The sequence below is a fragment of the Dipteris shenzhenensis genome, chromosome 2 (genome assembly GCF_047967505.1).
Source record: "Dipteris shenzhenensis isolate YYH24624 ecotype China chromosome 2, Dip_SZ_1.0, whole genome shotgun sequence".
Lineage (NCBI taxonomy): Eukaryota > Viridiplantae > Streptophyta > Polypodiopsida > Gleicheniales > Dipteridaceae > Dipteris > Dipteris shenzhenensis.
The window spans coordinates 2,533,774-2,677,952 of NC_141597.1; the positions used below are offsets into that span (position 1 = coordinate 2,533,774).

At 43.1% G+C, this 144,179-nt stretch overlaps 3 protein-coding genes across 4 annotated transcripts; all 3 read left to right on the top strand.

Annotated features, from left to right (window-relative positions):
• The first annotated feature begins 14,254 nt into the window (after positions 1-14,254).
• LOC147904228 (protein NUCLEAR FUSION DEFECTIVE 4-like) lies at positions 14,255-17,119 on the top strand. Its single transcript, XM_087385391.1, has 3 exons — positions 14,255-14,671; positions 14,792-15,816; positions 15,896-17,119. Exons 1-3 carry the CDS (start codon positions 14,291-14,293, stop codon positions 16,455-16,457), a joined length of 1,968 nt encoding a protein of 655 aa, XP_087241517.1. The 5' UTR covers positions 14,255-14,290; the 3' UTR covers positions 16,458-17,119.
• A 17,832-nt stretch (positions 17,120-34,951) lies between these two features.
• Positions 34,952-96,997, top strand: LOC147904229 (uncharacterized). Its single transcript, XM_087393657.1, has 8 exons — positions 34,952-35,704; positions 85,680-85,888; positions 86,135-86,266; positions 95,535-95,604; positions 95,714-95,897; positions 96,012-96,103; positions 96,181-96,312; positions 96,480-96,997. Exons 1-8 carry the CDS (start codon positions 34,997-34,999, stop codon positions 96,624-96,626), a joined length of 1,674 nt encoding a protein of 557 aa, XP_087249783.1. The 5' UTR covers positions 34,952-34,996; the 3' UTR covers positions 96,627-96,997.
• A 38,732-nt stretch (positions 96,998-135,729) lies between these two features.
• Positions 135,730-140,310, top strand: LOC147904230 (bZIP transcription factor 16-like). Of its 2 annotated transcripts, none has more exons than XM_087385405.1 (13): positions 135,730-136,172; positions 136,613-136,716; positions 136,804-136,860; positions 136,939-137,040; positions 137,143-137,229; positions 137,341-137,400; positions 137,517-137,686; positions 137,815-137,869; positions 137,967-138,015; positions 138,204-138,502; positions 139,192-139,269; positions 139,355-139,480; positions 139,586-140,310. In XM_087385405.1, exons 2-13 carry the CDS (start codon positions 136,651-136,653, stop codon positions 139,796-139,798), a joined length of 1,362 nt encoding a protein of 453 aa, XP_087241531.1. In that variant the 5' UTR covers positions 135,730-136,172; positions 136,613-136,650; the 3' UTR covers positions 139,799-140,310. The 2 variants fall into 2 exon arrangements, with proteins under 2 accessions (XP_087241531.1, XP_087241538.1); XM_087385412.1 differs by having other exon boundaries at positions 136,810-136,860.
• The last annotated feature ends 3,869 nt before the right edge of the window (positions 140,311-144,179 follow it).

The window sequence follows — 144,179 nt, forward strand, 5'->3', positions numbered from 1 at the left end:
TCGGTCTTCCTTCTTAAAAAACTAAGTCTTATTATAAGTTTCTCCCCCCTTCTATAAACGTACTACCCTCCCCAAACACTATTTATTTAAGACCCCTTTCTCCTCCTCCCCTCTCGTCTCTATTGCCCTTTTGTTTCCCCGTCTTGGTGATCCTTTTTCATGTTTCTTTTAACGTTAATAAAACCTTGATTCTTTAATAAAATATTTCACACCATTTTTTGCCCCCGCCCCCTCTTCTTTTTTCTTTTTTTGCCAAAAATTTTTCACTATTGGTTCTTATTTTCCTAATTTATCCCTACTACACCTAATTTTCCCTCATTTGCTGCCCCCCTTCTTTTTTTCTATATATATATATTTTCCACTTCTTTCCCCCTTTATCTTTCTTCAAATGTCTTTCTCCCTTTTTATATATATAGAATAAATAGGTATATATATATAAATTCCCCCGCCCCCCCTTTTTTCTCTATACTTATATTTTTTCTCCCCCCTCTCTATACTTTTTTATGTTCTTCCCCCCCTTCTTTATTTAGTCATCTTCCCTCCCCCATCCCTATATACATATTTTCATCTAAACTCTCTCCTATCTTCCCTCCCCCCTACTCACTTATATATTCCCTTTAACAAACCTACCTTAAATATTTTTTATATTCTCTCCATTATTTTTTAATATTTCCCTCAAATTTGCCATTGAGAAAGGCTCCCCTCTATAATCACTTACTATACCTCCTTAATCTATCTTTTATTTCCACACTTTTTTTCATTCTATCCATAAGGATCTTTTCACCCTACTCCCATAAACACCCACTTTTTCCTCACAACTCTACACTATGCTAGTCAAGTTTGTGGTTAAGCTTCTATTTTATTGTGACCCGGATAACAAGGGTGTCTTCCCAATCAAAGTTAAGCTGGTTCTTACCATGTTTTCTTATTGGATGGTGATAGATATGCAGATTCTCCTCTTTAATAAAAGAGATGCTTGTCAGGACTTCACCGGCTTTATTTTTTTTGCTAAAGCATTATTGGCACTCCTTGTCAAATAAAATTTATACAATTTTGTAGGTGTTTTACACTCACGCAAGCACTTCCTTTATTCAATAATGTTCTCTTTCTACCCTTTCCTTGACTCCTTTGTCTTTTAACTATGCAAAAGGGGTTATTGTCTTGTCTACCACACACGTCTGTTTGCCCTGCAACTCTGGACGATTGCCCATAGGACACTTTAGTCATCAAGGCTTTTTAGCCTTTTGACTCCTTTCATTAAATTGGTTTTTTTTTAAATGTTGTACACTAAATTCTTGTTTTTAATTCATTTTTTGTCTTTGCAGAAATACTCTTGGGATACTACACTTTATCCCAAGTCACTCAACACTCCTCTCCCCACTCCCTCTCCCGTAGCTCAAGTGGTACTCTCATGTTTCCAAAACCTTGAGTTCTTTTTATTCATTAGCACACATGATCTTGAGGCTCTTGCAAAGAACACTCCTTTGCTCATTAGAACTCTTTCCCTTAATGATTGGATCAAGCTTCTCAAATTCTCACAAAGTGAAAGCGATGGCACCCTCACCAGACTTGAAAAAGTTGCCTAAAAACTAGCCACCACTATCAATCTCAGTGACACAAAGGCTTTAAATGATTACCATACCATCCTCTCTGGCCTTGCCAATGACATTCTTGTCCTCAACAATACAGTCCCCCTCCCCATCCCTGCCAGGTTAGCTCCTACTAATTCTAGTTTTCACAACTTTATAAACATTGACCTCCTATCCCCTAAAGACAAGGCTTCCTTTGAAACACTCTCTCAGTCCCTCTCTCAACCACCAAAGCCCCTCGACACTAGAGAGCTTAAAAATTTTGCTTCATGTGTTCCCCTTCTTCCTCTTAGACACATAGAAATGAAGGTTCCAGTTGTTGATCACAAAATATGGAGTCTGGATAACCTTAGCTCTCTCGCACCCTTTTCCATTCCCTCACTTGCCTTCATTTGTAACCTTTCTTCAAAGAGGTGGAGCAATGCAAGCAGATGCCTACCAGGGACGTCAACATCTAAATTCAAATGACTTTTTTAACTCCCACTTCCTCCTAAACTCTATTGACCATTCTAAATGTGGTTTCACCAAGGAGGTCTTCTTTCGTTCAAAAGGTGCCACTCGCAATGATGCTGACTGTTCAACCAAAGATGATAACTATTATGTCAAGAACTGTTGGAACATCTTCAAGCATTACATAAAGTGCACCTGTCTTATAAAGAAAACAAACTTGTCCTGCAAATCCTCTATCCTCTTGATTGACCATGTGGTCTGGTATATACTCAACCATCTGGATCTCTTTTTCCCTATTGGTTCCTTACAAGCAAAATTATTTTCCACCTTAAACTGGATGGCGCAATTTCCCAAAGAGGTAATATTCTCCCTTGTCACATTTTACCACTTCAAGATCCTACTCCTTGAAATGGAAAAATCCTTGTCTCCCTCTGTCGACTTCTCACTCCCCTCTTCTTTTCTCAACCTCATAGGTCCCTCCCTCGCTCTCAGCATTCTTTCCCTTTTCTCTACTGCCAAACTCACTCCTCCTTTACCCAAAAGAAGGCATAGTTCCCCCCCAAAATATACCCCCGAATTTCAAAAATTTACCCCTTCTACCCCTCTCAGCAACCCTTCTTTCACCTCTCATGTCAAAGATTCCCAACCGGAGTCCTCTGTCACTTCTACTCCTAAAAGAAAAGCACCTGATAATGATGATACTTCGAACTACTCCATCAATTGGGATAAACACTGATAATCTCCAACGTGTTTTTACAAAGTGCTCCATCTAATGATTCTAAGGTATGTTCCATAAAATTACTCAATAATGGTTTATTTCGCTTTCAATCTATTCCAAAGAAGAAAAGTTCAAATTACTTTCATGTTCTTTATGCTAATAAAATTTTAACTAAAATCCCCCCCTAAATCTCTTTTTAGAGATACATTGTTGCTACAGTTTAACACTAATTCTGACACTCTCCACACTTTCGACTCTTTCGCTTTCAGCTGGAATTATACTCCACCCCTTAGATCTTTACTTTACCAACCAAAACTCACCTTCCTAGCAAAATCCTTTAGCTCCACTTGTCAATGCAATTCACTTAAGAGGTTTAAACCCTTTCTTAAAATTTTTGATCATCAATTACATGTTCGCACTTTGGAACCCAACTTTTTTCATCATCCCTTTCTTTGATCTCATATCCTTTTTGGCCTCAATCACATTCCCATTACCCCCTTAGATCCTCATGTAACGCTTCAAGCACTTACTATTGTATTTCAATAAATTTGCCTCTATCTCTTAATCTGGATCATATAACCTACAAAGCTTGTCTCTCGCATATATATATACACACACACACACACACACATAAATAATACATATATGTATATGTATATGTGTGTGTGTGTGTGTGTGTCTCTCTCTCTCTCTCTATATATATATATATATATATATATATATATATATAGAGAGAGAGAGAGAGAGAGAGAGAGAGAAAGAGAGATGTATATGCAGATATATAATGTGTATATGTATTACATATACAGATTCTTCTTCTCACACACACAAGCACAGAGTCATGACAAGAGAAATCACTAATCCGTGATTAGTGGATATTATAACATTATTATATATTATACACCAATGGTGTAACATTTATTTATATTTATGATGGACATTGATCGAATTGTTATGGCGATGGATCATCTTAGTAGATAGGACTAGTCGAGCTAGAGCCATTGCTTTAGACGGCATCAAATTTTTTTTGGAAAAGATTCCTCTTTCACTTCCCCAATCTAAAAACCCAACAATCCATTTTGGAAAACAAAATTCTTCTTGATGAAATAAACTGGCTTTCTAACCATGTGTTTATCACTGGCTTGGACAAAGCATCCCAAACTCCCATTGTAAATATTTAGTTCAAAAACTTACCCTTGATAGAATTAATGCACCCAAATTTGTACCCCAAACTACTTCACCTTCTAATATACTAGTATCCATTGCAAACGTGCTTGACTCCCTTAAGATTCCCTACAATTCCAACAACCTTCTTTATCTCATGTGCACTTATAAAGCACACAAACACAGCTTTCATTGGCTCACTAATGCTCAAGACCATCTTCTCTCATCTCACTGACCTTATTTCTTTAGGACTAAAGGAGGTTAAAAATGTCATCTCCATCCATGGAGATAAACTCCATGCTACCTACAAAACATTCCTCAATGTAAACACCAATTTACTATGGGGTATAGATTCAAACTTATAATTCCTTATTAATCTACCCCATGAAATCCACTCTCTACACTGTTGACATTACAAACTATTATGAAGCCATTCCTCACCATCGCTCTTTTAGTCTTATGGCGTCCCTATCATATTTCTGTAAACTTGCTACCAAACTAGGTTTTAAAGGATTCTTCCAAAAAAATGGTTGTTTATGTCTCACAAAATCAACCAAAGTCAAAACCTTTTACACCTTTAGTACATTTCTTAGCTACAACCACTTCTTGCTTGACTTTTGTGTCATTAAGGTTGGCCCACATTGTTGGATCCAATCTAAAGGCATTCCCATGAGTTTCTCATGCTCACTGCTTTGGTGCCACCTCTATCTTACTTCTTTCGAATTCAAATTTGTCAAAAAACTTGTAGGTCTTGGTCATCCCCATTTCCTCTCTCACTTTCTCCATACCTTCCAATATGTCGATGACATCCTCTTCATAAATAATCCCTACATCACCAAGTTTCTTGACCCCTCCACACCACTCCATGACGATGACCCCTTTACAATCTATCCACTACACATTATCTCCCTAAAATGTAGTATTTCCTCCTCTTTTGTTGACTCTAATCAAAATCTCATCAGCCTCGCTACTACCACCTTTCTTTACACACACATTACCCTTTCACCTCCTTTCCTAGGAGAATTCTTTACCACTTTTGTTTGGAAGAAAAAACTTCTCAAATTTCCCACTGTCTCCCTCATCAGTTGTCATAGCAATCGACCTTCTCCTCCTCGTATAAAGTATGCTTAACCTTCATCCTTCCCATTCTCTATTCTTGCTCTGACAGTTTTGAAGCTTTCCTCCACATATCCACTCTCATAGACATTTGCAAAGACAATGGCTTCCAACCAAATAGAATCAAAAATATTATCCATAATTACATTTCTTCCAATACCTCCCCTCAACTAAAACTTGATTTATTTACACTTCTATCTCTTAGGTAGATAGTAGGTCATCACCTAGTGTGATGACCTACTTTCTCACCTAGTGTGATGTACCCTATTGGGGCAAAGGCGGGTACACACACACACACACACACTTCCTACCCCTTACTCCCTTTGTTTGAACCCTGGCTCCTTTTGTCTTCCCACCTTAAAACACCCCCCCCCTCCCTCCCCTTCACACCTACTTCCTGTAAATTATCCCAATTTCTATTTATTTCCCTTTTTCCTAACTTTTTTTCTCACTAATTAAATATTTTTTATTAATATCTCCTTCCTTGTGTTTTTAAATTTTTAAATTTTCTAAAATTTCTATTAATCATCCCCTCTCATTTACTTTTCTTGTTCCCATCCTTTTTACTTTTATGCCCCCCCCCCACATATATATAGAGTTAGCTGTTGTGCACTTCAGTCTCTCTCCCCTTGATCCCCTACATGGTATCACAGACAATGGTGCTGTATCCTTTGAAGAGAGAGTGAAAAGCCCTCGATACCATGAAGGCACAAGCCCTTCCATTGAGGCATCTTTGAAAACCTTCTAGCTATTCATGTATTTTGGTTTGTCATCTTTGTTTTTCTTCAAAAATCTTGGCATTCTATTGCTTGGCACTTGAGCTATCTTATTTCAAAGTTTCATGTATTTTGTGAGAAAAATAGAGAAAGGGAAGTTTCTGAGAGAGTTTGAGGGTTTGAAGAAAGTTTCATTATTATTTGCTCATTATCATCTAGTTCAACAATGGACTTGTGTGCTGTTCTTGTGAAAAAGACATAGAAATAGAGAAAGGGAAGTTTCTAAGAGAGTTTCAGGGTCATGAAGAGAGTTTCATAATTGTTTATTTAGTATCATCTAGTTTTAACGAGCTTGTGTCTTTGGAAGCTCCATTGAAGCTTATATATTTGTGTTCTTCTATGCAACTCTCAAAGTCTTCTTTACATCCCATGCGACCTCCAATAAAACCTCTCTTAGTGCTCTATAGTTGTAGAGAGGATATAGATGTTGACTATGTGAAGGAGAAAAAAACCAAGATGTCACTATCAATTCCTATGAAGGGAATGGATCATGAGGCCTCAAGGCCATTAACAAGGATCATAGAATTACAAGGTGTGCTTTTGACAATGGTTGAGTGGAAGGGGCAAGCTCAAATTGGGTGTGATATTTTTGAAGTTGCAATCCAATTCAGATACTCTCAGGAGCACTCTTGATAGCGGGGCACATGGAGATATAGGCCTCAACATTGCCAACAAGTTTGGGGAGCTTGCTTTAGGGCTTGAAGGCAATCTGGCTAAGGAAGGTGGAGCTACTAAGGGTAGAGGCAAAAGTGATGGTAGCCATGGCTGGAGCTTGAGCAAACAAGGTAATAAGGTATAGGTTCAAAATTGGAAGTATCTGTTGGTTGGTGTGGGATAGGTATAAAAATATGGGTTCTCATTGGGGTGTTAAAAATGTGATGGTGTTTGATTTCATTATAGGATGTCGGTGACCTAGTGAAAGTAGGGCTCAAAGTAGGCCGTGTGTCATAAGGCTTGGTAGCTGTGGTGTAGGGATCTAGGAGATATTGGTGAATCCCTTAGAGAGGTTAGCTTTTATATATAACGGAGAGGGGTTAGATACTACTTTGCAATATAGGCCACGAGTAGTTTGCCTCATTTCTAGTTGGCTATTTTTTTCGTATTAGGTCTTCCTTTTTGTAGTGACAAACCATCCCCTAATAAATATCACCTGTTGTTTTTATTTATTTTAAAAAAATATATATAAACTGGCTTTAGTGATAGTAATATGTAATCTTGGCTTGGGCATTATTTTTTAGCAAGGGCACTCTAAACTCTTGCTTAACCATTAAAAATGCAATTCATGCTATACTTATGTTGTTCTCATATTATTTTTGTTTTCCCTATTAGTAAACCTTGGTTATGAAGGGAGTTGTTTCAAGTTTTGGTTTCTAAAGAAGTGGGCTATATGACCAAGTTTGTAATTATTGTTTGAGGCCAATGGAGGACTAATTTTTTGCCTCATGCAAACTTGGAGAGGAGGATAACACAAATTGTCCCGTACCAATGTTAATTTGGCACCCTAACTTTATCACTTCATTTTCAAATGCCTTTTCTTAGCATTCACATTGGAACATGAAGAACTTGTTTAAGATAAGCATCCCTAGTTTAACATAAGGGCAATAGATCCCACCCAAGAGCAATGGGAGACAGTTGCCCTCCTTGCATTGTGGTATTTCCAAACTTGAGATAAGATTTTGGGTGTGAGATGCATGTGCATATGTGTGCACACAAGCACATCCTCCTCACCCTAGATTTTTACTCATGTCTAACCATTTTTATGGTACTGCTAACTGCTCAATTGTTGACATATATTTTGGAAATATTTTAATAATTAAGTATTAATATGTAGATTAAGACTTAGCCTTGTATATAGCCTTTCCGCTAAACTTGTGGGTTATTATAGAGATTAAGGCTTACCCTTGGTGGCTACTTAGTATTCCATTATATGCTAGCATGAACTTTTTGAAAATTCAAAATTCTTGAGCCAATTTTATCTCTTAAATTTGGTTTAAGATTAAATTAATGCATTTTGATATCCTTGTTATGTCAGCATCACTTATTATCTAGAACCGTTTTAATGCTATAGTCACATTGTCACTCAATCTAAATATTTATTTTAACAATCCTATTGGTGACATGGATAATCATTATAGGTCTCCTTAAATTCTATCTTCTCCTCCATTCATCACATGTTAAATTAACTATCATGTTTCAAGGGGTGGTGGAAGTTGACATTCTGAATATAAGATATATGTAAGGAGCATATGGAGTTTGTGTTGGATTGTAATATTACTTATGTGACTCTATTGTACTATTTTCCCCCATCCTTAATCTATTTGTTGTTGTGTTGTATCTATTGGCTTATGTATTATTCTTAAATTAAATTGTTACAATATAACAATTTCCAGCTATATTTCATGTGATTATGGCTAGTGTATGTAAATTTTCGTTTTCATTTTAGGTCTCTATAACATGATTCTCTGGAATTATTGAAATTTAAATTATTCTTGGTAGTAACCTTTAATTCTTTATAATTCTCAATAGCAATCATGACTTCAACCTGTGATACTTTTCGTTGCCTTACTCACTTAAAATGGAGGTCAACCAGTTGATACTTTTAGTCACCTTACTCAATTATAATGGATCCTCTTAGGGCTTGCTCAAATTCAACATTTGAAATTATGAGGTAAGAAACATACCCCCCATGGTTGGTAATGATTGCATTGAGTTGACATATTTAGATTGTTATTTTTTTCTTAGCTAAGAAAAACCATTAGCTAGGAGTTTTCTTACCAGGAATAACCTTGCCAAATCTGGTGATGGTATTGAAAATCTTAGGAAATATCATCCCTGTGATAATGAGGTAGTGTGGGTTGGAACTATTGGTTATGAATGTAGGAAAAAAAGAGGAAATGTTGTACATAGCTAAGCAATGGTGGGCCTTTGACAGGAATTGCCTACAAAAGAAGGTGGATGTTATAACCAATTAAGAAAGGCTGTGGATTAGGTTAAGCCCAATAGGTTCCCCCAACTGAAAAGAATTCAAAAATGTATTAATTAGTGAAAGATAGAAGGGGAGGGGTTGGAAAGGCAAGGGGAGGGTAATGACGACTAGCTCTATTTATGAGAAGAGGGGCCCCCTCCCCTCTTAGCCCTCCACCACCTTTTAAGCAACAATTAGAGGTTTTGAGTTCAATTCCCCCCTTTGCGTGATATTTTGAAGCTCTCTCTTTGGCCTTAGCTTAATTGGGATACTCCACCTTTTCACCTAAGAAATTGATGGAATTTTCCCATCGAGAAATAATGGCCTTTTCAATTATCTTTGTCCTTAGCTTAAGGCACATGAGTAGCATGACCCATCTATGATAGGTTAGAGGCCCACTCCGCTGGGCCTCAAGGTGGGATCTTAGAATAGATTTAATTTAAAGAAATAAAATTTCAAGTTGCATCACTTGGCTTGGCATTTACACAATGATTCAGCTAGATGATCAGCCATTTGACGTTGATCGAGGGCAAAAATTCACATACCCCCCCTCCCCCCTCTCTCTCTCCCCCTCTCTCCTTCTCCATCTCTCTTTCTTTTCCTTTGACTATCTCTCTCATGCATGTGCACACACACATGCACTAAAACCTCTCTTTCTCTCTCTCTCTCTCTCTATGGTAGACATTCATATGAATGAATATTTTATCTTGAGAACCTCTCACACTTATCACATATATAATCTCTCTCTCTCTCTCTCTCTCTCTCTCTCTCTCTCTCTCTCTCTCTTAGGCTCTCAATCTTAGTGGACATATAATATTTGTCCCTCCATCATGACGTCATGCACCCACATGCGCTCTCTCTTCCTTGAGTGTCTTTCTTACATGCATATGCACATGGACACTCAAATATAGGAGAACCCCCCGCCCCCCTTCCCCCTTTCTCTTTCTCATGTACACATGCATAGACACACATTCACACATCCTTGCTTGCATACTCTCTCTCTCTCTCTCTCTCTCTCATATATACAAGTAGCATGACCCGTCTACAATGGGTGAGAGACCTGCTCCGCTGGGTCTCAAATCATAGGTTGCCTTCAATTTTATGGAATAAAAAATTAAGGTTTTATGAATCTCAACCTTTGAAAAATTTTAAGAAATTTTTAAATTGAATCTCAACTCCGTTCCTCCCTGAATTTCAAAAACCCATGATTTGCTCTTAGGAAGGATGTCTCCTTGCTTGCCATGTGACAACCCCCTTTTCTCACCATGCTCTCTCGCCAAGTAGCACATGGCACATCTCCCCCTCCACTCTAGCTCCTCTTGCCACATGGCAGCTCTTCCTTAAGAAATAGTACAGAAAACTTTGGCCTCATGCATAATCTTTCCTAGTATGATAAAGCAAATTTTCATCTTCATGAAAGATGATGCAAGTAAACTCTTGATACCTATACTCTTCATGAAAGATGATGCAAGTATACTCTTGATATGCATAATGTTCATGAATGATGATGAAGGTATACTCTTAATATGTATCCCAAATGACCTTAAATCTCATTACCACCTCTAAACACTCTTGTTTTTCTCTTGGCACAATGGTACTTAAGCTCCTCTCTTCCCCTCTCTACTTCCTCTCGTCTCTTTCTAGCTATCTCACCACCTTCTCGTCTCTATCTCTCTCCTCATGGTGGCGTGAGTACTCCCTTAACCCCTCATCTTTGCTCACCACTCCCTCCTCATGGGCTATAATTTATGCACTCCTCAACTTCACTCCACCTTTCCCTCCCCCTTATGGAGGCTCCCTCATTCCCGTCACCTATGCTCACCACACTTTCCTTACTCATTCTCTCTCAATCCTATCATGCTCCACTCCACTCTTATTATGGTTTCTCCCTTAGCCCTTCACCTCCACACACCACCTCCCCCCCCTAGAGCTACTCTTTCAACCCACACATCACCTTCACATAGTGTTGAATGACGCATTTTAGAAAAGAAGGTGGCCTCTACCATGCTTACCAAATCAATTCCTACATGGCCTTGATATGTCTTTTGTTAACTTAACAAATGCATATGCTCCACACACCACCTCCTCCCCCTAGAGCTACTATGTCAACCCACACATCACCTTCACATAGTGTTGAATGAGTTCTTTTAGAAAAGGTTGTGGCCTCTACTGTGCTTACCAAATCAATTCTTACATGGCCTTGATATGACTTCTGTCAACTTAACAAATGCATATGCATGATTTGTCGATTATACTCATTTCAAATATCTTTCTCGGCATACAATGTTGCTTCATCCTCTTTTTGAAGATCTTGTGGACTACATGATGAACAACCAGATGTCGCAATCCAACACACTTGCATTGCTTACATCTACTATCGATAATCCCTGAATATTTTTTAAACAGCCAATATTTTTTCATGAAACGCATGCATTGTAATCTCTCAAACATTTGATTATGCAAATAACTTTGACCAAGTATCAATGGCGATTATTATTATGTAGCCAAATTTATTGACTATCAAGGTTTAAAAATCATCCTTTTGATGTTTCATTATTAGAGATCGAGCGTTACAATGTTGAGTGCTTCGACAGAGGATTTTGATCCAAATTTGGTATAGCATTCAGATCCATACTTTAGTGGTTTAAAATTAACGGTAATTGTAATGCATTCCTTCCTTTAAGAATGTATATTTTTCTAGGTAAAGAAGGCAGTATGGATCTACTCAAACTACCCAAAAAGGAAGAGATAAATTTACCCTTTTGTGAGGCAAGGGAGGTTGTTGATTTTCCTATGAAGGACCATTTTTTGAGCCAACATTAAATTATGTGATAAACTGTGGCAAAGCCACAGTGGAAAAGAGGAAAGAAACCTAATAATAGTTCCTTAAGAGTTATATGATCTTTTCTTAAGCTTCCTTAGTAGGTTGATGTAGGAAACCTCATCAGCTTAAAAACTCTTTGCATCCCAATTGCTAGTTTCGTGCATGTTTGTTTGGAATCTATTAAGTCGTATCTCTGCACACAGCTTCCACGTCTCTCTCTCTCTCTATATATATATATCATCGCACCCTCCTCACAAAAAATCCTGCAAGAAACAAATCTTGCAAGGAATTATATTCTCACCATGTCGCTGAAGTGCTTCATGCAATTTTCCACGTGGAGAGTGATATTTTGAAAAATCCATGGGGGCCCTCCTTTACTATTTCTCCACCTCGCTTGTTGTGTTGCCCCTTGAGTGCCACGTGGTGGAACCTCGCTTGTTGTGTTGCCCCTTGAGTGCCATGTGGTGGAACTCAAAAGAAGTAAGACAAGTGTCATGTCCTCCTAGAGTAGCATGACCCATCTCCAACGGGCCATGGACACCTTGAAGAAATCATGTATCTGCTACCACATCCATTGGAGCAACCTCTCCCAAGCCTCTCTCAGTTCACCTAGGATTGAATCACATTGAAATGTCTTATCAAGTTTGGGGATGTCTCCCTATATTGAACCATATAAAACTATGGCTCTTATCTCATGGTCATTCTCTTGATTGTTCCATGCTTTAATTCTCTTATGGTTGATTGAAAGTGATCTGAGGCTAAGCATTGCTACATTGCAAGAATAAAATCACCATTCACCTTGCAAAAATCTTGGTATCAAATCATTGTCTTTGCCTTTGAAAATTTGCTCTTCCTTGCCACAATTGATAGCCTACATAGCTTTCTCCTTCCCTTCCCATATGTTTCCCTCCCATCTTGCCTCCCTTCTTTGCTCCTCACCACTCTGATTCCAAAGGTATCTACATCCCTATCACAACCACCGTATCTAGAGCATTTTAGAGTGCCTCGTTCTTTTTGGTGCGGATAGAAAGCCAAAACAGAAAGTTTCATAGCCACATAGAGACGTGAAGTTTGGGAAGGGGAAGGGAAGGTACATTGGCAGAGGTCTCTCTGCTGAAAGTCCTCCCATTTGTGATCAGATCCAGTGGCTGATTTTTGTACCATCTGATTTTTGAGTCCTAGTCTCAATTGAACACTTTGAAGTTTGTACATTCCATAGGTCGCAATTGTCCCTCTCTTCCTTCATCTTTCAGACATAAACTTTGGATTCCTCTTAGCGTGCAGAAGTTTCAAGTGAATGAAAGGGAGGGTGTGCACAAAGGTGTTGGTAGTAGTGTAGGAAGTCGAGGAAGAGGGGGAGGAGGAAGGGGAGGGCAGGGATTGAGGGGAGTCACTGAAAAGCTAGCAGTTTGGGCCCTGTCTCTCCCCTTCATTGCCTACCTTACACCCCGCTACTCACTGGCCATAACATGTCAATCCTCTTATCCCTCTCGCTAATGAATGATGCCAACATCCACGATGAAGACGTAGAGGATGAGAGGGGGCTTAGGCATGGCAAGGGTGGCATACCTAGCTTGACCTGTCTGACGGAGGATATCTCATTTTAAGCTTTTTGGTAGGCAGTCTTCATTCCTCTTATGTTGCTCATCTAATGTCAACGTGCAATAGGGCTTGCTACTTTCTATCTCGCTTGCCTCTTCAACAATACAATCACAGTGTGGGAGCTTGGTTGTCATACACATCAAATAAGGCACAGGCAACGACCTCTAGAACTTGCCCTTGTGCCACTCGGAGTCTATTTGTGCATCAAAAGCTCGAGGGAAAGGCCTATCCAAATGATTTGAACATGTTCTTTCAAAGGATAGGAGCTCAATAGCAAGAGAAGGATAGCCCAATGCCAAAGACAAGGTGGAAACTAAGAGGGGAAAGGGCTGTTGTTGAAGAAATCTGAGGGAGAGGGTGAAGAAGAAGAATATGACGATGGAGGAGGAGAAAAGGGAGAGGAGGATGATTGGATATGACAGCCTTCTTCTTTCAAGAGTAGGAGCTATAGCGTGCCTGTCTAAATGGAAAGATGGAATTTTGTTTGAGGCCTAGCCTCAGCTCCAACATGTACGTCGCCTACGGTGAAGTAGACTTTCCATTGGTTGTAGTGGACGTAGGACATCACTATTAGATCTAAGGTCAGTATTGAAGTTTGAAGAGGCCAATATGCATAGATTTTTTAATGAGTTACAATAAGTAAAGCAATCCTTATTTTCTTGCATTGGACCAAATTCAAAAGAAAGTAGAGTGGAGTTACATTGGTTGGAAAGAGATGTGAAGGGCGAGATGGATCGAATGATGGGTTATAGTATCTTTTTCAGGTCTGAGGCTTGGGTGGTGGGGCCCCACAAGCCACCATTGGAGGTGCCCCCTGGCAAGGAGGGAGGAGAAGTTTGGATTGTTTTCTAAGAAGGAAGGGTAAGGATGATGTGGCAAGGGAACTGAAACAAGATTGAGAAATTTAAAGATAGATGCGTTGGGATTCCAAAGACGGAGAAGGGGGAGAGAAGTGGAAGTGCAGATCCTGAGAGGGGGTTTTGACTTAAGATTGATGCGGAGGAAACTAATGAAATGTGTTTCCTTTTAAAAGGAAGGGAAGGGAAGGGAAGGGAAGGAGTCTATTGAAGTGGGTGTGTCTGCACGATGGTGCCTGCTGCGTCTTCTTCATCATCTTCTTCTTCCTTTGATTCTCGGTCGCCATTGGCAGCCCTTTCTGCTCTGTGGCGTAGCCGCTGGCTCGTCCTCGTAGCTTCCTTCTGGATCCAGGCTTGTGCTGGCATCGGCTACGCCTTCGGTAGCTACTCCCCCCTCCTCAAATCCTCCCTTAGCTATAACCAGCAGCAGATCAACATCCTCGGCAACGCCAAGGACATCGGTGACTCCATTGGCCTCATCTCTGGCCACCTCTGTGAACTCCTCCCCACCTCGGCTATCCTCCTCATCGGTGCCCTCCAGAACCTCCTCGGCTATGGCTGGCTCTGGCTCATCGTCACTGGCCGCGTCTCCGCAATGCCTTTCTGGGTTGTAAGTTTGCCCTTTTCTCTGTGCTCCCTCGTCTACAGTCTTCCCCCCTTCTCGCTCTACGAACTATCCTGCTCTCGATCCTCACTGCCTTCCCCTCGATCTTTGAATTGTCTTGCGCAGATCTGCGCCCTCATTTTCATCGGCACCAACGGTGAGACCTACTTCAACACCGCTGCCCTCGTTACCAATGTCCGCAATTTTCCCAAAAGCCGTGGACATGTCGTTGGCCTCCTCAAAGGTTTCACTGGGCTCTGCGGAGCCATCTTCACCCAGATCTACACGACTTTCTTTGCCCCCAATCAGGCCGCTTATCTCTTCATCGTCGCTGTAGGTCCGACCATGGTGGCGTGCTTTGTCATGTTTATCATACGCCCTCTCAAGGCCAGGGTGGGGGATAGCACTCGCTCGGAATCTATAGGTTTCAGCTTCATCTATGCTGATTGCATAGTCCTCGCTGCATACTTGATGGGTGTGATGATCGTTCAGGATTTCATCACTTTAAGTTTCAAGGTAAGTCTCATCATAACCGTAGTTCTGGGATTCCTCCTCGTCTTGCCTCTCGCCACTCCCCTGGTTTCTTGGTATGTGCGCTGGAAGATCCCTTCCGATTCTAGACCCCCCTCCTTGAACACAGACAAGAAAGAGCTCGTAGCCCCGCTCCTGGAGGGATCGCAAGAGTCCGCTCCTGCAGATGGGGGTATCGCCAATTCGGATTTGGAGCACCAATTCGGCTCTGCTAGTAGAGCAGGCAGTTTTACAGGATCGGTCGATTTTAGCGAATTGGAGGATGAGAAGCCGAACGAGATGGAGACGCTTCCGGAGCCTATCAGAAAAAAGAGACTGAACGAACTTCGAAACAGATTGCTGCATGCGGCGGCAGAGGGAGCAGTGCGGGTGAAGAGGAGAAAAGGTCCTCGGCGGGGTGAAGATTTCACGTTGCGACAGGCACTTGTGAAAGCCGATTTTTGGCTACTGTTCATTGCTCTAGTATGTGGAGCAGGAACAGGGCTGACTGCGATCGACAACATGGGCCAAATAGGCCAATCGCAGGGTTACGAAAACACCAACGTCTTCGTGTCCATGATCAGCATATGGAACTTTCTTGGCCGCCTCATCGGAGGATATGCCTCCGAAGTCATCGCCAGGTATTTGTATCTGCTCCCCGTGTTCTTCATATAGAATATGTTCTTCTATTCTCATCTTAACGATGATCACGCATTGCAGGCGTTATGCGCTTCCGCGATCCTGGGCGATGGCCTTCGCGCAAGCTATCATGGTTATGGGTCATGTCCTGTTCGCAATGGCTTGGCCTGGCTCTTTGTATGTGGCTACCTTGCTGGTAGGCGTGGGCTATGGTTGTCACTGGGGTATCGTCCCTCCAATCGTGTCAGAGCTCTTCGGAATGAAAAACTTCGGCATTTTGTACAACTTCTACATCATGGCGAGCCCGGCAGGTTCGCTCTTCTTTTCAGGCTTTTTGGCGGGCTACATATATGATCTTGAAGCTGCAAGGCAGCAGACACTTCAATTGTCTACCAAGGCCGCATTGACTGGCGGACGGTTCCACAATTCTTTGCTTCTAAGAAGCCAATCTGCGACTTGTTACGGAGCAGTCTGCTTTCGCTTGACGTTCCTCATAATGGCGGGCGTGTGCCTTCTTGGCATCAGCCTAGCAATAGTGGTATCTATTCGCACGAGGGTAGTGTACAAGATGCTATATGGGCAGCAGTCTCAGAAGGACAGATTAGACCGGGAACAAAATACAGAGTCTACGGGATTCCATTAGTCTAGAGGACTCAATTAGCGACAGATTTTATTCTATGGGGAAGGGCACTGCATCGGAATGCAGGTGTGCTGGGCATGCTCTGCGACATGAAAATGAAAAATCTTGGAGATCAGACATTGGATTGGAGGGTGGGAAGTGCAAGGTGAGGTGGAGAGCAGCTCAGGAGCAGCAGGAGGAGGATGTTATGCAATGCCAGAGGAAGCTGGAGGAAGATGGAAGGGATGAAGAGCCTGAAGAATATAAAAAAGAGTGCTTGTTTCCTCTCTCGTGCTTTGTGTGTGAAGACAAAGATTTGTAGTGTTGTCCCCCATGACATTGAAAGATACAGATTTTCTTTAGTATAAACCTAGTAGTTGCAAAATAGAGATGCGTGTTCTCCAACAGGCTTTGAAGATGGGAGAGATTCAAATCTCAAACCTCATCTTATTTGATATTTTTTTTGCTGAGACATTGAAATTGTCTTCAGCAATTCAATTACACATGTTGGTACAACGAATTTTTCCAAATTGTAGTGTTGGTATTGGATTTAGCAGCAGCTTTTCAATAGTCAGCTTGCAATAAAGGCTGGTGAGTCGTGACAAATAAACCAACTGAGTTAGCATTCCAAATTGTAGTGTTGGTATTGGATTTAAAATAGTCAGTTTGCAATAAAGACTGGTGAGCCGTGACGAATGTACCAACTGAGTTAGCATTGTGGTGTGAATATAATAGTGATGGGATTGAATTTAGCATCTTTTTCCTTCATGTACTCAGCTTACAATAATGCCTCGTGAGCCGTGAAAAATAAATCCACCAGACTCAAAAGGGATTTAGCATTTCCAGAGAATCGTGGAGTTGATATAATAGTGATGCATTGGCTCTTTTTTTTTTTTGAGCGAAAGAGGAAGAATTCATATTAACAAGTACAAATAATAACAAGGTGGGGATCCCACTAAGGTCGTACCTTTTGGAGATGCCACAAGTCTAAGTGTAAAGGTAGCTCCATAAATATTTCCAATAACTTGTAAAAGGGAAATGATGGGTGTAAATTGGAAGGAAAGGAAAAGAGAAAAAGCAAGTGAAGGTGAAGGAATATGGGGAACGGTGGATGAGTAAAAGAGAGGAGAGAAAAGAGGTGTGTGGTTGATGGACCATAGAATAAAAGTGGCGACGTGCCTATTTTGGCAAGAGTAATATAAAAGTGGTGTCGTGCCTATTTTGGCAAGAGTAATATAAAAGTGGTGTCATACAAGAGACCAAGAGAGCCTCTATCTTTAGAGAGAAATACTAACAAAAGAAAAAACCATTTAGGATCTCAGTACATTTAGGATCTTCACAAGTAAACAAAAACCTTAAACGCTAAACACATTAGAAGCTCTTACTACTATTAGCGCACACTTAAAGCTCATACTTTAAAACTATGGACCTAAAAACCAAGACATCCCTTCAGGGCCCAAAAAAGGCAACTAAAAGCTAAAGCATAGGAGTATCTTGAAGGATCCTAATAGCAGATATTAAGTCTATGGACATAGACCAAAGAAAAATAGAACGTCCCCAACTTCATGCATAAATGTGGCTCGAAAAGTAGCCAAAGAGTGCTGATGATGAAAAGTGATGTAATTTCTTTTCTTCCATATGCTCTAATTAAGAATCCAAGAGCAAATTTTATGTCAGTGAGGTGTCCTTGATCACCTGCTAGTGCTATCTTCCACCTGATACCCAAGTAAATGTGAGCCCTCTGCATCAAACTCATAATAAGGTGCCACAGTCCGTGTATGTAGATGCAGCTCCAAAAAAGATGGTAACGTGTTGCTACTTGGCTCCCATAAAAGCAGTTGCATTTAGATATGCAGTCCTTCGTGATATTCCTTAGCTCTTTTGACGATGTAGATGACTATACTCCCCTCTTCCCTCTTTCAAAACATTATCTTATGTGCCCCTACTCAATAAAGCTTACTCAAGAAACCAAACACAACACAATGCATATAACTCATAAGCTGCACATCACGAATAGTGAGCTGAGTCATCGCTCAAAGGTAGCAAACTTTCTTGTAAACCACCTCAAACTCAAGACGAGGGAAGCATGTATGGAGGGAAGAAGGGGCGGCAACCAATCTTGAAGGGTAGCATAGGCATCTTGTGAAAAAATTCCTTGTAAGTTTCATCCTATTAGACAACATTAAATAAAGTGCTTGAGAACCCAGAAGATGGATAGGACATCATTGGGCCCAGATCAAGGTCCTGAGAGATGCCGGAGGTTATCTATCTCACAGAAGCTTACCTAGTTCCAATGAGCTGTGAGGCAAGCTATAAATTATAGCACAGGCTTGAAGACCTAAAACATCTTCCAGAAAGGGCGCACAACAAAACCCTCAAAGCCTTTTGCTGTCTATAATGCAGCACTAGGATACATATGCTTCTTTGGGTTCACCTCAATGGCACTACGGAAACAAGCTAAGGAAATCTGACACTATTATATACTAGGGGGGCTTGTGTAGAGGGGTGTCCGTGGGCATAGCTATTAGGTAGGGAGGGATGGCTAGCGAGGTTGAGGGGCAAGAGAGATGAGATGGCTAGGGAGGTTGAGGGGTTGGAGAGATAGAGGGCAACAAGAAGGGGAGGATTGACACGAGGAAAGGGGAGGGAGAGGGGTGGAGGGTTGAGGCGATGCAATTTTTTATGGGGCATTAAGACTTAGGTTAAACACGTGCAGCTACATCGAGCTTAGGTTAATCGACCGATGGCACGGGGAGTAATTAATGGAATTTTTTGTTTTTCAATGTCAAGGGGGACATACTTGGGGTACTGAATCTTTTCACCTTAGAAATCAATTGAATTTCTCAATTGAAAAATAAACGGCCTTTCCAATCATCTTTCTTCTTTGCTTAAGTTTTTTATTAAAAAAAAATAATTACGATGAAAATAGCTGCCTTTTAGTAAGCTTGAATCAAAAGGAGGACTAGAATACAAAGATAAGGCCATGGCCTATGCTGCCATGCAGCAAAATTGCCCCCTAAGAGATTAAAACTCTATACAAATCAGCTAGACTAGAACCTATCAAAAGATTCAAGTTGTTACAAGAAAATCTCACATCTCTTTAGTATGTTCTTCAACTCTGCCATTGCTCCATGTATAGAAATTGAATCTCTTTGGAAAGGCAAAGAATGTTTGTTACTGCACAGATCACCAAGAGAACAATAGCCTTGAGACACGGCCATAACACTGCCACCATTGAAGAAAAACCATCAGGATTCCCCATTCCCACCACCTTCTAGAGTACTACAAATCCAACCATCAAGCCCAGGCCTTGAAAAACACCATGAATCTTCTTCCAGACCCTAGTACCTATGTGCTATCACACACTCCTAAAAAATATGTCTGATCCGCTCCATTGACCCCAAGTAAAAGGGGCAAGTCGGTTGACCTCTGCACATTTTCTAAGTCTTCCATGCACTAGCTGTGTAGAATTTTCCAAAGCAAAAGTCTCCCCTTACCACATGGGCATCCCTTCTAGATCTCCATAGACATGTTCATCTACCACTCTGCATCCCTATGGACTCACCCGTAAAAATTCAAAGAAGGCTTCAATGACTCTTTTTGAAGTAGTAGTATGTGGACTACTTTAGCTGGTAGCTTCCTTAGCTCCACCTTGCTTCCCAAAGTTCACTGCTTAGCTCTTTATGCTACAATAGTTATAACATTCATCGGCCAAGTGCAAGCACCCTAACTTCCATGGGGCTCAAGTGAAAGGCCACCTTCACAACCTCAACCTGCCTCAATTGGGTCCAATTTGCCAATTTCTCATTCCATAACTATTTCCAGCAACATAGACCCTTTCTTTGCATACTTTTGGCATACCAAATACCCCCTATGGCAAGAGTCTTGCCATCCTTCATCAACAGTTCAACTCCATTAGATGTTTTCTAGCAAGCTAGAGTCACTCTCTATCCATCTCTTCCTCTCCAAATCAAATGAGAACCTATACTCTTCCAAGAAGGGTATCAGAATAGCAATCATATTTGAACCAACAACTTTTAGTAGAAAACAAGAGAAAACCTTGTCACATCAATCTAGGAAGTGTCAAGTACCGACGTACACCTAATAATCCCTATCAACAAACCACTTTGTGATCTCAATCCAAAGAGACGAGCAATCTAGAATCTTGGCAACCACTTACTCAAGAGATCTACACTCCTTGTTCCAACATCTACCAGGCCTAACCCTTCTCGAAGTTTTGGAGCCTTTAAAGCATTCCAAGGCACATATATCTTCCTCCTATTACCTTTATCCCATAAGAAACTTGTAGACAATTTCTCCACTTTTGCCTAGTGACATTTTAAAAATTCCATATCAAAGCCAAATAGATCGTAGAGTCTGACAAAATAACAAAGCAAGCATTCCAACTTAGAGAACCCTGCTAACCTTGCAAATTTTCTTTGAGTTTAGCCCACCACCATTCAAATATTTGCCTTATAGAGATCTAAGCCCAAAGGTGCACCATGGTGCTGAATAATAGAGCCTCTTCCCACCCATTAGACTTGTAGCTCCTTTTGCCGATCCGGACATTTACCATGATCAACCTTTAATGCAAACATTTAGTTCTAATACAAATCGATCCGAAAACTTCACAAAACTCCTTGAGTGCATCGATTTAGGCTCTCCACTCTTTCTTGGCTCTTCTGTGTCATTATTACAAAGTCATCAATGAAATATTATGAGGAGAATTGCTTACCAGACAAAGCCTTACACCTTGAATTGATCCCAACTCGGTTCCCTTTTTTAGCCAACTTATCAGTGAGATTGTACTAATAGCAAAAGGAAGTGGGGCAAGGGGACAACCCTACCAAATGGATCTTCTCAACTCAAAGCTCCCTACTACACCACCATGGAGGCATAAAATAGGCACCACATTACTGAAGAAGGATTGTGCCATTTTCACAAATTTATCCCCAAACACTAAACGAAAAAACACCACCAAGATATAATCCCATATAAATTTATATAAGCTTTGACAAAATCAAATCCAAAAAAGACACACTTCTAACCCAATGAACAAGCATGATGAAGAACTATCAAGACATTGAGTACATTTTCAAAAATATCCCATTCTTTTACAACTCCATTTTGTTCATAGTCAACAACAAAGGTGAGTAAATCCTTGATCCTTGATGCAAGAGCCTTGGTAATAACTTTATATGAAGTGTTCAATATCAGCTACGTCTTTTTAAAGACAACCTCATTAACCCTAAATTAACATCCTCAAAAAGAAATGTTCATGACTGCAGCATTGACCATATCCCACCACATCAAACTTACAAAGTCCCAAAACACAACAAAACCCTCAGCTAGAAGCCCTTCTGGCCATGGATATTTCTCCTTATCCATCCTTTAAGAGCATCCCATAGCTCATCACAAGAGATAGGCATGGTCAGCCTTATTCTTTGTCCTTCCAACACCCCACATCCAGCATTCCCTGACATATTTTTGCACAAAACATCATTGCTAGTTCACTCACAACTATAGCAAATCTCTTGTGAAGATGTTTACCACCTGTCAGAATTCTATCACTAAATTGCGAGCCTCCTTGTCCATAACTTAGTCAATTAGTTCTCTAGCTCGATCATGCTTGATTGAATGAAAGAACAAATGAGAAAGATTGTCCCCCAAGAATAACTAAACTTGCTGGCTCTATAGTTGGGCAACTTTAGCACGTTCCCATTCCCAACTCCTAAGTGAATCTTCCACCTCCACTAAGAGAGCAGCTGAAGATGGTCCCCTAGATTTACATTCAATGCCTCAGAATCCCCCATCTAATAGAGGTTAGGTGCCTCTTCATTATGACAAGTGACCCTAGGTCTAAACATGAAGAAGAAATGAGGTGATAATGGGTTGTGATGTACGTGTTATATGAGGTTTATGAAGCATGATACCAGGTCTAAACCTGAAGAAGAAATGAGATGATAGTGGGTTGTGACGTACATTTATATTATCAAATTAGACTTTTGGTACTTGAGAAATCAAGTAGTTTTTATGTGGGATGAAATATTTAATGGTAATGTGCGTTGATGGAAAAGATAAGGAAAGGCAGGAACACTATATGGACTGTTTTAGGACGTTTTTCCACTAGAGGTACTAGTTATTCTAATAGTGGTGTAGGAGGGTTACTACCTAGGAAGGGCTTATGAGCCTTATCTATTTGTACTTAGAAGATTTTTGAAAATTTGGAGGACGAGAATAGACTATTGATACCCACGAAGTACTTGAAAAGCTTGAGGTTTTGCTCAGGTTTTGTCTACATGATTGATGAGAAATAGTCATGGCTTGTTAATACCATTCATTACCCAAGAAGGGCTCTGTCTATACACAGAAGTTTTTGGAAAATTAGAAGGATGAGAATAGACTATTAATATCCTAGAATGGCTTTGAAAAAACTTGAGGCTTTATATGTGTGATTGATAAGCGAAAGTCATGGCTTGTCAATACCATCATCTACGTATCTTCTGATTCTCATTAAAATGGAAGAGATATATATTGTTTTATATCTACACCCACAATCTAGAGCGATTCCAACTAAATCCTCTGTGTGTTAGGACAAATCCATAAGCAATGTGGGATCGACTCAAGTGCTCTATAATGTAGTGGCCATGTTTGTCCACAGGCATCTACTCCAACTATGGGCAAATAGGAAGTCCTCCACAGGCAACCAACTAGAAGATATAAGAAATCTTCCATGACCACCGATTAGACCATAACTATGGTCTAGAATCTATCTTTGAGATCTTGAGGCACCTATTGCTCAGCCTAGTGTCCCTCCCTTAAAGGAGTCCAAGCCGATGCCTCAACCTGAAGACGATGTCCAATGTGGGTCTTGTAAGAGAAAGATGCCATCTCCTTAGCACACTTTGAGTGACCTACCCTGGATGGCCAAAAATACTCTCCCAAATCCCACTCAACACCTCACATAGGGGTTGACCTTCCTAGAGCCTTAGATGCAAATGAGGTTCATCTTGGTCAGAAATGCATGGTGGATCAATGTAATGCTCCTTGCTCAGCCCTCCCACTACTCTAATCATCTACCACTGCAAGTCCAAGCTCCCATCCATTTCTAGGCCTCCTACATACATCGGTTGAAGAAGCCCTCCTAGCCCCACTCTAAAGAAGTAGGGTTTGCTTGTGTGCCTAGACATCATCCTCAACGATACCCCTTTCTTGGAAAATCGACCCACTGAGCCATCAACTGAGTACTAGCATTTGGAATCCTGCTCACCATGACTCATGAATAGTTGCATCAATCTCCCTCATCCACGACCTGTCCCATGGCATGAGAAATGGCACTGATCCATCCCTCTATCTCCTTGAGTATGCTACTTCAAGTCCCAAAAAGGTTGGCAGGGCCATATCCCATTGCATCCATCCTATGTGAGTCCACTATCCAAGCATGAGGTCACCCCGATTGCAATTCTCCGAATGCCAATAAGAGGTTATCACTCAAAATCCTCCCTATAGTGGCAATGGACTGAAATGAGGGCCTTAAGGGCCTCTTTGAGCTCCTCATCGGTGAGCAACTCCTTCACCTACCTGCTCATAATAGGAGAGACAATTGATGGGAGGTGAGCCCAAACCACCTCCCAGGTTGCATGAACTTGGGGGGACTCCTCAAATTGGAAAAAATGTTGATAGAAATCCGTGGTCATCTCTAGGATCTGTTGGGGGTTAGAGTGTAACTAACTACCCCATCTCTCAATCTCTAGAATTATAGCCTTAGTGATTGGGGCCTAGTGGACCGGAAAAACTATCGGGTCATCATATCACCTTGTTGTACCCATTGTACCTGAGAAGTGTGATAAGAAAACTCTCTTGAGAGATCTTCATATTTTGAAGGTCAAGTCACATACATTCATATCAGTATGCAAGCCATGGAGAATCTAGGTCATTCTCCCTAAGCTACTCTACAAAAGCTATGTTCGGTTTCATTGGTCGCTCACAATCTTGACATCAGAATGAATGCTCAATGTCAAAGATAGGAAAACACACTCAGAGGGCACCCCAGAAGGACTCCTCAAAAAGTTCTCCAGGTTCTTATCTCCATGTATGCGTCGAGTTACCATTGCATCGTGTTACCATCATAGCGTGCACCGAGTTACCATCGCATCATGTGTTGAGTTACCATCACAGCATGCACTGAGTTACCATTGCAATGTGCATTGAGTTACCATCACAACATGCGCTGAGTTATTAGCGCAGCATGCGATAGGATAGAAAAGTATAAAATTAAGACCCTGGGGAAAAAATCTGCACAGTTGTAGCCAAACTCTTGCAATTTTTTTTTCAAAAATTTCAAGCTGACAACCCTGCCTCCATAGCCATCATGCTTGCTTTCTAGCACCCCGATCTCCTTCCATCTGCATGGGTTCTTCCCTCTGAGAATTTTGACGACTATCTGAGCGGCTTTTTTGCAATTTACCACACCTACGGAGTCCATCCAAACCCACGTCTCCATTGCCAGCTTGTCCAGCCCATCCACTGCTCCGTCCACCACCACAGCTCAACCATCTTCTCCCCTTTCTACTCCATCTCTCGCTCTTCCTCTTTGCCATCCCCTTTTTGGTCTCATAGGGCAACAAGAGTTGGTGGAAGAAACCCATGGCCAGCCACATCCTAAAGAGGGCAGTCAAGCTTCCACATCGCACCCCGTCAAGCACTGAAAAGTTGTCTCCTCCACTCTCCACATAGCCAACACTTCCCCCCTCAGTCACTAGTGGCTTATTTTACTCAATGGCTTGGCTGTCCACTCATCTTTCTCCTACAAGCCTAACCTAGACTTCTGTATCACTTACCACACTTACACTCTACAAATCCTCCATGAAATTGGCTTCAACATGGATGAAGGGCCCACCTTCAAATAGGTCATTAAGATGTTTCTCTGAGTGTGCAAATCTCCATGCACACCACATCCACACATTCGAGGACATGCATGACACACACTTTTGGGAGGCCCGATTTCCTTTTTTCCGAATCTCGCATTGGCATTTCGACCGCCACTCCCTCATCCAGTCAATGCTCATGATTGGCCTTCTTTGCACGTGTCTTGATCCAAGGATGGATCAACTATAGGAAGGGGGTCATGTGACGTGCAGATCCAAGGATGGTGGATCAACTACAGGAAGGGGGTCATGTTACACCCCAAGAGCAAGAGTAGAAGAAAGGATAGAATAGGAATGGAGTCTTGCCTTGGCATGGCCGAGTGGTCGTAACATAAGAAATAGGGAGAGTGGTGAGGAGGCATAGGGTTGGCCCTCCCTTCAAAAGGTGTTATGTATAAAAGCTAGAAAAGTCGACTTTTGGTCTCCAGTTGTTGTAAATGTGCAAAATTGTGGAATAGAAGTCTTACTTTGTTTTCAAGTGGTGTTGTCTATGTTTCTCATGCTCTTGCCTTTGTGAACACCTCTCACCCCCTTCCTTCTTCCTACTCTATGCATTCTCTTCCCCTCCCCATCTCCCTCCCCCTCTCTTCATCTCTCTCACTCGCTCCCTTCCCTCTTGAGGATTCACATTGTTGCAACTCCGGAAGCTATTGAAGTGACACTATGAACCACATGGGCTTACATTGCTCCCACAAGGAGTAGTAGTAGGTGGAGAGTTCCCTTGGCATTCCTCCAAGATCCTCTTTTCTTGTGAGTCACTACCAGAGACTCCACACCTTTTAGCGCCACTTAGACATCTGGTGTTAAATGGTCACAAGAATGTCAAGTTGCTTTTGATCAAATTCATAATATTTTGTAAGAGGATATTTTGTTGCAGCCATTTAGACTTGCAACAACCATTTGTGATTCACACCGATGCATCCAAATCTGGTCTAGGAGTTGTTTTACTCCAAGAAGATGAAAGAGGAGGTCTTCGTCACCAGCTCACTAAGAAGTCTTGAAATGAGATATGTAGCTACATAATTGGAATTCTTGGCAGTTGTTTGGGTGATCTTGAAATTACATGCATACGTCCATGGCACAAATAGACCATGCGGCTTTGACGAGCCTTTTGAAAGACGAAAATTACAAGGCGACTTCACAATATCTTATTGCCTTGGTAAACACAATGAAGAGGCTGATGCATTGTCAAGGCTCATCTTATTGTTACTCAATATTCAGAGGTTAGTCCATTTTCCATAGGAACTCCTCTTCCTTTTGCTCAACAGTCGCAATCTCTACCGTCCATACAAAAGATCCAAGCGACTGAAGCAACATATCTCAAATGTCTTAAGGCAATCAAACATATAAATGCCTCTAGACCACCTCTCTTCATGCACATCATTGATGATATTTTGTATTACCATAAGCCCCGATTTTAGCCGTGATTGTTCATTCCAAGACAATTCAGAGATTAGAATTGCTATGCATTCCATGATGGAATGTTTGGGAGTCATCTGGTTTTTTTCAAAGTACTCACAAAGCTGCAACAGACGATCCTATTGGCAAAAGATGAGACATACGCATCACATATATCTTCAATCTTGTTTGGTATACCAAGCTTGTAAAAGTCCAAATGCCAAGCCAATGGGAGACATGCAATCAATCTCAGTGTCTAAACCTTTCCGACTCGTGGCATATGATATCATGGGCCCTTTATCGGAGTCAACAAGATGAAAATAAGTACGTCATTGTTCTCACTGAGATTATCTCATGTGATGGGAGATTGCAGCTCCATTGAAAATGGCTACAGCCTCAGAAGTTGGCGATTTACTACTACAAAAACTTACTCTTCCACATGGGTGCCCAGAACAACTTCTTTCATATCAAGATAGTAATTTTAAATTAGAAGTACTGCAGATAGTAGTTGATCATCTCAACATAAAGTAGCAATTTTTGAGCCCACATCACCCAGATTGTAATGGGTTAATAGAAAGGCTGAACCGGACAATTAAATCGATTCTTGTAATGTATCTAGATCCCCGGCATTCCAGTTGGGGTGTGTCGTTACCCTATGTCCTTGCGGCATATAACACATCAATTCATGAATCGACACGCCTCAGCCCATTCGAAGCATTATATGGGAGATCTGTAGTTTTTCCTCCAAAACTGAGAGCAATCAAAAGGGACAGCATTAAGCATAAGGAGGCACGTCAATGGGCAGATTTCTTGGCAGGTGCTTTGACCTTCATTCGATAGAATGTTGCAATGCATCTTTAAAAAGCCCAAGGGCGTCAATGGATCCTCTACAACAATAAGAGATATAAGCTAGCACAGTATGAATCTAGAGATTTGGCTATGGTGCATTACCCTACAAGGACAAAAGGTCTAGTGAAAAAGTTTCTAGCAAAATGGATTGGGCCATATAAATTTCTCAAGCTAGTTGGGAAAACTACCTATGCGTTGGAGCGCTGCACAGTAGCACGAAGCAAAACCAAGACCACTACTCATATAGCATGCATAAAGCCTTTCCATTCACGAGAGGTAGACGTGATGACCTAGCTTCTATGTCTTCATAGGCACCAGCTCAGCCGACGACCACCTTAGTCATTGGCCATGTCACTTCCTAGATCTAGGCTTGATGACCAACACAGGCTTTCCATTGAGCTCTTCTTGATCTTCATGACCGAGAAGAATCCATTCTACTTTGTCTATTGTAATCTGCACCTAGAAGAGGCTTAAAAGGAGTAGAACTCTAGGAATGCCGGTAGCTTGGTTTATGCATCACTTGTGCATTCTCTATGGTCATTTCTTGTCTGGGTTTCCTTTCATTTCATTGCCCTTCTCGTCTAATTTGTGCATTCACGTAGTCTCTCTTCCGTCAATCTTTCCCAGTTGTTATGCTATTAACCACCCCACAACAATATACACAAGCGTCCTTGATCACATATGGACAAACATGGAGGAAGAAAACAAAATCTTTGGGACGTCCTATGCGTGCTGGATAGCGGACCACTCAATCACTTACATTTGCACATAATAGACACTCCACACAAATTTTCCTCCAACATTTGCAAGGCCTATGTGGCTATCCCACCTTGCTGGGCAAGTGGTGTGAACTTGTCCATAAACTAAGGCCCGTTTAGATCGACACCTGCTTGGCGACCATCATCACGAGTGACCTCCGCACACGCCCTGCTCAAGTATGAAACCAAGTATGGAACCCTCATCGACCAGTCAGTAGGCTAAGAGCTTAGCTTAGACCACGAAAACCTAACAATTGTAATAAGAGTGCATGTATGCACAAAAGAAGTGGCTTCAGCTTATGAGGATGTGGACATCAACAATCCGTTTGAAAGAAACACCTAAAAAATTCCTTGAGCTCTGCAATGAAACAATATTATTTTTAAGATCATGCACTCCAGACATTAATACTCCATTTGAAAGAAATGCCAAAAAATTTTGTTGAGCTCTGTAATTGTGTCGACATAATGTTACTTGTAAGTTCATGCACTTCAAAAAATGAACGTTTTAATGCACAAGAAACTAAGAAACTCAAATTTTCCTTTCAATGAGGCCCTCATGAGGCCTGAAAAAAAGGTTTGAACTAAGTATTCTTTGAACTAGCAAAGTCGACGCTATAGCTAGTCTTATTCCAAAACTATTTGAGGATTATGTGCAAGGAAGATGTTAAGCTAGAGTATAAAATTAATGGATTTCTACCATGATTGTCTTGGAATACCTTTTCCAAAACTATTTGAGGATTATGTGCAAGGAAGATGTTAAGCTAGAGTATAAAATTAATGGATTTCTACCGTGGTTGTCTTGGAATACCTTTTCCACTAGGAAGCCATCAACCCCACGAGGAAAAGGGCATGGACTTGCATGATTGGAAGTTACTAAAATCCACAAGAGGTGGAAGAGATGGAGAGGAATCTCCAAAGAAAAGAAAAGACTCAAGGCAGGATTACTGCAGGTACCTTGTCCAGTCCAAATACTATTTGGGACTTGATGCCAAGCGAGTAGATACTAAATTCTTCTCAGAATATCCTCAAGTTTTATAGTTGTACCAAGAATCTGATTGTAGCGAGCATGTGTTTAATGATTATATGCTACTATGTAATCTACATTTAGCTCTATAGAATGTGAATGTAGCAAGCATGTGTTTAGAGGGCATGTTTTTTTCATGGAGCATCCATGTAGTTGAAAAAACTCAAGGCTTGCTTCACTAGCCCAAATTAGGGGTTGGCATGCTCAAAATTCCTCAAGAGATAGCATGTTAGGGATCATGGCTGATGGGAAAGAATGGTGCCATAGAGAGAGCAAGTGGGCAATTTAAAGACTACATCTTGGATTGGCTACTTCAAACTTTGAGGATTTCAGCGCAATGTTTCTGGAGGAGGAGATGCATCAAAAGATGAGGACTAGAGAAGATTTGACCTTCTGGGCTGGATCAAAGAAATGTAAGGGTAAGGACTCTGGTAACCCATCTTCTTTTGATGATAAAAAGAGAAAGAAGAAGATCAAGTGCTTCCAAGGCAGGGCACAAGCAGAATGAGTGCCGAAAGAAGATTGCAGATGAGAAGAACGGAGTAAAGAAAGAGTCCAGCAATAGCGTGCAGGCAATACCGGTAGAGCTGTTTGTAGCAATTGAGGAGATTTGCACGGAGGCAGTTCATGTACCTGTGGATGAACCTTGGATTATTGACAGTGGTGCATCGCGCCACATGACCAGTCAGAAGGATTGCTATACCTCTCTACATCCAGTAGGGAATGACATCTTGGTATGTTTTTTATGTGCCAGATATCAAGAGGAACTTGTTGTTGTCTGTTTCTACGATCACGGATCGGGACCTCAAAGTTCACTTCGATAAGAATGGCACACAGATTTTGGATCTTCAAGGGAAGGTCATTGGTAAAGGTACACAGCGCAACAACATCTATGAACTCTCAGCTTTCAGTGCTTGAGCCGATGTGAGCAACATTAAGCTGTGGCATGAGAGGTTTGGTCATCTAAACCGTAGTTCTTTAAAGGAGATGCATAAAAGAGGAATGATTGAAGACCTACTAGAAATTAGAGATCTGCCCGATGTATGTGAAGCTTGCATGATGGGCAAGCAGCATCGGCAGCCCTTTTCTAAAGAGGCCAGCAGGGCAAAGGCTCCTCTAGAGCTCGTTCACACGGACCTCTGCAGAAAGATGGAGACGGAAGCTTTGGGTGGTTCCTACTACTTCATGACGCTGATCGATGACTACAGTAGAAGGATATGGATATACTTCCTGAAGACTAAAGATGAGGCTTTTAGTAAGTTCAAAGAATGGCATGTAATGGTCGAGAAAGAAACGGGGAGGAAGGCGAAGAAGTTGAGATCAGACAGAGTTGGTGAGTTCACATCAAGTGAATTCAAAAGTTACTGCAAAAGTCACGGGATCAAGAGGCAGAAACCCCCGCCACATACACCATAGCAAAATGGAGTAGCAGAGCGCAAGATGCGCGTCATCTGCGAAATGGGCAGGAGTATGATGAAAGGGAAAGATTTGCCAAAGACTTTCTAGGCTGAAGCATGTAACACGGTAGTTTACATTCTCAATCGTAGCTACATGAAGGCTATGAACGGGATGACTCTACTGCAAGCCTTTTCTGGTAAGAAACCTTCAGCTGTACATTTCAGAGTTTTTGGATGTGACTGTTTTGTGCATGTCCCTGATGCTAACAGGACCAAATTGGAACCGAAGTGCTAGAAGTGTATTTTCTTGGGCTACAGTGAAGAGGCGAAGGGTTACCGTCTCTATAATCCTATTACCAAGAAGGTAATAGTAAGTTGCGATGTGGTCTTCTCAGAACATCCGCATCAATTGGAGGAGGATGCTTCCTTCCCAGACAACTAGAACTAGGATATCCATCCAGTACAACCACCAACAGCAGACCGAACTCCCCCAACGGTGCTTGGGAGGATTTAAGATAAAGAAGAGGAAGAAGAGCCTGCAGAACCACAACGGCAACGGCCATTCCCGAAGTGGGTAAAGTAGCTTTTGGACGGCATAGAACCCCCAACCATTGAGGAGGGACCATTCGAACACCATCGGTCCAAGAGATTAGAGGAGCAAAGAAGGGCACAGGAACACTTAGTCAACTATGCTTTGATGACAGAGGTGATACGTGCTGAAGAACCCAAGTGTCTTGAAGAGGCACAGGGTGATGATAGGTGGATGGAGGCTATGCAGTCGGAGTATGGCTCCATAATGAAGAACAACACTTGGGACCTTGTGGATCGACCACCAAAATGCAAGGTAATCGGCACCAAGTGGGTGTACAAGACCAAGTACAAGTCTGACGGCACGTTGGATAAGTACAAGGCTCGGCGGCTCATGGCAAAAGGATTCGCACAAGTACATGGTTTTGATCATGGTTTTGGCTTTAGCAGCACAGGAAAGTTGGCCCGTGTTTCAGATGGATGTAAAATCCACCTTTCTGAATGGAGATCTCAAGGAGGAGGTATACGTGGAACAACCACCAGGTTTTGTAATCCCCGGTTCAAAAGGTAAAGTTTGTAAACTAAAGAAGGCACTTTACCGGTTGAAACAGGCCCGACGAGCGTGGTACCAGCGGATTGATGCCTACTTTCTGCAAAACGGGTTCAGGAGAAGCCCATCTGATGCAAATTTGTATATCTACAGAGAAGGAGGCAGGTGTATGATCGTGGTCCTTTATGTGGACGACCTTGTCATAACAGGAAACCATGAAGAAAAGATCTCACAAACAAAGCAGTTGCTAGGAAGAGAGTTTGAAATGACAGCTGATGCATTTCTGTTTGGGGATTGAAGTTTGGCAAGAGCCAAAACAGATCTTCATCTCACAGCTGAAGTATGCTGGAGAGATACTGAAGGCATTTGGCATGGCTGAGTGCAAGACAGTTGGCACCCCTATGGAGGTTGACGTGAAGCTCTCAAACGAGGATTCATCATCACTGGTGGATGAAGCGAAGTACAGAAGGCTTGTGGGCAGTTTGATTTACTTGTGCAACACGCAGCCGGACATCAATTTTGCAACTGGTGTACTAAGCAGGTTTTCCAATAAGCCTCGGGAGAACCATTGGAGGGTAGGGATGCGGGTGCTGAAATACATCAACAAAAGGCACACTTGATTATGGCATCACCTATAGCAAGGGCAACATCTTGACCGGATTCTGTGACTCAGATTGGGTAGGAGACGTGGATAGCAGGAGATCAGTGATAGGTTACTGTTTCTCACTTGGATCTGGAGTTGTGTCATGGGTCAGCAAGAAGCAACCTACAGTTGCTCTTTCTTCTACCGAGGCTAAGTAAATCAGCATGTTTTGCTTCTTGTGAGGCATTGTGGTTGAGGAGGATTTTAGGGGACATGGGTGCAGTGCAAAACAAGCCTACGCAGTTATCATGTGACAATCAGAGTTGCATGGCAATTGCAAAGAACCCTGTGTTCCACGCTCGCACAGAACACATTGAGATTCTATATCACTTTGTACGCGAGCTCATCATGGATGGAGAGGTTGACTTGGTGTACTGTCCGACTACAGAGAATGCTGCGGACATCTTCATGAAGGCTCTTGGAAGAGACTTGCTGGAGAGGCATCTTCATCGACTTGGCATTGGGCTAAAAAAGTAAGTTCACTTGCGGGTGGACATTGAGGGGGGGTGTTAGATATCAATGCTCCACTCTTGTGTAACTATGCGGGAACCAGCTAACTCTACTTGTAAGCCCCCCATATGAGGAGGAGGCATTTGAGTAGCTCGGTTATCCGGCAAGTCCTGGTTTGGACACCAGATGGGGGCCATGTGTGGCCTGATGGATGGACGGCTTCAGATAGAGTTGGCACACTGCCAACTAGGCTACATGCAAGTGCGGAAGGCATCCCATGACTGACCGCACTGAGGGTAGACAGAGCATTTCCTGGGGTAGCCCACTCTCGGGTTGCGGGGCCCGTTTGGAGCCCCAGATGATCCCGGATAGCTCTGGGCCGCGATACAACCATAGGTTAGTTGCTCTATTCTGCGCCACGGTTCTAACGTGTGGTCGGTGGCCTATTTCGGGACTGACCTCCAGTTGGCCGTTTTGAGCGGACTGGGTCGATCTCCCAATTGGGTCTAACCGACTATGATTGGTGGCTATATAAGAGCAAGCCCATGAAGCCCATCATCATCATTGGCTACAACAACCCTGATTCCTTAGCATCCAGCCTCTGTCCTCCTCTACTGTTTCCAGCATGCCATTGAAGCTTTTCACACAGGAGCGCACGATTGGGAGGCAACGCTATCTATTGTATCAGTTTTATAGTAATCAAATTTTTGATTCTCCATACTATCTGCTTTTCTCTCTTGCATATAAGATCCTGTTATCTATTGAGCACGGACGTTGTATTGTTTTCTTACATATCTTATATGCACTAATCACATAGGTTTCTTTGACTTTTTACATGCATGGAAAATATATTCAAAATAGAAGGTAAAAACCCACTATTTGTAAGTTTGCAAGATAACTTTTCTAGTTTTGAGCCAACATACCCTCTTGGCGCAATAGGTTTTTTGGTAGTATATAGTTTTCCAAAATAGCTTTTCTGGCATAACACCTTGTTTGGTAGAACAGCCTTTTTTTTGGGAAAGAACAACTTTTTTTGGTTTTATCTATTCAGTAGATAACGATCTTTTTACTGGTAGGCAAAAAGCCCCTTCAATAGGCAAAAGACCTTTTTGACAGAATATCTCTTTTGGTAGTATATATTTTTGCAAAATGGCTTTTTTGGTAGAACAACTTTTTTGGCAATTGGCAGAACAACTTTTTGGCAGTTGGCAGGACGGCTTTTTTGGCAATTGGCAGAACATTGGCAATTGGCAAAACAACTTTTCCAATTGCAAGGTATGGCAGCACACAAACACACATCGGTGACACTTGATTTCAAGGCACAACTCGTAAACGATCGTTAAATCATCCACGGAACATTGAAGAACACTGAAGAAACAAGATGGTGTACAATAATTTGCTGGCTTATCATGTATGCTCAGCTGACACTAGGTTATAACTTCCATGAGCTCTTCCAAAGTGCCATATCCACCTGCAAACATGGACTTGAATTCACTGAATGGTTTTTACCAGACAACATGATAAAGAAAAGCATTTGTAGATGATTCAGAGCTTACACAAAGAATTCCGAGAGAGAGGAGGAGTGAATGACTCAGCAAAACTAAAAAGGAATGATGCTAACTAAAAGTAGACCGTAAATTATCCAAAATTACACAAATCCCCTTTTTCATTGGTAGTGCAAAGCCTTCACTAATACGGCAGACCAAAAATGATACATGCCAAATGCATAATACTATATCTCCATCATTGATTTTTTTCCCATGCATTCATAATCATCCAATGCTACTTGCCGGTACTAGTTATGTTTATATTGAAGTCCTTTTGGTGTGTAACCCAGCCTCCGCCCATGCATTTTCGCCCCTCGGCAAGCGCCAGTAACTATTGCAAATAATAGAGATAGTGTCATAAGGCAGTGTGCGATATGGCTTTGAACTGATGACGTGGTGGATTTGTCATATGGCTTTGAGCTGAAGTGTGATTCATCTGTGATGTCCCATGGAGCTCACTTTTTCGTTGACAGCCTCTCTTTCGATCGTTGCATGCCCTGCCCACCTTCAACGCTTCATCGCTCCGTTCTTCGCAGCAACCACACCGCTCTGTCTATTGCTGCGTCTCGCACAACCCAATCCTCCTTCTTTCGTTCTCTTCAGACCATCCCGGCCGCTTCCCCATTTCATTCATTCTTTCCGCTTAAATTCAGTCCTGCTGGACAAAAGGGTGACTCCATTTTAGCTCTCTGGCTCGGCGGATCTGTGCTCATCTTGCTCCTAATTCTGTCTTCTAAGAATTGTCTAGTAAGAGTAAGCCTCCCTCGCTTGTGCTTGCCAGCGCATGCTGTCCAAAATATACGTCTCAGTTTCACCGAAATTTTCACCAGAAATCCTCGCGCCTTTTCGCCTTCAAATGCTCGGGAAACAGTGATCTACGGAGCAGCAGGGCATGATGGTTCGGCATGTTTCTCGGACAATGTCTTATCCGACATCGAACACATAACGGATGGGCTGGGTTCACACAAACATATATCGTCGCAAGTACAATCTGCTGTTCCTTCAGCTTTGTTTGTGTATGGCAGAGAGACCGCAAACGAAGCTCAAACAACCTCGTATTCAATGATCATTGCTGGTGGTGGAGCAATCTTCGACGGTCACAAGTACAGGCATATTGTGTTAGTCTCGGGCAAAAGTGATACGCATTCGACCAACTCTCCACAAGATACATCAGATGATAGCAATTCCGTAGACAGTGAGGTAGGGAATTCTCTTCTTTCCAGGGGGCCCAATTCAACGAGATGAACGTTACATCTTTGGGCACTTTTATTCAGGTTGCTCACCATATGCTTCAGAAATACGATGTTTACATTACCTACAAAGGAGTTAGGGAAACTAGAAATGATATCCAGGCGGATAGGACATCGATATACAGTGTGCATTCTCGGTATTGCTTATCCATTGTACCATACACCCCCCTAGTCGCACGTCTGCACCATCTAGCTCATACAACACTAAAAAAAACTGAGAGAGAGAGGACAGAAAATCAGATACATTCCTCCACAAAAGTGGGTCAACAAAAGCTCAAGGATGAGCGTGCGCTGTGTACAAACAGCCTGAGATGCTGTCAATGATGCTGAGCCTATTCCACTCCCCGTGAGCTTGCCTCTGTGCAAGGCAGTCTCTGCAGGTGATGAGGAATGAAGGGGGCAATGGGGCTTTTTATAGGACGGGCTAGGCTCCCTCAAACTGGCCGACCATGGAGTTGGCTCCCTGCCCAATGCACCGACCTGCCAGCCCACCAACCGACCAGACTGGTCGGCCTTTGCTGGTTGGCTTGGGCCAGGCCTATATAAGGGCCCATTTATGGGCTGCTGTTGCAGCTCCCAATGCCGCCCATGTACAGGTCCAAGAGGTGCCTAGGATGCTGTGCCATCTTCTTGCTGCAGGGCGGGTTCCCTGCCAGGTAGGTCTGCTGCCTTTTACCTTCCCCTACACCCTATGGTCTTCTGCCCCCTTGTCCCCTCAAATCGGGGGCTCACAGTGGGGCAGTGACCTTCTAACATCCATATCCAAACTGGTACCCAAATGTGAATTTCACTTGGTTGAGGGGCTAAGATGGGGCCCCCTCCTTATCCAAGCTCTTTTTATTGCTTGAAATGGAGATACAAGACCAAGGTGCAATGCACCTTACAAACTTGGGCTAAAACTCTTGACATGGACATAGACAAAGGACTTATTTAGAATTGCAGGACGAGTTTTCAAGTTGAGCTATATAGAAGGAATGATTCAAAAGCTGAACTAGTGAGAACTGGACTCCATGGGCACCTCAATCCGCAAGGAAGATGCCTGCATAGTCACAACTTCATCTCACATCAGTTGCATGCACTAGATCTCTAGAAAAAGAGGAAATTCCAATGCAAAAATGTACTGCAAATAAGCAATCCCTCAGATTCGAACTCCCCTTCCATTTGTACTCCCATGGTTATGGAGCCCTTGGTGCAATTGCAGCCCCTCTTGCTTGGATGGATGAGATCTTGGGGCTGGAGAGAGAAAAATAATGAAGGGAGGAGAGAGAAAGCCTTAGAGTGGAGTAATTGTGAGATCGGGAGAGAGAGCAAAGGTGAGAACTGAAAAATAGGAGAGAGAGAGAGCTGAAAGCTTAGTTGCAAATAGATGAGTGTAAGAGAGGTACAACTGAAGGAGTGAGATAAGGTTTTGTCCTAGTGACAGAACCTTAGTAGTCACTAACCATAGTTAGTGGACTAACTGCGTTTAGGGGGAAAAACCTCTTAAAGAGGGAAAAGTGCCCCTAACTAGCTTATTAAATTACATTGGTCACTGCTGAATTATATCTATAATTCTAACACCCCCCTGGAGTGCCAATGTCATGTACAAGGAGGATTAATCACCAAACGGATATAAGTTCAGGGCACTGCGAAATGCCTCAAACTTTTCACGTGGCAGTGCTTTGGTGAAAATATCTGCAACATTGTCATGTGTGGACACAAAGATCATACTGATCTCTCCTGCATGCAACTTCTCTCTGACGTAGTGATAGTGAACCTCAATGTGCTTCGTGCGAGCATGAAACACCGGATTCTTTGCCACTGCAATGGCACTCTGACTATCAGTGAGAATTGGAGAAGGGCCCTCCAATGACATATGAAGATCAGCAAATAGACGATGCAGCCAGACACATTCAACTGTTGTTGTGAAAGCTGCCTTGTACTCAACTTCACATGATGAGGTAGCCACTGTAAATTGTTTCTTGCTCAGCCAGGAAATGCAAGCTTTACCCAAAAAGAAACAATTGCCACTAGTGGACTGCCTAGTGTCATAATCACCAGCCCAATCTGAATCACTGTAGGCATGCATCTGCAAGTCACCCCCCCTGGGAAATAACAAGCCAAAAGACTTCGTGCCTTGTAAATAACGGAAGATGCGCTTAACTGCCTGCCAATGCATAGTTTTTGGGCTGTGCATATACCTGCTCACCTGAGATACTGCAAATTGAATATCAGGTCTAGTGTTGCAGAGATAAATGAGGCATCCAACAGCCTGACTGTAAAATGTGGCATCAACTGATTCTCTTGCATCATGCATTGTGAGTTTCAGCCCCGGCTCCATGGGAGTGGCTATGGGCTTACAATCATGCATGTTAGTTAAATCTATCCAAGAGTTTCTGCACATACTTGGACTGAGACATAATAGTGCCACATCTCTCTTGAGAGAACTGGATCCCCAAATAAAAGTGAAGCAGCCCCAAATCTCACATGTCAAAGTTGGTCTGCAAATCAGCTTTGAAATCTGCAATATTATCTTCATTGGACCCTGTGAGCAGTAAGTCATCGACAGAAAGAATGATGACTAAAATTTCCCCCCCATCCTTCTTGATGTAGAGGGTGCTCTCAGTAGGACTATTGTGCAGCCCCTTGTTGGTTAAAAAGGCATGAATCTTGGCATACCATGCACGAGGGGCCTGTTTCAGCCCATACAAAGCTTTATTCAGCTTGCATGCCTGAAGTGCATTTCCTGAAATTTCAAAGCGTGGAGGTTGTTTGACATAAACCTCTTCCAACAAGTCTCCATTTAGGAAGGCTGTTTTAATGTCCAACTGATGAACATTCCACTCAAAATGTGCAGCCATTGCAAAAACAGATCGGATGGTGGTCATCCGGGATGTAGGAGCAAAAGTCTCCTCATAATCTATGCCCTTTTTCTGAGCATAGCCTTTGGCAACCAGCCTTGCCTTGTATCTGTCAATGGAGCCATCTGGCTTCCGTTTCACCTTGAAAACCCATCATGTACCAATGGCATGTTTACCTGGTGGCAAGTCTATGACATCCCAAGTCTGATTTTTCTGAATGGACTGCAATTCATCGTGTATGGCATTCATCCAATGCACATTGTCCTTTGCTTCTTCAAATGTTGCAGGCTCCTCCTCATCGAGAAGAGTACCTGCATATGCTGATTCCACTGAATTAGCACCTTCCATGTGCCTTACTGCACTGCGAGTCCTGCCAGGTAATGGAGCATCAATCTTACTCTCCCTGAGAGTCTGTAACAACCAGTTTGGGACTGTTTTTGCTGCATGTATGTCTGCAATTTCTTGCTAAACCACTTGTTCCACTGCGTGTGGAGGTGGCAAGACATCCTGTGGCTGAACTGGAGCATCGGGAGGTGGCTGTAAATTCTGATTTGCATCAGAAATATCAGCATGGGAACCCAAGGCAATGGGTAGCAACCCCTCAAAAACATCCTCTGAAGAAGAAGGCATATGAAATTCAGCCTGAGTGTGAGCTGAATTTTCTGCAAATATCACATCTCTACTGACAATGATCTTGCGTGTAGCAAGATTGTAGAGACGGTACCCCTTGCTTTCTGCACTATACCCAACAAATATGCACTTAATTGCCTTATCTGACAACTTATGCCGAAATTCAATTGGCACATGAGCATATGCAAGGCATCCAAAGACACGGAAATGATCCACTGAAGGCTTTCTCCCATTCCAGACTTCAGAGGGAGTTTTTGTTTTCAAAGCCTTCGTGGGAGACCGATTTAAGATGTAGTTGGCACACATTAGACCTTCAAGCCAGAATTTGTGAGGCATGTGTTTGCTTTTCAGCATACATCTGTCCATCTCCATAAGAGTTCTATTTTGCTGAGGGGTCAGCCTCACTGTGAGCTGATGCACAATACCCTTGCCTTTCAGAAAAGCATCAAAATCTGCAGACAAGTATTCCTCACCTCTATCTGTGCGCAATGTCTGTATCTTGAGTCCAGATTCGTTTTCAACCATGGCTGAAAAGTGTTTAAACACCATGAACACTTCTGATTTGCGCTTCAGCCTAAGACCCAAGTGAAATTGGAGTAATCATCAATAAAAGTAACAAAGTAGAGATGACCACCCAATGATGGAGTCCTCATAGGACCACAGACATCACTGTGTATAAGCTGTAATTTTCAGACAGCTTTAACTGAACCATCCTTTTTGAAGGGGAATCTGTGCATCTTGCCTAAAATGCACCCTTCACAGGCATGTGGAGGAGGTATCTCAAGAGGTGGCAATGCATCAGCCATAGAGTGCTTCTGAAGTGTCATCAAGCTGTTGTAATGCATGTGGCCATATCTCGCATGCCATAACTCTGCATTCTGCATGGCAGCAGTAGGAGTCGAAACTGCAAGAGCATGGGCTGCTCTTTTCTCAAAAAGATCAAGCTGAAAAAGCCCACGCAGCAGAGTACTAGATAATCTCAAGGCATAATCATTTTCTCTGTCTTGGACAGCACATTTGTCATCCTCAAAGATGACGTGAAATCCAGCCCTGTTAAGAGTGGACACTGAAAGGAGATTCTTGGTGATACCAGGCACATACAAGACATGTGAAAGTTTGAAAACTAAGCCATCAATGGCGGTAAGCTCAACTTCTCCTGTACCACGTACTGAATATGACGAGTTGTTGGCACAAGTGACTTTCTTACCAACGGGAGGTGGATGCAAGGAAGTGAAGAGACACTTCCTAGAAGTGATATGCTTGGAGGCACCGCTGTCAAAATACCAAGTATTCAGTGTTTCATTGACAGTGAAAGCTGATGCATCCATGGAAGGATCATAACTGCAAGTCAAAAAGGCATCTGTATCATCATTACAAGTGGCTGTACTATCCCGAGCATCTGGAGCAGCCAGCCTAGAATGTGAAATGCAAGATAAAAAGGCATAATCCTGTCCAACAAAGTTGGCTGCAGCATCCCCACTGTCAGATGCATGACGAGCTGAATCTGAAACAGCCATACCGGAGCTGTTTTTCTTCTCTTTTGCAAGCCTTTTCCTGCATTCTGCAATGTGATGACCTGGCTTTTTGCAGTAATGACAAAAACCCTTCTTCTTGGGCTTACTTGCATCATTCTTAGCCTTTTGTGAAGGCTGTCCTGACCCACTGGAAGGCTGATTTACTGATGTCTTTGCCTGTCCCTTTCCTTTTGACTTGAACTTTGAGAGCATAGCTTGTTCACCTGCACGTGAAGCCAAGTTTTTCCTGGTCTGCTCTTCCTAAAGCAGAAGTCCTATCAACTCATGAAAAGTGAGAGGATTTGCACCCCCCCTCAATGATAAGTTCAGCGAGGTATGAAAGCTGAGATAAGTCTCAGGAAGAGAATTCAGAGTGGTGGTAGTCATCTCTGAATCAGGCATCTGTATCATCATTACAAGTGGCTGTACTATCCCGAGCATCTGGAGCAGCCAGCCTAGAATCTGAAATGCAAGATAAAAAGGCATAATCCTGTCCAACAAAGTTGGCTGCAGCATCCCCACTGTCAGATGCATGAGGAGCTGAATCTGAAACAGCCATACCGGAGCTGTTTTTCTTCTCTTTTGCAAGCCTTTTCCTGCATTCTGCAATGTGATGACCTGGCTTTTTGCAGTAATGACAAAAACCCTTCTTCTTGGGCTTATTTGCATCATTCTTAGCGTTTTGTGAAGGCTGTCCTGACCCACTAGAAGGCTGATTTACTGATGTCTTTGCCTGTCCCTTTCCTTTTGACTTGAACTTTGAGAGCATAGCTTGTTCACTTGCACGTGAAGCCAAGTTTTTCCTGGTTTGCTCTTCCTGAAGTAGAAGTCCTATCAACTCATGAAAAGGGAGAGGATTTGCACCCCCCCTCAATGATAAGTTCAGCGAGGTATGAAAGCTGAGATAAGTCTCAGGAAGAGAATTCAGAGTGGTGGTAGTCATCTCTGAATCAGGAATAATCTCATCAATGTTCAATAACAGCTCTCTGAGATCCTGTAGCTTTGTGAGGTGGACTGACATGGAGTCACCCTCTTCCATATGTGTATTACTTAACTCTCTTTTCAAGAAAGATACCCTTGCATAATTCCGGGCTGCATACATGCTTTCTAAGATATCCCACGCTGCCTTCAAGGTCTTACACGACCGGATATGCGGAATGATAAATCTTTTCACTGAAAGAGAGATGCATGACAAAGCTAAGCCAATGGAGTGGTGGCTACAGCTGCACCAACAACCTGTCCTGCAACTGCACCCTGTGCACGACCTCTTCCACCTCCTTGCTGGGGAGGGGTATTAGGTGCCATACCTGCTGGTCGGATCTCATCCCATTCACATAATCCCACAAATTACGAGAAATCAAAATATTGCGTACCATAAAACTCCAGAGGGAGTAGTTGGTACCATCCAACTTGTCTTCCTGTGAAAGACCACCGAACTGGAAATCATTCTGATTTTGCTGGGCCATGTCTGAGAAAGAGATTACAGCAAATACAAAACTGAATTCCCTTGCTGGGAATGAAATGCACAACTCCCAAAAAGCACAGCCAAGCACTGGCTGAAAATGCAACTCAGATTTCTGCAATTTCTCTGTCAAAAATCTGTCAAAGCATCAAAACTCTCCCAAAATCTGCCAAAAGTGCTGCAAAACACTTACAGAAAGGCAGTGTGAACTGAAATCTCCAAAATTGCTTCTCCAACACAAAAGCCCCAAAATAGACCTGAAATTGTAACCAGAAAGGGGCAAATTGAACAAAAGCCCCAAATGTTGCACAAATTTTGCTCTGACTGCAAAAGCCTCAAATTTTACTGCAAAATTGCAGTGTGAATGCAAAAGCCTCAAATTTCTTCAACACTTGCAGATTTACTGCAATGTTTGCCCCAAAAAATCCAACTGTGCTCCCACAAAGCTGAGCCAAACAATGGCTATATGCAAAGAATGTGCCTGCAAATGAACCTTGCTAGTAGAACCCTGCTCAAAAGTCCTGCATTGAAAACGACATATGCACGAAGCAAGAAGGCCCTGCTGGTACGGTGACTGTACGACAGAGTACGGATGATGTACGACTGGCGACGATGTACGGTACGGAAGGACCTGTAGGAGGTGTACGGACTATACTGGGAACCAGTATGGAGCTAGTGCATGGAGTTGCACTACAGTGTACGAAATCCGTACAAGGTACGGATGACGAGCAGATCTGGTACGGCGATACAGCGTACGGAGCGCTGGTAGAGACGACGAGCAAATCTGGTACAGCGAAGGACGTATGGAGCGTTGGTACGGACGACGAGCAGATTTGGTGCAGCGAAGGTACGTACGGTGCCTGTGTACGGAGCGGTACGACTGTAGGCTGTACGGCGACGAAGCAGATGTAGTACGTGCTGTACGAAAGTCAGCGCATGTACATCGTCGATGGAGCTGTATGGAAGTTGAACAGTTGGAGCTGGAGCTTGCGGGCTGGGCTGGAGCTGGGAGGCGAGAGCTCAACGAGGCTCTGATACCAAATGTGAGATCGGGAGAGAGAGCAAAGGTGAGAACTGAAAAATAGGAGAGAGAGAGAGCTGAAAGCTTAGTTGCAAATAGATGAGTGTAAGAGAGATACAACTAAAGGAGTGAGATAAGGTTTTGTCCTAGTGACAAAACCTTAGTAGTCACTAACCATAGTTAGTGGATTAACTGCGGTTAGGGGAAAAAACCTCTTAAAGAGGGAAAAGTGCCCCTAACTAGCTTATTAAATTACATTGGTCATTGCTGAATTATATCTATAATTCTAACACTAATGGCATGGAGAGAGAGTGGTGTTGCTTCTCCATGATAGTGGGAAGAGAAAGAGGTACTGTAACATCAGCTCATTCTTAGAGGACTTCTCTGCTCATTCCTCCCAGCTACAGTTTCCAGTGATCCCTTACTCGTGAGTCTGGTTTCCTTTTTCATCACCATGGAGATCTCTCTCTGAAAACCTCCCCCTAGCCCAATGCTTGCAAAGTGGCCTCCTCCCTTGGTGCCATGTGTCCCACAAGGGACCTTACCCTTCTAGCCCTCTAGGCCTCATTGTATGCAAGCACCGTCATGCCCTTTGGTTTCCTGCCTAATCACAATCACACCTCTGGTTTCGGAATTATGGCTGACATTACATTCCCTTCCCCTTAAGAATGGTTTGCGTCCTTGAAAATAAAATTGGGAAACCTCCTCTGGAGATTGCTTACCCTTTCCGATGTTGAACTCTCTTCAGGTCTATCTTTTCACTTAACCAGGCATTCTTGTCATATTGTGTGTCGCGTTCTTTTTTCTTGTCTATCTAAAATTCTTTCTGGTTGATGTGGTAAAGATGCAGGTTCAATAAGTTCAACTAGGACTTCATTTCCAATGAGATTATCATGATCTCCTAACTTTCTTTTTAGCCTACTAACATGAAAAACTGGATGTACTCTACATCCCTCAGGTAAGGCTAATTTGTAAGCAAGTTCTTCAATCCTCTTAAGTATTGTGAATGGTCCACAATACCTAGGAGACAACTTCGGACATTTACCTGTCTTTAGAGATTATGAAGATTCAGATACCTTAAGGTAGACTTTCTCGTTTACTTCAAACTCCAACTTTCTACGATGGGGATTTGCATAACTTCGTGCTCTATCCTGAGCTTTTCTTATGCTATCTTTAGCTAACTTAAGTGTTTGATTCATATCTTCAAGAAAGTATTTGGCCGCTTGAACCTTCTCTTTTTTGAGTCCCACTGTCATTGGGGCTCTTGGTTGAAATCCATACATCATCATGAATGGACCAAAACGTGTAGCTGAATGTTTGGCACTATTATATGCAAATTCTAATATGGGCAAATACTGTTTCCAATTAGTTTGCTGTTTACTTACATATGCTCGAATTATATCCTCAATGATCTGATTGACTCTTTCAGTTTGACCATTGCTTTGTGGATGATCCGCGATGCTCATATTCAATGAAGTTTCTAACCTCTTAAACACAGCTCTTAAAAATGCAAACTCTTGTATTAACTCAGTCCATCTAGCTTTTCTACCTTTAAGCTCTGGCTGATTACAAATCCACTTAATGCTCTTTTGATCAAAGATGATCTCAAATTTTGCACGATATAAGTAGTGCCTCTACTTTTTTAAAGCATAGACTATAGCATATAGTTCCTTCTCATATGCTGAGTAATTCCGTTGAGCACGATCTAACTTTTTGCTTTCAAAAGCCACTGGTCGACCTTTTTGTAAAAGTACCGTTGATTACAAATCCACTTAATGCTCTTTTGATCAAAGATGATCTCAAATTTTGCACGATATAAGTAGTGCCTCTACTTTTTTAAAGCATAGACTATAGCATATAGTTCCTTCTCATATGCTGAGTAATTCCGTTGAGCACGATCTAACTTTTTGCTTTCAAAAGCCACATGTCGACCTTTTTGTAAAAGTATCGCCCTAATAGCGAAATCGCTGGCATCTGTCTCAACCACAAATGGTTCGTTGGGATCTACTACTTTTAAGACAGGAGCTACTGCTATAGCTACTTTTAATTTTTCAAAACTTCTCTTTTGAGGTTCATCCCATATGAAGGTGCTTCCCTTGTTGGAAAGGTCACCTCCCCATCTGTAAGCCCCCATATGAGGAGAGCATGGGGGAGGGAGACCTAGGGTAGAACCCAACAGGAAATGAGAGAAAGGGGCTGCCACATAGACAGCATCATGGCTGGCATGTGGGCAGCACATCTAGGACTGTTAAGGGCAGGACACAGGGCCAGGAAAGTACGGAGCAGAAGCAAGTCAGTCTGGGACAGATTGCGCAGGATCTAGGACATGGAGACGCACTGTTTGCAGAGGCGCAGATATGGCAGGGTGTGCAGGCCCAGATCTGCAGCAGGAACTGTGGGTGTCAGTGGGCAGGAGACAGGCATTTTATAGGCTGGAGATATGCCTTGAAAGGAGGGCCAAAGGGCCCTGGAAGTTTGGGCCAGACAGCCCTGGTTTGTGTGCCTTATAGGGCTGGACCAGCTACAGACTGGTCGGCCAGTCTGTAACAGGCTGGTCGGTTTTTATCAGCCCCCCCTTGGGGCCTATATAAGGAGGCCATTCAGGCCTCATTTCATCATCATCTGGAGCAGCAATTCCATCAGCAGAAAGAGCAGCAGCAGGGCTATCTTTGGGCCTACAGTCAGGAGGAGAAAGAAGTGCCTTGTGCTGCAGACTTAGCTTGCAGGAAGCTGCCCACCTAGACTGGTTTCCAGACAGCAAGGTGGAGAAGATCATTCTAGACGGAAAGTCTACTCACGCTCGAGGTGAAGCACGCGGACTCTAGTCTAGAGATAGCCAGCAGATAGGAGGAGGACTTTTGTGGTAAGATCAGAGGACCACACCATTGGTGGGACTCTGGATCTGTCTCTTTTGTATTGTGTCCATAGTTGTAGACGGAAATATATTATTTGGTGGTTTCTCTATCTGATTGGTTCATTGTCTATTGATGAGTCTGCACACCTATTGAATGCACATAAGTAAAGAAGTTTGTGATTCCACACCCACACCGCACACTGTGTGAGCTCCTGGGCATTATTTCCGCTGCGTGTACCCTCTGTTGGGTATTTTCTAACATGGTATCAGAGCCCAAGTAGGAGGCTCACAGGTGTGGGAGCGTGAAGGCAGGGACCTTGCTGAAGGACGACCCTGATTCAGAAGCTCTAGGGAATCGACTTCCACGACTGGAGGATTGTGCCCTTGCGAGAAGGAGGGTGACTCAGGTTTAGTCAGGTGCGTTCAGAGTTCTGGTTTACTGTATTTGAGTTTGGTTGACTTTGCTGTGCGGTATATACAGCAGAGATGTCGACAGCCTCTTCAGTCCCTGCTATCCCTTCCTCCTCCTCCAGTTTTCTCTCTTTCACTATCCCTAACTTTGGAGAGACTGGGAACCTGGACGGGACTAATTACCCGATCTGGAAAGTGAAGATCCGGAGTCATTTAGTGGCTCGGAAGTTGTGGAAGCTGACCACGGGAGAGGAGTCGAAGCCGGCAGACATGGTGGACAGTAAAGGGAAGGTACTCATGGCAGTAGACAGAGAAGAGCTTGAAGCTTGGGAAGAAAGAGATGCCCATGCCCTGGCAATAATCATAGGGACTACGGCGGACTCTGTTCTTCCGCATATCCAGCTGGCCGAGATGTCAGTAGAGGCGTGGGCCACACTGAAGGATCTGTACGAGACAGATAATACCTCCCGGATCGTGCTTCTTCAGCATCAACTCTACAATCTTGATATGGAAGAAGGCGATACGGTACATAGCCATTTGACGAAGGTCAAGGTGGTGCGGGATCAGTTAGCAGCGATTGGTCAGAAGACAGACTCATGCCATCTGGCCTTGATGGTACTGAGGAGATTGCCGCGGAGTTTCAAGAGCTTTGTTACGGCTGTGACAGCAGGACAGCGGACCAAACCTCTGACATTTGAGGAGTTGTGTCCATTACTGCTACAGGAGGAAGCTCGGGAGAAGTTCTACAACGGGGACAAAGATGACAAGGCGATGCTGGTGAAGGATTCCGCAGGTCAAGGAAAGGGCAAGCCTAACAGTGGCAAGTCCAATAAAGATGACTCTGATGACGAGGGGACTTCGAAGAGGAAGCACAAGAAGAAGTGTTTCTATTGTGATACGCTCGGACATTTTGCAAAGGACTGCAGAAAGAAAAAGGCGGATCTGAAAAACAAACAGGAGTCTGACCCAGATTCAGAGGGAAAGGCCAAAGCTAATGTGGTAATCGAAGAGTTGTTCTTGGTGACATCACCGAGTGTTACCGAGGTCAGGTATGTTGATCCCGAAATCACAGTAAGGATGTCTGACATAGAAAGTTGGGTCGACGAGGAGTGAGATGCCTTTGTGAAGGTGAAGGACAGTATGGAGCGCTTGGTACCTTCCAGGTGTGTAGCTGTTGACACTGACACGAGGGTGGATTCCATGGAAGGCCCTGGGGTCTCATGGTCAGATGGATGCTGGACTTCAGAAGGGGACAGTACAGGATTACACAGGATCTTGGCGGGTGCCTCATTGCGGTACAGGGTTTGCTTTCAGAGCGAACATTCAGGCAGTACAATAGTCTGGTATGTATTTGATATTCTGCATTTTAGCCTTTATAGCATGCTGTGTGGAGATTCTGCTCTTCATTTGTCTCAGGTTATAAGAGATTGGAAGGAATTGGCCTTCTTCGAAGGCAGAAGGGGAAGTATTGGTGCTTCTTCAAATCTCGGACGCAGATTGCTAGAAGGTGGTGGACAAAGAGTACTGGAGCCAGAAGAGTACCTGCTTGAGAACTCAGCGAGAGTTCATGGTCCAGATTATCTGGAAATATTCATTGGTCGCAGAACCCAACAGGAAATGAGAGAAAGGGGCTGCCACATAGACAGCATCATGGCTGGCATGTGGGCAGCACATCTAGGACTGTTAAGGGCAGGACACAGGGCCAGGAAAGTACGGAGCAGAAGCAAGTCAGTCTGGGACAGATTGCGCAGGATCTAGGACATGGAGACGCACTGTTTGCAGAGGCGCAGATATGGCAGGGTGTGCAGGCCCAGATCTGCAGCAGGAACTGTGGGTGTCAGTGGGCAGGAGACAGGCATTTTATAGGCTGGAGATATGCCTTGAAAGGAGGGCCAAAGGGCCTTGGAAGTTTGGGCCAGACAGCCCTGGTTTGTGTGCCTTATAGGGCTGGACCAGCTACAGACTGGTCGGCCAGTCTGTAACAGGCTGGTCGCTTTTTATCAGCCCCCCCTTGGGGCCTATATAAGGAGGCCATTCAGGCCTCATTTCATCATCATCTGGAGCAGCAATTCCATCAGCAGAAAGAGCAGCAGCAGGGCTATCTTTGGGCCTACAGTCAGGAGGAGAAAGAAGTGCCTTGTGCTGCAGACTTAGCTTGCAGGAAGCTGCCCACCTAGACTGGTTTCCAGACAGCAAGGTGGAGAAGATCATTCTAGACGGAAAGTCTACTCACGCTCGAGGTGAAGCACGCGGACTCTAGTCTAGAGATAGTCAGCAGATAGGAGAAGGACTTTTGTGGTAAGATCAGAGGACCACACCATTGGTGGGACTCTGGATCTGTCTCTTTTGTATTGTGTCCATAGTTGTGGACGGAAATATATTATTTGGTGGTTTCTCTATCTGATTGGTTCATTGTCTATTGATGAGTCTGCACACCTATTGAATGCACATAAGTAAAGAAGTTTGTGATTCCACACCCACACCGCACACTGTGTGAGCTCCTGGGCATTATTTCCGCTGCGTGTACCCTCTGTTGGGTATTTTCTGACATCCCTTCCCCTTAAGTTGGTGCGTCATCAGAACAGCAATCCTACCGTAATCTTGGATGAATCTCCTATAGAATCTTGACAAACCTAAGAATATCTGTAATTCTTCTACATTTGTAGGATGTGGCCATTCCAATATGGCCCTTACTTTGTTAGGGACCGTATGAACCCCTTCTTGGGATATTATATATCCCAAGTATTTCACTTGTTTTGCAAAGAATTCACATTTGGATTCTTTAGCAAAGAGTGAATTATCTCTAAGTAGGTGGAACACCTTTCGCAAATGTTCCAAATGCTTTTTCCTGGTTTTACTATATCATCTAAAAATACTACAGCAAATTTTCCTAGATATGGCCGTAAGACACTATTCATGAGTGTCATGAAAGTTGTTGGAGCATTTGTTAATCCAAATGGCATTACTTTAAATTGATAATGCCCATACCTAGTACGAAATGATGTCTTAGGGACATCTTGTTCCCTAATTCATACTTGGTGATATCCTGATCTTAAATCAATTTTAGTAAAGTATTTTGCCCCTTGCAATTGATCAAAGAGGTCATCAATGCGAGGCATAGGATACCTATTTTTACGGTGATTTTATTTAGTGCTCAGTAATCTATGCATAAACACATAGTACCATCCTTTTTCTTTACCAGTAAAACTGGTGCAGACCAAGGTGAGCTACTTGATTGGATTTGGCCCTTTCTAAGGTATTCCATTAACTATCTTTCGACCTCACGTTCTTCCGTTTGACTAAGCCTATATGGGGGTTTACAAACAGGGATAGATCCATGAATTAAATCTATTTTATGATGTACTTCTCGCTCGGGAGGTAAACCATTAGGCAAATCAGATGGAAAAACATCTTTAAATTCAAACATTAAATCATTGAAAGAAGATTTATACTTTTTAACATTATAAAAAACAATATTACTTCTTTCCGATGCAGAAGACATAAAATCACCAATAAAAGTAAGTTCACAGAGATATACCTCGCATTCTTCTTGGTATAGTAGTCGTTCCAATTCCATCGAACAAATAAAAGGAGAGTTGGACACATCATGTTCTCCTTGAATCTGGAAGACTCTACCCTCTTTTTATAATGGAGTTATTAAGATAACTCCACTGTAAGCGATGCCCAAGACTATACAACCATTCTCGACTAAGCACTACATTTGTTTGGTTGAGATGCATGATTTGGAAATTCAAGGCATCCTGATAACCCTGAATATCCACCTCTACACCATGTATCACGGTGTCCCAAACTTTTTTATCACTGCCCTTTGCCAAAGAGACCACATATTTATGGGCACTGGGACTCTCAGGCAATTTTAATTTCTTAACTAACGAGTAGTTCAAGAAATTATGTGTTGTACTATCATCGACCATCATTCTTACTCTTTTCCATGCATCCTCATTAAATCATGAGGACCAAAGGTGGTTTGTCACATTGCCGATGATAGACAGCACAAGTGGGTGCTATCCTCATGATAGACCTCTACCTCAGTGTACCTTTCAGTATCATTAAGCGGCAACACTTGCACCGCATGCACTTGTTTTTGTGGAGGTCTATTTGGGGCTTTAGCTCCCGCTTGTTTATTTTTAGGACAGTTCCAAGCGGCATGGTCTTTGCCCAAGCATTTGAAGCAAAGATTTTCTTGCGTGGCTCTTTTATAATCCTCTTTCTTCAAGAAAGGATAATTTTGTGTTTGAGGTTTCTTAGGTGGTACCTGAGGAACGTCCTCCTTAAAGTGCCCCTTCCTTTTCAAATTGGGAAATTTGTTGAATTTTGGACCAAAACCTGTTTGCTTTGAAGTTCCCTCTTTGAATTTCCCCGTTGTATCATCGTATATTTGGGCATACTTAATGGCTTCCTCAAAGATTTTAGGAGAATTTCTTTTCACCTCAACCTTATAAGTGTCTTTGAGACCTCTCACGAAACTCCTTATCTTTTGGAATTCATTAATTCCCTTCAGCTTAAGGACTGCCTCCCTATAGTTTGCTATGTACTGGACTAGAGTGTTTTTACCCATAGTACAATTGTCCCTAGCCTCCCACGCTCTTTCTAATTCATTTTCCGGTAAAAGCTCTTTTAGGAAGGCTTGTTCAAACTGAGTCCAATACCTAGGAATTCTATCATTTTCCCTGAGGCTCATCCATCATTTATAGGCTTTATTTCCAAGGGAAAGACTTGTTTCCACGACTTGGTTTTCAGGGGGAGTATTCTTGAGTCGATGGAAGTCTTGCCACTTTTGCAAGAACGTATTAATTGCATCTTTATTACGCTCCTTTTCTTCCCATTGAAAATTGGCAGTTTCAAGTCCTTAAGGATGTTAGAGGTTTCTGTAAGTCGAGAGGTGGACCTCTTAACTTGATTAGGAGGAATCGATGATTCTTCTGTAATAGTTACCGATTGAGAATCGGCTAACTTAGTTTTTGCGTTCGAGTTTCAAGTTTAGTGAATTCCGTATACGGAATTCCATAATCACCGTAGTCTATGTCCTCCATTTCCACGTTATCCTCTTGAGTTTCAATTTGTACCTCATGTGTTTCCTCTCCAACTATCGCTTTTCCTTTTTTAGCCCTTTCCTAGGCCTGTCTAACCATATCGTCCCTTTCTGGAGTTGTCATTTTAAAGATGTGTATTTTATAAAGCAAAGCGCTTTATGTCAAAGAGAAAAATATGATGCCCACTTTCCTGATATTTGTTCGAGGTTTTGGATATGTCTTTGAAATCGACGCGTCCTTTACTTCGCAAGCGATCTTCACTTTCGATTCCGCTTTTGCGCTTTCTTCTATCTCGAACTCCTCGCTTTGAAATCTCGAACTCCTTGCTACGATCTTCTTTTTTGAATTTGGCGAGGTTTAGAGAAAAAGAGAATGATATCCCTTAGGACTTTCAAAAAGAAGCAAAGGTTTTAGAGGGCCCTTGGTACTTTGGAGATAAAAGGGCCTTAAAACCTTTGGAAAGAAAAGGGACCTTGAGACTTTGGAGAGAGGTGTAAACACATATAATGAGGTGGCTTTTTCCAAAGCCTTGGACCTTTAGGAAATGACGTGGCTTTTCTTCTTGGTACTTTTGCTGCTCTATAGGTCGATAAAGGCGCCGATTCGCTGAATCCTTCTTCTGAGAAGTTGCCTCAACCTGCATAATAAGTTGCTTATTCACCTCGTGGTTTCCTGCGCTCTTGAAGATCCTACTATCCTAGAACCCAAGGTGCAACTGAATTTCAGCGCGCTGCGAGGCTGAGTGCGATCTCCAAACAGTCACGCAGCTCACGCTTCACTGCGCACGTACCAAGCTACTCCAATCTCCCTTGAGTCTTGATTGTGGCTTTATTAAAGAGCCTAAGATACGCTTCACAAAGCGTGCAACCACCAGATTTGAGTAGTATTTCAGCGGCGGCGGCGCAGCCCTCAAATTTGAAGCATAGTCCTCAGACTCAGAGGCTCAGATAGTCAAACGTAGTACTTTAACTCAGCGCCATGTGGATTTTGAAGACGGGTTGCTACAGTTTGACGACGATTCACACGCTTGCTGTCACGCTGATTCGTGGGCTGCTGAGACTCCATGTGTGTTCGTCCCTTTCTCGTCAGCGGCTCTGATACCAATGTAACATTAGCTCATTCATAGAGGGCTTCTCTGCTCATTCCTCCCAACCACGGTTTCTAGTGATCCCCTTACTCGTGAGTTTGGTTTCCTTTTTCATCACCATGGAGATCTCTCTTTGGAAACCTCCCCCTAGCCCAATGCTTGCAAAGTGGCCTCCTCCCTTGGTGCCATAAGTCCCACAAGGGACCTTACCCTTCTAGCCCTCTCATGGGCTCCCCTTTGCACCTCTTAACTAATGTCTAGGCCTAGGCGTGACCCTAGACCCAAACTGTCAAGCCCTCTGGTTTCCCGCCTAACCACAATGACACCTCACGGTTCTGGAATTATGGCTGACATATAAGGTAATGCTGTTGCTCTAGAGTCCAGAGATGAAGAAAGGGGCACATTTTTACAGAGAGAGAAGCTTGAAACTGTAGATATCTTAGATAGAAAGAAATATATATTGACGTCCTTGGGAGGCCTCATGAAGTGAAAAAAATAACTCATACAAGCCTCGAAGGTCTGAAGCAAAGGGCAGGCTAGGGAAAGTGGTTGCTGTAGAGAGATAAGCCTGATAGAGATGAGAGAAGATAGTTGCACGACCAAGAGGGCTTGAGGGGAAGGCTGGCTTCACCAAGATGGGGAAGGGAGGAGGGCTGCTGCACCGAGGAGGAGGAAGGACAGAAATGCGACGTGAAATGAGGCCCTTCTTTTCTAGGCCCAGCTCACAATTTGCCCAAGATGGCAAGTTTTTGGGACCCTTCTCAGCCCACCAAATGGTGGCTGGCCCCTACACTTTGTCCCATGTCTCCTTGCCACTTGCCCCCTCCCTTGGGCTAGCTGGCCCTGCTGTCAGCTCAGCATGCAGCTTGCCACACGTCACCAAAAACCCTAAAGATTCAAATTTGTCAGAATTGAATTTTGACTTAACTGACGGGTTCCTAGCAGGTAGTCCGGCATTGACGTACTCTAGAGCCACTTTTGAGTTTGATTAACCTCTGTTAAGAGGTTTATTAGTTTGTCGTCTATCTTGTATCTCCATGCCTCTTGGCATGTTTTTTGGCTCAGAGTGAGAAATTTTCTTGGATGGTTGCTAGGTCGGTCAGCAATCTGTGCATTTGATTGGTCCTAGAAATGGGTACTCAGATGGGGTGTGATTTCTAATGTCCCTCTTGAGAATAGAAGGAAAATATCATTCTTTTGCAAAACGTAATATTTTAAAATAAACAGAAATTTAAACGAAAAATTACCAAGCAAGTAAACAGAAATTTAAATGAAAAATTACCAAGCAAGTGGATATAGCAATGTTTTTTTTAAAAATAAACAGAAATTTAAACGAAAAATTACCCAGCAAGTGGATATAGCTTGAAGATGAGTGACAACACCATTAGCCTCTCCCTCCCTCCCTTCATTGCACATCGGGCAGGCTCCCATCTTCAACTGTATGCGTTCACACCTTGCAGCAAGGTTAGAGGGATTTTTTTTTTCTTGTCGCAGTCATTGTTGCAGTAGTTGATGGGTCTATCGGTCTTCCATCATGGACCCATCCAGCATAGTACCTCTCCTCCGAGCATTCAAGGAGCAAGATCGTCTCTTTGAGCAGAATCAGCTCCTTTTTGAGCAACTCCAGCTCTTGCGCAACGAAAACGAAGACAAAGGAGGATGCAACTACATTGGACCGTTTCGAGCTTCTGCTGGAACAAGAACGCCTTGAAGTGGCTGTACATCGGGCCAGATGCCATACCGACTTGGCAGCATTGGAGATCCAGCACAGGCAAGACTGAGAGCAGATGCTTTTACATCATCGGCAGTCCCTCACGGCCTGCTTACAGTTCCTCTCCCAATCAACAACTACCAATGAGAGTCCATCATTCGTTTAGGGGTATTCCACCCTAGAGCACAATGTAGTGGACTATCCTTCCACAATACCCACAGACAATTCTGCATTCGCAGGCGGTCCTTTATCTACTCAGGAGTCTTCCATCTCCGAGCACAGTTTAGTGGACTATTCTGCAACAGTTCAGACATTAGCTTCTCTTGGGTCTACTCGTTCAGGGGACCATTCAATTTCCACAATAGCTGCATGCAGCTCCTCAGGGTCTTCCACCCACGAGGTTCTTACAACCATTTCCAGAGCCAGCTCTCAAGGGTCTTTCATCTCCGGGGCTAGCTCAGCTCCAGTTTTATCAATTTATTCTCTTGGGGTTCCCACCCAAGGGGATCGCCAATCAGTACAATTAGTTCGGATGGGTTTTTCACTCAACTAGTAGCTTTATCATGTCCAATAGTTCCTCTGGGTCTTCCACACAGGAAGCTCAGCCAGTATTCAGAGTCCTTTGTGATGGGTCTTCCATCCTTGGAGGCATCTTAGACCCATTAGCAGTTGTAGTAGATGAGCCTCTAGGGTCCACCACACGAGAGGGTTGTCTAGTTCGTACACTTAGCTCTCTTGGGGCTTCCACCCAAGGGGACACCCTAGATGCAACAGACAAGTGCGATGGGTCTTCGATCCATCAGGGCTCTTCATCATCTACAGTTAGTTCCCATGGGTCCTCACCCTTGGAGCTTCATTGGCCACTTTAGCTTTAGTCGGGCTGACTTACATTTCACCTTCTCATTAGGAGTACTTCAGGACTAGTGGGCTCAGTTTCCAGCCCCACTGGCCTTGACGCTTAGTAGGCCTAGTAGGAGGGAGTACCCTCACAATTGGAGAAGCAACTATAACTATCAGCATTTGATGATTCTTTGGCAGTCAGTGAGGATAGTCATGCAGTTTTCTCCACAATTCCCCTTCCTCAGTTCTTTAGGGAAGCAGCAATTGCAGTTTTAGTCCATCAAGAGGCTGATGACGTTTTACCATCATTGTGTCCATTCAGTGAGGCCAGTCTCTCTTCTTTAGCAGGTCTCGAGCCACTAGCACTAGCAGTGGCCAGTCCACACCTGCAGTTCCCTTGGTGATGACAACAGTTGGCTCGATTTATCAGAGTTGTGCTCATTAGTCTTAGTCCTTTCTTAGTACCTTAGGGGGGCAAGCTTAGTACCAATATCCCTTCGAGAGGAAGCTATGCCATCCATCACAGTCCTTTCGAGAGGCATACCAGCCAGTCATTGCAAACACGATTTACCCTCTCTCTCTATATATATATAATATATATATGAGGCATTTACATCCATAGTTCCAAATTTGAGGAGGGTGATAGGGCGTTTACCCTAAGCAACTATCACTCCAGCGAAGGAGAGGTGTATACCAGCTTTCTCTCACATGCAGACAACAATATGTTAGTTTCCAAGAGAGCATGTGAGTAAGCTGGAGTTTTGAGGCTTGCAGTTTTGGTTACCTAGCCTTAATGACTTTGTCATTACCCCAACAGTTCATATAGTATCATCGGCAATGTGATGGACCTTCCATAGTGGCGAGTGTGCATGCCAGTAGTTAGTAGCTAGTTTCATGCCAATAGCCTTCCACAGTGCAGTGCCTCTCTGCATTAGTAGCCTAGTTCAGTTAGTCCTCAACAATTAAAACCAAACTGGAGGGTGTAAAACAGCTATGGCTTCGCTTTAACGACGGAATTTAGCTCTCCAAAGCTCTCCCTCACTCCCTCTCTCTGAACATACACTAGGGCCCAGGACAAATTGTCGGGCTGGACCCCCCCGAAGGTCTTTATTCATTTCAGAAATTCTGTTACAGAAGTTCAGCTTCAGCTTAGAGCTGTCTCGTAAGTCTCTCTCCCCTCTACAAAACGTGAAAAATCCTTCTTTTACAAGAGCTTCAAGCTCTATTCAAATTGGCAACATGCCACTTGTCTAAAATCTAGACTAAATTCTATTACAAGCCTCTAAGGGCCATTCTGGAGTCTTCAAAGCTCTCGGTCACACGAACCGCTTCCTAGATGCTTGTCAGGCTCCCATTTCGCTTAGGAAAAATAATCCTTGCTAGTACCTGCAACAATTAATTAAAGCGCACCACCATGGTACCCATTAATTGTTAGCGCTTTGCATGCAAATAACACACTGTGGACTAATCCTAGTCACGGTGGGCGTCCCCACTGAACACATGTGCACATCTAAACAAATATATATATACAAATAAATAAATATATTTTTCTCTGGTTGACCGGAGTCAACACTCTTGATTATATTTAAAGAGCTTTGACCAAGGGTCAAGGCGCCTTGATTATAGCCAAGTCTCTCCAACCGGAGTTGGCACATCTTGGTTAACCGGGGTTAACCCTCTTGGCGCATGCCAAGTCTTGTTGACCGAAGTCAACACTCTCTGACCGCAGTCAGATTTACTTGACTGGAGTCAAGTATCTTTGACCATAGTCAATACTTCGACCATTAAAATAACTCTTTGACCGTAATTAACACATATAAAACTCTTTAACTATGATCAAATAAATGGTCAACTGTACTTTGACTTAGGATATTTACATTGTGGTGACATCCCCTCCGCTTCTATTCAGTTGACCTCAACTGAAAAGCTTCCTTGTAAACACCCAAAAGCTGTGGATGATCGGATAACATGTCTTCGTCCATCCACTTGGCATCTAATGCCGTATAATTCTTGAATTTTACAAGATACCTGTAAAATTCCTTACCCTGAGGGCCTTTACGTACAGTATGGTACACAATTTGCTCTGGCTGAAGGACTTCCTCCAGCTCATCCACTTCTGGTGGATCCTTTGTTACTGGTTCTATAGGCTCTGGTCCTTGAAATTTCTTTAGAAGACTCACATGGAATGCATTGTGAATCCTCCAATGCTCTGGCAATGCTAATCTGTATGCAACCTCATTTATTCTTTCTGTAACCCTAAAAGGGCCATAATATCTGGGAGATAACTTTGCATACACTTTCTGTTTGCCTTTAAACTTGCGGAGCCTAGCTTTTTCAAACCTCAAAAGTACCCAGTCCCCTTCCTTGAGATCTAGTTGTCTCCTATGTTTATTTGCAGCTCTTTTATGTTTCTCTTGAGACCTTTCAATTGCTGTCCGGACTTGGCTGTAAGCTGTCTGGAGGTCTCTTACAAACTGATCAGCTGCAAATATTTCATCTTTAGTCCTCAAAATAGGTGGCAAAATCACCTTCCCATATATGACTTCAAAAGGGGCTTTCCCTGTAGAGCTATGTACTGTATTATTGTAAGCAAACTCTACTAACGGTAGGTACTTTTCCCAGTCTGAACTCGGGTCACCCACGTAGCATTTCAGCATATCCAAAATTGTAGAATTTGCTACTTCACTTTGACCATCTGTTTGGGGATGGAAAGAAGAAGAAAAATTCAGATTCGTCCCCATGTTATCAAATAAAGCTCTCCAGAATAGACTGGTCATTCTGGGATCTCGATCACTAACAATGGACTTAGGCATACCATGATGTTTAAAGATTTGTGCCATGAACAGCTTAGCCATATGATCTGCCTTTATGGTTTTACGAACCGGAAGGAAATGAGCTTGCTTGCTGAATCTATCTATGATAGTCCAGATTCCATCATTCCCTGACTTTGATCTCGGCAAATCAAAAATAAAGTCCATTGTAATACTTTCCCATGGTGCCTGAGGCACGGGAAGAGGCATAAGTAGGCCAGGTGCCTTCCGTCTATCATACTTTATTTTCTGACACGTAAGGCATTCAGTAACAAACTGATGTATATCTTTCCGCATTCCTGGCCAAAAGAAATACCTCTCTAGGGCTAGAGTTGTTGCTGTAATTCCTCTATGTCCAGCACAGGGAGGTGCATGGCATTCCCCCAAAATCTTTTTCCTCATCTCCTGGGTGATGCAAAGGCAATCATCTTTCATTAAATACCCATCTTTCAGGGAATAATGACTGGTGGATTGCCCTTCTTGCATCTGCTGTAAAATTTCACCAAAATCAGAATCATGAGCATAATGTTCCCTCATGCCTTCCAGGTCCTGATGATAAGCAATAGTTACATTATTGACCTGGGGTCTTCGGGACAAGGCATCTGCCACTCTGTTCCGAATTCCTGGGGTATGGACAATCTGAAAATGATACATTGACAGCATGTTTGCCCATTTCATATGCTTCTCTGAAAGCTTGGTCTGAGTCAAAAAGTATTTCAGACTTTGGTGATCTGTTTTGACAGTAAAATCTGCACCCAAAAGATAATGTTTCCATGTATGGATGGCATGAATTACAGCCAATAACTCTTTCTCATAGATTCCTAAATATCTTTCCGCATCCCGAAGTCGTCTGCTTTCATAGGCTACTACATGACCATTCTGATGCAATGCAGCCCCAACACATTCTCCACAAGCATCACAATCCACATCAAAAGACTGATACAGATCCGGAACTACCAGGATAGGTTCTGTAGTCAACTTTTCCTTGAGTGTATTGAATGCTTTCTTCTGTGATAATCCCCATGTGAAGGCTGCATTTTTCTTAGTGAGGTCATGTAATGGAGCTGCGATATCAGCAAAATGTCTGATAAACCTTCTGTAGTAAGAACACAAGCCTAAAAAGCTTCGAACTTCATGCACAGTTTTCAGCTCTGGCCATTCCTGAATGGCACGGATCTTCGCTGGATCCATTTGTATCCCATTCTTGGATATTATATGCCCCAGATAGTGGATTTCTTCCAGGAAGAATTCACTTTTCTTGCTGTTTGCATAGAGCTGATGATTTCTCAGCTCTTGAAACACTATAGCAAGATGTTCTCTGTGCTCTTTCTCTGTCTTAGAAAAAACTAAGATATCATCAAAGAAGGTACCCGTAAAATGCCTGTACTTCCGGAAGATGCGATCCATCATTCTATTGAATGTGGCTGGAGCATTTGTCAACCCAAAAGGCATCACTAAGTATTCATACAACCCGAATGTTGTGCGGAATGCTGTCTTATGCACATCCTGAGGCTGTATCCTCACTTGGTGGTAGCCACTCTTCAAGTCTATCCTGCTGAAAACTGAAGCTCCATTTAACTGATCCAGGACATCATCAATACGCGGAATAGGGAATCTATTCTTGATGGTCATTTTGTTCAGTGCGCGATAATCGATGCACATACGGAATGAACCATCTTTCTTCTGTACTAGCAGTACAGGGGAACAAAAAGGAGACGAGCTGGGCTGAATCAACCCTTTGGACAGCAATGTTGGAGATAAGTGCACACTAAGTGTACTATTTCCTAGTCTAAGTCTAAGTCTAGTCTTTATGTCTTGAGTGTGTGCCATGTGGCACTTCTACAATTATCCCATAAACACTCTTGCATTATGTCTTGTACTTTGGCCCATATATTCAATGGGTCACATCATTCTAATCTATCTGTCTAGCTTGTGTCTTGTCTACACTCTTCTCAAGGTATTTCTTATCTTTCAGTCTTGTCATCTCATTTCCATTTCCAGTTTCTAGTTCTAGTTCTTTTTCATATTCCAACTTGGTATCAGAGCCAGCTTGATCCCTCTTCTCCACCCTCAGTCTGCTGTAGCCATAGCTGCCCCTTCTCAGATTTCTCCCCCGCTCAGCTGGTCGCCATCTTCCTCTTCTTCCCGTCTTCTCCACGCCGTACTTCGCTGCCGCTGTAAAACTGCCCGCCATCTCTCTTCCCGATCTGCCATTGCGCTGCCAGATCTGTTGCGCAGTTCCAGATCTGCACGTCAGATCTGCGCAGATCTGGCGCTGCTTCCGCTCCTGCTGTCGCTCAGCCAGATCTGAGCGCCACGCAGCATCTATCTCTCCTCTCCGTACGACCGCCGCTGTACGCCGCCGTACTTCGTTCGTCTTCGTCCGTACGCCGTCTTCGTCAGCATCCGTACAGTCCGTACAGTCCGTACGACTGTACGGAATCTGTACCTGCACCCGTTGTCTGCAGATCTGGCCTCTACTGCTGCAGATCTGTCTGCCATTTCTTCCCTGATTTCTGAGCTGAAGGAGCTGCCCACGACTTTTTGAAGCTGCTGCCCGTACCTTTTCCGTTCGAAATAAAGGAGGAGCTGAAGTTTTTTTTTATCTCTGCCCAACCTGCATTCAGTTCTGCATTCAGTTCTTACTAAGGTACTGTACATTGTCTCTTTCAGTTTGCTGAGCAGTCTTTGTTAATCCTCATATCTGCAAACTGCTGGTTCCTCCTGCTTCGATGGGCTGTCATATGCTATGGCCCTGACAAAGTGGTGAGAGAACTGGCTTCTAGGATCTCTTCTTCTCATTTATTTCTACAATATTGTAAGGGAATAGACACTGCCCTTGCATCCTAGCAAGAGGTAAGACCTTCCCACATGGCATCCTCCTCTCATTCTCTCATGTCTATCGACAAATTCAATGGGTCCAATTTTCATACTTGGCAGATCAAACTCAAGTGCCATCTTATGAAAGAAGGCCTTTGGGACATTGTTCACCGTGATGCCCCCGAAGGTCCATCTGAGCAAATTGTTACTGCCAAGAACGACAAAGCCTATGCTATCATATTGCTTGGCCTTGGAGATGATTACATTCATCACATCTCCGACATACAGTCAGCTCCTCAAGCATGGATCACTCTGGATACTCTTTTTGGAGCCCGATCTAAAAACTCTAAAATTGCACTTATGATCTCACTCTTTGATCTACATATGCAGGAAGGAGCTACTATAGCCTCTCATGTTAATTATCTTCGCAGTCTTATGGTTCAGCTTGCGTCAGTCAAGTCTCCCATCTCCGAAGATATTGCTATTGCCGTGCTTCTCAAAAGCTTACCTGACTCCTATGCTACTCTTGTCACTACCTTCAAGTATCATAATAATCCTTCTCTTGAGGGTATCATCAATGCTCTCCAAGAGGAAGAAAGAACTCAACAACGCAAGGTAACTGACACTGCCTTTTTAGCAAAGAAAGGCAGTTCTAAGGTAAGAAAGCCTTGCACCCATTGTGGGAAGACTAATCATCTGGAGAAGGACTGTTTCAAGGCTCATCCATGCACCATTTGTGGCCGTGATAATCACCGGGAGAGGGATTGCTATTCCAAAACCTCTACATCAGCTCCTGGATCTACCTCAGCCCATGTTGCTGCAACATCTCCATCAGCTGATCCTGCTGTTCCTTCCTTACATGATGAAAAATGGGCTTTCTGATTACTTCTATGTCTTGTCTACCACCTTGACCACCGATGATGTAGGTCAAGGGGTTCTAGTGTCTTGGTCTTTCTATTGGTCTACAGTCAGTCTTCTGTCTATCTAGTCTTGTCTGTCTGTCTATTTGTCTATCAATCTGACTATGTTTTAAGATCCATCTTGTCCCTACCCTTGTGGACCCATATGAGGATATCACTTGAGGAGGGGTGTCTCAGGATCTTTTGTCTGTCATGTCTTCTATCTTGTCTCTCAGTCTATCATTCTTTATGTCTGTCCTCTAGTCTTGTCTTTCTTACTCCTAGTGTCCACTTAAGGAGGGTGTTGGAGATAAGTGCACACTAAGTGTACTATTTCCTAGTCTAAGTCTAAGTCTAGTCTTTATGTCTTGAGTGTGTGCCATGTGGCACTTCTACAATTATCCCATAAACACTCTTGCATTATGTCTTGTACTTTGGCCCATATATTCAATGGGTCACATCATTCTAATCTATCTGTCTAGCTTGTGTCTTGTCTACACTCTTCTCAAGGTATTTCTTATCTTTCAGTCTTGTCATCTCATTTCCATTTCCAGTTTCTAGTTCTAGTTCTTTTTCATATTCCAACTAGCAAGTCCTGTACCTGAGCCATAATCTCCTCTCTCTGAGTCGCACTGACTCTATAAGGGGGTCTGTTTGGGGGCTCACTACCAGGCATTAACTCTATCTGATGATCTTCTGGTGTCTCTGGGGGTAACTCCCCTGGCAAAACATCAGAAAAGCAATCTTTAAAGTTTACAAGAAACTGGAACTTATTTTTGTCTGCATCATTCATTTCAGCATGCATATCATTCTCTTTTTCTTTTACAAAAACCATGTACGTAGAAATTGCAGACTTTATTGCTTTCCTGCATGAAACATCAGATACAATGGGGATAGTGTCCCCTTTATTCCTGGCAATTAAACGCTGATTTTTCCCCCTATGCACAAACTCCAGCACTCTTTCAGGAAGAGTCAACTTCACTGCCTTGCGGTGAAACCAAGGCATCCCCAAAACTACATCATAATGTTTCAGTGGAGAAATGAAGAAGTCTTCCTGATCCACATAACTTTGAACATGAAGACGGAGCTTCCCTATCAAGGGAGTAACTGGCACAGGATTCCCACAAAACATTTGATCGGCATCCAAAGCCCTGCCTAACTCTTCCGTCTTTATTCCCAGCCTCAGGGCTAGATCCTCTGATATGAAATTATCAGTAGCCCCTGGATCAAATAGAATTAGCGCTTGCTGGTCTCTAACTTTGCCCCATGATAGCAGTAATTCTCGTTCTTCTGGGTTCAAAGCATGACCCAGTATATCAGGAATTCCCCCTGCCATTGGCTTTTGCGGTCCTCGTGGCTTCTCTGCCTCTTTTCCCTTCGATGTTGAAGGCTTTTCTGGGCACTGGGCAGCCACATGCCCCTCTTTACCGCACCTGAAGCATTTCCCATCTCTACGGAATTCCGCTATCTGTTCAGGGGTGAATAGAGATTTGCCCTTATAAGTCTTTGAGAACTGAGTACCCCTCGGCTTCTGAGGCTGAAACCCTTTCTTTTCAGCCTTGGGGGACTCTTTCTTTTCTGATTTTAGAAAATCAGTTTTCTTTTTATCAGCACGTCCTGCATGCAAGGATGGCACTGTAGATGGATCTTGTAGCGGCACAAGACTCGCTATTGAGGCTGAATGCATAAGATCTTGAATATTCTTTGCCCCCAAAGCATTCACTACTGCCTGAATTCTTGGAGTGAGACCTGCTCTGTACTTCCTCATCTGGGTGCCTTTGAAGATCTTTTTGAACGGTGCAACCTGCAAATAAGCATCCCAGAACTTTTGGTTGTACCCATCCACTGTATCTCCTGCATCCATGTGCAAGCTGTCCCAATCTTGAAGAACATGGTCTCTAAACTGTTTAGGCATGAACTGCTGGTAGAAGGCTTTCTTGAAACCCTTCCACTTCCTTGGGGCTGACCCATCTGTGGTCAGTGCACTCCACCATGCACTAGCCGTTGCTGTTAGGTGTAGACTGACCATTCTTAACTTGGAGGATTCTGAAAATTTCTCAGTACCGAATGCAGCATCAAACTGTCTGATAAACTGCAATGCTTTGTCTGTATGACCATACTGTCCATTGTAGATCATAAACTTGACAGATTTTCCTCCCTCTTTAAATTCCCTGGTCGCTTTGGAAGACTTTCTCTTCCCAGACTTCTCGTGTTTCCTTCTTTTCCTGGATGGTTTATCTGATAAGGAAGAAGAAGACACAGAAGTCGAACTCGAGGTAGACGGTGATGGACTAGGAGATCGGTGATGATGCCTCGATCTCTTTTTACTATGGAACCGTCTCCTATGAGATCTATGAGATCTCTCTCTCTCAGGCTGTACACGAGAATGTGCCTCCGGCATTGGCACGTCATATACTGGATTAGGCATAGCTTCTGCTGGAAACAAATGCTGAGCCCTGGGATCCCTTTTTAGATTTTCCAGCTCTTGTATACGAGTGCATACCATCTGTTCAAATTCTTGTTGAGTTTGCGGCACATTTCTCTGTCCTGGATGTACATCCCTATCTTGTGAATCCCACTGGATAGGTGATTGATCCATATTCTGAGATCTGCAGATTTCTCACACAGTGCGGGTAACTGATGCACACTACCTTTGCTTTTCCAACAGAAAAGGTACCTCAACAAGAGGTGTTTTGCATTTACAATCTATGCCAGTACTGACTGTCAGTTCAAGGCATATACCCACACAATTGCCAAAGCATCAACAATATATATATTCCCCTTTTCTGGCTGCTGCATATAGCTTCAAAAGGCATCTGTTTCCCCTTCTCTGTGCACAAAGGCACGCATCTCTTTTATTTCTGCAAAACTCTGATTTTCTCTGTTTTCTGCTGATTTTCTGACAGTAAAATGATTACCAGATAGGTGGGCATTGATGGCAAAAACTGTCTCTGCAACTCTCTTTTTTTTTTTTTTTTTGGAACAGTGACCAGATGGGTAACTACTGGTTACATTAACCAGATCAGTCCTGTTCTGGTCTGGTTAGATGTCTGTAACTTGGCCACTAACTGAACCAAACTGGTTAACTGCACCAGTCCAGTCTGGTTAGGCTGTCCTCTGACCAGATCCCTAACCAGGGTCAGTTAACTGCAGTTAGCTTGAACAAGGTCACACTAACCACAGGTCTGCCAGCCTAGCTGCCACGTGTCAGTGTGCCACGTCAGCTCTGAGCTGGATGCCACGTGTACTGCCACGTCATCACCCTGTACATGCTGCCACATCAGCATCCACACGTGTCTGCCACGTCAGCTCTGTGCATGCCACATGTACACCTGTGCCACATCATCTGCCCTGCTGGTTGCCACGTAAGCCTAAGGTTAAACCTTGGCTGGCAAAAAAAAACGAAATTCGTCGCGCACGTCCGTCAGCGTCGCACGAATACGAAGTCCGGCCAAAAATCTCCGTCTTCAGGGTCTGCTCCTTCCTCGCGAGACTTGCATACAAGACCACGCCAGCAACACAGGCCCAAATTTATTGTCACGTACTCACTTTCTCTGATTCACATCGACGCTTCTTCTGCGCCAATATTTCATTCAGCTGGACAACGCAACTGTGTTCACAGGCGTCCTTGCTTGTAAAAACTGGGTGTGTCTGGTCGCTGGTGGAAAAGATATGACAGCCAATCATCCGCTACCAACAATCCACACCTACGTGAGAATTCACGGACTCTTTCAGGCTGCCGTCACAGGAGAAAGCTTCCGTCAATACGGTGGAGAGCGTCACCCATCCGTGGTCACAGGGCTTCATTCTCGCCAATCTCAGACGGGGACTTTCACCCGTACCAGCACTTACCAGCAAGTCCTCTCCCGACTGACCGGTATAATATCTTCCGATCACTCAGAGACTTCACATCCTGCAGCTTTGTTGGATCGTCACAGTTTGAGGAAGCTGTGAAACCATGCTCTGATACCAATAAAACCAAACTGGAGGGTGTAAAACAGCTATGGCTTCGCTTTAACGACGGAATTTAGCTCTCCAAAGCTCTCCCTCACTCCCTCTCTCTGAACATACACTAGGGCCCAAGACAAATTGTCGGGCTGGACCCCCCCAAAGGTCTTTATTCATTTCAGAAATTCTGTTACAGAAGTTCAGCTTCAGCTTAGAGCTGTCTCGTAAGTCTCTCTCCCCTCTACAAAACGTGAAAAATCCTTCTTTTACAAGAGCTTCAAGCTCTATTCAAATTGGCAACATGCCACTTGTCTAAAATCTAGACTAAATCCTATTACAAGCCTCTAAGGGCCATTCTGGAGTCTTCAAAGCTCTCGGTCACACGAACCGCTTCCTAGATGCTTGTGAGGCTCCCATTTCGCTTAGGAAAAATAATCCTTGCTAGTACCTGCAACAATTAATTAAAGCGCACCACCATGGTACCCATTAATTGTTAGCGCTTTGCATGCAAATAACACACTGTGGACTAATCCTAGTCACGGTGGGCGTCCCCACTGAACACATGTGCACATCTAAACAAATATATATATACAAATAAATAAATATATTTTTCTCTGGTTGACCGGAGTCAACACTCTTGATTATATTTAAAGAGCTTTGACCAAGGGTCAAGGTGCCTTAATTATAGCCAAGTCTCTCCAACCGGAGTTGGCACATCTTGGTTAACCGGGGTTAACCCTCTTGGCGCATGCCAAGTCTTGTTGACCGAAGTCAACACTCTCTGACCGTAGTCAGATTTACTTGACTGGAGTCAAGTATCTTTGACCATAGTCAATACTTCGACCATTAAAATAACTCTTTGACCGTAATTAACACATATAAAACTCTTTAACTATGATCAAATAAATGGTCAAGTGTACTTTGACTTAGGATATTTACATTGTGGTGACAACAATTAACGAGGACAACATGTAGTTCATATTTTCAGGAGTGAGTGCCATACCACCCATTGATCAAGAGTTCGCAATAGTGGGATGATTGGCCACAGGAGTTTGGCTTCCAATCTTCATGGCAGTACTAGTTGTCAGGACTTTTTATTGAGCCACTGTGTTATCATAGCAGAGTATTCGTGTCTCAGCCTTTTGGAGCAGTAGCATATCAGTCCTAGTGCCAGATTGCTATTCCCTATTTCTTTGGGAGGGCAGTCAAGTTTCAAGCAGCAGTTGGTGGTCGTCATGATCACATTTATTTGGCAGATTCACTTAGTTCCTTAGTAGCTACCATCATCCAAAATTTAAGCAGGATGGAATGTCGCGTACAGGTTGGTGCATTGTGACACACAGTTAGATCCAATATTTTTTTTCCGTATGCCGTGACATCTTTGTGAGCCCTAGTTTTGGGATGAGTTAGGCACGAGTTATAAGGGTCCATTCTTATTTACCAATGTTGCAGGCCACGGTAGAGTAGTTTGGATCGCCAGGGCAAAGTGTTGCGAGGTATCCACCTAGCAACAAGTCCAGAAGAGGGGAATGTCACATGCACCAGTGCCAAGCACATGTGGCAGTGACAACTGGCTGCACATCTCACAGCACCCCAATGCAGCATATTTGCAAGGTTCTAAGGCCCCAAAGGGCAGCACCAAGTGTCGGAAGTGGGATGGGGGAGGTGCCTTTTATAGGCAGCCTCAACCCCCTTCAAGTTGGCCCAATGGGCTGCATTGGCAGGCCCTACCAGCCAGCCAACCAGCCGACTAGCTGGTCGGCCAAGTTGGCTGATTTTGGCTCCTAGATAAGGGCCCCCTTGGCCCCTTGTTTGGGATTCAGTCTAGAGCCTCCAAGCAGCTGTCCAGCCCCTTTTGAAGCCCTCACCCCACTCCAGTTTCTCAGCTCAGTTTTGTATTGCGATTTGGCACTCATGTACAACATAGTTAGGGCATTTATGCTAGCATTATAAATAAAGCAGTGTACTGTAGCTAGGAAGATCTTTGGTGTCTCTCACGCTTGAGTCCTCCTTCTACATCTTGTCTATTTCCGCACAACAAGTCCCCGCATGTTACATCTGGAATCTGCATGTGGGTGATGACACTTCCACTTGGGGCTCATGCACATGCATGCAAGTCCGTGTGGCTGCCATGCAAGCTCGTGCATGTAAAAAGTTGCCAAAAGTGAAGAAAGCCTCTTAAAGTTTCTACTTTTGGGCTAAGCTAGCTAGCGTGGCATCTTGGAGAAGAAGATTCTTTGTGGTTACCCGGTCTAGCCAGAGGGGCTCTCATAGTAGCACCCTTGAATCCCATTGGAAGCAGAGTCTTTCTCCTCCAACTACACTCAGGGGGACTACCCTGACGAGCCCAATCTTCCTCGGCCCGCACTTGGTGTATCTCTTCCCTTGGTACCATGGATTCACTGTAGAGGAAATGGAGACAATGCACCACGTCCCTCACTTTTCGGTGACGCTTTGCTTTCCAAGGCTCCCAAGGGAGTATAGGGCCATCCTCCCGTCCATTGGTCATGCTTTTGGTAGGGTGTTGGAGCCCCACCGCACGCAGCAGCTTCGGTCGTAGCGGATGACGGGGTCTCTAGACTCCAACTAGTGGTGGAGAGTTTGGAGTTCCTTCTAGAGGAGATTTACCTCGAGACTTTAGATGGGGGGAGGGGTGGGGAGAGCTCCGCCAGAGGGTTGAGATCTCAGGGCTCCCTAGACAATGCCTTAGGTGTTGGCAGATGGGATATGTCCTACGGAACTGCCCTAGAGGCCAGAGATGGGCCCCTCCCCCTCCCTTCGCAGCCTGACAATAGAGGGAGCCACAGGTGGAGAGGCCTCAAAGCACTCCTAGACAGTTGCAACAAGAGTCCCAGACCCCTTGGGTGGAGCCATCCAAAGGGAAGTGGACCAAAGTCGGCAAGAGAAAGAAAGAAAATGCAGAAAATAGGGTGAGAGGAATTGCAAAAGGCATGCGAAAGCCAAGGACAAGTCACAGTCAGAGCGTGAGGCTGCTTCCTAGGCTCAAGGAGAGTAGGCAGGGAGCGCCCCCTTTGAGCTCCCTTAGACGTCGGAGGACGAGACTTTCTTTGACCTTCTGGAGGATCCTCAGGTGACACGGACCCAGGGTTCACATTCGTCAGCCCAGCACTAGGATGTAAGATCCCCTGAGGCTCCAGTGTTTGCTACCTCCCCTTATCAGACCTCCCCCGTTTGCCCCCCTCCCCCGAATCCTGCTGTAGCTACCCCTCCCTCCTCTCCCCCACCCTCTCTTGCTCCCTCCTCTCCCCCACCCTCTCCTGCTCCCCCTCCTGCTGCAGCAGCCCTGTCCACCTCGTCATCTTCCTCCTTTCCCAGTCCTTCATCCAGCCCTGAGTTGACTCCCCTGCCCGCAGGCAAGGGGGAAGTAGGGGCTTCTCTCCTTGGCCCCCTCTCTCATGCTGAGGATGCCTCTCCTCAGAAGCAGATGAGCTCTCCCTAGCACACAGCCTCTTCGACTACGTCAGGGACAGGTGGCCCCTTCTTTCAGCCCTTAGGCCCGAGACCTCGCCCTGGGCAGCTCTTTCCAAGGGAGTTCTGGACTTGGGACCTTGGAAGTGTTTGGAGGTTCTTGACGCATATCCTTTGACTTTGGAGATGACCGTGTTGATTTACAGCCCCGCAAAGGGGTTTCATATGGGTGGTTGGCTCCCGTACTCGGTCTTTTTAGGATCTACACTTTACCTCGACCGGCGAGGAGCAGTGGATGTAACACATGATGGAGCAATGGATGGGCCCGTAGGGGATTGACTTGTGGCTCAACCACGGTGACTACTAGCTTGGCTTCTCAGCAGCGAGACCGGGAGAGGACTTGGTAGTTGCAATGATCCACCTGCCACTAGAGGTGGAGATTACACATCTGACTTATTTAATGTTTCAGCAGTCCGCTGATAGGATTGGAGTGGATGTTTCTTTCATGAAAGGTAGGCATTGAGCTGGTCATGCCCTTGTGTTGGAAAGGTCACCTCCCCATCTGTAAGCCCCCATATGAGGAGAGCATGGGGGGGGTGAACCTAGGGTTTGAGTGTCTGTCACATGGGCATCTGATTGGATGTCATGTGGACAAGAGCCAGAAGGGATTGAGTGATAAGATGGGGCTGCCACATGGACAGCATCTTGGCTGTCATGTGGGCAGCACATCTAGAGCTGTTGTGGGCAAGAATCAAAGAGATGGAGGGTACCTGGAGCTAGGATGGATCTGCAGCAGCAAAAGGCGAAGCAGTAGCCAGCACAAGGAACCCGGAATAAAAAGCGAGCACATGGTGCTGACATCTACACGGTGTACGGCTCTGTACGGAACTGGGAGAGGGCCTGGCAGAGGCGCAGGATGTGCAGGCGCAGATGTGGAGCAGCAAATGTGGCTGTCAGTGGGCAGAAGGCATGCCTTACATAGGCTGGACCCCTGCCTTGAATGGAGGGCCAAAGGCCCTGGAAGTTTGGGCCAAAAGCCCTGGGTTGTGAGCCCTTATAGGGCTGGACCAGCCACAGACTGGTCGGCCAGTCTGCTGCAGGCTGGTCGGTATTTTTACCAGCCCTTGGGGCCCTATAAAAGGAGGTCCTTGAGGCCTCACTTCTTATCACTTGGAGCAGCAGTTCAGGGAGCAGCAGGAGCAGCAGATCAGCCACTTGTGGGTCTCTATCCAGAAGGAGACAAGAGAGCTGTAGAGCTGCAGACCTAGCTCAGAGTGCTGCCCACCTAGGCTGGTGCAAAGACAGCAAGGTGGAAGGGATTTGGACAGAAAGTCTACAGAAGCTCGAGGTGGAGCACGCGGGCTCGAGTCTAGAGATAGCCAGCTGATAGGAGAAGGACCTTGTGGTAAGATCAGAGGACCACACCATTGGTGGGACTCTGGATCTATCTCTCTTGTATTGTGTCCATAGTTTTGGACGGAAATATATATTTTGGTGGTTTCTCTATCTGGCCGATTCATTGTCTATTGATGAGTCTGCACATCTATTGAATGCACATAAGTAAAGAAGTTTGTGATTCCACACACCCACACCACACTGTGTGAGCTCCTGGGCATTACTATAAGTCTTCCGCTGCATGTACCCTCTGTTGGGTATTTTCTAACACCTTGGTGCATCGATGTACAGATACAGACTACTCCCCTTCCAAGCCCCCTCACCCCCAAAATCACAGAAGTTCGAGATCGTGGTGTAGGCTTCCTCTCATAGATGAGCTTATCATAGGTCGAGTAGTTTGGATGGGTCTCCACATGGGTGAGTCCACGATTGGCATCCTGAACGTGTACACACCAGCTTGTAAACAACATTTCCCTGCTTTTAGGAGGCGGCTGACTAAGTGCCTCCCACATCTGGATTGTTGGAGGAGACTTCAACAATCTAGAATTTGCAGAGGATAAGCATGGAGGAGCTTCCTTTGCAGAGATGCTGGCAGCAAAGAGGAGCACTTGGGAGCAGTCCATCTTCGTGGTCAGCGCCAAAGATCCGTGTAGAGAGGCAGAGTGGACCAAGATCCTAGGCAGCCTCTTTTCTTTCGCACAGAGGAGACACGATTGTCTGTTGGAGCGCCTGGACAGGTTCTATGTTGGGATCCGGGTGTTGCACAAGGGGGTTTCCACTAGAATTTCAGCAAGTACCACATTGTCGGACCACTCCCCAGTTGTGCTTCACCTAGAGCAGCCTCGTAGAGGACTTCCCCAAAGGGGGGTTCGCATCCCAATTGATCTTCTCCAGGGCGAGGAGTTGTAGGAGGTTGTAGTAGAGATTTAGCAGTAGCCAGAGGGTGGGCCCGGTTGAGGCGATCTAGAGAAGCAGCGTAGAGTTACAGCCTCAGGCCCTCAGACAGAGATACACTCTTTAGGAGTACGAGAGAGCCCTGTGAGCGACGGGATTTAGCATCCATAGAGCAACTCAGAGAGCAAGACACAGGCTCTTGAGTGGTTCAGTGACCGTTTACGAGAGCGCGAGGCTTGATCTCCAAGCCAAAGAGATCCGGTGTGTTGAGTTTTTGTATCACTCCTCTCGTGCTAGATGGGTCCAGTAGGGAGACATGATGACCATGCAATTCTTTTAGATGACGAGGCCCAAATCAGCCGGGACTTAGCTCCAACGACTATGGATGAGTCTGGACGAATATAGTCACTCATTCACTTTCACATAACATAAATTTTCTTGTTCATAGACATCCTTTGTACCCATTTTATTACGTCAAAAGAGCCTCACAATCACTGTCAATGTAATAATATTATACATATGTAATTACTTATTAAATACATTTATGTCAACATGACAAGAGCTTTCTAGTGTTTTTATAGCATAAATAACAAGACATTTATGTATATGTTCTAAAGAAGTTAAAATTACTATAAATAAGTATTAACCGTTGGGCTTACATATCTACTCTCATAAGATATATGCAAGATTTTGTAAAATATAAATCCCTAGATGTCCTCAAATAGCATTTTTCGGTCAATTTGAGTGGCAGAATGACTATATTTGGACATTGGATGTGAAAGTTATGTCACTTTTAAAGTGCTGTCTAAGGTAGTTTCGCCAACGAAACTACCTTGGGAGACCTTCAACGAGGTTTCGCTCGCAAAACTACCTTGGATGGCTTGCTTCAATGAGGTTTCTTTGGAGAAACCTTTTCATGAAGATAGGTTGAGAGAGGAGTTTACAATGTCACCCCCCTGTCAAGTAAAAGTTGTAAGACGGATCATAAGGGAGGTTCCATCTACATGTGGGTTTCTTCAAAAGCCATCCCATTATGTTATTCACTATCACCAAAGATTCATGTAGAGATTTGTGTATGAAATAGGCATTCCCTGTTGGAAAGGTCACCTCCCCATCTGTAAGCCCCCAAAGGAGGAGTGCGTGGGGGAGGGAGACCTAGGGCAGGATGTGCCCAAGAGAGAAAAAAGAGAGGGGGCTGCCACATGGGCAGCACCTCACAGGATTGCGACCTGCAGATGGCGTCAGCATGGCAAGCCATATGGTGAGGGTAGTGGGTAGGTGAAGGGCCTGCAATAGACCCTGATGATGGCGCGGTACAGGCAGGTCAGGACAGCAGGATGTACGGGGTAGTACGGCACAGTACACGTGGCTGGGAAGAGCCTGGCAGAGGGCAGAACCAGCAGGCCTGGTGGAGCAGCAAACTGGGGCTGTCAGTGGGCAGTAGGCATGCCTTATATAGGCTGGGCCCCTGCCTTGATTGGAGGGCCAAAGGCCCTAGAAGTGTGGGGCAAAAGGCCCCAGTTTTGGAGCCCTTAAAGGGCTGGTTGGGCTGAGCCAACCAGGTCGGTTGGGCCAGCCAACCTGGTCTGTCCAGTCAGCCAGATTGGGACAGACTGGTCGGTATTTTTGACATGCCTTGGGGCCTATAAATGCAGAGGCTCTTGCCTCATTTCAGCATCCAGCAGTGCAGCTTCTGGCAGAGCAGAAAGGAGCAGCAGAGCACAAACCTTGGGGCCTACATCCAAAAGCTGAAGGAGTACCAGTGTTGCTGCAGACTTAGCTCAAGTGTGAGGCTGAGACCTTGGCTGTCTTCTAGGGCAGCAAGGAGCTGAGGTCAAAGGACGGAAAGTCTACACAAGGTCCAGGTGGAGCACGCGGGCTCGAGTCTAGAGATAGCCAGCTGATAGGAGAAGGACCTTGTGGTAAGATCAGAGGACCACACCATTGGTGGGACTCTGGATCTATCTCTCTTGTATTGTGTCCATAGTTTTGGACGGAAATATATATTTTGGTGGTTTCTCTATCTGGCCGGTTCATTGTCTATTGATGAGTCTACACATCTATTGAATGCACATAAGTAAAGAAGTTTGCGATTCCAAACCCACACCACACTCTGTGAGCTCTTGGGCATTACTATAAGTCTTCCGCTGTGCGTACCCTCTGTTGGGTCATTTCTAACATGGTATTAGAGCCCAAGTAGGAGGCTCACAGGGTGGGAGCCTGAAGGCAGGGACCTTGTTGAAGGACGACCTTGATTTAGAAGCTCTTGGGAATCGACTTCCACGACTGGAGGATTGTGCCCTTGCGAGAAGGAGGGTGACTCAGGTTCAGTTAGGTGCGTTCAGAATTCTGGTCTACTGAAATTAAGTTTGGTTGACTTTGCTGTGTGGTATAAATAGGAGAGATGTCGACCTCTACAGCCTCTTCAGCCCCTGCTTTCCCTTCCTTCTCCCCCAGTTTTCCCTCTTTCACTATCCCTAACTTTGGAGAGTTTGGGAAACTAGACGGGACTAATTACCTGATTTGGAAAGTGAAGATCCGGAGATTTAGTGGCTCGGAAGTTGTGGAAGTTGACCACGGGAGTGGAGTCGAAGCCGGAGGACATGGTGGATAGGAAAGGGGAGGTAGTCATGGCAGTAGACAGAGAAAAGCTCGAAGCTTGGGAAGACAGAGATGCCCATGCCCTGGCAATAATCATAGGGACTACGGCGGACTCCGTTCTTCCACATATCCAGTTGGCCGAGACGTCAGTAGAGGCGTGGGCCACCCTGAAGGATCTGTACGAGACGAACAACACCTCCTAGATTGTGCTTCTTGAGCATCAACTCTACAATCTTGATATGGAAGAAGGAGATACGGTACATAGCCATTTGACGAAGGTCAAGGTGGTGAGGGATCAGCTGGTAGCAGTTGGTCAGAAGACAGACTCATGCCATTTGGCCTTGATGGTACTGAGGAGACTGCCTCGGAGTTTCAAGAGCTTTGTTACAGCTGTGACAGTAGGACAGAGGAACAAACCTCTGACGCTTGAGGAGTTGGGTCCGTTACTGCTACAGGAGGAAGCTCGGGAGAAGCTCTACAACGAGGACAAAGACGACAAGGCGATGCTGGCGAAGGATTCTGCTGGCAAAGGAAAGGGCAAGCCTAACGGTGGCAAGTCCAAGAAAGACGACTCTGACGAAGAGGGGACTTCGAAGAGGAAGCATAAGAAGAAGTGCTTCTACTGTGATACGCCAGGACATTTTGCAAAGGATTGCAGAAAGAAAAAGACGGATCAGAAAAACAAAAAGGAGTCTGACTCAGATTCCGAGGAGAGGCCAAAGCAAATGTGGTAATCAAAGAGTTGTTTCTGGTGACATCACCGAGTGTTACTGAGGTCAGATATGTTGATCCAGAAGTCACAGTGAGGATGTCCGACATAGAGATGTGGGTCGACGAGGAGTCAGATGTCTTTGTGAAGGTGAAGGATAGCATGGAGCGCTTGGTACCTTCCAGGTGTGTGGTTGTCGACACTGACACGAGGGTGGATTCCCCTGGGGTCTCATGGTCAGATGGATGCTGGAGTTCAGAAGGGGACAATATAGGATTACACAGGCGCTTGGGAGTTTGCTTTCAAGGCAAACATTCAGGCAGTACAACAGTCTAGTATGTATTTGATATTTTGCATTTGAGCCTTTATAGCATGCTATGGAGAGACTCTGCTCTTCATTTGTCTCAGGAGATACGAGATTGGAAGGAATTGGCCTTCTTCGAAGGCAGAAGGGGAAGTATTGGTGCTTCTTCAAATCTCGGATGCAGATTGCTAGAAGGTGATGGACAAAGAGTACTGAAGCCCGAAGAGTACCTGCTTGAGAACTCAGCGAGAGTTCATGGTCCAGGTTGTCTGGAAATATTTATTGGTTGCAGACCTTGCCAAAGGAAAGACGGGTTGAAACAGACCCTTAGAGCATGGTGCCTGGAAGACTCCAGGTTGTTCACTTATTATGAGGGGGACGACTGGAAGATTGTGACGGCTGGATTGCTCGAGTTCAGAGGCGGGAACGTGACTGAAGGGGGTGGTACTAGGAGGTGCTACCAAAGCTGGACCTGTGTACCAGGATGGTGTGTGGAAGCGGAATCAGACTTGGTGGAGCAGGAGCCACTGGATGAAAAGCCAGGAAAAGATTTTGATACCGAAAGGTTCCAGAGAACTACGACCAGGGAGTTACTGGAGCATCGTCATCGACGTGTTGGCATTGGGCCGAGATGTGTCGGTGAGAGGGGGTGTTGGAAAGGTCACCTCCCCATCTGTAAGCCCCGAAATGAGGAGTCCGTGGGGGAGGCAGACCTAGGGCAGGATGTGCCCAAGAGAGAAAAAAGAGAGGGGGCTGCCACATGGGCAGCACCTCACAGGATTGCGACCTGCAGATGGCGTCAGCATGGCAAGCCATATGGCGAGGGTAGTGGGCAGGTGAAGGGCCTGCAACAGACCCTGATGATGGCGCGGTACAAGCGGGTCAGGACAGCAGGATGTATGGGGCAGTACGGCACATGACACGTGGCTGGGAAGAGCCTGGCAGAGGGCAGAACCAGCAGGCCTGGTGGAGCAGCAAATTGGGGCTGTCAGTGGGCAGTAGGCATGCCTTATATGGGCTGGGCCCCTGCCTTGATTGGAGGGCCAAAGGCCCTAGAAGTGTGGGGCAAAAGGCCCCGGTTTTGGAGCCCTTAAAGGGCTGGTTGGGCTGAGCCAACCAGGTCGGTTGGGCCAGCCAACCTGGTCTGTCCAGTCGGCCAGATTGGGAGTCTAGAGATAGCCAGCTGATAGGAGAAGGACCTTGTGGTAAGATCAGAGGACCACACCATTGGTGGGACTCTGGATCTATCTCTCTTGTATTGTGTCCATAGTTTTGGATGGAAATATATATTTTGGTGGTTTCTCTATCTGGCCGGTTCATTGTCTATTGATCTACACATCTATTGAATGCACATAAGTAAAGAAGGTTGTGATTCCAAACCCACACCACACTGTGTGAGCTCCTGGGCATTACTATAAGTCTTCCACTGTGCGTACCCTCCGTTGGGTCATTTCTAACATTCCCATAATACTTTGCATATTTCTAAGTGAAACTATGTTTTTTTCTGATCCAATTTTGCCATACTCTTACATAGTTGGAAGCTTTTTTTTTTCCTTTCGCTCAAACGCTTGGAAGATGTCACTCGCAAAATGGTCGTCCCCCTATAAGTCTAGCCCTTTGGGGAATGAAGAGATTAAAAGACAACTGGAGGAATTACTCTCTTTAGGCTACATCAAGCCTCCTCATCTTCTTGTGCAGCCCCTGTTATTCTTGATCCCAGGAAGGACAAGTGCTACAAGCTATGCATTGACTATAGAGCACTCAACAAGATTACTGTTAAGAATCGGTATCCTTTGCCAATAATTTCTGATATCTTAGATCAATTACAAGGTGCAATCATTTTTTCTTAGGGTGGATCAAGTCAAAATCAAATCAAAATCAAAGAAGGAGACACTTGGAAAACTGCTTTCAAAACAAGGCAAGAGTTATACGAATGGGAGGTCATGCCATTTGGCTCTACTAATGGTCCTATGACTTTCATGAGGGCTATGAATGACCTCTTCAGGCCTTACCTAGACAAGTTTGTGATTGTTTACCTTGATGACATCCTCATCTACTCCAAAAGTCATGAGGATCATCTCCAACATATGGACAAGGTATTTGCATTGCTCTGTGAACAACAGCTCTACATTATTTTGGATGAGTGTTGTTTTCTCATGCCTTCATTGAAGTATCTTGGTTTCATTATCTCTGCTGATGGGGTGAGCATTGATGAAGACATGGTAAAAACCATTCTTGATTGGCCAACTCCAACCAATATACATGAATTAAGGAGTTTCCTTAGCTTGGCTAACTGCAATATGAAACAGTTTACCATTATGCAGAAAGAGCTTGCCTCTTTTTGCTCTTACAAAGAGGTTACCTGATTGTAACATGGCATTTGAAGTTCAATGTGATGCAAGCAAGTATGCAATAGGAGGTGTGTTGCTACAGCAAGGCCATCCAGTCGCTTTAGATAGTGCAGTCCTCATGGATGCAAAAGTGAACTACCCTACTCATGACAAGGAGCTTTATGCCCTTGTTCAATCTCTCAAGCAATGGAGACATTATTTGTTGGGCTCCGAGGCCAACACTGATCATCAGCCTCTTCATTATTTGTTGGTCATCATGAACACTGATCATTAGCCTCTTCAGTATTTGACTACTCAACAAAGCATTGGCAATCTTAGACACGTGAAGTGGGCATCGTATATGCAACAGTTTCATCTAGTCATCAAGTACAAACCAGGGACAACCAATAAGCAAGATGATTGTTTAAGCAGGCTCTCTATCCACTATATGATTGCTATCCTTCATTGCAATATTCCAGCCTTTGAAGATTGGCCTTCTCTCTATGTTTTTGATAAGGATTTTCATGATATTGTTGGTGTTGCAGCAGCCCCTACTCAGCATAACAGATATTTCTCATTTGAAAATTTCTGGTTACATTGCCTATGTTCATGTGCCAGATGAGTTGAGGTCCAAGTTGGATCCAAAAGCTGAGAAGTGCATCTTTATTGGTAGCAGAAAGTGTTGAGATATCAAGCTCCACTTGCGATATGCCAGGGTGACTGTTGTGCATTTATGTCACCGACTTGTTAGCTGGAGATGCGGTTGGTACACCGCCCACGAATAATAGCTGGATGACAGCTATCCTTATCTACACTAGTTCGTGGCTCAGTTAGTATGCCACCTTAGTTTGTTGAGTTTGGTTTGAGACCCACATATAGGGTTCTTCTATTTCTTTGTACTAGAGTTCTTTTGGCTTTCACAACTAAGAAGAGGAAAAATGGCTTGATTATTATCTCAAAGATGGATTTTTGTACAAGCTGAACAAGCTTTGTGTCCCTCAAGGTCCTTGGAGAATGCAACTTATCAAAGAGCATCATACCAACTTGTTAGTTCTTTGGTCACTTTGGAGTGAACAAGACTCTCCTACATCTTCAGAGGTACTTTCATTGCCCTCACATGAAACTCGATGTTCATCGGTTTGTTATGGGTTGTGGAGCATGCAACAAAATAAGTCTTTCAAGAAGCAAGTTGGGTTATATCAGCCCCTTTCAGTCCCCTCAAGACCTTGGGAATCTCTCAGCATGGACTTCATTTGTGGCCTTCCTTCAACTCGGAGGCAACATGATTGCATTATGGTTGTGTGGTGGACAGGTTTTCCAAAATGGCCATGTTCATTGCCATTGATAAAACTTGTTCAGCCCCTCAAGCAGCCAAGCTTTTCTTCACCCATGTGTGGGTTGATTTTGGGCTTTCTTCATCGATTAACAGTGACAGAGATTCTAGATTCTTGTCAGTCTTTTGGACGACTTTATGGCAAGCCATGGACACTTGTTGTAGGCCATCTTTTGGTGGTTCTAGTGATGCCCTCTAGGCCATGGTATGTGCCTTGTAGGCATAAGTGTAGGCACTTTTAGTGTTAGTGCCTTCTATGCCACCTAGGACACTTAGTCCTATGTGACACCTAGGACACTTAGTCCTAGGCCTAGATACAAGTACTTTGTACTTGTGTTTAGGAACCTCATCCATCAATCTAAGTTTGACGTGATTTCTCTTCGACTCGTCCTGTACCTGCACTCTCACTCTCTCTCTTCACTTCGCACCTACAGTGGTATCAGAGCAGGTTTTGCTCTAGCTCTCAAGCTCTCCTTAGCCCCCGATCACTAGTACCTTCAGTGCTGTACCGTACTGCCACAGTCCATACGTGAGCAGACCTGCATCACCCGTACCTTCTGCGTCGTCGCCGTACATCCGTACTTTGCGTCGTACACTGCGCAGTACCTTCCGTACTCTGCGTCATCACTTACCTACAGTGGTATCACTTACCTTCAGTGGTAGTTCGCCGTATGTACGGTGAGCAGTTCGCCGTATGCCGTACCTACAGTGCGCCGTCGTACTGTACTATACGTGAGAAGACCTGCGTCGTACTCGTACTCTGCGCAGTACATCCGTCGTCGTACTGTACCGTACGTGAGCATACCTGCGACCATACGTTGCGCTGTACTCCAATCGTATGTCGTATTGTACCGTACGCCATTTAGTACCTTCGCTGTACAAGGTCCTTGGTCTCACTGCAGTCATCTACAAATTTGGGGCTTTCACACATTTGCCCTTCTTTTTGGCCTATTTGCCCTAAATAAATTTGGGGCTTTTGCCAAATTTGCTGTTTTTGCATCAGATTGTAGTACATTGGGTCAGATTGCAGGACATTCAGTTACATTTGCAGGACATTGAGTAAGATTTGCAGAGATTGGGTCACATTTGCAAAATTTCAGCAAAATTTGGGGCTTTTCTGAATTCGCCCTCTTTTTGGCCTATTTGCCCTCAATAAATTTGGGGCTTTTGCCAACTTTGCTGTTTTTGCAGTGAACATTGCCTATCACAGTCACATTTGGGTCAGATCTGCATTTACCCTTTGATTTGGGTCAGAAATTTGCAGATATTTGTTGTCATTTTTGGGACAGCCAGCTTTTTGCAGTGATAGCCTTGAGGCTTTTGGGTTTTCATGTCTTTTACAGGTTATCACAGTTGCAATGGCTGGGAACAGTCAAGACTTATTTGGAGTTCTTCGTGAAGATGATAAGTTGGATGACACCAACTATCCGATATGGTCTTATCTCATGAAACATATTCTTGTTGCAAAGCATTTGTGGAATATTGTTTCTGGGGCTGATTTGAGGCCAGCCAATGCTACAGTGGTTGTTTCTACTGCTGGTCCTTCTGCAGGGATACTCCTCCTGATGCCTCTTCCTCTAGCACTCCTGCTGCTGCTCTTCCAACTCAAGAACAGTCTAGATGGGATGCAAGAGATGCAAATGCACATTCATGCATGTATTGCTTTATCATGCAAGAGAATCATTATTCCACACATCCGTTCTTGTAGGACAGCAAAGGATGCTTGGGATAAATTGGCTTCTCTATATCAGATTCGCAATGAAGCTCGTGTTGCATATTTGAGAAGGCAATTACAGGAAGTGAATATGAATGAAGGTGAGTCAATGGATGCATATTTGACAAAGGTGAAGGACCTCATGGAATAGCTTGCCAACATTGATGAGGTGGTGCCAAATTCACAGCTTGTCAGTACTACATTGAATGGACTACCAGATACATATCAAGGGTTTGCTACAACCCTTCGATTAGTGGCCATGGGTAATCCAGACCACTATTCTTTTGATCAGCTAGTTACTTTGCTTTTGCAGGAAGAGCAAAGTAGAGCTAACAGACAAGCCATTATTCCTGATCATGCATTTGCTTCACAGCAGACAAGAAGAGGCAAGGCTTCCAAGCCTATGGGCAAGCCAAAATCTGCGCATAGCAGCTGCAATTCCTCTACGCATAGCAGCTGCAATTCCTCCCATGCATCTAAAAATACAGCAGATAAGGGAAAGAAGAAAAGATGCAACTATTGTCGCAAGCCTGGACATGACATTTTAGAATGCAGGAAGCGCATTGCTTTGGAGAAAAAGAAAGCAGGATTGACAGTTAATGCCTCACATGCCATTGAATCCCATGAGCCAGTAGATGCTTCACATGCACATGCTCTTCAGGATGATTGGGCATGGGCTGTCCATTGCTCATTTGATCCCTCCAAAGCTGATGCACTTTTTACTGCTAATGATGCTCAGTCCTGGTACTTTGATAGTGGTGCTTCCAAGCATGTCACATCTTGCAGACAGTTGTTTCATTCTTTAGCTGATGCACCTCGAGGGGGGACTGTTACATGTGCCAATAATGCTTCATATGCTGTAAAAGGAGTGGGAGATGTGCAGCTCACATCCATTTCTAGCCATCCTGTCACTCTGATAAATGTTCTTTTTGTGCCTGGAATTCAAGTCAACTTGATTTCAATTTCAGCAATTGCTACTTCAGGTTTCAGAGTAATTTTTGATGGCTACAGATGCCTAGTATATGATCTTCGTGATGACAATGCCATAGTTCTCACTGGCACCTTGCAAAAAGGGCTTTATCACCTTGATCATCATTCAGCTGCACTTTCTACTGAAGCATTAGCTATTTCAGATTCACAGTTTCTATACATGGAGGAAGGCAAGAATTGTTGTCAATGCACCAATTGAAGCAAGTTATAAGATATCATCAATGGCCAACATGGAGACTCCAAGCAGAGCTAGATTCTCGGGAATGTGAATAGTATGAGGTCGGTGCAAAGTATATATAAGAAATTGCATCATGCGGTATGTTCATAATACCACTCGGTATGTACCGCAAACCCACACGGTACATGACTGAGACCATGCGGTGTATACATCCCCCGCACGGTATTAGTGAACACTGAGTGGTACACCATCCCTTGTACTGCACGGTATATGGGTTTACTATGTGGTAACTAGCCTTCCTGATAAAAAATGTCATAGGGCCGGTTTAAATCGCACTTGGCGGGACAAAAAACATTTAAAACATTTTAATTTGTACAGCTTGCAATGAAGAGCCTTTGTGCCATAAAGATGCTTTTGACAGCAAAGAGTGGATGGATGCAATGAAAGCTGAGTTACAATCTATTGCCAAAAATGACACTTGGGAATTAGTAGATCTCCCACCTGGCAAGCATGCCATTGGAACACGGTGGGTCTACAAATTAAAAAGGAAATCTGATGGCAGCATAGATCGATACAAAGCCCGTCTTGTTGCAAAAGGGTATGCCCAACAACAAGGCATTGACTTTGAGGAGGCATTTGCTCCCACATCCAGGATTACTACCATTCGATGTGTCATTGCCATTGCAGCCCATCATCATTGGCAAGTGCACCAACTTGACATCAAGACTGCCTTTCTTCATGGGGATCTGCAGGAAGAAGTCTATGTCACACAACCTCCTGGCTTTGAGGTTGTTAATTCTGAAAATAAGGTATGCCGGCTTAGAAAAGCCCTCTATGGTTTGAAGCAGGCACCTAGGGCATGGTATGCCAAAATTCATGCACACTTACTATCCCTTGGTTTTCAGAATAGTCCTACAGAACCCACTCTTTATTTCCGTGGGAGTGGATCTGATTTTTTAGTGCTGATTTTATATGTGGATGATATGCTTCTCATGGGCCCAGATACTCAGCAAATTGCAGCTTTCAAGGCTGATTTGCAGCAGATTTTTGACATGTCAGACATGGGACAGCTCCATTATTATTTGGGCATTCAGTTTGCTCATGTTGAGGGGGGTATCATGATGTCTCAGTCCAAGTATATTGGACAGCTCCTTGATCGTTTTCAGTTTGAGGATTGCAAGCCAATCTCTACTCCAGTGGACCTTGGCTTCAAATTCTCAGCTCATGATGGGAGCCCACCATGTGATATCACTCTTTATCAGCAGGCTGTTGGATGCCTTATTTATTTATGTCACACCAGACCTGACTTGCAGTATACAGTATCTCAGCTCAGCAGATTCATGCACATGCCCAGTTCACAGGATTGGCAGGCAGTGAAGAGAGTCTTCAGATATCTCAGAGACACTCAGGATTTAGCCCTCTTCTATGGTGATCAGGGTTCACTTACCATGCATGCTTACACGGCGGATAGTGACTGGGCAGGATGTTCCGACACCAGAGTGTCACATACTGGCAATTGTTTTTTGCTTGGCAATTCATGTATTTCTTGGCTCAGCAAGAAGCAACCGACAGTTGCCACGTCTAGTTGTGAGGCTGAGTACAGGGCAGCCTTCATTGCTACAGTAGAGTGTGTTTGGCTTCGACAGTTACTTACAGATCTTGGTATTTGCCAGACATCCTCCACTATTGTCTACACTGACAGCCAGAGTGCTTTGGCCATTGCGCATAACCCAGTGTTTCATGCGCGTACCAAGCATATTGAAGTTCACTATCATTATGTTCGGGAGCGGCTGTCAGCAGGAGACATAGAGTTGTCCTATCTTCCCACAGAGGACAACATCGCAGATATGTTTACAAAGGCACTTCCTCGTCCCAAGTTCGAAGTCTTCCGACAGGCTTTACACTTGGTTCCCTTTGTTACATGATCTGACATTCCTTGTACATTCATAGGTGGCTATATTCTTTTGGATGAACATGTGCCACCATGATCAGAAACTACCAGGTATTCTGAGACGGTTCCAGAGTACTTCAGCCCATCCCATGGAGGGGGGTTTGTAGGCCATCTTTTGGTGGTTCTAGTGATGCCCTATAGGCCATGGTATGTGCCTTGTAGGCATAAGTGTAGGCACTTATAGTTTTAGTGCCTTCTATGCCACATAGGACACTTAGTCCTATGTGACACCCAGGACACTTAATCCTAGGCCTAGATACAAGTACTTTGTACTTGTGTTTAGGAACCTCATCCATCAATCTAAGTTTGACATGATTTCTCTTCGACTCGTCCTGTACCTGCACTCTCACTCTCTCTCTTCACTTCGCACCTACACTTGTCTCAAGCATTCTATTGCATGGCATCCAAATGGATGGTCAAACTGAAGTTGTGAATCGTACCTTGGTTCAAATGATATGAATATATTGCCAACATAAGTTGACACTTTGGGATGATTATTTGCCCTATATTCAGCATGCCTAGGATCGTGTTCCACACTCTTCTACAGCAAAAAGTCCTTTTGAGAGTTGCTATGGCTATCAACCAGCTCTTCCTATGGATTTAGCCATGCAAGCTCCCACAATAAAAGCATTTGTCTGATATTCATCAATTGGTTCACATACTTTGGAGCAAACACAAGCCAAGTATGTGAACCAGATCCTAAAATTCAGGCAGGATTCCAGGATTGACAGATAGCCACTACTGGAAGGTTTGAGGCCATACAAAGGGGCACTTGAGCTCTTCCAAAGGACCACTCGCGATCTGGGATACTTGTAGCAGCTGGTCATTCACTCATTTGTACTGAGGTTCTCCTCTTGATATGGTCCTTAGGTGTGCTTTAGGCTCTTTGCTTGTAGTTGTTCATTCTCCAGACTCCATGCAATAAAGCTCTATTTTTTGAGTTCTTTCTTGTATGTTGAGTGAAGTATAACTGATTTGGGGTGTAAGAGAGGTAAGGGAGAGCAGAGATCATATAAAAAAGGGCAAGCAAACTCAAAAAGCGGTTTCCTAACATTGTTGTCAAGGATGTCAGCTCTTCATAAGGGGGGAGAAATGTTACATCAATGGTAATTAGATGTAGTATTATTCCAAAGGGAGGCCCCTCAGGTTAGGAAGATAGAAACAAGACATTGGTAATTTATTAGTGGGGTTAAACGATTCTAAGGCTTAGTAGTGCCTAGTTAGGAAAATAATGCCAGTCCTCAGTCCTAGGTGCACTAAGCATCCTTAGTGGACTCGTGCATAGTTAGAAGCTGGCCACTGGGATTAGGGGTGACACATTTGGGTGTAGAGTCCCCTATAGGATCTAACCCTAAACACAGTCCAAAACAACAATCAGCAAACAAAAAGACTAGTGCCATTGCCTTGTTGAAACATCATGATATCTTACCTTGTTGGACATGCCTTCCTTCATGAGTTTGTGGGTGACAAGCATGAGGTTAAAAGCTACATTTTTTGTTATGCTCCTGCTGATGAGTTTGGGCATCCACTCCAGCAGGCACACACACACGCAACTTTTTATATAGCGGCCAATGTTGTCTCATGTCTACCACAATAGTATTGGATGATGGGAATCTTAAGGATTTGTAGAAGCATTCATCAATGGGACCATGAAAGTGGGTTCTTGTTAAATCAAGCTCGGAAAACAGAAAGTGGGTTGCTGTTGACTACGATCCTGGAACTCTGGGTTTTAGTAAGAGTCATACGCTCCTTGAGTTTTGTTTTTCAGTGCTTCTTATGATTGATTTGTCTGTCTTCTTTGTGGCTGCTAGGATGGAAAGCCCCAACTGAATCTTATGTTTTGTAGCTCTTGGTCTCAATATAGTTTGCACAGGTGGTAATGAAAGATTTTCTGCTGCAGAATCTAGCTATCATTGTGTATCTGTATCTGAGGCTGCAGATCCTCGGTATTTTTGTAATGTTATGTCTGGTTCTTTGATGCCAGCATGATTAGTGTAATGGGAATACATGGATTGCAAACTGAGAAAGTTGATTTTCTTGTACCGTTTTGATCTTGCTTTAGCTGAGCATAGTGTTTGCTTTCTTCTGTAGTTTCTCTCAGATACCGATTGTAAAATGATGTGGCAAGCCATTTGCTAAGATGCCTGAGTCTGAATTTTGAGCCAGTTACTTTTTATCGTTGATATGATGGATCAGATTATTCAAGAAAAGAAGATGAAAAGTGCTGAAGGTGAAATGCTGTTAGAGGCCTGGTTATGCATGCTGAAAGAAGAAGCAATCCAAAGGGGTGTAAACAGGGCTATAGTCGAGAAGGCACTGACTGGTATTACAGCTTCTGAGGAGATCTTAGAGAAGGATCGGAATAAACCTGAGTCAAAGCTTAGTGCTGAGGCATATATGGCAAGGTTTGTACAGCATTTGTTCAGGAATCATTGTAGCCAGCAATAATAATTTGAGTTTTTATGTTTCTTTTTGTATTTCCAAATAAAAGGTATGCGTCTTAGTGTTTTTTCTTTGGTACATGCCTAACAGTTACAGTGGGCATCCAAATGGTGATGGACAGAGCAACGGTTTCCACATCATAGTAGTCTCTATAAATGTGCAAATTTTTTTTTTCTAACTTCATGTATCTCCTTTTGTAAGGATGTCAGGATGGTGACTGATCTCAGGATCTCAAAGGGACTTGTGGCCTTGAGGGAGAACCTGCCAATTTTAAAAGAAGTTGCAGTCAAGTATGGGGTACCCGCCCCAGTCTTGGTTGCGATTTGGGGAATTGAAAGTAGGTAGGATTACTGCTCTTCCAAAATGTGCCTTCATAACTTGAGAACATATTTCTTTTCTGGCAGTCATAGACATTTTAACTTGTCTACCTTGCCTCTTTAGCTTCTTATTGATTCTAATTGAATGCTGTCTTTGATTTTTTAAACCTGCAGAGTATACTTCATTTGAGTTGTTTTTCTATAGCCAACATGAGTCTCTGGATATTGTATGGGGGAGTAGTTTTGTTTACGAATGTTGGAACTCAATGCTTCACCCTGTGGACACCATGTTAGTCCTTAGTTTCTCAATATGTAATGATCCCAGATAAAGAGAATGTGCGAACATGTAGGATAGGATCAGGAAGAAGAAACCACAACTACAGCCCGTTAACACATGTGAGTTGAACACATGGCAGGTCGGCCATGTTACAGGGTAGCCTCTTTATGAAGCTGTTGGCATTAGTTGACGTCCAGCAATGAGCAACTACATTCAAAGTCTTTGGCAAAGCTTGTTCTTAGCAAGCAGCCCTGCACCTATCAAGGTTTTGTCACAGCGTTGAATGCTGGTCCAATCAGCAGCTTGATCATGTTCAGGGAGTTTGGAGCCATGACACTTGAAAAAGACAGCAGATCGAGATGTACGAGGGCTCAGACAAGGCCCTCAGTTCTCAGTAAAAAACAACGGGCAAAGGAAAGCCAGGTCTCTAGATAAAAAGGACGGTCAAAGGGAGGATGTTTTGATTTAACGAAGAAAAAGGTGAAGTGCTTCTGCTGCAAATGCAACAAGATGGGACGAGAAAGAAGGGATAAGTGCCTCTTCTAATTCAAAGGAGAACAAGAAGGCCAAGTGCTTCTGCTAACGGCAAGAAAAAAGTCCAAGGAGGAGACAAAGTCCAGCATTTTGACGAGCTATTCATCACCAAAGGAGGTACCCTTTGAAGCCAACGTGGTCTGTGATTCTTTTGATGTGTGGTACACCCATATAGTAGATAGCGGGCCACTAGGCACACATCCATAGGATGAGGGAGTGGTATAACTCAAAAGCCAATGGAGCTAGCTCAACCGTCATGGTGGGAAACAACTTCAAGTGCATTGTGAAAGGAATAGGTAGCCCTATCATTATAGGCAAAGGAGAGACTAAGGTTATGGAAGTCCTGTTTGTTCCCAAACTCTGAAAGAATCTTCTTCACGTTCATGTAGTTTGATTACTAAAAATGGGACGAAGGAGCTTAGTTACCAAGGTGTTCATATTGTAGATAAGAACAAGAAAGTGGGGCCAAAGGGTGTAATCAATAGTGGTCTCTGTGGGGTGACATCATTTACTACTTAGGTAAACAGTTATTCCAACAAGTCATGGCACTTAGGGAAACACTCCAAGAAGTCATGTCACAAGCAGTTTCGGCATCTTAACATGGATGTATTATGTGAGATACAACAGGATGGATTGGTGGAAGGCGTCCATAGATAACCAAAGATTCGTGTTTCTTGGATGATGGGAAAGCAAGCAAGCAAGGAAATGGTTCCCAAAACAGCTAACTTTAGGACAAACGGTGTCCTCAGAAATCTTAACCAAACCTCATACTCAACTCAAATCGCAGCTCCTAGGTCAATTCGCACTTGGGAAAACGCGTCCTAAACTGGCTGGAATTCAAATCACAGCAAGGGAAGATAATCTGCAACACCCTGGATCAAATCACACTTAGAGAAAAAGTCCGTTTGGAAGCTGGAAAGGTGGCTCATGAGGGAGCAAAGTTTGGGTACAATTCTCTATCGTCAGAGGCCAATCATCTATCGCAGGGTTTTTTCCGGCCTCCCATTTGATGGCCCCTCTATGATTGGTCTCTGACGATCACCACCTGCACATATATATTGTATCTCCCCCCTCTGCCCCATTTTTGGTTCCCCCCCCTTCTTTTTTGTATCATCTGGAGGTAGACACATATTTTTTGTATCAGGACTAGACACACCGTCCTTCATAACCTCTTTTTTGTAGAAACGGTTGGCTGGCCCGTTTTGAGACCGCCACCGTTATGCTCATTGTATCAGTTATCTTTAGTCTCATAGACCTTCACGGTCTCCCGAAGACTTTAATAAACTTTCTTTCTTCTTTCTTTCTCACCATTGAGAGCCTAGAGGCCCTTGATTTATAGACTAGGGTGGGTAGCTAGAAAGCACTTGATTTCTAAAAGCTGCCCTCTCTGCTTTCCAAAAGTGGGAGCTTTCTTGGCTTCCCAAAAGAGGACTTTAAGATTTTCTTTAAAAAGGGCGCTTTCTTCTAGAAGTGGGGCGCCTTTAATGCCTTTAGCCCAAGTGCTCCATTCATTTAATGGGCCACTGGTCTTGTGCTTTCTACCTTAAAAAGTGGGAAATTTAGCACTTAACAATTTTGCAACACTTTAACCCATTAGAGGTTAGCCAAATGCAGAATTTCTCTTGTGGGCATCCCCAAAGTGTTCTTTTAACCAATGCAATGCAATCCAAAGGAAAATGAAAGTTGTTCTAGTTAACTGAAGTTAACTTTCTTCGACCAAGTTCAATAAAATATTTCTCTTTATTTCTTGGGAGAAGTACAAATTTGAGTCATCTTCCAATTGGTCTAGTTATATATATGTTGTGACTTGAACACCCTATCAATTGGAGGGGTAGTGTAGTTTTATACCTTCATTAATGACTCGAGAAAGATGACATGGATGTACTTCTTGGACAAGAAGTTAAAGGCTTTTGACAAGTTCAATGAATGGCTCGCCTTGGTGGAAATGAAACTACAGGGTTGGTAACCAAGGGGGCGTTCACCTCTATGGAGTTCAGTTAAAACTGCAGCTCATGAGGGTTCAAGTGTCATGGCTCGCACTCCGTTACAGAATGGAGTGGTAGTACACAAGAATATATCCATGATGGAGATTGCAAGGTCAATGCTTCAAGGCAAAGGACTTTCAGATTGCTTGTGCGACGTACATGAGGAGAGTTCAAATATGGTCGCAGAGAAAAAGATCTCACATGAAGCAATGCGAGCTAAAAGGCCCCTTGTCAAGCAATTAAAGGTCTTTGAGTCTAAGTGCTATATGCATGTTTCAGATGAACATAAGACAGCATTTTCATTGGTATAGTGTTGGAGTTTAGCTGGTCACCTCCCCATTTGTAGGCCCCCATATGAGAGAGCATGGGGAGGTGGACCATGTTAGGATGGGGCTGCCACATGGGCAGCACATTGGCTTCCATGTGGGCAGCATACAAACAAAGAAAAGTCAGAGAAGGGGGCTGCCACATAGGCAGCACATAGGCTTTCATGTGGGAAGCACTTAGAAACTTACCTGGATGTCAGTTGAGACTGCGTGGCATGCATCTGGAGCAGATCCAATGGACAGAGAGAAGCTGATCATTCACGCAGCCATCTGAAACAATATGGTGCAGTTTGAGGGAGGTTTGCTAACCTGGAACAGGTGGCAATCAGCTCAGGGCCCTGCTGCGACTGTACTGAAGGCAGGCTGGTACTGTACGGGCTGTTTACAGAGGTTGTACGGAGCTGTACCGGGTAAGGAGCAAGTCCAGGAAGATGGCAGGATACCAGGACAAGCATGGTGACTGTTTGAGAGCATATAGAAGACAGGAAAGAGTCACCACAGAAAGCGCCATGCTCGGGCAGATTCATGAGGAAGTTAGGGCAGATCTGGCTGGGCCAGGTCTGCTCAGTCTGGTCAGTTTAGACAGTTGCTGGTTGGCTGATTTGGGCTGGCTGAGTTGGCTATTTCTGGAGCCCTTTGGGGCCTATAAAAGGAGCCCATTGTGTTAGAAATGACCCAACAGAGGGTATGCACAGCGGAAGACTGATAGTGTTGCCCAGGGGCTCACAAAGTGTGGTGTGGGGTGTGGAATCACAAACTTATTAAACTTATGTGCATAGATGTGGAAGCCAGTAAATAGACAATGCTCAGAGACAAATATAGAAGCAACACTTTATATTTCCATCCGTCCACAAAGTAGGATAGGATACAATACCAAAAGGTTCTCCTGCTAGATGTCAAGCACTTCTAGATCTCTGAACCCGTGTGCTCCACCTCAAGCGTATGTAGACTCTTTGTCCAGAGTGTTCTTCTCTCTACCTTACTGCCTGTAGATCAGCCTAGGTAGGCGGCACTCACTAGCTCAGTCCGCAGCTCTCTCTAGGTCTCCTTCACCTCCTGGGAGTAGGCCCAAGAAAGCCCTAACTGCTGCTCCTGTCTGCTGTAGGTGTGCTGCTCCAGAGGATGAGTGAATGGGGGCCCAAGTGCCCCCTTTTATAGGCCTAAAGGGCCCTGCAAATCAGCCGACCAAGCAGGCCGACTTTTGGTCTGTAGCAGCTGACCTAGTTGGCTGGCTCCAACCAGCCCAACCAGGCCCTTTAAAAGGGCAAGGGACCTGCCCCCTTCAGCCTTTTACATGCCTCTTCAACCTCCCTTGATCTGCTTCTTGTCAGGCCCTATCCAGCCCCCGTACAGCCTTGTACCCTGCTCCGTACACTTGCTGATGTCAGCGCCACCTGTCCCAGGTCTGCATCTCTATGCAGTTCTTGCTGCAGCCAATCCCTGCTGGCCACGTGGCATACCTGCAGTCCTGCCCTCCAGAAGGTGCCTTCTCTGTGAGGTAAGTCCATGAATATGCTGCCCACATGGCAGCCTGTTTGCTGCCCATGTGGCAGCCCTTCTATCTGTGTGAGTGGACATTTTCCTTTAAAGGATCAATGTTTGTATTATATTTGTTTGGGCTTCATGTAAATGGTCAAAAGGAATCAATGTCAAGGTCCTTGGTGAGGGTGACATGGCACAATACTAGGTGGATCTAAGGCTAAGGGGCCTAAATGCATTAAATGTGCCAAGGGGCAAATGAATTAAATGATATCCCAAGAGAGGGGTAAAATGATGCATTGAGGTGATGCCCTCAAATGATGACATGTGGCAGACTAGATCCATCTAGGGATATGTGGGCTCTATGTGTAGCATGCGGGAGCTTCTACTTACGTATCTTTGGAGCTTGCTACAGTAGGGGTTGGCTAGATGGAACATAGTTGTGCCTATGCCCGTGATTTGACAGGAAAGTTTGGTGTTAGTAGTTGAATCGTTATATCTGTCTTTTCCTTGCTGTGAGGTGTTGCCCATGTGGCAACCCCCTCTCCAAGCTTTTCCCTCTGGGCATGTCTTGCCCTAGGTCTCCCTCCCCCATGCTCTCATCATATGGGGGCTTACAGATGGGAAGGTGACCTTTCCAACACATTGGGGGTTCATATCTCATCCAGTCCAAGAGCCATTTGAAGAGCAGTGTGGATCAGCAACACAGTGCCATCATCATGGAGGACCAGGGCTGCAAAGAGGCTGGGTGTTTCCTGCAAACAAAGATCTTGAAGTTGTTTTCATCCTAGGCTGACATTCGGGGCAGCAAGGTAAGGGTGAGCTTGGGGCTCACCATTGGCTGTATTCCAGAGCAGCAAGGAGGTCAAGCAATCAAGGTCAAGCACTGCCTTACCAGTGGTTGTCCGTGAGGATCAGCCTGAAGGTGCGTTTGTGGGGCACGACAACGAGGCCCACCTAAGCTGAGGGAGCATGGAGGCTGACTGTTTTGAGAGTGCCACGGAAGTAGGAGAGCAACTGTCTTGTTTATGTATAGGGGTGCACAACTAGATAGCACTCTGCTACTAGAGGGTGTTACACTAGGCATCACTGTTGTATTGTGTCCGTTGTGGACAGAAATATAAGTTTTGTAGGTTCTTCATCTCTCATGTGCATTGCTCATTACTTGATGCACTCATCTACACTAAGTACACATAAAGGATTCAGGAAAGAAGTTTTGGATTCCACATACCTAACACACTGTGTGAGTTCCTTGGCTCTGTTAGTCTTCCGCTGTGCATACTCTCTGTTTTCTACCATATAGTTTTCTACAATCATGTTTTCTAGAAGCATGATTTCTAGAACAATCATGAAGCCCAGGAACATATTCTAGCTCTTACAAAGATGGGCCTTAGAGATACATAATTGAAAGAGGAGAAAGCTGAGGAGATAGAGCCATTGCAACCTCAAGAGGAGGAACATCTGGCATCTCAAGCAAAAAGAGACAAGCTTGAGCTTCACTCAACCAAAAAGGAATAGTTCAAGGCGTTCCATACATATACTCTCAAAACATGTATGCAAATCATTGGTCTGGGAAGTGTGATGACCTTGACTCTGTTGAATAAGCTCCTAAGAGATCGTGGCTACTTTCGGCCTAATAAGACCAAGCCAAGGCAACTTGGTAGACCATGCCTTGATTGATATTCAGAAACCAAACAGATTAGGATGGGGAAGGGAACCTACTTTGGTAGGAGGCCATGAGGACTCCGTACTCTTGAATGAGACATGGGACTTGTGGTGGCGAAGCTTACATAGTGAATGGTTACAGGGACCAAGAGATCTTCAAAGTTAATTACAAGTCTCATGGCTTAGGACAAGTAAATGCTATACTTGTAGCCAAGGGGTATGCTCAAGTAGAAAGGTTCGACTCTTAAGCTCCACCCTTGGTCTTTGCTTTGTTGTTGCTTGTGGTCAAAGTAAGCCAAGTATCTCCTTGAAGTACTCTCGTTACCATACACCTGAGTTTTAGAGCCAATGTTCCAATCAATGCCAGTCGCTAATCCAAATTTCTCCTTAAAGTGGTCATTTCTATTTTTAACCCTAACTATGAACTCAAGCTTGTGCTGAGAAAGCTCTAAGCAACTTCTGTTGTTCTTCACCCTCATAGAGTCTCCTAGAGCTTCCAACCTTTGCTTAAAGCACAATCACTTTTTTTGATGTACATACTTGATCTCGGGTCTGCTCGGGGAAATCACTAAGAATAGGTATTTGACAACAGTATTTACTTTCTAATTTCTAGACTCATCTTCCTTGGATGATCAGCCTTTAGCAATCCCTCACTAGTTGTTTAGGCATGGCATAGTAATAGCGCTTCCTTTTATTTTTCTCCTTGTTAGAACTTAGAAGAGTCAACCATCCTCAGAACTTAGAAGTGTCTTCTTTCTTGGGCTTGCCCTTATCTTTTCCGTTGGTGGTAGCATTATGTTACTTCCCTAGCTAACCCCGGTTAGCTAGTGACTCACCTATGGTCGGGGGAGACCCTTGTGGGTGGCATCTAGAAGTTAGGAGGCATAATCCAAACTAGAGCGATATATCTGAATGGAAGTCTAGAAGGGAATAGAGCCTGCATGCTAATTATAGCCTTGGATTGTGGCCATTTATTGGCATAGGGGGCTCAATGTTGGGGAGACTGATCAATACTTGGATAGTGATTTCAAAACTTAGTAAGCACTGGGTTTGCCCAACTTCCAAAAGATTCTGAAATCTTCGGAAACCTAGATCAGCTTATGCTTGGGTATTGATGAGAACATAAGGGTAGCTTTACTTACTAAGTTCTTTTTCTTCTTTTTAATTTCTCATTTACTCAAAATTTTTTTCCCCTTTGTTCTTTTTCTTTTCTATAAAAACTTTACTTTTTAAGATTGGATATATGAAGGTATATAAATACTTGGATAGTGGTTTGGACTAGAGGCATGGCAGTACTGACAAGCTATGTCGATGCGTCCCTTGGGATGGGGCTTTTGTGGTATGGGAAATTGAGGAGGTCTATAGACCTAGGGGGTTGGACTGCTTGTCTTTTTATGACCTTCAGTGCTCTGAGTGAGCAGATTGTCGTATGGTTAGGTGGCATAGACCTGGTCATACACCTTCATTCTCATCCAAGAAAATAGTAGGTCCTTTGTATACCAAGATGACCTACACTAGGACTGCCATGACATTCATGTAAATATGTTTATTTATGTCATCCCTGTCAGGTATATTACCCTTGCGAGGCAACAATCCATTAAGGATTGTATATTGATTTCTAAATTGATTTCTAACCTGATTCTCAAAGGTAACATTCTCACTATCCTCAAATCCTTATCCAATCTAGAGATTCCATCTTCAACTTCTTGCCAGATCCAACTGAAATACCTATCAGTCTTGCATCCTTTAAGAGAATGTAGAAATCAGTCCCTATCTCGACAAAACTTAGCACATTTACCTCTCCAATCCTGCTTAAAGGATCCACTGCTCGATTCTGATTGCCTTTGCAATATCTACTCTAAAAGTCAAACTCCTGCATCAACTCCACCAATCTAGCCTTTCTTCCTCTCACGTTAGGCTGATTACAGATCGTCTTCACCGAACTATGTTCTAAGAACCGAATCACAGAGTGCATCATCTGGAACTATGGGCGAATGTAAACAATGCCAAATCCATTTGGCAGAATGCTTTAAGATTGGAGGCATGATACATCCCTACAGATTCCTGATGCTAAATGCAAAAGCATTTCTATTTTGTCACAGGGTTACCCAAGCTAAGTAGAGGACATGATGCAGTTTGGGTGATCGGGTGGGACAATAAACCATTTACTCCAATTCTCTCCTATCCTCCCTTTCTCATCCTGCTTTCTGCTACTCTCATCTCCCCTTGCCCTTTTCTGCTACAAGTGGGAGGCAAATAGGCTGAAATAGGTCTAGACTTGGGAAAAATTAGGTGGTTAGGGGACAAAATAAGAAGAAAAAGGAGGGTGGACGGGGAGTGATGCAGATATAGATGAATGAGCTTTTCTTCAAGAGTGCAAATCCAAGGTGGACAGGGTGGAAGGGTCTTTTCATGCTTTGGTGTCCTTTCTTTAGGTGGTAGCACTTAATTTAACATTTGTTAAGAGAGGATTTGAAGGGTTCTGCTAAATTAGCAGGCCTCATATTGCCATTGGCAGTGATCGTAGTGAGAAGAAAGATCCACCCCACCCATAACAAATTATAGCATAATGTGAATGAGCATGGGAGATTTGTATGCTATGTGGTTTAGATACAATGACAGTGTTTATATTCAATGGCTCTTATCTCATACTATGGATTTCAAAGCGCTGATGGGAAGTTATTAAACAGTTTATAATATTTTACATGTACAATGACTTATTCAAAGGTTAGGCATGAATTTTTCTTCATGTAGATGGAAAAAATGTTGACATATACAGAAAGGTTACATATTTTGATTCCAAACTTATCACAGCAGATCCACAAGAAGCAGCACAAAGCTGAGCAAAGATCTCCATTTACAAGATTAAAGATGAGGAAGGCTTCACTTAAAATTATAATTTAAAATATCTTTTTGTTGTATTGGATGATGTTTCTTTTGACGGCCAATGCTCTTTTTGCAAAAACTTTGATTTTGTCTCTCTTCTTTGTTGAAACTTCTGATGTCGTTTTTTGTTTGTACTTTAGCTATGGTACATTCACAGGTAACTGGGATGTTATTCAAGCTCTTGTCACTCTTGCATATGGATCTGATGAGGTTAGAGATTAGTTTCCTTTCTCAAAATTTCAACTTAGGAGTCCTAGCTGATCTCTTATGTGTTAATGCTATACTTAACGCTCTTTGCTTATGTGTGCACACAATACAGCAAAAAAGAGCCAGATTTTTTAGGGAAGAACTTATAAATGCACTCATGATAATAGAACAAGGCCATGGACCTCCTGGAGATAGGAGATTAAAAGGTTCATGGGCAGGAGCGATGGGGCAGTGCCAGTTCATGCCTTCTAGTTTTCAAAAGTATGCTGTTGACTATGATGAGGATGGTTGCAAAGGTACATGCAAGGTCTGAGATTGGTGTGGTGATTTGGTTAGATGCTTTGGATAGTGCTAGGTTTTTAACTACTTTCATGGAGAGTTTATGAACTATTTTCTTTATGATCATGCAGATATTTGGGAATCTCATGCAGATATATTTGCTTCGATTGCCAACTACCTCCAAGAACATGGTTGGAAAAGTGGATGCCCTATTGCGCAGAAGGTAATATCCTTCTTTGCATTATTGATTACATTCAAGTGGATTACTACTGTTTGCTGATATCTGTATGTGAGTTGCAGGTCGTTGTGCCTGAAGCCTTAGACATATCCATCTTGGGTTTGACAGTCAAAAAGACGTTGGCAGACTGGAAAGATAAGTACAACGTGCACCTGCTGGAAGAGGAGGGACTTAACAATGAGACTGCTAGTCTGGTAGGTTTTTTAAATCAAGGTTGAGAGATATTAAAAACTTCGCTTTTTTGCTCTTTGAACAAGCTGTTGGTGATGAGGATTTTCTAATTTCTTGAAATCCAAAGGTGGGTCATATGAATGTTAATCGCAACATGCAAGGTGTTCATATGTAGTAATTCGAATTGCAGGTTGCTCCAGATGGCCTTAAAGGTCCTGCATATCTTGTCTTCGATAACTTCAATGTAATAATGAGGTATAATATCTCTGTACTCTATGCTCTCTCTGTATATGAGCTATCTAATGCAATTGCTAACAATTCAGAAGCCCAAACCTGACAATGAAAACTTCCAGCATGAGTGGTGATGAAGGTTGCTCTTTGTAGAGAAAACAACAATATTTTGTACATGATCCAAAAGATCATGGTAGGCACAATGGAAGTAATAAACTCAGTTGAAGCTCTATTATTCTGATACCTGCCACTTTCACAGCTCTGAGAATCCATTTGTATATTGTCTAGGAGGTTGTATCATGTCTATTCAATCAATTCCGTAATTTCATGTAATTAATTGAGGTAGCCACAAATTACCTGTCTTTTTTCAAAATATTTTGAATGTATTCTTACTCTTTAAGAGTCACCAGTTTTATCTTCAGATCACTCTTTGAATGACAAGCCTAAGAGTGGTATATAAGGGGTGACATGCCTGCTATGGAGACGATCATGCATACACATGCTTATCATTATAAGTACAGCTTCTTTGGTTTTTAATGTGTACATTGATCCTCGGTAGTCTCATTTCAAGATAGATGGATTGTTCTTGGTCTAATGATGATAATGCTTTCCTATAATGTTTTGGTTTTCTTTTATTGATAATGCTTTCTGTAGTGTTTTGTGTTGCTTTATTACTTTTATGATAGAGCATACTGATTCTGGCAATCAGTGGTCAAGATTGCTCTCCTGGAATGTTATGATCCTTGTATTTGAAAAGCCTGTTAGTTGCTACCACTCTTGATGGAGGGTGATTCAAGATGTTTTGGTTGTGATGGGAGCTTAAGTTGCCTTTGATGGAAGGTTAACAATCAGTTTCTTCTTCAAATGCTTATTATTCTCAGTGGAGAGCTTCGCTCCCTGCTCCCTCGCTCTCCCGCTCCCCACTCAGCCCCCTTGCTCTCCTGCTCCCCTGCTCCCTGCTCAGCCACCCCTGCTCCCCGCTCAGCCCTGCCCCTTGCTCAGCCCCTCGCTCCCCTCAGCCACCCCTCGCTCCCCGCTACCCCCTCACTCAGCCACCTCCCTCCCTCCTTTTCCGCTCATCCACCGCCCCCCCCCCCTTTCTTTGCTCCCCTCGCCCTCTTCGCTCTTTTTTTTTTTTTGGGAACTTAAAAAAAAAAAAAAACCACCCAAAAAATAAAATAAAATCCTCGCCATCTTAGCCTCTCCTCACCTCAGGCTTCTGCCCTACCTCTCCACCACCTCGCACTGGACGTGCCTCCCATTATGGGGGGGGACCGGTGGTCCCGCTCCTGGTCGAACACTAAGATCTGCACCCATACCCCAAGAGAAATGGGGGACAAAGCCAAGAAAGACGACAATAACAACAACAAAAAAAAGCAAACGACACAATTGAAATTGGAGGATGTGAACACACGTTACAACCGAAGTGGGGTAGACAGCAAGGCAAAGGTAGGACCCACCTTAGCTTCTTCAGCGTCTATCTCTACCTCAACCTCAACTCCCGCTACAGTGTCAGTTTTGATTTCAGCTCCAGCCTCAGCTCCCTCTATCTCTATCTCTACTTCGACTTTAGTCCCCGCTTCAGGCCCAACTCTAGTTCTAGTCTCAGCTCCCTCTACATCTATGATTAGTGACATACTCATGCCCATGGCGTTGGTTGTTGTTCCCATCCCCTCTTCTCCTGTTACAGCTCTCGCACAGCTTATGACCCCTACTTCGGAGACGTCATACACTGTGCCGCATTACGCTTCACTCTCCCCTCTCTTTCTCAGTCAGCCCACCCTCCCACACCCCGTTGGGACTGTCTTATCCATTTCACAGTCATCTCCATTCCTCACTCAGTCACTGTTCAGTTTTCGGACTCAGTCCCACTCTTTCATGCCACATTCACCACAGTTTTAGCATGGACACAGGTGCGCTGATACACCAGAGGCCCGTGAGACCTTGCGCACGGAGATACATAGTTTTTGTGAGTGTGAGATGGAGCTGACTCGCTTCGCACAACGGGAGCAGGTCCGCTTCAACCAGGAGCAAAGCCGTATCATACAGGAGTAGGCTAGGGCCATTCGGGAGCAGGTGGGTCTTATTTAGGGACTCAGACATATCATGCAGCTCCGACAGGAGGTCATAGCCATACACACAGTCCTGGGGAGTATTTCGGCGGTCGAGGCACAGATTGCGAGCATGCAATCTACTATTGAGGAGACTTTTAGATGGGTTGACGTGGCCAAACGGGAACCCACAAGGATAACCATTTTGGCTACCCTCATGGAGTAGCAGCAGAGAGCCAATAAGGCTCTCAACATCAGAGTACGCGGGATCCCACGCATGGAGGCTACACCGATGGTAGATGCGATTGCGTTTGTGGTCGCTACCTTGGGTGTGGTTGAGCACAGGATAGAGGGCATGGCGGGTGGGGAGAGATTCCAACCGAGAGCAACCCCTGATCATACGATTCCATGACACTCAGGCACGACTTTCAGCTCTACGATGTAGGTCAGTCCTTCGAGATCAGCCAGTGATCTCTATGGATGAGGACCTCACAGCTACAAGTTGAGGAGAGGCGCTCTTTGTTGTAGCAGCGGGATCAGGTCCGGAAGGAGGGGAAGTGGGCAGTGGTACGAGAGGAACGGCTTCTTACAGGCCCTCGTAGGGCATCTGCCTCCTCCGCTACATAGGGAAGCGGGGTCTATGAGACTCAGATATCCTAGACCTTGTCCTGCATCATTTGAAACTGTAATGGTACCTTATGGTCAGAACCGGGGAACTTCTCGGAATCCTATATAGGCCACGACAGTCTTCTATACAGAGACACATGAGAGTCGAGAGCGTCCTCTTCCAATAGTCAGCGGATATACATGGGAGTCTGCCTACAGAGATGAGATGAGGGGTACAGGAGGAGTTCGAGGTTCAGGTGGAGTTGCAGTCCTTTTCATATTCACACTTCGGGGGATCATTTTAGTAGAGCAGAGAGAGACACATTCCAGATTTCTTTGGATCCGGATACGACAAATGGACAGTCGGGATCTGTTTGTCGCAGTTTGCTACTTTTCCCTGGAGACCTCCCACTTTGCGAGAGATTCGAGGTGATGATGAGACATTCCCATTTGTTGTCCTTTATCAGTCCATCGTTGACTTTTTAATCGCGGAGAAGTCCTTCTAGTGGGAGACTTTAACGCGAGGACAAGGGCCCGTCAGGTACCACTTCTTGACTTCAGAGATGATTCCACTCTACTGGCAGATGTTGACCTTGAGGAGGCAGGTATGCTACGGGTTTCGGTTGACAGGCGAGGTCCATTCTCATCTTATGGGCAAGCCCTATTAGACCTAGGCAGGATACATGATCTCATTATCTATAATGGTCTTGACAGATGGCCTGCTTCAGGTGGTTTCACATGCTTTCCACATGGGGGAGCTCCAGTGTTGTTGATTACATCATGGGATCCCCTGTCTTCACATCTCGCATTGCTGACTTCATTGTAGCACCTCTCCAAGTGATCCAGATAGGCTACGTGAATACCGTAGACTGGTACGGAGGAAGAAACTAGACTTCGTTCGTCGAAATGAGGAGCTACTGAACATTTTGTTTAGTAACAACTCTAAGGACTTTTGGCGGAGATTTCTAGGACAGTCCCCTCCGCCACTCAGTGACACCCAGATCTGGTTTGATTATGCATGCATACTTTATGACATCCCAAATCAGCCAGTCCCTAATCTCTCACACATGCCTCGTCCCACATCCTGCACCCTCTTCACTAGAGGGGTAAAGGATGCCGTAATGAAACTTCATAATGACCAAGCAAAGGATCATGAGGGGCTATGCACTGAGTTCATTGCATATGGGATTAACCTCCTAGCCCCGATCTTAGCAAAGCTTTTTAATGAAGCGGTTTGTTTGGGATTTCCACACACTTGGACCATTAACACTATCTCACCCATCCACAAGGCAGGGGATCCTAAGAGCTTGGAGAACTACAGGACCATTATGATTGGACATGCCATGTCCAAGATTTATGCATCAGTACTTGACTCCGAGGTTAGCAGACTTGTAGAGTGTCGAGGACTTAGAGCAGCAAGACATGTCGGATTTCGGCGTGATCATGGAACCATGGACCACATTCTCACGCTCAGATGTATCATTGAGGAGATGAGGTCACAGAAGTAGAGGGTTTATTGTTGCTTTGTGGATTTTCGCAAGGCATTTGACATGGTCTCGAGAGCCCGCCTCATACGGCGTCTACAGGACTTGAGTTATGAGCAGGAGATCATTTGGGCTGTCATGGCACTTTACGAGAGAGTTTTTGGCAGAGTTCGGGCAAGATCTGGGTGGACAGACGAGATCATGAGTACCATCGGGGTCAAACAAGGGTGTCCTTTGTCGCCTACCTTGTTTGGCCTCTACATTGACGAGCTTGAGACAGTGATGCAGACACAGGGGGGTGTAGGTTGCTCTCTTGCGGACAGCAAGGAGCATAATCGAGCATTGATTCTTATATTCATCCCTACTAGGATCATTACAGTTATGTGTCCCTTTGGTTAGAAGGCCTTTGTCCCTGTGATTAGTGGTAGCTTTTTATATTGATTGTTGGTCCTTGCAAAGTTCAAAGTCTTCAGTTCTATTACTCTAGCTCTGTTTGTATGGAGGTATAGCTCTGCATGATTTAGCACTAGTGTTCTGTAAGTTGCGCTATATCTGTTCTAACATGGTTAGCTCTTAATTGTATTGTTGTTGTTTATTTTTGTTACTCTTTGCCACCTCTCTCTCTCTCTCTCTCTCATGCTCATGCTACCTTACAAGCCCAGCTCTCAATTCTCGGGATATTGCATAAGGGGAAGGAAAATCTGTTAACCAAGTCTGTTTGTGCTACTTGGGGAGTGAGCATGCGTGTAGAGCATACAACTTTAAGTATTGGTGCCAGCCTACCAATATGGACAAAGAGTTGTGGATTGCCCTTTCACTATCTGGGCGACAAACAATCCATGTAATTACAAGTAATCCTCCAGTTTGCATGATAGCGTGAGCTATGGATGAAACATTCACGCGTGCTAATATGTGCAACGTCATTTGAAGCCTCTGAAACGTGTGAAGATTTTTAAAGTTGGTCATCAAGTCTAAGTAGTCTTTTGGTCTTGCAACCCAATGTGTGTCTCCATATATGTAGCTAGGGCCTTGGTTTTCAAAATTCCTATTAGAGATTCAACATCACCTTCTTGTCATGTGGTTTGGATCGGTACTAGTGAGACTCCGAGAGTCACATGCATCTCTTGATCATTGTGTTTGCATGCAAGTTTCGGTGGCTTAACATGTCTCTAGACTTAGCTTGGATTATGTCCTTCAAGATTGAATCCTAGGGTGTACTTGGCATTGATGGCGGAGGGAAGTGTTGGTGAGGGAGAGGCTCAAAGGTTCTCCTATGGCTGCGATTGAGATTGGAACTTGGATGAGTCGGGTTAGCTTCATAGGCTTCCTTCTCGGCTCGAGTTTCTGTTGAGCTACTTTGGGGTAGCAATCTTGGTCGCTTGCGGTTGGTGAGTGGTGTGGGGTGGCTTGCTAGGTCTCAGGAGGTTGGCACTTGGCTTAGAAGAGAGGAAGGGGCCTAGAGTGTCAATGAAGGTTCTTCTTTTGGTGGTGGCCAAGGGTAGAGTACATTCACTTCAAGTGGTGCATCTAGATAAGGGTGCCACTCTTCCTTCGGCTATAAAATCACATGCACGTCGGGGTGAATTATCTTGAGGTGGGAAAACTTTACTTGTATCAGTTTCGGCCTCGAGTTATTGTTGTTAGGCATCACAAATTGGAATGTTGTTGGCAGGGGGCTTCCACATTTTGAGCTAAGGTTTGTCAATTCCTTGGTGAGCTCACTAAGCATCTTGAGCTTGAGCTGAGATTCTCGACGCTCGTCAACTTTAGTGTTGTTGGAGCGCGCTACTTGGAGGCTAATCCAATTATTTACAAGATGGTGCAGGACATTGATGTCTTTTGACGCTCAGACCGTCACGTTTGCCCACACCTCTTGCATATGAGTGTGAGATGTGCTAGCATGGAAAAGGGGGATATTTGCCAAAGTGTTAATTGGGTCATTGATCGGCACATTGGCAATGGCCTTCATTGCCACAACTCTTGAGTTGATGCAAGAAATCAGAGAAGAAGATGAAAGCCCAATCAATAGACTAGCCTTGTGATCTGATGATATTCTCAGCAAAAAAAGTTCCCGATAGGAAGCGATAGTAGGTGTTAACTCTTCAGCAAGGGTTTGACTATTGAGGTAGCCTTGTGATGTTGAGAAGCGTTTTGGGTGAAATAGGTGCTCTCATTGTGCAGCATTGGGGATGTTATGTTAGAAGAAGGAATTAGGTAGCTCAAACACCTCGGTGGCAAACTATTGTGTTAGTTGCACTTGTTTGTCGAGATTAGTCATGGAGTTGCTAGCATTTGCAACTTGTTTGTTGAGAATAGTCATGGAGTTGCTAGTGTTTGCAACTAGTGATAAGTTTTTCAGTTTTCTTTGCGTTGAACACCAAGTTACAGTTCTATTGGAAATCCTCTTTGTCGTGCATGCACGGATTTCAGGTGTCCAATGCTTGGGCGTGGAGGCTGGATGCACAAGGAAGGATCGGTTGGTCAGTGGGTCATTTTTCTCTTTTGCGCAGAGGAAGGAAAAAAGTTTGCTTCAGAGGCCATATTGGAGCTTCAAGCTTCATGGGAGCATCCAGGAGAACGGGATTCTTTGTGGCAGGAGTGTTACAAAACGTTTTTGATTATTGAACTGTAAAACTGCAAGTGATTCTTTTCTTATTGGATATTGGCCTTATTGTTATTGGAGTGAGGTAGTGATAGCTTGAGTAAATTAATTATTGTGCATGGATCGTGGCATCTTGAGAGCTCGCATGTGTGAAGCCTTCATGTTGTTTTTGCAGATCGACCAACTTAGCTGTACCATTAGTGAATATTGTCCTTGACTTGAAGGGCTCGTTCCACCCAAGTTTGAGGTTCGTCTTTTTGGGCCAAGTTTGGTGTTCTAGAGAGGGACTAACATGGGGACAATATGGAAATCATGCCAAGCTTTGCACCGTCATCAAATGACTTGTGTGCCCAAGTTTCTCATCTCGAAGTTCATTAAATTGGGCCAGTTCATCAACCCTTCTTTGGATAGCTTCTAGTACGTTGACTTTGTTGTTCTACAATACCCACAAACTTGGTACCATGATCTTGAGTGGAACCACTGCTTCTAGTCCCTAGGCCACTCGCTTTGCCTTGGTTGCCTACACGAGATTATCATTCATCACTGATTAGGCATTGATGCCCTGTCTGGTTGAAGTTGTGGACTCCCCCCAATTCTAGGAAACTCTATTGCCAAAATTGCATTTTTATTAGGCAAAGTTCTCTGTCTGTCAAGGGAAAATGGGAACTCCAATTATTTTTGCATTTTGTGGGACACTGACGTACCCTTGCCACAATCATATTGTGTTAATGTTAACAACCTTGCGATGGGGGTGCTTTTTATAAGCTCAAATGGGCTTTTTTGTTGATGCATGTTTTGAAGGCCATAAATTCAGACACATGGCTTCACACACTGTGTTGGCTCTATATAAAATGCCCCTTGGGGAAATTTATGTTTCTGTGAAAAACAAGGATGTTCTTGGGACTTTGGGGACTAGAAACAAAAATGTCCAACCCAAACATTGTGCTAGTTGGGGGAAAATCTAAGCTACTTCTTCCGATAACGTTTTAGGAATAGTGCACAATGTTACGAACTCAAAAGGAAAGGAAAAGGTTTCAATTGATGGATGGCATCTTCCCAAAAAACTTGCTCCAATCAAGAAGACCCTTCCTCTTACTTGGATTGGTGTTGACAGTCTTTTCTCCTCACCCCTTGGTTGACCAGTGAACCTGGTGCTTGGTGCTCGGTGTGAGTGCACAATCCTTAGATATAGACAATGCTCAGGTGGAAGATATCCTCTCTTGCACCCCAAGGTATGCTAGGTATGTAGAACCTATACGGTGCTTGGATGCAAGAGTTAGACGTCATTCTATGCAGCATGCACAGAGAAAACACAAGTGTTGCGGGAAACCAAATAAATAACAAGCCAAGATGCCACAATCTAATACTTGTATTATAAAAACGAGCTTCGGCCTGATACAAATAGTTGGAATTGCAAAGGTGCTCCTGCAACAACTAGTGAGTGATACATGGCTTCTCGCCTTAGCTTGAGGCACCACAGTCATTAAGTGTAGCAAGGATGAAACTTGTCTAGCCTACTTGACTCAGAATTAGACAATTAGTAGAACAAGAGTAAGAGCTAGAGCCCATTTTAATTCAAGCCTTCTACTCAAATACTCCTAAGGCTCTAGACCACACCAGTCATTTCTAGTAAACCACCTTTTGTACTTGGCCTTGGGAACTTGCAAAACTTGGCTCCACGGCGTGGCCTGTACTGGTTCCTCCTTACTACTCCAAGTCATGCCGCTTGGTTCATTGGTAACTAGAGGCCAACATTTTGCCTTGGCTTCACATAATCTGTATCCTCATGGCTCTAGTCCAACTCATATTAGATGTTCAACAAAATTGGACGGCCAGATGGAGCTCGGAGGTGGTCTTGCATTTCTTCAGGGTGGGTTGCTGGTGTTGGAGGGACAATGGAGGCCAATGGAGTGATGGAGTAGTGGAGAGCTGGGGAACCTTTGTTGGAGCTGTCAAGACGAGATGGTTAAGGAAGTCGGGTCGCTCAAGGGATGGTGTGAGTGGCCACACATATAGAGAATTAATATCTATAGGCTCTCATTCTTCCAGGTGTGACAACCACTCTTCTTATTGTTTCTCGGCTATGGGGTCCATGTCCAAGTCGATAATGCCTAGCTCCAAAAAATTTGAATCCATACCTTTTGAACTATGTAGGAGGCTCGGTCCATTTAGTGATTGGACTCCTACAAATGCCCAATAAATGATGCCACAAATTGGTGGCCTCGGTGGCTGATGAACCCATAAGAGTTCAGCTAGCCATAATAGCTCTGTATAGTAAATTGATAGGTGTCCATGGTGGACCTTGAGAGTGCTCGTATCTTATCCATTATCACTTGACGTTTAGCTTGAAACGTCTCCCATTGGCTCTTGGCTTTATCTTTCAGTGCTAGATTGACGTCATGATAGGCTCGGTCATAGACGAAAACTTCTACGGGTAGGTCACCCAACTACTCTGCATGGTGTAGGACTGTTTAGAATGAAAAGAAGATAATTTTGAGATAGCTATTTTTGCAAGGGGCAACTGCATGGCATTGTAAGACAAAGGAAAACAGTACTAGACAGGCACGAGATGCAAAATTCCATTGGGCAAAACAAGTAGAACCTCTTGCACAAAAGGGATTTGGCGATAGTCAGGCACTCGAATGACATTTGTTTAGCTATTTCTATAAGACATGGGGGGATGTATGTGTACATGTTTCAATCCAGCTAGCAACCACCAAGGGAAGAAGAACCTTTGGTAGAAAAGTAAAAAGAGAGGCTCGAGATCCAATAGCAAAAGGTCTAGGGCCATCATTTTCTTCTCAGAGTCATGCTCGGTGGCTTGCTTGGTGGTGGTGGTCTAGACCTCAGCCACCATGGTCTTCAAACCAATAGTCTTTATTGAAGTAGCTGGCATGTGAGACTTGGTAGCAAGGTTGTGCGAAGCTGACCTGAGGCCACCTTGCTCGGAAGCTTCATCTTTGTTGTCATTTGGGACCCTGCATCAAGTGAGCTAACTAGTGTGCTCTTCCTGTGCGGATAGCTTCTGCAACAATACCTAGATTTGTTCCAAGATTTCTCTAAGTGTCACATTTTCCTGGCATAGTTGGTTCAACTCAATAGTGATAGAAGTAGATGGGGTATATGACTTTAGTTTTTGTCAATTCTATAAAATGACTTGTCCCTACATTTTCACATTAGGTTTGTACATTCCTCGGCATTGCTTTGGTGTCCTAGAGTTGTTGGGTGATTGCCCGTATGCTGCCCGAATCTTGGCATGGGCCTCCTTCAAGGCATCATGCTATGCTTTCAATTTATCATACACACTCGTCCTGGGCATTGAGCACAATAAGAATAATCTTTGAGATGCTTCTCGAATGCTAGATGTTGTCACTTGTTGTGCCTTAGTGCCTGGGGAGTACCCATAGTGTGTGCCATTTTCCCTCGATTTTTGCAATAAGGATATTATCACCGAAGTAAAATAATTCATCGATTTTGTGACCTCGGCAATCGCATCACAGAGCAGGGTTCCTTGGGGTAGGAGTCATCAAAGACATCATTTGGATGCTCAGAAGTGTTCCAACACCTTGGCCATTTGACTCTTTGCATGGATTGACTTTCTTGGACACACCCTTAGTAGCCGAATCACGGGGAACTTCCTAATGATTTTCTTAGTTGACATAAGGGATTACAATAGTCTTAGGGTACTAAACTTCTTTGTTCTCTCTATCACCTAATGACTCAGTGAGACCATTTTCTTGACTTTGAGATGTATCACTATGGATGTGCTGGGTTGCTTGTCTACCACCTTGTCTGTGGACTACTCAGGGTCAATCTTCTTCTCGAAATCCTCCGGCACTTAAGGGGCATGGTGCTAACGTGCTGACATTCCTCCTTGGTTGCTTGGCCCTGGACCAAACAACACACCAATCTTCACTCATAAAACGCACTTGGCTGGGTATAGGGAGATTCTTGCTTGCCTACCAGTAGAAAAACCTTTTCAAGTCATGCAAGATGCACTAATCCTATCGAGTATGCACTAATCCTACCGAGTATACACAAAAGGTATCCAAGTAAATGGCAATACACTCAGTTTAGTAATCCTCAAAAGTCTCAACCATACACCACTAAAAAGTTGATGGTGCATTATGTAGACCAATAACATGACTTTATAGGCATATGCACCACATTCTGTGTTAAATGTAATCTTCTACTAGCCAAAGCAATCTGGTTATGCCCATTATTGCTATCCATAAACGAGTACATTTTGTGTCTTGGAAATTGGTCAAGTATACCATCCATAAAAGGAATTGAAAAAGGATCTGGAACTCTTTAGGCATTGAGCTTATTGTTTGTAATCCATACAAACTCGAAGCTTGCCATTCTTCTTGGGCATTACCAAGACAAGGAATAACCAATTTCTCTTCTTGATTACGTAGATGAAGCCTGCTCAAATCAACTAGTCGAGCTTGGCATTTATTTGCTTGCCATAATTTGGATTCATCTTGTATCATTGCTACTGAACCAGCTTAGCATTTGGTAGTATTGAATCTGATGTTGGCAAGTTTCTAGAAGGAATCGTTGAAAATCGCTATTTCTCCACGTAAAGACATCTCTATGTTCCAAGAAAAGACTTTTGATAGCTTGAAGTTGGTCATCTAGTAAAGGCACTCACCACAACCATATGCGGGTCCTTGGTTGCACCTAGATTGAGTTCTTAGTTCATTCTAGAATCAAGCTGAGTGATGGTGGTTAAATTTGGCTCGGCTAGCTCTCGCTCACTAATCATGAATTCAGTGAAATGAATGTGGTATAGATGTTGATGTTCTTCCATATTCTTATCTTTCATTACTTTGGGCTCTGCTAGTCTCGTTGATCAGCCATGTGCACTCGAAAAGAAGAGGGCTTCAAGTTATTGAGTTTTATCCTCTTAGCCATGACTTCCAAGATAATATTGAATCTTGAGCAACCATTCATGATCACATCGGGTACACTCTGCCTTTTTATTTTGATAGCGATGACCGGAACTTCCTCATCTACCTTCACAGAGTCGATGATAGGACTGGTTATAAGAGGATCCATGAGCTAGGTTTCTCCTCCATTGAGAGTTGCTATAGGAATAACTCTTGAAGCGAGTTTCAACAATTCAGCCATTGTGAGGCTAATCTTCATGTTGTGGAAGGTTTCCTATGCCTCGGTCATGTCCAAACGTTGGCACTCGATGGAACTCAGCTCACTTGTTTGATGAGGGTTTGCCTAGGTCAAGCAATTGTGGAAGTGATTTCTATTCTAATAGCAAGTCCACTACAAATGCTTTCTCTTTTAATTCGTTGGAAAGATTGGTCGCCATCTATCTCTTCTCCTTCCAATTGGTGTCCTTGAGTTGTGGTGGGTGCTTCTCAAAACCAGTCGTTGGACCTTGGGACATAGTGATTACATTAAACCTAGTTTGCCTAGATCAATCAATTATGGAAATGATTTCTATTCTCTTGGCAAGTCCACTACAAGTGCTTTCCCTTTTAATTCTTTGGAAATATGGGTTGCCACCTATCTCTTCTCCTTCCAATTGATTTCCTTGAGTTGTGGTGGGTGCTTCTTGAAAACAGTCATTGGACCTTGGGACCTAGTGATTGCATTAACCTCGACCTAGTTTGTTACCTCTATTCAAAACAATGTGATAATCATCATTAACTCCCTTCTTTTTGCATTTCTTTCAAGTATCTTGATGTTCTCCAACCATAATTTGCACTCGACTTTGGTATGACTATACTCTCACATAGAAGTAACATTGGATTTGTGGTGGTCCTTGGGTTTTTCCCCTTGTCTTTTTACCTTTTCCTTTGCTTTGCTCAGATGTCGGTGGATGTCCTTTATTGTGCCAACTTGTTGAGATTTGTAGTGTGGTTGTTGCCATATTATCAATCAAAACCATCATTCCCAAAGTTAGTAGAAGTGTTATAGTACTTCATTCGACAATCATCTTTAGTGTGCCCTTTTCAAGAACACTTATTACACTACTCATTCGAGCCAAGTTTACCAAAAATACCTAGTTCCTTAAGGCCTTCTTGATCTTAGACTTCAACTTATGTTTCTTATACAAGTCATTCTCTTCATTGCTTTGCTCATCCTTCTTCTTGGGTTAAACTTGGTAGGACCACTCATCTCCAGATCCACTACGCGGTTCAGCAACTCTTCATAGGTCTTTGTCAAATTGACAATTTTTAAGGAATGCAGATGTACTTGTGTAAAACCTGTAAGCAATGAAGCACATAAAAACCATCACCAGGTGGTGTGCTAATGATTGATGAGGGCTCTAATCTATAAGACAAATTATTGAATGGGCTCATTCTTCTTCTACTTTACTTCACTTAGTTTGGTCTGGACATCCTTCTCTCATCAATCTTTTGTCTGAACCTCATGGAAATATGGCCATAGAAAATCAACTTGTACAGTAGGCCAACCATATCGAGCACCTCCATGCCCTTCTATGCCAGAAAGATGACTAGACTCTATGGCTACAGGAGCAACTCGAAGCTGGCAACTTGCCACCGCCAACTCTAGAACATGACTACGATAAACTCCACCAATGGCTCCTGTTAGTGTCCACATGCATCGTTGCACTTGCATTTGCACCACTCACGATTGAAGGTGCCTTCAACAATTACCTCCACACAATTACCGTTGCTGCCACATAGCACCACATTAACTTTTGTATCCTTGTACCCTCTATCACCTTCAATCTCTTCCTCTACCATACTAACACCCATGCCCACCCAATAATATCTATGGCCAATTTCCATGAGGATATTGTTTTGGAAGATGACCTAGATATCCTCACCCTTGACTTCCACCCCACTATCTACAATTTTATGGATTGGTGTTGAATCCTTTGAGACTCCTTTGTTTTTTGCTTGTTGGTAGCCAATGATAGGCCTATACTAGAATTATTAAATTCCAACAACTTCCAGGTACAATCCATAGTCCTTGGCTAAAGTTCTTACATGGATAGGACAGTATGGCCTGAAAGACACTGAATGCATCTTTAGGTCTCTTGCTTCTTACTATAGTTCCTAATATTAGCCAACCAAAATTATTGTACTCTTTAATAATATTGTGGACACCCTACAGAAAATGATTGAATTGTCTTCAATTGGTTTAATGATTCACATGTGGCTTACCCTGCCAACATCCAAGAAGTCGATGTTTAGACGGCGTGGGCCATTTTTAATTTATCCCACCCCACCCCCAACTCCACTATGCACCCCACACCCCTCGTTAATCCAACTCCTACCATCACTACTGCCTCTAGTCCCTCACAACCATCCACGTCTCAACACACCACATCACTACACACCACCACCACACACTCACATGACATGATGTTGCAGGAGCCTATTGGTCTGGATGACCTAGAAGACCTAGGAACCTCAACATGCTACAAAATTTTAAATCCCATGCTCTTCTTCAATGTTGAGGGCCAAGTGGAAGAGATAATGAGGAGGTCAGCCAAAATCCACTATAACGCCCTAAGTGAAAGGTGCTACAAGATACACTATGTACATACTCACGTGCACACAAAGCACACATAGAGACATAAGAATCAGAAAGAGACAACTTTGCATAATCCGAATAGGTGAATAATACATAGAATGTTCAAGAGACACTTGGTCTCATGGATATACAATGTGCAGTTGCAATCGATGAGACTGAAAGGTTGCGGGTATTGCGCCTCAAGGAATTCGTGCTAGCTCCATGATAACTGCATGCACTATTTATTCCTTAACACATGGCACTAATGACAGAATGTGTGGATCCACACTGACTACTGTGGTGTGATGAGAAGTCAGATTAGTGCGGTGCAAAGTGCATTACAATGATTTCAAGCTATGCCAAGGTAGAGAACCTATACAAGTAGAATTTCAAAATATCCATGAAACATTGCTTGATTTGTAACCAAATAAAAAAGTACGATTGCTTAATGATTACATCAGATCAGCACTCTTTGATCCTGCTCTTCCACCGCAATCAGATCGACAACTGTACTATATTCTCTTGTAGGCATGACCTTTGGGATCATTGCCACTTAGTAATGTCACTGCCCTTGGCTCAAAGAAGAGCTATCGGTATCGCTTGGTCCTCTCTCATCCACTTCGTGTCCACCCGCTCTTCCATCTCATCTTCATTGACATCTCTCCTACTTGCGCATCTTTTTAAGTTTTCCTTCTTCAAAAATTTCACCAAACACATATACATGACCCAAAAAAACACACCCAAAAAAAGTTAATTTAGACTATTTAAAAAGCCTACCATGTGGCATTTCAATCATCAAAATGTCGTGTGGCAAATTTTTTTTCAGGTGTCAATTTGTTTCCAACCATTGAAATGCTGAGAGAGAGAGAGAGAGAGAGAGAGAGAGAGAGAGAGAGAGAGAGAGAGCATGTGTGTGCACGCATGTGCACACACACACACACACACACACATCCCTTTGGGGACCCTTGTGTGGTTCAAGCTTGTCAACATGTTGATGGACCATGAAAGTAGGAAGTCATATTCGACCATGAAAGTTGGAAATCATAAAAAGAAAAACATGGAAAAGAGTGTGGTCAACCTTCCATTACTTTGATTTATACAATACATGGTACATTACTTCGATAATTGGTAACCTGTGGGCCTTACCTAGGGCACATAGTTATAACTACAGTTTATTCTACCACATGTTAGTTTATATGGATTAAAACTGTGAATTCCCAAGGGATCCCTTGGACCGCCTCATCTATATTAAATGTGATGGACGACCTTGCCTATAATACTTGGTACTTCAGTGTGCTGACATGATAGTGTCCTTGGATAGTGAAGGGAGTAATGGAAGATCGGCGGACTATACCCATAATGGTGATAAAGGATGATGATAATTCCTTTATTCTCAATAGTATTGTATTCCAATTATCAGTGAGGATAAAGGATGAGGCTAACTAAAGGATGATGATAAGGGATGAGTCTAACTATGGATCTTTATTCTTTTGGATTCATCCATGCTTAAGGCCTTCGAAAGACCACTTTAGACTTTGTCCCTAATCTAAACACCTTCATGTATCCTTTTAGATGGACATAGATACTCAAGCTTCAACCATGGATTGATTTATTTATCCCTTGGTAGTAAGGGAAATATAAATGACCTTATGGTGCAGATAACCTGTAACCATAACCCATGTTATGAAAAAGGGGGGGCGACTAACACTTGTACATTCTGCTAAGTTGATAGTATGAAAATAGAACACCGTACCCACCTTTTTATTAAATACAAATAGTGGTGGGAAGTCTACAAAAGGGAAGTAAACCAAAGAAAAAAGATGGCTTAGGATCTTTTAAGATATTTGAGGTATCCAAAGGAGCTGAACTTTGTCAGCACAAGTACATTCTTCGGACCACCATAAGAAATGTACATATGTACAATGTTGCCACAAACTACTCCTCTCAGTGTTCTACTACCTTATGCTTGCCTCCATTCGCCTCTCCTCATCTCGACCACCTTGTTATCCATGGCCTACGATTGTCTAGCGACTTACTTCCTGAGATCATGAAAAGAGCTGGGATGGAAGACGTAGGAGATGGCACATTGTTTGACTTTCACTAGTCCACTATTCAACTCGAACATGCATTAGCAACACTCTTGAGATGGCAGCAGACTTTGGGCAGTTGAACCTTAACGAGGTAAGGGCTCTCATGAGATTCTGTGTGCTATCCTCATTTGGATGCTCCTCGTTTGGAGACTTCTCTTGATTTCTAGTAGACTGCTCTTCACAAGGAATACTTCTCTTGACTTCTTTTGAATTCATGCTCATTTGGTCTCTAAATTGAGCTCGATGATGGCCACAAAGTACCTAGATCGCTCTGGAATCTCATAATACACTGGCTTTTTAATTCCCCCCTGCATTCCATGACCATGTGTTAGTGACGATGGGCAAGTGTTTTAAAGAAAAGCAAGGTCCATCATCGAAACTGCTTGCCCATACAGAAAAACCTCTGTCTACCATTTCACTCTAGTCTCGTTGACTCTCTGCCTCAAATTATTATATGCTATGTAAAGCTTTTTGGATTTCCCAAATACTCCCACCACAGACTCCTTCCATTCCCTGAGCTCCATGCACATTTAGATACAGAAGCTTCTTGTGCTAGTTACTTATGTGTATTGGCTTTCCCAATTTCAAGTTCTGAACTATCCTAGATTTGAGAACACCTCTGGGAGAGTACAAATATCTTAGAGACATTTGCTCATCATTTGCTGCTCTAGAATAGCTATGTTGAAGAGCTTCTCACCTTATGCACTCCAGAGAGTCGCTGGCTATAGCTGTATAGCTACAACTCCATGCAAGAATTTGCTGGCTACAGATGTATAGCTATAGCTCTATGCAAGAATTCTTTGGCTATAGTTGTATAGCTACAGCTCTATGCAAGAATTCTCTCTACCATGACTATGACTCTCTACCTTGAAAAATCCAGTAGATCTGGGTTCTTTCATCTCCAATATGTTTGTTTTCATGGTAGAGAGGATTGTTGAATGACTATACTAGGTATGTATCGCTAATAGCAATTGGAGTTGGGAGAAGTATTTCTTGACTCCGTGTCTCTAGTAGCAACAGATTAAGAATTTGTTACACATCCCCTAATCCCTCTGATCTCACTTAGGGAGCCTTGTGCTACTCCAAACAAGGGGAGCATCTACGCAATGAAATGACCAGTGTAGTTTATACAAATAGCTTTTGGATGTACTTTAGCTTAATCTATGATAGATATGATTGTTTCCAAGAAAATCATGGATGATTAGCTATTCTTGCACTTGTATGGCCCAAGAACACACAGGGTATAATGAGGTGCCAGGACTACCAGTTAGCTCTTATGCTACTGATCTTGGGAATGAGAGCGACTCATGTATTGTGTAACCACAACTTCCATGTTCTACTAATATATGATACGCTATGAAGTGGTAGATTTGATCAGATATTGAGATAAGCTTACGATATGTATGCCCAACAACTATGTTCAAGATATGGCAACATGGCTTTTCCTATAGACCATCATTGGTCATTTCATCTTACTTAACACTATTTTGTAGGTTCTATTGCTTTAGAATTTGATAGTTTCTATTAATAGACATTATAAAATCGGCTTAAAACCATTACCTCCCTATATATCGAAGTATATTCTAGCAGGGACCTTCTATGGGCATTTCTTGCATCTACACAACAAATTACTTTGGTGAAATTTTATAAAAACTGGAGGATTTCTTTACAATTTTTTGATTTTAATTTTGCACTATATGATCCTTTGAATGTAAATGAGATCTTAGTATTGGTTATACTAGAAATATTTCCCCCTTCTACTAATCTACCCTCGATCTACCATGGTAGTTTTATTGTATTGGGACACTTGGCATGAAACTTTATAAGAATCATAATGATCTTAGTAGACATTAATCAATTCAATTACATGATAAAGTTTATCTAGTCTCTCTTAAAGTATTTTGTACCTTTATGTTAAGATGGCCAGAGATGACCATAGATAAGATGTATTTAATGGCATACATTTTTTACAGTTAGAGATTTTTTTGGAAATATTGAATGATGGAGAGGGATCTTTGAATTAGAACAACATTTTGGATTTTACATTTTAGCCTTAGTTAAATAGCTTGGACTTTATAATTTGGGATTCTTAGTTTGACTATATATTTGGAGAATCCTTGGGCTTGTAATAATTGGCAAGGACTTGGTTGGAATACCCAAATTTATGGTTTACTTGAGATTCCCACTTATTACTTGGATTTCACTAACACTTTATATGCATTTATTCATATCTTTAATTACCCACCTTTGATCACTATTGAATAGTAAAATGCCAAAATTTGATTATGCTAACCTAGATCAAGTGACACGGATAATAACTGTGTACCGGCATTGCAGTTCATAGTGTGCATGTTCTAACGTGCTATGTTTGTGAATGGATGCAGGTGAGTCAACATACCTCTCCATCAGACTTGCATTGAAAATTCTAAGGCATGAAGATACGGTGTTGGCAACTTCGAGGCGTAAGTAAACTATCTCCGAGTATTGTTAAATAAGAGTGGACATTCTATTGGAGACTAGGCATTGATATTGTTGTATTGTTTGCAATGTACTGACATGAATGTGAGTATATAAATTGACTCTCACATTGAAACTTTGTCAGAAAGGACAGTAGGATATGAATTATTCTCACTTATGTGGTATTAAGAGGTTGGTTATTACTAATGGATTACTCTCACTAGATGTTTGAAAAGGGCAATAGTGGATGTTTGCAATTGATTTATTTTGACATTGGAAACTGGTCTAGTAGTGTAGTAGGATAGTTGTTTAATAGGAAACACACACACACACACACACACACACACACACACACACACACACACACACACACACACACACACACACACACACACACACACACACACACATAGAGCATGTGTGTGCATGCGTGCACACACACGCACACAGCATTGAAATGCTCTTGCATCATCATTACCATACATGTGCCTAAAACTTTGTAGCTTGAAAAAATAAATTTAATTTGTCGCCAAATCCCAAATACGAACACATGAGCAAAAACATCTTCAAATTTCGAGTAATTTTGCTTTTTGGACCACCACAGTCCGAGTTATGCATCAAAAGTTATGACCCTTCGAAGTTTTGGCTATGTGCAAGTGGAAAGGGCAATCCCCCTTTCTAGAAAAACGAAAAAAAGAGCCACGTGGTAGCCACCAAAATGCCATGTGGCTTTTTCCCCCTTTTGTGGGGGGGGTTTGCCCTTTCCACTTACACATATCCAAAACTTCAAAGGGTCATAACTTTTGATGCATAACTCAGATGCCCAAAAAGGAAAATTACTCAAAATTTCAAGATGTTTCTGCTCGTGCATTTAGATTTGAGATTTGAAATTAAATAATGGGTCCTTTTTAAACTATTATTAGGCCACACATGTGGCCCAAAATCCATGCCATGTAGAGGGGGTTCCCAATCCCACTTCCTCCTAGCCATGCTGCCTCTCTCACTTACCAAAAAAGCTAGTGAGATTAATATGAGAGATGCTCCACAAGTAATTTTAACTATACCAAAGCACACCATGCTTATGGGATTAGGCTTTTCTCTATCCACATGTCATACAGTGCCTCCTTGAGGCATTATTCCTTCAAATAGCTACCTTATCGTATTAGCCACACATATATTTACTTATTCCTTGTGAAAGAATTTGTGCCACACAACCCATATTCCACCCCCCCCAGCCAAACACTTGAAACAACATCCTGGCATTGAAATATAGGATCTTGGCACCACAAACTTGACTTCCCACAAAGGCCAACCCATCACATGGATACAAAAGATGATAAAAAAATCTAGCTACTCTTGCCAACACACGTGGACTACACAGTCCATCAATCCTATGTCAGCCACCTTTAAATTTATGCCAATCAAAGTTGATTAAAACCACCTTTCTACTACCAACAAATTCATCCCATAATCTTGCTCTGATGCAAACACATCTACTTGCAAACATATCTACTTTGTTCTTTTAAGAGTGATGGATCTCCCATCAAAATAAGCACATGTTCATCCATCAACCTATGCTCTCAATGATAGAGGTGGCTATGGCACTATCTTGTGAGCAGACATACCCATGGCTATGTGTGAATGATAATAGAAAATCACCATGTAATTCTAGGAGAGTTTTTGGGATGTGAAGTTGTGACTTTCATATTTATGTAAGACTCCATATTTTAATATCTCAAGTTCTTTTAAGACTCCATAGTCTAATATCTCAAGAAATACAAGACTCCATACAAGTTCTTTTAATATCCAAGACTCCATAGTCTAATATCTTAAGAAATACAACTTCTTTTAACTTTCAATTTCTACTCTATTCCACAATCATTCATGTCTGAAGTTTGCTTCATTATAACTTAACTCAAGTTTCAAATTTAAGTGAAAAAAATATTTTTGAGTGGTTTATTATTGAGATTCATGCCAATCCTTAGATGTGAAGGTGAGATTTAATAATATCATGTGTTTGGAAGAGAGGGCAAAGACATGGAGAGAGACTAAGAGAATAACATAGTGCAATAACATTGACAAAGAAGACTAATAACTTCTATTCACATTATTGAAGCTTCATTTTTAATAGTTTGTGTTTTCTAACTACTTTTTGACAAGTTAAAGCAGCAATGACATCCTTTAGCAGCACAAAGGAACTCCACACGGGCTCCTTCAATGGCTCAATGGCGACCTGCAGACTCCGGTGACCATAGCCATAACCAACAAGCCTGCTTAGACAACACATCATCAACCTGTTAGCGCATGCAATGCTCTAATGGGTAGCTCGGTGGCATATAAACTAAACTAGTGGCCAACCACAAGAAACATGCAAAAGATGATGGCTCCAGACCTCCCAACGCCCACTGGGACACTAGCAGTCGACCTCCACAAGCATCCGCATCTAGAGTAGTCGACCACCTCCTGATCCATTGCAGCATACACAACACATAAAAAGAATCCAAATAAAATTCATTTGCTGCATTTTGATGCTTCGACGTGTAGTCTAGCTAGCACCACTTTAGAGGAGATTCAGCTCCACCAAGCCAAGTCAACCATTACCACATTACCGGATTAGTTCCCACCACCGTCAATGCATGTGGTTCTATCATCACATTCACCTGACACCAGCTCAGTCAGATGCCATGCTTGCATTGATAGCTTTATTGGGAATGCAGAGACTTGCTTCAATGAAGAATGCAATGTAGACCCTACTCTTGCACAAGAGTTTGATGTCTTTAAACTAACACAATGGACAGGTGTATGGGCCAAGCATAAGAGTAAAGTCGTTGCGTCAGATTGCCATGTCATAGTGGCTAAGAGCTAGGAAAAGAAGGTTGCAGTAGTTTATGAATCCAAGCGATTTTATATAACCTACTTTGGAGGAAGCTATCACTTGCACACACACCATAGTTTCTTCCTTCTAGCATTTTATCCTATCCAATTGGCCAGGGTTGTGCAATATATAAGCCCATGGCACTTCTTCCATATTGCATCCTTCTCTACTTATTTCTTTCATTTATAGTATGCAATTAGTGAACTCCTTCTAATTAGTCCTCTCTTTCCAAGTTTTTTTAGAGATTGTTTTTTGGCCTTGCTTTTGACCTAGGTGTGTTTATACCCATCCCATGAAGGGGGGGTGGGGGGGGGCAATGCCCCCTAGTACTATTGCTTGGGATTCCAAGAGAGGTTGGAAACATGCCTTAGGCCCCCCTTAGCAGGGGTTCGAGGGCAGCGCGAGCCAAAAATACATGAAAATTGGTGCATGAGTTGCTTTTATGAGTTGTGTGGTCAAAATTAAAAAATAAGGGTGTGTCTCACATAGCAGGAGAGTAGTGGATATACTACTTGTATCTTGTATCTTCTCACTTGTTGTGGATAAGAAAGATGCAGGGCTAGCTATTTCTTCATGGACATAGCCCACACTAGGTGAACCATGTATATCGATGTCTCTTTGTCTCTTCCATTCCATGCACTTTTTGTACTCTGTATTTTACGCATTTTATTGCTCAAATTGTTGCTCCATTATTGCATTTCTTCTAACAAGAACTTCACTTAATGACTGAGATTGAACATTAAGAGAACAATCCAAAATGCCAAAGAGTTACATCTTGGCTTTATTTCTATATAGAATGCTAGCTTATGACTTCTCACATTCAAATTTTGACAGATTTCCTAGTCTAAAAAACGACCTTATTCCCTATACAATCTCTGTGCTGCACAATCAATATCAACAAAATTATAGTTCCAACTCAAAGACCTTGCCAGTTCCAATCAAGACTTGTATGTCTATGACATAGTTTTGTAGTTTTTCTTGACTAGTAGTCTGAAACGAGTTATTCATAATCAAATCAAGTGCTGGTTGTACAACTTCTTTCAAGTATTGTACGATTCTTTTGAAGGTAGGCTTTTTAGGATTAGTTGAAGATTAATCAAAAAGAGCTACAAAATGGTATTGTTGATAGATGCATCTTGATTAGAAATAGCATGGTGTATCTATAGGAACTATAATTTTATTGCTATTGATTGTGTAACTTATAGATAGTATAGGGAATAATAATATTTGTTGTAGTTTTAATCTCTCATCATTTGATCATGAGTCTTGATCATGAGTCGACTGTGAGAAGATGTATGGCATGAATTCGATCCAAAAATAAAGTGAACATGTCATTATTTTGCATCCTTAAGTGTTTGTTTAATGTTTAATCTCAGTAAATTGATTAAATGTCTTTGTTCTCTCATCATTTGATCACGAGTTGACTGTGAGAAGATGTATGCCATGAATTCCGTCCAAAAATAAAGTGAACATGTCATTATTCTGCATTCTTGAGTGTTTGTTTAATGTTTAATCTTAGTAAATTGATTAAATGTCTTTGTTATTAATGGCTATAATATATGTTTCATGATGTAATTTCATTACTCTAAGTAGAACTACATCTACTAACATGTGTGTCTAGTTTGTCTTCTACTTTGTGTTCTATTTGTGTTGTAGTAGCCATTAGTTTTCTCACATTGGAGATGTAATTGGCATTGCTAGTCCTTTTGCCACCATCAAATTGTGTCCTCATGCAATTGCTTCCTTTTGTGTTGCTCCTACCGGTCACAAGGCCGGCGTTGCTATTTCCTTGTTAATTGCATGAGTTTCTTGCTTATTTGAGTATTCGATGAGGTCACGTCATTGTTGCTACTTGGTATTGGTCATTATCACAAATTTTTCTATAGTTTGGTGCTTGATAAATGGCATCTTAGAAGTCATGGATGTGGGTGTGTCAAGTTTGATTGTATAGCTAGGTTGCATTGAAGTCATGCTACATCTCAGTGTTGTAGTCATTGCTATCACAACAATGCTAATGGAGATAGGTCAAGCATGTGTTCCCTCCATTATTTCTTGTAAGAATTATAGTTGCTTTGTTGCTTGTAGGTCCATTTCATTGCTATAGTCACATTAAACATAGAGGTTATTGTATTTGCTTTCTTTAGACGGGCATGTTTGTAGTTTGTACTTGTAGTAGCTTAGGAGCTCTTGTCTATGTAGGCTTGCTCTTAAGAAGTAGAAAGTACAATAGGAAACTAAACATTAGGCATAGTACTACAATCAAGACTCCAAATAAAGTAAAAGGAAGAAGAAAATCAATACAATAGGACACTATACAATAGGCATATGACTATAATCATGACTCCGAATCAAGTCAAAGGAAGAAGAAAATCAAATTGAAATGATACTAACTTAACTCTATATCACAAATTGTCTCAAAGATATCACTTCACTTACAATCACAAGGAACCTCGGTTGAGGGAATTGGCCGGCCTTATTGAACTCACTTTGATATGCATGGGCCTTCAACTAGTGCATCTCCACGATGGCTTTCCATTTCTTCCCCACCATTTGCCATTGTTCCTTCTTTGAGATAGCCCTCCAAAATTTGCAAGCATTGGAGATGTCCTATCACTAGTATTTACAAGGATTGGAGCTTATTCCAACCAAAGACTACCAATGTTCGTTCCCAACATCCCACCTTCTAGCACCTTTAGCCCTTCCAGTAGCTCCCCTCTTGCCAATGCAGTGTTACCTCATCTACTTAGATAGTCCTTGGCTTAGTGTCCTAGTTTTTTGCATATAAAAAATGCATTTGAAATGGCCCAAACTTAATTTATTGGGCCATGGGTGTGCCATTTGAAAATGAAATCTCCATTAAATCAAGATCTCCTAGATTCTGTCTTCATCCCAGATGTGAGCGCGATCCCGAGAGCACTAGTATCACACTCCCTAGCATTGCCGCCAACCTTTCCAACTTTTCAATCAACCATGCTGGCAACCCAGGGAATTCAATTCATATGGGGAAATCAAAACTTTTCAAATGAAGGATCCCAATTCCTCAACAAAAGGCAACAATGCTTTGATATTCTTATTCAAGTCTATTCAATAGGAAAAGATTGCATGTGTTAAAAATACTTGTGAGTGATTGTTGTGTGCACTTGTGTATCTCTATGGTTGAAACTTAGGTTTTCATTCCTGTGTGTTACGCTATGTGTTAGTGTTCATATTCCTTAGTGTGTGTGGACTCATGTGTCTCTTTGTTTGTGAATGTGTGAATGTGTGCTAGTGTGCATGCATCTTTGTATTTGTGTCCATATGGAAATCATGGAGACACAAAGTAGATGGGATGCCAATGATGCGAGAAAAATATTTGATGGCCTACAAGTGGAAATCCATAATTAGAAATTCTTGCAATCTAGAATGTTCATGCATAGCACAAGTTGGAATGTCTCTAGGAATTGAAGATGGAACTATGTCCATGAGTGGCTGATTGTTGACTTGAAGATGGAACTATGTCATATGAGATTGGTTTCTGTAATCACATATGAGAGCTTCATCATAGAGAAGTCTATAACTTGAATATGTCACTATGTATGAATGATCAATTGACTTGATTAATTCCACGTCATATGAAATTATTCTATGTTAATGCATCACCATAGGAATAGAATATGCAACTTAGAGGGTTCTCCATTAAGATTGCTGTAGAAATAAAAAACTTGGTGGTAATTGAAAGATTTTTTATGTATCTTGGGGGTTGTTTCTCACTTTATTTAAATGCAGATGATGGAGAAACTGGTTGTCATATGGTTTTGTTACATGGTCAATTAAATGGGAATAAATTCAATTGTCGATGTTGACGATGTATATTGATATATTCCATTGTTGGTCTTTATGAAATGTCAATGCATGGGAACAAGTCTAGTTGTTGTTGATGATGATGTACATTGGTCTCTTCCATGGTTGTCTCCATGAAATTTCAATGCATTGTGTCTGAGACTAGCTTTTATCTTTACATAGAATTCATTGTCATAAACTAACATAGAATTGCCATAGGCTAATGGAAATTTGCCATAGCTAAATGATTGTTGTGCCATGATTTTCTTCCACATTTGGATCATGCTAAAAAAGTGGATTGTCATAGGTTATAAAATCTTTGTTGCTTTTATTACCACATATATTGATTATTATATTTTGATACTAACATGATCATGATTATTGGAAATATTGAAGATTTGGATTTACATGTGGAAATACTTTAATATTGGTTGTCCACTTAGGGTTGAAGTTGATTATTGAGTGCTTTTCCAAAATTCTATAAAAAAAATAATATGTACTTTGTCATATATCAGCAATTTATCAACTTTGTGATAAACTATGTGATGAATTGTAGTGTCCAATTTATATAGCTTCAAAACCTCATTGAACTCATTGTAGCATATCTAAATTTATGTGTACTGAAAATTCCATCTCATTTATTGACTTTTCCAAATGTTCTTGTCGTTGATTGTCATAGTTAAAATATATTTGTTTATTAGCCTTAAAGGCTATTCTTTCCATTGTCTCTCACTACTTGTCAGTTATTATCTACATAAATGTGTTGACTATTCTCAAATTTTATATAACTCATTGAGGATTCTTACAATGATTGCAATAGGGAACACGATTGAATTATCAAAATTAGTATTATAAGGGAATTTTCCATTGACCAATCAATTTTGATCATGTAACAATTGTTGCTTTTAGATCTTCATGATAGTTGCAAAATAAAATATCTCATCAAATATTGCATATTGGTGCAATAATCCTACAATAATAGCAATTTTTTATGACTTCTCATCACTTATATCAAAACCACTCTTTTATGAAATTTTCATTGGTGTGATTAAAAGGTTTATTGTCTCTCCTAAACAAATTTGAGATGCCTTTTCTCCTTTTCATATTGCTTGATAATTTCTTTGAAAAGTCATTGAAATTTTATGTAGACGTGGTCTTCAAATATGGTTGTTTGCACTTCCTAAGTGTCTATCTATTATGCTAGAAATGTTTATTTTAGAAAATATTCCCATATAATGTCAAACTATGGTTCTTGATTGAAATGTAGAATTTATTTTTATTTCTTATGTTGTGATGCTGGTGTTATTGCTCCTAGCAGTGGCATTTCATTTTTGAGTGAGATATCAACTAGCCATAATTCTAAATTATTGACTCCAATGATCATTGTAAGAGGCTTACTTGACCAAATGGTACCTCATATTGAAGGATTATCTAAACTATTGATGTTAATGTTGCTAACACATAGAGGCTTACCCATTTTGTTGTTAGAGGTGCTCACAACTACAATCTTACCCTAACTAAAGGTGGCGCTCTCAAGTGGATGTTTATCCAACCTGATATTTGTGGTTATCTCTTTGATAGATGCTTAGCAAAATAATTTTATTTCGATTCTTACCCATGATGATGTAGGTTCTCACTAATTGAGGGTTACCCTTTATAAAAGAAAATAAATTTGAGTGTTCGCTTCACTAATAGAAGGATTACTTCCATTTGGTAGATACTTCAAATATATTTATAAAAGAAAATAAATTTGAGTGTTTGCTTCACTTATAGAAGGATTACTTCCATTTGGTACATACTTCAAAAATATTTACCTGTGTTTCAAATTTACATAAGTTGGTACTAATTTTTAGAATGCATGTTGATGAATGGCATTACTTATAAAATGTTGTCACCTCTTGAGGAAATGGATTTGATATACCAAAATACTTGTCTTCTCTATTGATAAAAACACTATAACATGTTGATCTTATTTGTTGATGATGAAAGTCTTATAATGAGATACCTCCCCCTCTTGATCTACTAATTCTTGATGCAAAGACCATTGAAAATCCTTTGTTTTTCAAATGAATGTGCTTGCTAAGAGAATTTCTCTCAGTTAGTTCTTTTAAAAATAAAATTTTAATGAATTCATAGAGTGATATTGATTAGTTTAGATAGCTTCTTGTTAATGACCACTTAGTTATTTACACTACTGTTTAACTTATCAATTTAAAAAAGATACAAAGGGAAATCCTAATGAATAAAATTCACCTTGTTTAATTGATTAATGGTGAGATTTCAATGGTTGGAGAATTTCCAAATTGGGAAGAAGTGTTGGAGAGGAGAGTAGTGCACCCAAAATAGACGGTGGTCATTGACATATTGGTAGAAAGATCTTTTTATTGCAAACACTCCTATTGAGATGGACACGCCTTCCCTTAATGCTATGCAAATTGTGGGTGTTGCACACAAAATTGATATGGACATAAATAAGTGATTAATAAAACCTTAAAATTGTTAGTATCAATTAATGGTTGCAAAGAGGGTCTCATTTATTATGTGTGTCTCCTTTGGTAGAATCACTAGTGTGCTAGCCTCCTAAATGAAGAAGTTGTATTTGGGTCAACATATTTCCCAAAGCACCAAGGCTTACAAAGAAATGAAGAGATGGTAAAAGTCCCTAATGATGGAAAAGGAATGGATTCCATCAAGGTAGCTAATGGTGTTGTCTACACAAAAAGTGAGATTTCATGTACTAGAGGTCCATTCTAGAACTATGGAAGAGTTATTGTGGGGCTAAAGAGGTTTTATTCATGGATGTCGTAGCTATGGTTTGAGCTTATTTTGAGCCTCAAAACTTGACCCAAAGCTCCCAAGGAGCTTCTTAACATATGGTCATCCACTTGTTTCTTTGCTTTTCCATCTGAGTCCTCCTTATCATAGCTTGCTTTACCTTCTCATCAAACACCACATCACAAGAAGCAAACATTTTATGAGCTACAGGATTGTATAGCTTATAAGCTATATGTTCCTCTACATACCCAACCAAAATACACTTCTCACTCTTGGAATCAAACTTACCCTTCCTATCCTTTGACACATGAGCATGGGCAATTCATCCAAAAACTTTGAGATATTGTACATTTGGTTGATGTCCATCCCATGCTTCCTGTGGTGTCATATCATGTAAAGAATTAGTAGGGGACTCTCAAAAAAAAAAAAACCACAGTGCAAATTGCTCCTACCCAAGACATGTCCTTTGTTTGCATCATGTTCCTTACATGGCATGGTTCTTCCTTTCTTTTTTTGGTGCAAAAAAAAAGGATTTGTATTATATATTGTTCGAAAGATATACATTCATAGCCAAGTATACATTTTTCAGTAAGACTTTTCAGGATCATAACTAAAAACCGGGTAGCAAACATAAAACACATCATTCTGAATCTAAATCTGATTTGTAGAAGATGCTCCCTTTGAACTGGAACTCTTCATTAAAAACTTTAAGATGTTCCTGCTCATGTTCATGAATCTCTGAGAAGAATAAGTCCTAGATCATGGTCGTAGTTGCAAGATGGCTGCTAACCAGTTAGCAAAGAGATGATCTGTGTTAGTAACATTATGATTGAATAGATAATTGTTTCTAGAAATCCAAACAAACCATAAGGCATGTGCTCGAACAATTGCCCAGTGAGAGTGTTTAACTTTCATCTCCAAAAAGTATGGCTTTCTAATTCATTGGCTCTCCTAGTTACATCTGAACAATTTTCCAGACCCTTCTAGCAGATGGATAAGACACAAAGAGATGGAAGATATCTTCTTGTAACCTTGAGAAGTGCTTACATTTACTATCCCCTTTTCAAAGCCTCAGCCCCCTCATATACGCGAGAGTAGTGTAGACATCTTCTCAAGTAGTGTCTTTGTCCAAAGGAAAGAGAATCTCCTCTTCCAGCACTGAGAGGAGTTGGAAGTATTCTTTCTAGCATTGAGGATAGGAATCATGTCTCCTATGTCCTAAAAAAGGAACAGGTAACAAAAAAGGTGTGAGGATCTAGCTAAACTCTAAGGAGTAATTTAAAACTGACCCCCCCTTCCATTGAATATCCCCATCCTACATAGCAATTCTGTCAATGACAAATGATTAGTATGTTTGAATTCCCTTCTGATTTTAAGAAAAGTCTTCCAACTGAAGTGTTCATTGAGCCACAACTGCCCCCTTGATTGTAGACCCTTTTTAGAAAGATGATGGGCCCTGATGAAATGTTCATTGTCTAGTACAACATTTTTGTATATTGAAGAGGACCAAATGGAGTTAAGTCACATAAACGAGCCTTTCATAGAGAGCTTGATTTGGGTTTTGATTGACTCAAGAGTAGCCCATAGGGATTTCCACAAGGGACTTCCTTTTGTAGAACAAGGTTCAGGGCTAAAAACTGGTGACAAAACTGGGTACCTCTTCCATCCCTTGGCTCTCACAGGCCTGGCGTGTTTAAAATTTTTGGATAAAAGCATCACCCAGTGAAGATCAGGATTTAAAAGGTCTTTATTCATCCATGTTGTGGTAGGTTTAGCTACAGACTACTTGATGTCCACTACCCAAGACCACCTTCACTATTTGGTATAGAGCAGAAGTTCCATCTAACTTTTGCAATCCTATTTGACCCTCGCCAAAGGAAGGACCTACATTTAGAAAAAACTTATTAAGACTAGATTGGCTCGGGTGCCAATTAGAGAGATAGAAAATAGTGAACGGAGAAGGCATTCATTGAGAACCATTTGTCTTCCTACTAGGTTGGCTTGAAATTCTCTCCACTTCTCTAGTTTGGAACTGAACTTGTTTAGGACCCATTCCCATCGATCCTTCATGGTGGAAATTTAAACCCATGGGGATGCTAACAATATGAAAACCGTTCCTTTAGGGATCTCGAGTGTCGTAGGTCCTCTTGCAGCTTCCCACTGACCATGCAGTACCCAGTTTTGCTATGATTGATCTGAGATCCTGACGTTGTACAAAAAGTTTCCAGAAACTCCAAAACTTCATGAACATATTGGGGGGAGTTCCTAGGCATGAGATTAGTGTCATCCACAAGTTGCTGCATAACAAGATGTCAAATGGCATTCCAATACCATTTAGTGAACAAGCTTGAGTTTTGTCCCTGAGTAGCCACCCAAGAGCATCCGCGGCTATAGCATAAAGTAAGGGGGTGATGGGACAGCCTTGTCTAATAGATCATTTCAAAGGGAAGGGTGAGGACATCTCACCATTGATGCAAACTTTGGCTGATGCATTCGAGCATAATATTTGAACATATGAGATATAGCTTGGACCCAAACCCATGTCTCTCAAGGATTGAATTAAGAAATACTAGTCAAACCTATCATAGGCTTTATCAAAATCACCACCCAAGAGCATCCGCGGCTATAGCATAAAGTAAGGGGGTGATGGGACAACCTTGTCTAATAGATCGTTTCAAAGGGAAGGGTGAGGAAATCTCACCATTGATGCAAACTTTGGCTGATGCATTCGAACGTAATATTTGAACATATGAGATATAGGTTGGACCCAAACCCATGTCTCTCAAGGATTGAATTAAGAAATACTAGTCAAACCTGTCATAGTCTTTATCAAAATCAAGCAAATATACTGACCAGATTCTCTGGTATATTCAATGCCCTCCCAGGTGTTGACAATAGCCTCAAGAAGGTGTCTACCCTTTATGAACCCCTTCTGTTCCTGTAGGATCCACCTGTCCATCTTGTGCTGAATCCTGAGGGCCAATGCTTTCGCAAAAAATTTATAACTGCAGTTAAGCATGGTGAGAGGCCTCCAATTTTTTATGTCTTTCCTACCTTCCTTGGGAATAATCTTGATTATACCAATATTTACATGATCAGGGAGAGAGCAAACTGCTAGGCTTTCTTGCCATACCTTAAGGAGTCTAGGACCAACCCTATCCAAAAAGGATTTGTAGAACTCAATAGGAACACTATCTTCCCCTGGGGTCTTGCAATCCTTCATAACATGAATAGCTTCTTTGAGTTCCTTGAAAGTAAGAGGGGCCTCCAAACTTTGCAGATAAAGCCCAGTGGTGACTCTCTGTCTCGCTGTCTGACACCTATTTCTAGCCCACACAACGTCATCATTAATTTGCATAGTGCTTGCCAGTAACTTCCTAAAATGACTGCAAATAAAATCATTTTTTTCAGCATCTGAGTGGCGCCACCTGCTTTCACCAATTTCAAGCATAGGAATTTCCTCAACTACTCCTTTCCTATGAATAAGTTTGAAAGTTTCTTTGGTTGGTCTATGTAGCTTGCATGCCCACCATAAGCCTGACTAGCTCACTCTTAGCAAGCCATAGCTTAACCTGATCCTAAACATCTCCTTGTCACATCTCTGTCTCCAAGTTATCTAGGCGCTCTTTGACAGCATCCATCTTCTTGCTTCGAATCTTATCTCTGAGTTTTCTAGCCTGTTTTAAGACTTTTTGAGTTTCAAAAACATTTCTTATCCAAAAGTCAATAGCTGATTCCTTAATGCCTCTAGGGACATTCCAAAGATCTTTGACTTTGTATTGCATCGTTCCTAGCTTGAACAAAGTGGGATCAGCCTTAAACCAGGAGGAGGATCTGCTTCCTAAGACAAAATCACATGTAACCAGTAAAGGCTTGTGATCAGAAATTGAGAGAGTAGAGAAAACTATACATCCTGATTTAGAGGTGTTCTGAAGAAGACCTTGAGAAAAGTAGGTTCTGTCCAGCCTATCTTCTCTTCGTAAATCCCCTATTTGTCTGCAAGACCATGTTAGTTCTCCTACAAGGTTTAGATCTACCAATTGTAGAGAATCCTTGAGATCGCCCCATGCCTAGAGCTCAAAACCTCTTAGAACACTTCCTTTTTCGAGTCATCTGTCTATTTTTATTTTGACCATGTTAAAAATACCTAAGATCACCATATCCTCACTGAAATAGGCTAGGGATTGCCCAGTTTTACCTCTATCCTTACGGCTCAAGGGGGCATAGACTGAGACTATCGTAAACCTGATTCCCTTGAGAAGGCATTTCGAAGCAATCCACTTGTTGTTAGTATCTAGAACACTCTGAGAGTAGTGAGAGAGTATTCCAATGGTGATCCCTCCTTTGTCTTCTTCATGAGAAGTGACAAACCATGTTCTCCTCTTGTCAATGCAGTTTAGCCTTACTTCTAATGACACTCCTATAGTTTTTACCTCTTGCAAAGCAACAAAAGTGGGGAAAGAGAATTTTCCCTCAGCCATGTGGCTAGTATACCTGCCCTATGGGGATCAGTGAGACCACAAATATTTAGGGTAAGAAAAGAAACCAGTTTACTTACCATGTTTCTTCTCCCCCTTTTTAGCCCTGGGGTTTGGACTACTTGCATGCACAGCTGGACCATTGGTTGTAGATAGTCTCCTGTTGTTGTGTGCAATAACTCTTGGTTTACCTTTGACGACAATATCCTTATCATCTTGAGGAGTAGAGGAAGATCCTCCTTAGAATTGCCAAAACCTTCCATCAACATATCGTCACTTTTGTAGAGCTCCTCTTTGAAGTCCTTGGACTAGTCATCTCCTGCTCCTTGGTTGGGAATGCATTGAGGGTTTTCTTCAGGAACTAGCTCTACAAAAGCCTCATAGGCATTCTTCATGGGAATATCAGCCATTAAAGTCAGGTCAAGCTGAGTCCCCTTGTTTGCTTTCATTTTTGGCGAGCTAGCCGGGTGCTCAGGAAACTCAAGTTGCTTTAGTACCCATTTCTCTCTAGGAACCTGAGGGGGCTCAGTACTCCCTTTGGGCTTGGTTTTCTTTAAAGGGTAGTGTTTTATAGTGTGATCTGATAGACCACACAAAAAACAGGAGTTGGGTAAATTCTTGTATAGAACCTTTGCTCCCTAATCACACCACCTCTGCGGTTGAGAATCACAATAGCCTTAGGAAGGTCTTTTGCTAGGTCTAATTGAATGCATACCTAAGGATTCCCCCCAGGATTAATAAACTGTTCATGCTCAATGCTCACCACCTCTCCTAGACTGCTCCATAGAGAACCGGCTTGATTGTAGAGAGAAAAGCAAGTCAGCAGCTCCACCCAAACAAGCAAAATAGTGGATCTAGGATTATCAGGGCTGAAGGAAGGGGACCATCTGTCCAGATAAAGAGTTTGGTTTTGGACTGCCTAGAGCCCATGAAGAAGAACTCTTGACGCCTGCTTCTTGGCATCCGACTTGCGTGTTATGTTTGTAAATGAGTGGGGCACTTTGCCAAAAATTACCCGCTTAAGCCTGCAAATACTTCTTTGGCCTTGGGTGCAGAGGAGAGGACAACAGCAAGGAGAAAGGTATTCCATCCACAGAGTCGTATCAATCTCACATCGACATGCATGAGAAGTCACTTGAAGCCCCCTCGACTAGAAGTGTTCCGTGGTTGCTCCCCCGATGGAACACAGGGGTCGGATCGATGGAGCGTGGTGGGCAAGAAAGGTAAAACTAGGTTTGAGCTACCAAATGAAAGTGCTCTTGGTAGGGAAGAGGAAATGCTTGCAATCCCCCAAGAGGTGTGAAGTTTACATGAAAGTGGTGTGGGAGGCCCAGCCCCGGAAAACTCCCTAGAAAATTTTCCCAATGGTGAAACTAGGGACGAGGAGATGCCTGAGGCTTACTACTGCAAAAGAATTCATGAGCAAAAGGACAGGCAAAGTGCCCCAACTGATGGCGAGCAAGAGAAGGCTTCGGTCCCTCAACAGAGGACCTTATCGAAACGAATCAAGGAGGTGGCTAGGGGTCGGGGGGATCATGGGAAAATCGCTTCACTGACGAGGGGAGGTGGGAGGGTAGTAAATCAAGGGTCTCGATGATATCCTGGAATGTTAGAGGAGGCTGCTGTAATGGTAACAAGAAAAGCGGCTATGTTTTGGTTGTCAGGAGAGGGAAATCGTGTATAATTTTGCTTTAGGAATTCAAATGTGGTTGTGAGGATAGCTGGTGGTTCACATTTGAGAATTTGGCGTATGCAGCCTTTGTTAACTGCCCTAAGAGAGGTAAGGGGGGGGGGGGGGGGGGTGGAGTATTAGTGCTTAAGTCTTTGCAACCGAGAGAAATCTTTAGGGGCGCGGAGGGTTGGTTTTTAGGATTTTTTTTTACAAAAGAGGGATTTGAATTTGGGGTAGCTATAGTATCTATGCTTCGAACAATAGCTCTGTGAGAAGTGAGTGCTGGTGAGCCTTGAGTAGAGCGCTGGTTGGGGACAATTGGATTCTAGGAGGTGACTAGAATTCCACAGAAGGGCCTCAAGAAAGAGCTCACTTTGGTGCTATGATTGCATGTGAGGAGCGTGAAGTGTGGGAGGATCTGTGTCTAGAACACGGCTTGATTGATGCTAGGGACCTGGTCCCATAAGGTTTGTCCGAATTCACGTGGAATAATCATAGGATGGGGAGTGAATTCAGAGCCTAGAGGTTAGACTGGTTTTACTTTTCGGGTAAAGCCTAGTGGATGCGTGGTCTGCCGTTCTAAGGGAAGTGTGTTGCTTCTACTGCCCTCTTGGACCACATGCCACTACTGTGGAAATTCCATGTTTCGAGCAAGGTGGACAAGTCGAAAAATGTGCCCTTTAAGTTTGATAAAAGGTTTCTTGAATCCAAATCGTTTTGCAGGGTGGTCAGAAAAGAGTGGTGGCAGGCTACGACAAGCGTGAAGGACCCTCTGTTGGCAATGCGATTCTGCCGTCAAAAGGGTGTTGCTATTTATTAAGGGTGAGGACTGTAAACTTAGGGCGGAGAGAAGGAGTAGGCAATCACTATCGGATGCCAGAGAATCTCTAAGAGCTGTGATGTTGCTCTCCTTGAAAGATCCATTTCTCAGTACTCTATTGGTGGAGACAAATCTAGCCACGCAAGATTGGGAGTTGAAGGAAGCTAGCTCGAATTAAGAGTAGGTGGCGCAAGTCAATTGCCCGTCAAAATTGTTCTTTTAATCTCTGAGAAGGAATCAACAAAGGGATTTGATTGATCGGGTGGAGGATGCTCAAGGCAATGTTGAGACGGAATTTTGGCACATTGTGGCTATGTTCCAGTGGGAGCTGAGCACTCTTATTGTGGGTGAGGAGTCAATCTAGGATGTTGAATAGGGGGCTTCCATTAATGTTGATTTGGATGGGGTTGATTTACGGGTGTCATACTACCACAGAAGCCCTTGACAGGCCATTTGATACTAAGGAATTGGAAGAAGCTTTAAATGCCTTGGTGGATGACAAGTCACGGGGTCCGATGGGCTGAACGTTGAGTGTTTCAAAGCGTTTTGGAACATGGTAGGAAGAGATCTTACGGAGATGGCAAATGTAGCAGTCGAGGTACGCTCCCTTACAAAGGATGTTAGTGTCGATCTCATGAAACTGTTCCCAAAGAGATAGATCAGGATCAAGGTGGGGGATTGGAGGCCAATCACGATGCTGAATACATCATACAAGATCGTTGCAAAGGCCTTGGCCATTAGGATTAGGGACCTTTGTAGTGTCGTGATTGATGAGGAGCAGAATGACTTTGTAAAAGGAAGGGATATTTATGAGAGTATTCTAAATGTGGTGCTAGCCTTGGATCATGCCACTATGACTGTAAGAAAGTCTTGATGTTCGTGGCTTAGACATGGACAAAGCTTACGACAAAGTCCATTGGGACTATATTCTGGCAGTGTTGGCTCAATTGGGCTTCAGGACGGGCTTCTTGTAGAAAGTTCAATGCTTGTTTGGCAATGTGTCTGCGGTGATGTGTCTCAAGGGAGGGCGGTCGACAATTTCAAGCTAAGGAGGTCAATTCGTCAAGGATGTCCGTTGGCACCCCTTCCCTACACAATCAGCATGGTGCCCTTAATGACCATGCTCAAGAAGAAAGTAGCCTACGGGGAGATCAAAGGTCTCCATCTTCTATGTCAGGGAAGCAATTCTCTTATCAACTCTTCACTGATGATACATTGGCTATTATACAAGAGGATAGGGAGTGTGCAACCCATCTCATGGAGGTAATGAACGTGTTTTGCAAGGCCTCTGGCTCTAAGTGCGGCTGGTCCAAAACCTTCTTACTCCATTCTAATCAAAACGTTGCTCTAGACTGGGTGACCAAGTTCGGGGCGAAGGCGATACTGAGAGGGCAGATCGTAAGATATCTCGAGGCCCCTTGGGCTTAGATGTGTCTCTCAGACAATGGTTCCAGTGATTCAAAGACAAAATAGAAGCCAAACTCAGGGTCTGGAATGGAGTATGCTTGGGTTGGAACGCTCGCTATCTGGTGGTTCAACATATATTAGAGGCCTTAGTAACTTACCTAGCCTCGATTTGGCACTTTAAAAGACTCACTGGTTGAGATTGAAGCCCTCTTTCGCAGTTTCCTATAGGCTGAAGAACGGGGTAAAAAGAAAATGTATTACATACCATGGGATCATTTGAAGGTTCCGAAGATGAAGGGAGGGGTCAAGCTGCCGGATGTTAGACTCAAGAATATTGCGCTTGTAGGAAAGCTTCTTCCACAATTGTTTGATAAGTCGGCCCTCTGGGTAGAGATTACAAAGGAGAGGCTATCCAAAGTGAAAGGGAAAGGGGGAGGGATGTGGTGTGACCTCACTTGGTACGACAAGCTATTTTCTTCTTTCCCGATTTCAATTTCAGGGTCGGATCTTTTGTTAGGTCTGGTTTTGGCTTGGAAATCTTGTGTGGATCGGCTGAAATGGATTGCCTAGTTTTGGCTTGGAAGTGTTGCATGGATCGCCTGAAATGGAAAGGAAGAAAGGGCTTGAGAGGTGATGGCAGCCTTATGGAGTCGATCTGGTGGAGTAAGGCACTGCCAAGGGAAAGAGATGCCTTTGCCTGGCATGACTTGAAGCGAGCTAGGAACTTGTTCAACAAAGGGGTGAAAGTTTGGACGGATGTCTAGGACACAGCTAAAGCTGACTGGAAGCCAATTGATGAGTTGTGTATGTAGTTCCACGTGACAAACGACAAGACGGACCTAATGAGGGATGCCTTGGAAAGGACCCCTCAAAGGGTGGCCTATGAACTACATAGTTGCGAAGGGTGGGGTGTATGCCCATTGGAGGCTAGGGAAAATAGTCCTGAATGAGGAATCTCGACGAAAGGATATACAAGCGGTTGTTGAGCAATAGAGCGTTGCCCCCCGCCTGAACATAATTTGGGGATTGAGAAGAGGCTCTGCCTGGTGGAGGGCAAGACTAATAGAAATTTGAAAGGGGTGTGATGTATCCCTTTATCGACATACCTCGAAGACAAACAGGACCTGCACCATTCCTTGTATTCAATGTTTTAGGAAAATTTGAATCACTGGTTGCTAATTAAAGTGAAAATTAGTAAGAGAGTTCTTGTCAATCTAGGATGTGTTCTAGGTATGCGGCAAGGTAATGGAGGACCTGAGGCATCTTCTTTGGAGATGCCCAATTGTCAGAGAGGCACGGCATAAGGTGGAATTTGCTATTCGCAAGTTGGGTCTAATGGCTAAATTCTTTTTGGGACATTAGTAGCGGATTCCCTTGTTGGGCGAGGCATCAAAGATGCCATCCACTCGGCATCTAGCTGGTCGTACATGAGGGCTGCGGTTCCTCTGGCCATATGGGAGGTGAGAAACAAGAATGCCTTTCATCACAAGATTCGGCTATGGTTTAGATCTATAACCATTGTGGCAACAACCAAAGTAATTCTTCATGACTTCAGCCGCATCCTCGAGAACTCTGATCTAGTCGTTAGTCATGGTTGGCTTAGTTTGTTTTTTGCTGCACGCAGCGTAGGCCTAGGCAGCATACTACTTTCATAGGCCAATTTTTGTAATGGTCCCTTTTTTTGCTAGGGGTCACCACCCACCTAATAAAATCGCCTTTTATTTATTTTTAAATAGAAAATATAATAGGTGCCTTCAATCCACCATAAATACCATGAAACCATTAGCTGTAAACACTCCTTGTTGCCAGAGGCACTTTACAAAATAGTTAAGAGCGTTTTATTTCAACCAAACAACCTCCATAGTTGCATTCATCTTTCCCTACAATTCCCTATAATCGATGTACAAAGACAATGCATTTGTTAAAGGATCATTTCAACTCATTGAGTTTAATACTCATTTTTTTAAGTATCGTCCCTCCTCCCAGGCGTACCTCTTCCCTCTTCCCTTTTCACATAAAAAAAAAGGTAATGTGTATAATATTCCATGAAGCCTCTCTCTCTCTCTCTCTCTCTCTCTCTCTCTCTCTCAGCTGTGTGCCTTGCCCAAAAAAGTTTATTCCTTCGAATGTATTTGATCTTTGTGTGTGTGTGTGTGTGTGTGGCCCACCAAAAAAAAAAGTGTGTGTGTCGCTTTGTCCTTGTCTTCTCATGCTTTCAAGGTGGATTATATGCTTGATTGAGGTTACCCTGAGAGAGAGAGAGTGAGGTAAAAACACACATAAGAAAATGGCAAATTTTGATTGTGGCATTGACCTCATCATGTAAGCTAAGTGTGATGGGAAAGGAAGTAGAGGAGGACTAGGTAATTGCAGACGTGGCAAAGTTTGTTAAGAGGGGGAAGAAGGAAACTGTTTGTGAAAATGGTTGGGGAAACCCTAAAAGGGGGGGGTATAAGGAAATGTATATGTGGGGGGGATGGGACACATGGGTATCCAGCGCAGAGGCTGTGGTGGCAACGCTAGTGATTATAAGGGATGCTGCGCTGGTGAGGGCGGTGCATACACTTGGGCATTCAGACGCTTTGAGAGGTGGCCTTTGCCTGATGAGTGAGCGTCTGAGGTGTTAGACCTGCCCACCTTGGCAGATTCCTCCGATCATGACACCCCCTTGCAGTTAGCTTCACTCCCTTCGCCTCCCCTTGCTGCTCCCGAGCTTCCTCCCATTCCATTCCCGGATTTGGATTCGCCCCTCCTAGCTCCTCTTCGCCATGCTCTCTCCTCTCCTGCCTCTCCACAGCTTCCCTGCTCCCCCCACCATGCTTATTTCGTACATCCGCGCCCTTCCATCCTCGATCCGCTCCTGCCTGCCTTTTTCTGTTCTCCGCTAGCGCAATTTGCTCCCTAGATTCGTCCCTCTTCTCTGGGAGCCTGCTTTACGACCGCCCACGCCAACAATTGGCTACTACGGGAGCTTCTACTGTCTGCAGATCGCGTAGAAGAGTTGAAGGTATTTTCTTGTGTTCATATCGTAGTGACATGCGCAAGGTAGCATAGAATATTAAATAAAAATGGCTCGGGAAGCATGTTCAGGTCGCAACGTATGGACGATGACAATGAGGGTGCCACAACCGTTTAGTCCCGAAGTCGTTTGGGTGTCCCAGAGTTGCTGGGTGTAGGATCTTTACGTTTAAGTTTTGTTGTAAAGAAGTCGAGAGTGTAGTTGCATTCGCCGATGAAAGCTCCTCGAATGAACTGAAGGAAAGGTGCAGGATAAGGAAGGGAAGGGAAGATATTGTAAACGTTAATTTTTTTCATTTTCGGGGGCTTGGGGGAGTTTAGGACGGGGAACTGTTTACCGAAACTGAGAGAATTCAGGCAATGGAGAAGCAATATTTCTGTCTACAAGGAACGCTAATGGGTTGGGTGGGTGCTTTTTCTAAATGCTAGGTTTGAGAACCCATTTGTCCGGAATCTGTTAAGTTTTCATGTCAGATATGGGCACAGGAGAAATGGGAACTCCAACAAAGACTACCAAGACGTCCACCCCGCAGGTACTTTGTAGTTTCTGATCTGATCAAGTTTTCGTTTGATGACAACTCCATGGAGCTTGTGTACTTAATTTCGGAGCTCGTGGGCAGGAGCAGCCCCCTAGCTCTACGCCGATGTCGTATGCAGACTGGGCAGCCGCTTTACAGGTCCGTTTGCGTGACATTTCCTCGGCTTTTAATTTCTATCCCAAGATACGGAGATGACGTGGTCCTCGCTGTGGGCAGGCGTATTATGGCACGGGAACGACGCCTCTGCCCCCTCCTGGCTACTACCCTTCTACAGTTGGCTCTGGGCCACAGCCTCATCCATACATGTGGGGTGCTCAGGTAACGCTGTAACGCTTTGGATGACCCTTGTTTGGACTGTACTGTCCATTTTGTGTTTTGCAGGAGACTAATTTTTTGACTGGTTGCCGTGGTCGTGAGCAGCCTCTGATGCCACCTTATGGAACGCCGCCACCTTATGCAGCCATGTATCCTCACGGAGGGATATATGCACATCCTTCCATGCCACCGGTAAGAGGTCGTAGTATTTGCATGAACAGATTGGCAGATTGTTTCTTGTGAGCTGAAAGTCCCCAGTCCAGTTCTAAATTTCAGTTCTATTTGCATATATATCTGAAACAGGGAACTCATCCATTCAGCCCTTATAGTATGCCTGCAGCAAATGCTAGCGAAGCTCAAGGGGTATCCTTCTCGTATCTTACTTGCCTTTGGAGCGTGGGAGATTACAGGCGGGCTTTGCTTGGAATTATATACATTCCATATATCCTATTTCTGATAGCTTACCATCCCTTATCCAGGGTGCCACATCTGCAGGCACTGATGCAGAGGGCAAGTCAACTGATGGAAAAACAAGGAGTCCCACAAAAAGGTCTAAAGGAAGCTTGGGAAGCCTTGGAATGCTTACTGGCAAGGGTAATGATGGTGGGAAAGGAAACTTGGGGTCTATGAATGGGGTATTCTCTCAAAGGTTGGACTGTGCAAATATTATCTCAGAATGTAAAGTCTCCACTGTGTAGGCGTGCAAAGCATAATTCTAGATGTGTGAAGCTAGATCTATCTCTCTGAGACTCTTGACTGTTTTTGTTTTAAATATAGTGGTGACAGTGGGAGCGAAGGTTCAACAGAAGGAAGTGAAGGCAACTCTGAAAATGTATGGCCTGTTTCAGCATTTTCTTTGTCCTAGGAGGCCACCATAAAGAGCTACCTCAATTTAGCTGATCCAAATGTTGTATCTATTTACTTGCCAGGGTTCACAGGGAGTCCGGAAAGGCAGCTTTGATCAGGTTACCTCTGAAGGTGATGACCTCAAAGATTTCAGTGGAAACAACTTTGCATGTGCATCTCTTATGTTTTGTCATTAGACGTTTGTCAGTCATGGTCCCTTATCCTGTTTTAAGTAGAGGCATCGTTGCTGCAGTTTATTTAACTCTCTCTCTCTCTCTCTCTCTCTCTCTCTCTTTGAAAGATCTCTTTTGCTTTTGCAGCTCCCGTGTCTCATGTGGCAAATTCCACACCCTATGGAAGTGCACAGGATGTAAACCCTTCAGGTGGGAATCATCCTGTGGCTGCTATGCCAATCTCTATAGCTGGGAAGCAGGTTGTAGGAGCTGGGCCACTTACTAATCTGAATATAGGCATGGATTATTGGAGTGGAGCAACACCTGCTGTATTGACCAATAGTCGAGGTAAACGGGGATCAACACCTGTAACAACTGCTATGATTCCCTCTACAAATATTATGGTTCCATCTCGAGAGGGTGTTCCTTCAGAACTCTGGCTGCAGGTTGTCTCTCTCTCTCTCTCACACACACACACACACACACACACACACACACACACACTTATGCACAGGGGTCTCTTTTAACTGTGTGTGTCTTTGTTCTACGTTTCGTGCATCAATTTCAGAATTTGTCCACCTCTTGATCCTCCCCTGAAATGCAAATATCAAAAGCAATATGTCACATCACAGTTGAGAGTAACGGGGATTAGTTTTTTTTCTTGAATTGTGTCTTAGATAAGAATGAAGCTTTAGTACTTGGATGTCAAAAAATGCAATAAGGAGTTCAGGCACTTCCTTGGTCTCACTAAGACTGAATCATTGTGCTTATGGTGGCCTCTTTTCGTTGTAGCAAATTAAAAAGTACTGCTGGCATCTTGAGATGCAAATTTTCATTTTTGCATTGGCATGTCAGTTGACATGTGCTTCTTCTTAGACCAGGATAATAGCTGCTTTTACTTTGTTTCATGGTTATCTTTGTTGCTATATTTTATGCCTCCTTGGTTATAGATCTTCAGCTTACTCTTTGAAAAGGGACTGAAATATAATTTGTGTCTTTGCTTGGGTTGGCTCATGCTGAAGCATTGCTTCATCCCTGTTGATTAGTCTTTTTCTTTCCTTGAAATTTTTGCAAAGCATGCTGTTGTGTTAACTCTTTCTCTGATCATGTGAATAGTTCTTGTGTGATTCTGCAGGATGAGAGAGAATTGAAGAGACAAAGAAGGAAACAGTCCAACAGGGAATCTGCCCGGAGGTCCAGGTTGAGAAAGCAGGTGAAATGCTTCTTATTTCAAACAGACTAAACACAGGTGGTGTTGGAAGTGGGAAACTTATCATCCTGGGAATTATGTCTTGCAGGCTGAATGTGAAGAGCTTGCAGCAAGAGTGGAGACACTTACTGCAGATAATGCATCTTTACGGAGTGAACTAAATCGTATAACGGAACAGTATAAGAAACTTTCTGCAGAGAACAGTGCTCTGATGGTGAGCTATGTGCAATTACAAAATTAGGATGCTGATTATCAAGTTAAAATTGCACATACCAAATTTGTTGCACGTCTTATGGTTGATGTGCTGTTTCACCTGCAGGATCAATTGCAAATGCGAAGGACTCAGCCAGAGGGGATTGAAGGAGAGGCAGAAACGAATGACACCAATGTTCCTAAAGCAGAAAGGAAAAGGGATTTAGAAGTGGGCTTGCAATTAGAGGATGATTCCCTACGAAGGGATACCAGAGAAGCAAATGAAACATTCAATCTCGCTGGAACTTCTAATGTGGAACACGAGGGGGGGACCTTGTAGCCTTCGTTTCTTTGGGTTAGTTTGAATGCTACCCTATGTTTACTGGGTGTAAAAATTTGGTTGACTGTTATCATTGTTTCCAGCAATGATGGCTGTGGTCAATGCCTCTGAAGGTGACATTAGAATTCACCGACTTGACCTCTATTGCATCTTAGCAGTACATGAGCGTGATAATGGGTCAAACGTGCCAATTGTGCCCCTCGTATACGATTTCTTCCAGAGCCGGGGTACTGAGGGATGGCCCTAATGAGCCTCATGCAGACATTGCATTTACAAGCTACACACGATGCCCCTTCGTAAACAGTGTAATTCAAATGAGCTATTAGAATGTTCGGGTAAGCACTGCTCAGATGTATGATGTACTTCTGCTCCAAAGAGCCAAAAAAGTTACATCGACTTCAAAAACACAGCAGAAGAATACTGTACAACCTTAAGCAGGAAGGAGTAGCCAGGAAAGCCAATGTGATAACTTTATATGGCAGCTTAATTTTGTACTCGCCAAATTTCAAAATGCAGATTCCAATTTCCATTTTCCATTTTGTGTCTGCTGATTACTGTCAAAGGGAGTATTAAATCGTTTGATGCTGCCCCCCACCCCCCTCGCCTTCCCTTGAAATAAAGGCTTTGCAACATGAGGTTAGAATTACGAAAGGCATATTCATTAAGAGCTTTCTGGATGGTGAGAAAGTGTTTTTATGCAACTACAACTAGCAGTTATTTGTCCCAGATTGAGAGAGAGAGAGAGAGAGAGAGAGAGAGAGAGCAAGCCTACTTCACAGAAGTGGTAAAGAGAGAGAGAGAGAGAGAGAGAGAGAGAGAGCAAGCCTACTTCACAGAAGTGGTAAAGAGAGAGAGAGAGAGAGAGCAAGCCTACTTCACAGAAGTGGTATTAGAGATATAAAATCAATCTGAACTCTCCATCATGCAATAGATTCAAGATGAAGTAATGTAAGTCATTCATTGACAGAATCATCTCCAATGCTCCACTCCAATTACAGGTCTAAAATGCTAAGAGAATTTGACATTAATCTTTCTTGTTAATTTTTCAGATTTCAAGTATCCATGCTTGTCTTTCCTATCCAAGGGCTTGTATCGAACACCACCAGCTAAGATAATGGAGTGTGGTTCCTTGACCTACTAAAGTAGGTGGAGGTGGTTGGTCAAATTAACTCAGAGAACCCCTAATCCATCCATGAGGCCATTAATGAGTCGAAGCCTCCCTTGATGCCTTAAATGTTTAGTCCTCGTGGTAAGAGGAAGATGACCTTTAATGAAGAGGCTGTGGAAGGAGTGCAAGACGCATAGACGTTGTAACAATGCAGAGAATTGACCAAGATTGATGGCGTAGAGGAACTAATCAAAATGCAATAGTACATAATTCATCTTACTTGAAATGAAATTGCTACTATCTATTGTAGCGTAGGGTTATAGAAAGAAGGAATGGACTACTAGAGCAATCAAAACAAGAAGTGCAACGGTGTGAGACATTTTGAACTGGTATTACTACACTGGAAACTTACCTATAGATAGTATTAGTACATTGGAAACTTACCTATAGAGATAGAATAAGAGTTCAAAGGACTTGCGTGAGAACATGATAAAGTCGAGTAGACAACTTACCTGAAAATGCAATGCAAGGCGTTTTTTGTTATGCGAGAGAAATAGAGAGAAAGGGAAGCAATTAGTTATGCCCTTAGCACTGAAAGCAAGAAACGACTTGGAACTATTACAACAATTGCGATCTAAACTTCCAAGTAGATGGCTCTTTGAGGTAGACTAAAAAAACAAGCATCGAGATCGAGATAAACGATATGGAATTAATGGAGGTAAGAGGACCATGTATTGGTTGAGACAAACATAGTAGACAAGCCTTTACTTCACGAAGATACAAGAAGTCAGGACCACGTTCTCCACGCGGCCGCAAGATGCCCCTTCCACGTGCACCATAAGTAACGAGCCACATCGGCCATAAAATATCCACGTCAACGTCCAGGGCATCATTTGTTATCAAAGCGCGGTCGGCAAGAAACAGTAATTAAATATATGAAAGAGGCCGATTAAATGGTCGGGGGGGGGGCGGGATTTGTTTTGTACTGCCAGCGTGGCGGGTTGGCAAATGTACAAGCTCGCGTTCTCGGACATTCATGAACAACGAAGAGGCCCATTTTCCATGTACACGTCCTTGTCACCATCGCCACTCCAAAAAAAATATTATGCACCTGTGGAAAAGAGAGGCTTTTGGCGTTAAAACTATTGATCGTTCCGCCGTACCTTGCATCGTGGCGCGCGGGCCGGAGGATACTTTTCGCTCCATGCCCTCCACGTCGACCAGAGTAGGCAGATGAGTCAGGGATTGCTGGCTGGCATCCCACGTGCGATGGCCCAGGTGTGGCACTCCCGTTCGTTGGAGCCCGTCAACGTTGACAGGCCACATTGCCTCCCGTGGTCCCCACGCGCCAATGTCTCGCTGATGAGGACGTGCCGTCCGGTACAGCTGGATATGACGCGTCGCAATTGCTTTTTCTATTCCCCCCCTAAGGTACTTTAGACTTTAGCAATAGCGTGTGAATTGTTTCCCTTACACCCGATTTTTCCCATCGTAGTGCTCCCCGTTTGCTCCTCCATCCTCTAGACTCCTTTTTGAGGGTTGGAAGATTCGTCAAGCCTTGCTCCACAAGATGACTAAGGGCCCCCCGTCATATTCAATGAATGCCTAATGGCAACGTGTGCACAAGATCGTAAACATCACAACCACCTCGTCGTCCGAAAAAGGAGGCAAGTATAATAATGACAAGCCCACTTATCTTCCCTTTTGTTTCCCCAAAGTATCCTTTCTTACACAAAACTAACATTAACTATTTGTTGAACATACACTTGAAACACATCATGAACTTTGCAAGCCATTTATTACTAAAAAAAGCACACCTTTCCCCACCCATTAAGAGTAGCAGATTGCTTTCCCAAATAGATTCATTCCAATAAGAATCGATAATAAAAAATGCTTGGTTTACTTACTATATAAGCATGTACTCTCCTTGAGAACACTCAATCGTTACAAAAATACTTCCTTATAAAGGATGCATGTGTGAATACGTTTTTCCATATGTCTACATCTTCCATGGAAGGAAAATCTATCCTTAACAATCTAACTTGATATAGTTGGGAATAAAAAGTCATATAACTAGAAGACAACCATTTTTTTTAATAAAAAGTTCAAAATTTGTGATTGTTATATATCTTGCAACTTTCAGCTCATAGCTCTCATAGCTCACTCATACCTCAACTAGTTCTCAAACTTATCAAACACGCTTTCCATACCATAGCTTATACATAGCCAAAGTCTTAACAGCCATATCATCATTTCATTTTAGGATCCAATGCACAAGCTTTGCACGGATTGAAAGTCCTTCGAACTATTCCAAGCATTAACCAATAAGGGAAAGGAATAACTCAAAGAAGAGGGCCATTTAGCCACATAGGTTAATGCAACTTAAAGCCAAATATGTTCTCGTACTCTACATGGTGCTCACCAATTCATACAAAATGAAAAAGCTTTACCCTTTTGTTTTTTATGGATATTTACCAACAACTCCCGTACTTAATTTCACCCTTCAAGAAGTTGACAACAATGAATATATTAGGACATGTCTCAAAACTAGCTATGAAGAGGCCCATGAAGAATCTATTCCTTTAATCAATGTGACCTATCCATGCTCATGCTTGAAATTTGCAAGCAGTGCCAAAATATTGAGACGAATCACCTACTTAATTTCTTGCATATCTCAATGCACCAAATTGGAGATTTTTACATATAGGCATCCAATCCTTTTTTTTAAAACCACATTTGATCGTATTTTTGACACAATGACATGCCAAGTTAAGGAAAAAAAGTACATATCTTAAGACCCCCTAGCATGTTAAAAAGTTGTTCTTTGAATGTCTTTAAGCAAACCGGTGTGTGACGTAGATTAAGTGATATACATGTTACATCTAAAGTAAGGAAGTCCTTTCCACCTCACCCACACATTTTTTGTAGTCTCACGTTGCTTTCATGAAATTCACATCAAGCACCTTCTACACTTCACCTTTAGTACAATTTTAAGTCCATATTATATCCTGCACTATGATAAATCTTACAATTGTTGGTCTTTATTCCCCCTTCTTATAATCATAGATATTATGGAAGCATGATGTTATCCAAAATATGTGTTGTGTATACCTTTAAAAATATGGAAAAGTGTAGTCTCTCTCCTATTAAGCCACTATTGTGGATGTCATATTAATAGAGTCCTACTATAAATAACTAAACATTTCTTTAAGGCTTTTTACTTTTTACTTTGATAAGTGGGGGAGAACCCCACAATGTGTGTAGCATCAACGA

Coding starts and splice junctions, on each gene's coding strand:
- LOC147904229 (XM_087393657.1), top strand. CDS start 34,997: ATGCCCTGCCCACCTTCAACGCTTCATCGCTCCGTTCTTCGCAGCAAC. Junction 95,898..96,011: donor TGATGAGGATGGTTGCAAAG/GTACATGCAAGG, acceptor ATGATCATGCAG/ATATTTGGGAATCTCATGCA. Junction 96,104..96,180: donor GATGCCCTATTGCGCAGAAG/GTAATATCCTTC, acceptor TGTGAGTTGCAG/GTCGTTGTGCCTGAAGCCTT.
- LOC147904228 (XM_087385391.1), top strand. CDS start 14,291: ATGGTGCCTGCTGCGTCTTCTTCATCATCTTCTTCTTCCTTTGATTCT. Junction 14,672..14,791: donor CCGCAATGCCTTTCTGGGTT/GTAAGTTTGCCC, acceptor TGTCTTGCGCAG/ATCTGCGCCCTCATTTTCAT. Junction 15,817..15,895: donor GCCTCCGAAGTCATCGCCAG/GTATTTGTATCT, acceptor CACGCATTGCAG/GCGTTATGCGCTTCCGCGAT.
- LOC147904230 (XM_087385405.1), top strand. CDS start 136,651: ATGTCAGATATGGGCACAGGAGAAATGGGAACTCCAACAAAGACTACC. Junction 138,016..138,203: donor TGATCAGGTTACCTCTGAAG/GTGATGACCTCA, acceptor TTGCTTTTGCAG/CTCCCGTGTCTCATGTGGCA. Junction 138,503..139,191: donor CTTCAGAACTCTGGCTGCAG/GTTGTCTCTCTC, acceptor GTGATTCTGCAG/GATGAGAGAGAATTGAAGAG.